The 144,179-nt window shown below is 35.7% G+C and overlaps 7 protein-coding genes and 3 pseudogenes across 16 annotated transcripts; 1 reads left to right on the forward strand and 9 right to left on the reverse strand.

Moving 5' to 3' along the window:
* Positions 1-4,257: 4,257 nt before the first annotated feature.
* Positions 4,258-5,276, reverse strand: LOC149005755 (loganic acid O-methyltransferase pseudogene; annotated as a pseudogene).
* Positions 5,277-7,529: 2,253 nt separating this feature from the next.
* LOC149005756 (disease resistance protein RPP13-like) lies at positions 7,530-17,135 on the reverse strand. Its single transcript, XM_089135559.1, has 4 exons — positions 17,027-17,135; positions 16,861-16,945; positions 8,973-11,762; positions 7,530-7,905 (listed from the first exon to the last, which is right to left on the reverse strand). Exon 3 carries the CDS (start codon positions 11,594-11,596, stop codon positions 8,978-8,980), a length of 2,619 nt encoding a protein of 872 aa, XP_088991685.1. The 5' UTR covers positions 11,597-11,762; positions 16,861-16,945; positions 17,027-17,135; the 3' UTR covers positions 7,530-7,905; positions 8,973-8,977.
* A 26,199-nt stretch (positions 17,136-43,334) lies between these two features.
* LOC149005757 (toMV resistance protein Tm-2(2)-like) lies at positions 43,335-51,843 on the reverse strand. 2 transcript variants are annotated; one of them, XM_089135563.1, is made up of 4 exons: positions 51,701-51,843; positions 51,531-51,601; positions 44,831-47,599; positions 43,335-43,767 (listed from the first exon to the last, which is right to left on the reverse strand). In XM_089135563.1, exon 3 carries the CDS (start codon positions 47,440-47,442, stop codon positions 44,836-44,838), a length of 2,607 nt encoding a protein of 868 aa, XP_088991689.1. In that variant the 5' UTR covers positions 47,443-47,599; positions 51,531-51,601; positions 51,701-51,843; the 3' UTR covers positions 43,335-43,767; positions 44,831-44,835. The 2 variants fall into 2 exon arrangements, with proteins under 2 accessions (XP_088991689.1, XP_088991688.1); XM_089135562.1 differs by having other exon boundaries at positions 48,467-51,601.
* Positions 51,844-61,922: 10,079 nt separating this feature from the next.
* LOC149005758 (putative late blight resistance protein homolog R1A-3) lies at positions 61,923-66,165 on the reverse strand. The gene is made up of 2 exons (XM_089135558.1): positions 63,181-66,165; positions 61,923-62,940 (listed from the first exon to the last, which is right to left on the reverse strand). The coding sequence occupies exons 1-2, from the start codon at positions 66,049-66,051 to the stop codon at positions 62,536-62,538; spliced, it is 3,276 nt and encodes a 1,091-aa protein (XP_088991684.1). The 5' UTR covers positions 66,052-66,165; the 3' UTR covers positions 61,923-62,535.
* Positions 66,166-68,168: 2,003 nt separating this feature from the next.
* LOC149005759 (protein TIFY 10A-like) lies at positions 68,169-72,196 on the reverse strand (annotated as a pseudogene).
* Positions 72,197-73,234: 1,038 nt separating this feature from the next.
* On the forward strand, positions 73,235-77,683 carry LOC149005760 (pentatricopeptide repeat-containing protein At2g22410, mitochondrial pseudogene; annotated as a pseudogene).
* Positions 77,684-83,814: 6,131 nt separating this feature from the next.
* LOC149005761 (toMV resistant protein Tm-2 netted virescent-like) lies at positions 83,815-142,488 on the reverse strand. Of its 9 annotated transcripts, none has more exons than XM_089135570.1 (5): positions 95,557-95,678; positions 95,394-95,461; positions 89,035-89,156; positions 85,409-88,139; positions 84,334-84,758 (listed from the first exon to the last, which is right to left on the reverse strand). In XM_089135570.1, the coding sequence occupies exon 4, from the start codon at positions 87,994-87,996 to the stop codon at positions 85,414-85,416; it is 2,583 nt and encodes an 860-aa protein (XP_088991696.1). In that variant the 5' UTR covers positions 87,997-88,139; positions 89,035-89,156; positions 95,394-95,461; positions 95,557-95,678; the 3' UTR covers positions 84,334-84,758; positions 85,409-85,413. The 9 variants fall into 9 exon arrangements, 8 of the variants coding, with proteins under 8 accessions (XP_088991700.1, XP_088991696.1, XP_088991693.1 ...); XM_089135567.1 differs by having other exon boundaries at positions 95,394-95,475; XM_089135568.1 differs by having other exon boundaries at positions 89,035-89,171; positions 95,394-95,475.
* On the reverse strand, positions 101,437-106,004 carry LOC149005762 (putative disease resistance RPP8-like protein 2). The gene is made up of 2 exons (XM_089168465.1): positions 102,561-106,004; positions 101,437-102,313 (listed from the first exon to the last, which is right to left on the reverse strand). The coding sequence occupies exons 1-2, from the start codon at positions 105,942-105,944 to the stop codon at positions 101,834-101,836; spliced, it is 3,864 nt and encodes a 1,287-aa protein (XP_089024591.1). The 5' UTR covers positions 105,945-106,004; the 3' UTR covers positions 101,437-101,833.
* On the reverse strand, positions 120,254-124,165 carry LOC149005763 (putative late blight resistance protein homolog R1A-3). The gene is made up of 2 exons (XM_089135564.1): positions 121,178-124,165; positions 120,254-121,013 (listed from the first exon to the last, which is right to left on the reverse strand). Exons 1-2 carry the CDS (start codon positions 124,034-124,036, stop codon positions 120,600-120,602), a joined length of 3,273 nt encoding a protein of 1,090 aa, XP_088991690.1. The 5' UTR covers positions 124,037-124,165; the 3' UTR covers positions 120,254-120,599.
* On the reverse strand, positions 133,595-134,653 carry LOC149005764 (uncharacterized). The gene is made up of 2 exons (XM_089135990.1): positions 134,452-134,653; positions 133,595-134,340 (listed from the first exon to the last, which is right to left on the reverse strand). Exons 1-2 carry the CDS (start codon positions 134,651-134,653, stop codon positions 133,595-133,597), a joined length of 948 nt encoding a protein of 315 aa, XP_088992116.1.
* Positions 142,489-144,179: the final 1,691 nt, after the last annotated feature.

The raw sequence follows: 144,179 nt of genomic DNA on the forward strand, positions 1-144,179 counted from the left end.
TAATTGCAACATGCTCAGGTGAAGCACTTCTTTTCCTAGGGTTTACAACAATATTATGCAAGAAGGGAACATCCATCTCATTAATTTCTTCAATTTGAATTCTTGAGCCTTGGGTTGGAAAGGTTGTAGAAGTGGTTCTAATTATGATTGGTTGAGCTCTAGTGATAGCAGAAGAAGAAGAACCCGCCTCCCCTTGAGTTGGGGTAATCTGTGAGATAGAATCAATACAGATTTGATCTGTGGAGGTACCAGGTTGAGATACATTTGCGGAAATGGTACCATTAATTGGGCAAATAGGTGACAAGATATTTGTGGTAACCATAGAGGGCAAATCTTGGTGAGGTATAGCAGGAGAGGGTTGTTTCTAAGCCACAATAGCACTCAGTTGAGACACAGAATGAGCAACAAAATTAGAAGAAGCAGCCTCTGGCATTTGGCATTGAGAGATCCTTGTATCAATTGTAGAAAGAGGCATTGAGAGATCCTTGTATCAACAAGCATGAATGTACAATTATAACGCCAATAAAAATAAAAATAATAATAATAAAAAGAAGAAGAAGGAGCATGATGGTTCAGTTAGCGAGGAAAAATCTGTATATTTTGTTTTCAATTTTGGGATGATAAAAATGCTAATTTTCATTTGAATCCTCTATATAAGAGGTTGCTACGATAGTGCCAAAAGCATGTTCACAATTTATGTAATTTTTTGATAAAAAAATTTATATCTGTTCTCCAGGTATTATTGAAGAAAAATAAATTGAAAACATAGAGTTATTTTTATGCAATTTTGATTTCTTTTCTTTATCTTACCCTAATTTTGAAGAAAGTTATAAGGTACCAACAATTTAATATTAGATAATTATCTAACTAAATATGTTACTAATTTAAATTATTTTTTAAAAAAAGGCTAAAAGACATATTGATCATAAAAATAAAAGTGTAGCTTTAGTTGGCTCTTTTAGATGCCTTAATTTTTATTTTATTTTTTTAAATAACTTGATCAAAACTTTCCATTTCATAAAATTTAAAAAATAAAAAAATAAAAAAATAAAAAAAAAACAAGGAAAGAAAAGAAGAAGAAGATCAAACCTCATGAAATCCAAATAAAATTACCCAAAAAAACATGATTTGAGGTTATTAATCCAAATATTGTGTGGTGAAACAATACAAAGAAAAACTAAAATTATTAAAATAAACCTAAGTTTTTTTTTTTTTTGGGGGGGGGGGGGGAGGGGGAATTTCTCATTTAGGTGCAACTCATTAATTAGATTAATCAAAAGATCAGATTTTTTTGGGTTGATTAATTGTAGAAGGGTATTTATATTAACTTTTCTTAGATTATACCACTTTCTTTCTTTTAATATTACTGACAGGAAGAGTAACTATTCTATTAATACATCTTTTTAACATTTTTAACCCTTTGTATAAAGATTCTTTTTTACTTTCATAAGACTTTATATCAAGATTTAGTAGTTCAAATACTTGAATAGTAATTTACTCAAGTAAGAAGATTTATAGATTCTTATTGTTCACTCAGCAAATTCTGATCCTTTCAAAGTGTGAATGGTGGTATGATGATTATATTCTATGCCAAATCAGTATTTATAACAGTCTAATTGTTGCATCTAAAAATTGACTCTTTAAAGTTGAACTACACCTGTTCAACAAGTCAAATGATGATAATGGGCTGACCATGCGGATCAGATAGCCGCCTCCAGTGATCAAGTTAGTATATGAAAGCAACACTTTTCCCATTCCCTCAGCAGATGGGTTACTATGAGCCTTAACAAAGTAGTTGTAGAGCCAGAGAAGAAGATGAACTTACATGTGTTGAGTGGAAAGAATTCAGTTACACTTGGGAAAGATAGGCCTATGATTTATATAGTACCAATATGTTGTCTCATTGGTTCTCTCCTTAGTGGATGTGTCATCCATGTTGGTTTTATTTCAAAATTCTTGATTATGTGCATCATGATTCTCATCCTTTTTTCCTTTCCTATTATTGCATTAGTATTGGGAAATGTCATGTCAGCATTACCACATCAACCTCCATTTGTTTTGATGGTAACAAACATGAATTACTAATGGCTATATTGAGTTGTATTTATATGAAAGCAAGTGGACCAAATCCAACTCAACGTGAATGCTTAAGCCCAAGTCAAGGCCAAGACCAAGCCAAGATGGACATGAAGTCTAAGTCAAGATGAGCATGAAGAATGAAGTGCAAGAAAACTCAAGAACATTAATGATCATCAACTCAAGCTCAAGCAAGAAGACTTAGCAAATTAGGATTTAAGTCACTTCATGTACATTCATATGAAATTACACTCGATTGTACAGACACCATATCATTATACAGACCTAGGACATGTTTGGAGAGTTTATGAGGCTTAGGGCTGGCCAGAAATTCTTAAAACCCCTTAAAGTCCCTGTGTTTTCCTATAAAAGGCATTTTGTGCTTCAAACGAACGTCCGTCTGAGATGGAAGTCTAGTCAGACAGACATACATCTGGTTAAAAATGATCCAAAAGCTAAATTTTTAAATGGCTATATTTTCAGACGGATGTTCATTTGGGCTAAAATTTGTCATTTTTCTATCCACGGGGGGTTGGGCTAAGGCACTTGAAGACCATCTATATAAGCCAAATTCACTTTATTTGAGAGCCTGAACCTTGCTAATTGATCAACTACTCCACAAATACTCTCAAGCTCTTAAATTACAAGAAATCAAGTGTGTTTTGCCTCTCATCCTCACTCAACCTTGAAGAACATACCAAAGTGTTAATCAAGCTTGTGGAAGCCAAGCTTGAGGTGATTGAAGGCGTTGGTGGTGCAAATCATATGATTTAAACATACAATCTTATTGCATCATACACACACAAGAGGTAAAGTGTCACAAAGAAAAGAAAAAAATACAAAAGATAAATGCATGAGAACACAAGGTTCTATCCGAACCAAGGAATGGAAATTGACCAAATGTCATACATGCAATAGACAAGGTCATCCTGGCTAAAGAATGGGTCAAGCCCAAGCCCCTAGAATAATAGTTGTAACAACCACAACAACAATTAAGCACAAGGAGGCGATACACCACAAAGGCGGAGACAGACACGCTACAAGGGCGAAGAGATAACATGCCACAAGGGCGGAAACAACAGCCACCACGACAGTGAAGACACACCAACAGCTACCAAGAACACAAAACTCTCACAACAGCAAAGCTTCCAAATCCACGAGAGATACTTCCAGCTCCGGCGTAAAACCTTCAAACCTGCGGAATGCACTACCTGGTCTTGCATCTACCTGATTTTTTTTTCTCTAACAATCTGAACCTTCCACCGATTGGGAAAAAAAAAAAAAAAAAAAGCAAACGAGAAAACAGAGAGCGAGATGGAGAGAATGAGAAAACTGAGAGTTTTTTTTTTCTAAACCGGAACTTTACTGGAGAAGAGGCGGAGAGACAGATAGAGAGAGAGGGAGGCAAGGGGGCATAATAGGGGTGGAGGTGGAGAAAGCGAGCGGAGAGAAAGCTAACAGAAAGGCTAAAAGAGGGAAATAGGAGAAGAAGGAGCAGAGAGAGAGGTGGAAAAATAAAACCAGAGGATTAATAGAGAGACGGATGAGAGGGAGAGAGGAGGTGAGGGAGCAGTGGGGGTGGAGAGGAGAGGCTATCCACCTCAAAGCGCAGCGGCGCCAGTTTTTGTTGACTGAACAACCCTCTACGATGGAGTTCATTTTCTCTCCTTTAGTCATCTTATACCACTATTGAGAGTACAACCTTAAGGTTGGGTGTATTGACTGTAATTGATGTTGCAAGTTGAGCGGTTGGGTTTCTATTGTCATTTGAAAATATGCAGTTATTTAATTCTTTTTAGTTACATTATAAATGACTTCTTAATCAAAAGAAGAAAAAAAAAATCACTATTTACTCATATTACCCCTGTCAAAAGTGTTACCTCCGATTTCCCAAAAAACAGAGAGAGTAAATTCTTCCCTCTCCTTCTTCCTTGATATTTCAAAATAGTTAGATTGGGATTTTTGTTCGCGGCTGCACGGATATCCATCCGCGCAGCCGTTAAAACTTGACACGTGGATGAGATAGTCATGAACGCTTTAGATTCTACAAATAGATTTTTATATGTAAAATGTTTAACTTATTACAATTATTCATCCCTCAAACTTTTTAAATTTACAAAAACAATCCCTGCTCATCTCGATGAACAAGAATCCTAAACTTCGTCAGCCATACAAGCTCCTCTAACCCGTCCAACATATACAAGACCATGAGAAACGTGGATGGTATACTGGTACATTGAAGGAATCTACCAGACTACCTCAGCTTCACTCACTAATCCCTACAGATAAGATTAATTTAACATTTTGGGGTTAACCAAGATTAGCTTAGTTCTGCTCAGAAAATAATGAGCTGATCATGAGTATTTAAATGACTTACCAACTTGGCCATATCCATTAGACAAGATGACAGAAGATCTAAAAGAACAAAAATCCCTGATCGTGAAGAAGGAATCCCATCTGGGGTTCCTTGTATGTTCAGTATCATAAGCCCCCCCAGGATGATCTCTTCAGCTTTGGCCAACAAGAAGGATTGAATGTCCGCTGCAAACTGAGTTGAATAAGCTTCTACTACTTCCTTTGGTGAGCTTCCATAATGGATTTTTCCTTTGTTCTATGCGGTGAGTTCTTATCCAACACCTCATCAGGCACCTTAGAGAGCCAGTGAAATGCAGAGGATGAGTGCACCAGACGGAGAGAGACTTTGGGAAACAAGCGACCATGGAAAGATCCTGGCACAGCTGCTGCATAGTATGGCCAGTCCAGAGGAAGAGAAGTAAAGAGTGTGTTGAAATCATTTGAGACATGATCATTGAAGAAGACCTGAAATTCTAGGATCTGGTGGGTGCTTAGGCCTTCTGATCGATACTTGTAATGCCATAGCCGAACTCTTCCCCGACATTGATTTCATCTTCTCCCCTGAATTCACCTCAGAGGTCCGTTCCCAAGCTTTGAATTCACTCACAACACTGGGCGATACCGTTCGATCCATACTATTGGACTTCGAATCCGCAATTCAGAACGAATCATCGAAAACCCCATCCATCCTCTCACTCGATAAGCGCCGTTGGTATTGCCGGCAACGGAGGAAGCAACAGGGATAACCAAAGGAGCCCATCGGTGGTTTCTGGCAAAGCCAAGGTCAACGATGGAGGGGTTAGAGGAGCTTGTATGGCCGGACGAAGTTTAGGATTCTTGTTCATCGAGATGAGCAGGGATTGCTTTTGTAAATTTAGAAAGTTTGAGGGATGAATAATTGTAATATGTTAAATATTTTATATATAAAAATCTATTCGGTAGAATCCCAATCGTTCGTAAATTTTACCATGACGTGTCAAGTTCTAACGGCTGCGCGGATGGATACCTGCGGAGCCGCGAACAAAAATCCGTTAGATTGTCCTTTATTTTTACTCTTTTAACAGATTAAAGCAATTTCTTCTCTTCTTATTTGGTTTTTTTTTTCTTTCCGTGATCTTCCTCTTTTATAGAATCCAACTTCTTTATTTTAAGAATTTATTCACTCCTCCTTTTATAGGAATTCTTTTTATTTATTTTTTTCATTATTTTTAATGGATTCTTATAAGAGAGATAGAAAGGGGAAAAAATAATAAATAAAAGAATGCATGTAATTGTATTTAATAGATTTCTATTAAAGATGGTGAAAGTCAAAATAAACATAAGACAGAATCAAATTTATAGGTTCCAATAAAATTTTTTTTTATTCCATTTATAAGGGATTCCTATAAAAAGAAGAAAAAAAAATATTAAAAAAGAGAAGAAATTATTGTAGTTAGATTAAAAGGATAAAAATAAGGATAATTTGTCAATTTTAAACTACTAGCGGAGAAGGAGAGGTAATACTTCAGTATTTTGGAAAAATTAAAGGTGAAACTTTTGAGAAGGAAGAAAGTAAGTAGAGACTACGAACAAATGAGAGATACAAAATTTTCCTTCATTTAACAAGAAAGCAACGTCCAAAAGGTAGAGCGATCGTAGATTTCCAATTAAGATACATATATTACACAAATACCAAGTTTTGAAATTCTTATAAAAAAAGTGTTGAATCAACAAATAAAAACATTCCATGACTAAGTGTATCGTGAGTTGGTAAAGGATGATTGCCTAAAGAGGCATAATATTTTGAATTTGACTCATCGTACCCTTGGGACCACTCATAAGAGGTTTAGCGTTTCACTATTTTCTGGGAAAATTGAATAGTATTTTTTTATTTTTATGTACATTAATATCTATTGGATTTTAATACCATTGCAAGTGCAAAATCCGAAACCCTTGGATAAATGTTTTGGAAAACTTAAAAATTAAATGGGGAGGTACATGATTCATTCTACGGTGCTTACCAAAATTCATTAATTGACGGCATCGAGGTTCTCACATCTTTCAATAGCTCACTGTCATCTCCCAATACCATTGCCGTTCCTTTCAACCTTTGGAAGCCGTGTAGGGCAACATGGGGAGCTTCTTGGAAGCCCAGCACATGAATCTAGGAGATCACTTGATGTTCATTCTATCCCTACGGTAGCAAGATTACATTCTAGCACTGCTATCTTGCCATTCATTGAAAACAATTGGTCAATCTTCGTAGGTATGGAATTTATAGGGGAAGTCCAGGATTGGAGCTACTTTGTAGTTATGGTTTTGGTAAGGATGAAGTAGAGGACATGGGAGAAGAATACTCTAAGATGATTTCAGAATAAGATTTCAGTCAGTTTGTGTCCATAGTTTTTCATTCTAAAGTTCTTATTTATCTTTGGAAACTCTTTTTATATGTGTACCTTGTAACATAGCATGTGTGGTATTAATCCAATAGAGATGTAATGTATAACAAAAATTTTGATCCAAAAGAAATATAAACTATAATAAAAGGGAATGTAAAAATATGATATAAGTTTTTGCTTGAGGGATGTCATCTGCTCCCAAGTGTGTATGCTGCAATGATCAGTGGTGGAATGACAGTTCACTAGGCAACTAGTCCAATTGGAGCTACAACTGACCCAAGAATTTTAAATTGGTGATGGTAAGAAAGTGAACTTTCTCTTTTGGTACTCAAAAAGGTGAAGGGCAACATCAATATAAGATTGTCGAAGCAACAGGAGCAAATATAATGATAATCAATACCCTGAATTTGTATGTAATGTAAAAATGTACCTTGTACTACTAAATGCTACAATCAGGTGAAAGCTTAATTTTTATACATCCTTTTGGAGCCATTATCACACTTCCAAGTGAGAGTGGAGTACACACGAAAATGAAAATGAAAGAAATTCCCTAACTGTTGCACCATTACTTTGATATAATTTGAAAGTAATATGATGGATTGGATGAAAGCACTTAAAAAGTATTATCTCATCAGCTAAAAAATAGAAATTAAGCTCTAGTTTAACGCATAATGTATTTAAAAAAAAACCATTGCACAAGAATTTAGAAGCCTTTCATAGTTAGACAAAGCAGCATATGTATTATAATCAAATACTTAGTCTACAACATAAAGAAACAATGACAAGAATAGAGATCTCGCAATGACCACTCTCTCACACCAACACTGATGCACGAACACTCACTCTCACACAATCACAATGAACACTCCACTGACACACAAACACTCACTCTCACATACTGAAATTTGAAATTTAAGTTGTTCTGAGCATATAGATAATAGAAAAAGAAGAAGTATCAAAGAAGTTGAGCTCTCATGAGTCACGACATAGAATGTGGTGGAAAGAGCTGTTACATGAGTACAACTTTACTGCCATCATCTTTGTCATGGGAAATGTTGATCCAACTTTCTTCACCCACAACTCGAATTTTAAGCATCTGTAAAAGACGAAGGTAGTCAAACATTACTAGAATGATTGGTGGCCTGGTGGGAGTACAATTATCTATTACATAATAATCATGATTCATTGAAATAATTGATATCACTAGAATTATCAACTTAACTAATCTTTGTAATGATAACATTCTAACTATGTAAGAATGACTTAATTCAAATATATAATCGAGTCTTATTCTATATTTGTTTACACTTTCTTTTTTTTCTTTGGCAACAAAGATCATATATATTAAGTGAAAGAAAAGTACTGTACATACCATAATTCTAGACTCATAACCAAAGCATCACTCTACCCCTAGAGGATGAGGAAAAACACCAATTACATATGCCTTAGTGCATCACCTTACAGCTTATGCACTTTCATTAGTCTTGGAATTTGTTATATGACACATTTCATTCCTAATTTATTAAATGAAAATGAGTTCTATAAGATGGCATGTCGGTACACATTTGGCTTAATTGGTTGATCAAAAAAGCAACACAGAAAATAATAACAATTATAATGTGATTGAATGGTCATAGGTATTGAAACTTTACCAAGAACTTAATGTTTTCTTTGACCATCAAGAATGGTCAGAATAGTGCATGGTCAGACTATGTTTTTTTTCTTTCTTTTTTTCTTTTTCCCTCTTCTATTTGTCCTGAGGATGTCATAGATGTAATTTAGTTGGGACTTAAGCCAAAAGGAAACTACATCTCCTTTGTTTTCCCCTAAAATGATAAAAAGCAATGATCTATTGTTTTCAAACTACATGTAATTATAGAATAACTTCACAAATCTATTGAGAACTTAATATTTATTAAAATCTGCAAATAATCTTTTGTTTTCAAACCCATTTTTGCAATGTTATTTTTTATGTTTTTCATTACAATACCATGCATGCAAAGATTAGGGAGCCAAAACTTATTTCAGTCTTAAAACTACGAAATGCACCATCAGGGTGTCTGATATTTTTAGTGTGACATGCATTCAGAATATTAAAAGCTATCCTGACAAAGAAAACAAAACCAATAAATAAACAAGAGCAAGACTGAACTAGAAACTCACCAGCTTTAAACCCGAGACTCCAAGATATTAGGATAGATCATGACGTCCACCTTATCATTCTTGGTTTTGACAATTTCCTTGGTAAAATCTTCGCGAAGGCACAGCAGTTCAAGTTTCTGAAGTTCAGGTAGCTCCCACAGTTGCTCAGAGACCCTTTTTAATCCTCGACAGTTGCTGATGACCACCCTCTTAAGATTAGGCGCTGCTCCTGGCTTTAGTTCCCAATCCTTTAATTTGGAATTTTCAATTTTGAATAACTGCAGCCCTCGAAATGAACCTTCTTTGAAGTCCAAGACGTTGTCATTAAAAGTTACATCGTCTAGTTTTAGTATCTGAAGGGTAGATAGATTTTGAAGCACCTCCATTGTTTTGTGTGACAGGTTGCTCGTCTTTATGCTAATCTTCTCGATGGATTTTGGTAGTGTGATTTGGTTATCGAAGATGCATTTATTTTCAAATTTCAGAGTTTCAAGGTAAGGTAGTTTGAAGACAGAGTCTTGGTCACCTGAGCAACTCCGGTAGTGCCACAAACCCAATTTTCTCAAATTAGGTGCCATCTCTGATATCTTCACTTTCCCGTTTCGATCCTGTAATATGTAAGAGAGAGTCTGAAGCTTGGATAGAAACCTGCTTTCATCCTTTTTTTGGGGTAGTCCACTTCGGCCACCTAAGTAGAGATGCCTCAGTTGTTGCATTTTCCAAATCCCTTCTGGTAAGTTGCTTATTCGAGTCCTTCTTAGGTCAAGAGTTTGGAGATTGAAAAGGGTGCATATAGATGGTGGAAGAGCAGCAACGTCATTAGTTTTGATCTTCAGATACTTCAACAGGATCAGTTTTTCAATCTTTTTTGGGATACTATGGACATCACCTTCTCCCAGATCTAACACTCTAAGCAATTTGAAGCAACTGAAAAGTGCCTTCCAATGTTTTTCAGCAAACTTTCTGTTGTCTTCCTTGAAACAAAGTAGTGTTCGTACCTGGTGAGTATTGGAGGAATTGGTTGTAGCGGCTTCAAGCATGTAGTTCTCGCGACTACAATGAACGGACAGCCGTCTTGGTTTGTTTTGCTGATCAGTTGGAATACTAGAGTGATACTCGAGGAATCTGTCTGGCCTAGACAATTGAAGGCAGAGTTTACGCGTAAGATCATGAACACGACATTTTTTGACACCGCCATTTGAACTCCTTTCCTCTACCTGGACCAAGCTCCGATCGATGAGTTCCAGCAAGTAGGTCCTGGCAACACCTTCCTTGGTAAGAGTATCAGTATCTTCATCCCTTATACATCCTTCGGCGATCCACAGTTGAATCAGCTGCTTTGCGGATATCTGGTAATCTTCAGGAAACAGGCCAATATAGAGAAAACAAGGTTTAAGGTAGGAGGGCAAAACCTCGTAACTCAAACCTAATATATAGTCGCACGTGGCATCCTTTTCCAGGTGCACGGAGATAGTCTTAGCCATATCTTTCCATACATCTGGTTTCTCGGGCAGCTGTCCAAGAATACCAGCCGAAACCACTATTGCTAGCGGCAAACCTCCACATGTTTTCAGAATCTCTTTTGCTAGAGATATTAAATCGTCCGGGCAGCTCCTTCCTCGGAAAACCTTCTTGGTGAGGAGTTCCAGACTCTCACCATCATCTAGAAATCGAAGAGGAATGGGATGCTTATCACCAGCGTGACGGGCAACCTTTGCTTCTCGAGTTGTAATGAAAATTCGACTTCCTTTCTGGTTTTTCGGGAGAATTTCCGCTATGCTATCCCAGTGATCAATTTCCCATATGTCATCAAGTACTATTAAGTACCTGACGTCCGATAATTGCTTCGTCAATTCTTCCTTCAGTTGGTACTCTCTCATATTTTCGGTCTCGTCTGCTCCCATATGTGAGATTTCTCTGACGATTCTCTGAAGAAACTGTTTTGCATTAAACTTCTCGGAAATACTAACCCAAGCACGGCACCTGAAATGATCTGTAACAAGACGATCTCTGCAGACTTTCTTTGCAAGTGTCGTTTTCCCTAATCCCCCCATGCCGGAGATTGAGATAACTTTCAAATCATCTGTACCTTGTATGAGCTGCTTTGCCAATGTATTTGCTTCCTTAACGAAACCAACGACACCGTCTTCCTCAACTTTTTGCCTCATTTCCTGCAACTTCTTTTCACGCGAAATCCTTTGTGACTCTGCATCTCTATCGATACTGCTCTCCCCTTGTTCATTGGCGAACTTGTCCTTATCCTGCCATATTTTTTGAATTACAGCATTCAGACGATCAATTCGATCGCCAAAATCGTGAAGCTTCGTTCCCTTGTGGATGATGCCGAGGACTTTGTCTTTCGTGGTTTTTCTTTTTTCCCTGGCGACATTGATGACAAATTTATCTACAATGTCCTCAGCCTCATAAGCAGCGTCTCTGATTTGATTCACTACAACCTTCACGTGGTCATGGTCTTTGCGCTTCTTCTCAAAATTCTTGAGGAAGTATTCCATGTTTTGTAGCTCAACATTGAGAAGCCGAAATTTTTGATCGACTTCACTAACTAATTTCAGCTCGTTCGCCAGAATCCAGGTGAGAATCCGGGTGGCATCGCTCACCAGATTGTAGATAATGCTGAGATCCATTTCTAGCAGTAGTCCTGACGCTTTCTCCTCTCTCTTGTGCTGAAGGGCTAGCTTCGAAATCAATCAATCAAAATTTAAAAAGCACCATTCGACATCAAGCCAATCCTCCTCATATATTGTTGTCACATTAGAAGATGAGGATATTTACAGGAGAGGCCACCTGCACCTGCAAGTGGTTGACCCAGACGAGTATCAGTAAACATTTTAACTGTTCGCATGAAAAAATGATTTTTTTTTTTTTTCTTTCTTTTCCTAGTGCAACATGGTGCTCCATGAATTTTGTTCTTTCTTTTTCAAGATAATTTCTTTTTTATGCATTTATTTTTTTTTTTTAAAAAACTTCTTCTTTTTTTCTTTCTTTGTTATGGAAAGACTTTCGTTACTTTCAACTACTGAGTAAACGTTACATGTACAACAAATAACTTTTCACTAATTCCGTTTCAAAATCATCATCAAACAAATAGGACCAATGTACAATGACATGAAAATCTAAACATTCAAGATTAAGAAACATCCAGCATGCTCTTGAAAAAAAAAAAAAAACTACTTTTAAAAGGTTTTGGATTGTTATCGAGTTATCATGGTAGATAGGTTTGGTTTTCACTTTAGTTATTCGATCATCTAAGTCAATTTTGGTTTTGGTTTCAACATCTTCAAACGTTTATTTGGTCTGGGTTGTTTGATTTAAAGTCACAATCTTTCAAATTTAAATCAACTTTGATATTTAAAAATTTTCATTTGGAATGGGTGCGAGATTTGGAGGCGCCCCAGCCAAACTAGAAAACGAATTGTTACCTTACAACCATTTATTGAGAATTTTATCATAAGTTACTTAATTTAAAAGAAAAAGACTCAGAAAAAGTTTCATCTTAAGAAATTTTAATTTAAAAAATATTTACCTACCACCTATTTTTATGAGCTTTTTATTGCCTCGTGATAAAAAAATTGACTTTTAACTATCCAAAACATCCTTTTAAAGATTTACACAATAATTTACTCCAAAATTTAGTGTAATGATTGTTAAGAATTTACTCTTACAATTTTAATCGTCATACTTCTGAAATTCTTTTAGTAGTTTACTCTTATAGTTTTCATCCAATCCTTATGTTTTTTTCTTTCTTTTTTTTTTTAAAATAATTTAATTAATCTTAGCTAAAGATATCCAATACTTGTTGGTTAACACTACCTTTTTTTCATTTCTCACTCTAATGTAATTTTTTCGAGGATATTTTCCCGTGAAGTGTTTTAATAAAGCTTCCTTTTGATTTTAAAAATTTAAAAAAAAAAATACAACATTAAAATCTTTTTTTGGGTAGAATTAATATTGAAATAAGTACTGGTAAACAAATTATGTCATTTGTATCATTATAAAAGTAGGATAATCATGTCAAAATCAATGTAACAACTAACCGCAACAAAGAAAGGATAATTAATGTTGAAATTAGAAAATATAAACAAACGAAGTCATTGTATCATGTTATTTTATGATCTGAATTTTTGTATCTGATTTTGAAGATGTATCTGCACCGATTTGTCTTGGTGGGCTATCCGAGTGATTTTTTTTTTTTAATGTTTATTTACCACATATTTACATTTAGGACTTTTTGGGTGATAATTCTTGCAACGCCATTCTTGGGGAGACCCAATAGATCGACCCGTTTACCCGATTGGAATATGTATATATGTATCTTATATTCACCAACCACATTATTGAGATTTGAAATTTTTTTGTTGGAGTTTTGGGTGAAAGTTTTTGTAGCTCTATATTTGGCGATTGGTTGTGCGATCTTCTTTTGTACTTCTCCTACATAGTGAAAAGTTCTTCATTTTGACCCGTGGACGTAGTTCATTACATTAGTATGTTAACCATATTAAATTTTTGTGTGTTTTCGTTTTAGTTGTTTTTAATTCGCTATTTCATAGCGTTTGTTTTGATATATCATTATAAAAGCAAGATAACAATATCAAAATCAATATAACCACTAATCAAGTAAAAGTATAACCAATACTTATATTACAAAATGAATCTTATTATAACCAAATTCATTTAGGGCCTGTTTGGTTACATGAATCTAGAGATTTGAAATCTCTAGAGATTTCAAATCTATTAATTAAGCGTGTGAATAAGTTTGTATTATCAACAAGAAGATAATTGAACCACTATTGAAAAGGAAAAAAATTGGTTTGTAACAATTGTTCAAACAATTAGAAAATTTCTTTTTGGTCATCTATTTTTAACCTCATGTCAGATTATTATTATTATTATTTTTAACTATTTCACTTCGGTTTGATTAAGTTTGAGAAGTTAGAATTATTGACCTATCACGATAGAGGTCTATATGTCTTTCACATCTTTCTATCATATATTAAAAAAGATGTGACCTTTGAATGATGTCAAAATAAATTAGAGATGAGACTTTCAATGGGCTCTCTCCTAATGTATGGTGTCGATTTTGGCAAAAGTATTCCTTCAATAAACATGCATAAAAATCTGAAGAAACTTAACAAAAATTACAAGCCCACATAAATATCAATACATTTTGAGTTTTATCATGGAGCCGAGGGTTCTCTATTGTTTGAAAGTATAGTCTGTTATTTAATTTGTTGGACTAAATTACTAAGTCATTTGATTTTGTAGTGAACTGAAAGTCAATAAATTCATTGAGTTTATTGTGACTTGAGTAAAACTACCGACTCTTTTTATTATTCTAATGGTTAGTGACGTGTCTCATTAAATTTTTTTTTTTGACCTTTATATAATAAGTATGATTTTTTACTTAGACTTTTTAATATTGACTCAATTTGAGCGAATGGGCATTTTTTTTTGGGAAGTCCAGAGCGAATTGTCATGAACAAATCCTGATTGCTAATAAGATGTTTGAAATCATGGAGATAAGAGGAGAAAGGAAAGAGAGGATAGGGACTAAAGGTGTAAAGGTCATATTTCTTGAAGGATAAACCACAGTTGTTATTTTTTTGGTAAAATTAAACACAGTTCTAGTATAGCAAGTAAACATAAATCTCATCAAACATAGTTGGAAAATTATAATAATAAAAAAAAGATAAAAAGAGAATAATTATTTTTAAATTTCAAAAGACAAAAAGGGAGCACAAAGGCATGGATTTGTAATTCTAAAATAAGCAAAAAGGAAAATATTTTTAGGTTTTGTTGGACTGAGAAATCATATAAAGTCAAAATTATAGACGTTTAATAAGTTTTGACAAAATATTTGTCTTTACCTTACTTATTATTTTTCTTCTATAGGAATTTTGTTTTTTCCTTTCAAATTTTAATAAATGAGTAAATGATTACAAACTTACAATTATATGCTTTGATATATATTTTCAAAATAAAGTAAACTTATAAGTTTTTTTTTTTCCTTTTAAAATTATGTGAATAAATTAGAAGGGTGATATGATAACCATGCTCTCATTTGCATCATGAAGAACCATTCAGACGAAGCATTATGGAAGGTATTCCCAATCATAGCAGATATATATATTACAATTAATTGCTTCATTTAAATTTATCTCTTTTAGATATGTATTTCGAGAGACTAATATGGTTGCGGATGTTCTGGAAAAAGAAGACACTCTTACCCAAGATGCTTTCTTAACAATAAAATCCCCCTTCCTCAACACATCTTTTTCTGGTTTTTATTCTTTGGTATTTTAGGTCTAGGTTGTAATCTGGGTTTCTCCCTATAAATAAATAAAATTCTATTTTCTAAAAAAAAAAAAAAACTACAAGGTTTAGGTCCCAAAAATGCCAAAATCATATCGTAGATGGAATCTCTATTAGAAAACAGTGATAAGAGTGACCAATTTGGTTGTGGATCTAAGTATACTTGGAAGCTGGAATCACTCCTAGAAACCCCAACACAAGGAAGAAGGAAATCTAGGCTTTCAAACCCTTTCACGCATTTTCATGCCAATCATATCTCACTCAATCTAAGCAGAGCAGATTAACTGATTTTGTATAATCCTTGATGTGCCAGACCTAGTTGTAGGGATTTATGAGATATAACATAAACTTACAGAGAAGGGAGAAAGAATAAGATACCGTGTTTAGGAGGGGAATTGCAATTGTGTCCACTAAATAAGAGAAAAGGATATTTTTATTAGCTTAAAAGGTTTGTTGAAAAAAAGGATATTTTTAGGAGTTAAAAGAAGTGTGAAGGTTGGATTTCTAGAATCGTAAAACACATATTTCTAGTACTGCAAATAAGCACCAAACCTCGTCAAACAAAGTTGGAAAAAACAATAGAAAAATAATAGTTATTTTTAAACTTCAAAAGATAAAAACACAAAAACATGGTATGTAATTCCACGATAAGCAAAAAAAGAGATCACTTTTCAAATTTTGTTTGGACCAAAAATCAAAAGTAAAAAAAATTATTCTTTTCTTTTAAATGCCAAAATCATATCATAGACGGATTATCTATAAAAAAAACAATAATAATTGCCAATTTATTATGGCTCTAAGTATATTGGGGGAGCTGAAAAATCACTCTCTGAAACCCCAAGACAAAGGAAAAAGGAAATTTAGGGTTTCAAACCATTTAATGCTTAAAAGGGTATCAAATCACATCAGATTCACTCAATCTGAGAAGGTTAACTGATCTACCAATCTCACCATAAGAGACAAGTAGAAGAGAGTAAGATATTGTATTTGAGAAAGGGAAACACAATTGTGTCCACTAAATAAAAAGAGAAGAAAATCTATATCAACTTACAAAGTTGGTTGAAAAAAGAATACCGTGCCCAGAGACATAGGATCCCACAAAATTACTGCTAAACTTCAAATAAATTTTAAAAAAAGCTCATTCAGTAAATGTTACTACATGACCAAATAACTCTTACAAATTAAAAAAAAGAAAGAAAAAAAAAACTACTTCTTTGTTGACTCATAGTTTTATTATCATCTGCTAAACAAGCTATTTTTTCTGTCACGAAAAGAAACCAGACTTTCAAAAGAAAAGACAAAAGATCTTCTAAACAAACTGAGATTATGTTGTGAGATTTCGAACCATAAGATCAAACAAGAATAAAGCTTGTTTACCAAAAGAAAAAGAATACAGTTTGCAAAACTGGTTTAATCGTTCTTCGAGTCAAGTAAAAGAAGATTATATATACATTTGTATTAACAGAATCACAGTGTTTCCATGATCGCATCTTAAAATAACAAATGATATAGCACAGGAAAATCTAACAAGAGATGAATCATATATATGAAAGAGTAATAAGATGATTAGGTATACTACCTGATGATGTTTAGGATTATTGCCAAGCCACCATGTTCATCCAGTGGTTTGAAAGATCAACATCAACTCAACTCCACAGAATTTGCTGCTCATTAAGTACTGAATAAGAGATTGCGTGCGTACAGAATGGGGAGAAACGAGAATCATAAATGGAGGAACAACTTACTAAGCAAATGACGCAGCTGGATCTATCCACTGAGCTTTCCATTCTCACCTGCTTGAACTCACCTTCTCAAGCCTTTTTAATAGATCTACACAACCAACCTACGTGGGAGCTTCCAGTCCACTCAATGGTATGGATTGACTTGCAAGTCAATTTTTTTTAATTTTTTTTCCCTCTTCTTTTTGTCTATCGTGTAAGACTTGCAAGTCTACTTAAACAAAGAGAATAAAAAGGAAATGAGAAAATATCATTTAGCTTTTCACCTGAGGGTGGTCAGGTACTTCCACTTCCCCTATCTTTCTAGTTTCTTCAATTATTTACCCAAAAATAAAAATAAAAAATCTTTCTTTAATTACACCGCAAAATGCGATACGGTATCGTTTATTTTTGTCCATAGCACAGTTTTTTTTTGGGAAAATTATGTGATTAGCTGTTTTTAGGTTTTTCCTTACAAAAATAGACACTTAATGTTTCACTTTATAAAACTAGCTAAAACTGAGTTTACATTTACAAAAATAGCCAAAAAAATGTTTTTCCACCTCTTGGACATTTTTACTCTTAAAATTGACCGACATATGGGTAAAAATGTCCAAAGGGTATGAAAAAATAACGACTTTACCCTTTTGGACAAAATAGTGATTTTCCCGCTTGATGTGATCAATTTTAGGGGTAAAAAAAGTCCAAAATGGTGAAAAATCAATGTTTTGTAAACGCAAACTCAATTTTGTAAAAGTGAAATATTGAGTGGCTATTTTGTAAAGGGAAACCTAAAAGCAGCTAATCACGTAATTTTCCCGTTTTGTTTTTGAGCTTCGTTTTGAAGCTTCGCCCTCTTAATATAATTTTTATTTATTTGTTTTTAGTAATTTTAAAGTACAAGAAAAATTACGTAAGAACTGAGTGATTGATGATTATCTTAGGGCTTAGGCCGATCAACTAAAACTAAGGTCAGATTTACAAAACTAAGGGCCTGCTTGGTTACATGAATCCAGAGATTTTAAATCTCTGGATTCATGAATGTGAGATTTATACTTATTTGGTTGTGAAAATCTCTAGATTCATGAAATCTAGAGATTCATCTTTTTACACTAAAAACGTGAATCTGTAAATTTATGGGTATGGGGTGAAATCCAGAGATTTCATCCCTACTTTAAAAACGCTAAACATTTGCACATTTGCACATTTCACAAAAATCATGTATGAATACACAGATTTCATTCAGCATATTTGGTTAACCAAACAGTTAATTTTATAAATTATGACTCCATAAATTTGAAATCCATAGATTTGAAATCTCTAGACTCATGTAACCAAACAGGCCCTAAAGGAGTGATTTTACATCTTCTTTGATATTTTTAACCCTCAAACTAATAGGACATTTTTTAAAATTAAAAAAAAACTTAAGAATAGTTTTTCTAAGTAATTATTGGATTTTGATTTGTTCATCAACTAATTTCTTGGTTTTAATCAAAATCCAATAATTCTATTTTAGAGGCTACCAAGTAGGCCAGTTGGAACCTTCATATCGTCATTCTTCTCGGACTAAGTTTCTATTTTGTTCATTTTATTTTGATATATGGATTGCTTTTGTAACCAACTAATTATTGGTAATAGTGAAATCTCAGCATTTTTTTTTGTATTCATAATGTTTTAACAGTTTTATGATAGTGTATATGTCAAGGGCGAGCAACTTTGCTACCGACTCCTTGACTCTGAAGGCGTTGTTGTTGGCTAGCACGATACCTTAGTCTTATCCACTTTTTGAGTGCAAGCCCACTTGGCTAGTTTATAGTCTTAGGGCCTTTTCAATATCAATTATTATTCTCTATTTTGACTATTTAAAAGAAATGAAAATAAGAATTTATTTTTGGTCATGAACAAGAAAATGTATTAGTAACTTTTATCTAATTGATTGTAGAATAAAATATAAATTTACTATGTCAAAATTATATTCATGTTTTACCCAAAAAAACACAGTGACGTTAATAGAATTGTTTCATTGCTACCTTAAGCACTCTCAAGTTTCAAAAATCGAATTTTACCCCCAAAAAAAAAAAATTCAAAAACTGAATTTAGTCACTTCTTTCAACAAACAAATAACAAGTATATCAATATCACAACATATGAATTATTTTCTTTTGTCAAGCTTTATGCTGAGAAAGGCTCCATAGAAGATGCATAACATCTGTTTCATAGAATGTCTTTGAAGAATTCTGTTTTGTGGGTTATGATGTTCAAGGTTTAAAGTATCGTGTATCGGTAGTGTATCGGTGGGGTGATTTTAAGAGACGTTTTGCCTTATATCATACCATATTGTTTTGCAGATATGTATCGATAGGTGTGGAATTGAATAGAAATTATCAAAATACATAAGGAAATAGTCTGATTCAAGCAAAAAACAATAGACATAGCTAATATATGATGGTTGCATTGTACGCTCAATATTCAATAAAAAGACTCAAGATATGCCAAAATTAAATGAGAAACTTCAGGTGGATGCTTTTGAGCAAAGAAGGGGAGTGATCTTGGTATCTCATTTATAATCTTTGTCTTTTTGCTGTTGAGGATATTTTTTGTATATTTTTTACATATCCTTTTGTTGCACTGTGTTGGAAAAAAAATTTATGCTTGCTCTGGTGTATCTTGGACAGCAAAACCTTCTATTGCAAGAGTATTTTAAATGGTAGAGACAATAAGGGAAGCTAATCGCTTTGGGTGAGGCCTGGGTTTCTAGTTGTTTACTGGTTTGTTTTTACTTGTGGCATTGCCGTAATAGACGCAGTTATGAGGATTATATTAATGAGAAAGAACGGGTGCTTCAGAATGTTTTCTTTGATATTAGCTAGTAGAGGTTTGCAATCCAGGGAAGGCAAATTAATTATGAAATGCTGGTCCTAGCAAAATCCTTGAAGATAACATTGAGGATCAAAGAAGCCTCCCCTCCACAAGAGGTTTTATGGACTGCTCCTCCCAAGGGCTGGATAAAAATTAACATTGATAGGTGTTCGATTGGGAACCCTGGGCATGCAGGTGCAAGAGGAGTCTTCCGTGATGCAAATGGCAGAGTGTTACATTCCTTCCATGTGTATTTGGGTGTACAAACTAACTTTGAAGCTGAAATGGAGGTTTTTAATTCAGGTATAGAATAGGTGCAGCATCTTCAGTTTAAGAAAGTATGGTTTGAGTGTGACTCTATTGCTGCTGTTGTGTTGCCTCCCAAAGAGAGTCTTTCCTTGGTGGATTCAGCAATGTGGGGAGGTGTTTGCTAATTTTTCGCAATCAGTAGTTCGGAAAATTACCCACCATAGTTGATTTCTTAGCAACATTGACAGTCAAACATAAATCTTCAAGAGTGGATGTTTCTTGGCCAGCTTTGATTACGAAAGATCTAGCTTGGGATGCCTTTGAACGACCAAAATTTCACTTCTAAAGCTTTGTTCTCATATTCGTAATCTTTTGCAGCATGTTTTGCTTTACAGGGGACTGGTGAAATTAGGTGTAAAGGGCGCAATTGTTGTTGTGGGTCGAGTAATGGTGGTTCCCTAACATGGTATATATTGTAATCTTTTTTGCTTGTTGATATAAATGACTTTCTACCAAAGGAGAAAAAAAAAAAAAAAAAAAAGGCTTTCTTAGGAAGAGAAGCCAACAAAAAGAATAAAAAGATTTTACTATGGAAAAAAGATAAAACGGGAAAAAAATGGATATTACCATACTACAATCTTGAGTGGTTGAGGAAACATATATTCGAGGGAACTAGTTAGCACCTGAGAATTCTACCAAAAAAAAAAAAATTAGCACTTGAGAATGGAGCGAAATTTTGGTAAATTTCGTGGGTTCGCACCTGGGCGAACTAGACAAATTCGGCAAATTCGCCGAAATTTTGCCGATAAAAAAGTTTAGCCATGAGTAGCAGAACTGCAGAAATCCTCAATCCTCGTTATTCATGAAATATTTTAAAATTACTCTGGTTATCCGGCAATATCCTGTCAATTAATGAAAACGAGTTGAAATATCACTCTTTAAAAGTTGACGAAATGCCCGTTATTTAGTCAATTAATGAAAGCGAGTTGAAATATCACTCTATACGAATTTGATGGGACATCTATCACTCAATGTTTTCTACCCATTAAATATTTAAAAATTAAAAACTAACAATTACACGTGAACACAATAAACAAATAAAATGTCCTTTGTCTCTCTCATTCTTGGTTTGTCGGTGGTGATGGAAGTTTTTGGATTTTCTTTATCTCTCTTTCTTGATTTATCGGTGGTGCTTTCTTGGTTTGTCGGTGATAATGGAAGTTTTCAGTCGACTTCCCACAACATTGATGGCGGCCAGAAACTAGAGATTGTGAATGGCCTAAGGCTTTCGATGCCAATCAGATCTACCTATGTTCTTAATTCATATTATGTTTTTGCTTTCAATTTGTTGAGATGTTGACAAGGTTCTAAGAAAAATCTAAAGAATGAAAGCGATATAAGTCTACAATTCGGAAGAGGAGAAGGAAATTATTGTTATTTTTTTTCGGCAGTTTTTACCAATAATTTGCTGACGATTTTCCGTACCTTGACCTGACCTCCCCGAGCAGTTTTTTTCTTGGTGTAATCCCTATCCTTGCTGTTTAGGTAGTCTGACAAATCTACCCCTTACAAAAATTTAGAAAATACACTTGCAAGGCGGGCTAGGTAAGACAGGGACATGTTTTCCAATTCCAAATAATTTAATTCCAAGACGTCTCAGGTTAAGAAAAAAAAGAAAGAAAAGAAGCCGTAAGCAATGGAGCTTGACTCATTGAAACTTTGAAGCTTCACCTCTCTTTCTCTTCTATTTCTTTTCATTTTATTAGATGTCGGAAAAAAGTTGAGGTTGATTTGCTTGCCTTCACATGCATTGCAAAACTTACTTTCAACAGAATCTGGTCCCACACGGCACACCCCCCAAATTTCTTTGCAGATTCTTTCTTTCTCGGCCCTAAACGTTTTGTTTGAGAAACTTTCAATTAATGCATCTTTTTGACTCAAAAAAATGAAGCGGTAAGCAGGGAAGCTTGACTCAATGGCTCATTGAAACTTTGAAGCTTCTCACCCCGCTTTCTCTTCCATTTCTTTTCATTTTCTTAAACGTCAGGAAAACGTTGACGTTGATGTCCTAGCAAAAGGCTGTGCTAAACGTGAATCTTCTGTTATATTTTATATGTTTATGATGACTTGATTTGACTTGGCTGCCTTTATATGTAGCGTCGAAAGGCGTTTACTTCAGTTAGCACACCACATTGCCCTGGCTAGTTGCAGAGCATAATTGAGAAATATAATAGAAGAAGAATGTTATAAAATATGTTTAAAACATTATATAAATATTTGTTTTAATTATGTCTTTTATCCATGGTTTTATTTAGTCTCACATCGGGTTGAGAGGATCTGATTATATGTATTATTAATTTGCCTGAACCCTATGGTGGTCCTGCCATGATTATATAGATAGATATATATTAATATTAATATATCTATATGACTTGGGATTTGTTGGGTCGTGGGCTTTGGTCCAGAAGGCACATTTTGTCATGAGCCCTATTCTAGAAAGCCCACTACTGGGTGAATACGTGGAGATGCCATTTGAGCTGCACTCTCTTGTAGGGAGGTCAGCTGGAGGTACATTGCTAAAGAGAGTTGAGCTGAAAGGTACCCTCAACAAAGAGAGGTGACCTTACCTTTCACCCACAGCCTTTGGAGCTCTATATAAAGCCATTTTCGAGTTCATTCTAAGTACATAATTCCTCCTCTTCTTTCTCTCTCTCTCTCTCTCTCCCTGTTATTCTGTTAAGCAGTGAACATAACCTAATTATACCTTGAGTAAACCTTTCTGGGGTGCAACTTTAAAGGTTTGGGCTGACTAATCTTGGGGTGAAGACACTTTTAGAACCCGTATTGCACAAATCGGGGTGTCTAAATACCTTAAAGAAAGTACTTCATGTACGTTTCAGCTCATTTGACAGTATTGTGAGAACAAGTTTAAAGTATATTTGTAGATTCCTCAACAGTGCTACAACAAAGAATAATTCAGTTACCTCTGTTGGGCATAAGGCTTTAGTTTATATTGGATTTACCTCCATTCCTTGACCGTCAGATTAATTCATGATCTTTCTTGGTGGCCATTCGATTGTAGGGTTTTTTCACTTTTCTCGAGGGTGGAAGCGGTCTCCATTATTAACACGATTGCCCACTCCTCAAGGTAGTTGTAATCGTATATAACTCAATTACGTATCCCGAATTTCTCGAGGTCGTGCTTATCCTTGGAACTGCAGGGTTCCTTCTTCATCACGCTATAATGAGCTGCCCGGATGCCCGAACCTGACCGGATGTCCGAACCCGACTGTGATGACCGAACCCGACCATGATGACCGAACCCGACCGTGATGACCGAACCTGTCCATGATGGCCGAACCCCACCATGATGGCCAAACCCCACCATGATGGCCAAACCCCACCATGATGGCGAAACCCGACGTGGGGTCGGGGCCGTCTTCGACCGGGGTCAAAGACTAAACCAAAGATGAATTCGGTTCAGTAATATTTTATTCACAACATAAGCCCCCCAAGCTGAGCGTTCGGGAGAAGCCCCCAAACCGAATGCTTGGTTTGCTTCTCAATCTCGATCAGACGAAACGTCCTTTCATTCTTGAAAAAATCATCTTTGTTGCTATCTGACCTTTTTCTCAGCGGTGTGCTCTCGAGCCGCCTAGACTCCTCGTTATCTTGTGCGCCGAAATGCCACATAGTCATTGGGAAGTGTTGCCATCATTGATCTCACGTTCAGACTGTCAACAATCATCAGACATTGATGGGTATGGATCTGGTTCATTGGGAACTTGACTGTTGATCTGAATGCACCTCGTTCGTACACGATCTTGCCTTTTTCCATTTGAGGTTTTGTAACTTGATACAACTATTGACGTTTTGTGACTTGATACAACTAACTTAAACCGAGTCTAGTCCTCTGTCTTCACAATAAAACTTTAGTTAGGAAGCTAAGTCCCGAACAGTAAGTTATGGGGTGCTCGAAAAATCTGAGGCCCTACAATCTTCATGATTGCTCGATCGTAGTACATTCTCAACAAGTACATTATAGGGTCTTACTCAGAAAATTCGAGGCCCTCTTTCTTAGGCAACATTCAGGAAGCCCGAAGCCCTTATAGGTCTTATTCGGGAAATCCGAAGTCCTACATCATAAATTCCTAATCGTTGTAACCGAAGCCTACTAGAAGATCTTTCGTCAGTTGGAAACGAAGCCTTGCTGGAAAGTCTTTGTCGGTCGGAAGAGAAGCCTTTGCTGGAGGGTCTTAGTTGGTCGGAACCGAAGCCTTTGCTTTGGAAGGTCTTAGTTGGTCGAAACCGAAGCCTTGTGGAAGGTCTTATGTCGGTCGGAACAGAAGCCTTGTTAGAAAAGATCGTATTCGGTCATAACCGAAGCCTCTACTTAGAGATTCCTAAGAATTCTTCTAAGCTTTTAGAGGTCCCACTCAGGTTTTAAACCGATGCTTCTACTTAGATATTCTTGAGAATGCTTCTTGAGAATTACTTCCGTCTTCAGAATAATACACGAGTAGAAACCCAAACATGACCTCCAACTGCTCGCAGAACCATGACATTTGTTCCCTCAGCCCACTTTGCGTATCATGTGCCGCCAGAAGTAGATGCAGGTTATTCAAGAGGATCATCAGACTGTGCACTTCTGCCATTGATTGCTTCGTCGCCATCAAGCAACTTTCAATGGTTTTCCAGTCTCTCCTACATCTTCTTACAAATCTCTCCAGATTTCAACCCAATCACATCGATGATCGACCATATCTTTTATAGAGTTTTTTTTTTTGGTACAAAGGCGCTTTTTATATATAGGGATAGGGATATTACATATGCCACGGGTAGGTGTTGGAACCCATGACCTCTCCACTTAGAAGCAGGTTCCTCACCATCCTACTACTCCGCATATCCTTTATAGAGTTTTTATTTTGCGGCAGCTGCTGCAATCACCCCACGTGCACATATATGAATCAAACAGTTAGCCGAGTAAATATAGATTTTTTTTTTTAAAATCCCAACTAATTATTTGAAATTTACAAAACCAACTCAGTCTGGGTAACACAGGGAGTTGGTTTTGTAAATTTCAAATAATTAGTTGAAATTTTATAAAATAAAAATATATATTTATACTTACATGCCCACACTTTTATTCACAATCGTTGGTTTCATATCTGCGCACGTGGCACAATCTCAGCCACTAGCGGCTGCCGCTAATAAAAATTATCATATTTATTGAAGTGTTATTTATTCAACTTGTCGACACCTTCTTTTAAAAATAAATAGGGTAAATATCACTTACCACCCCTCTTAGCTGAACAAATAGCACTTAGACCCCCTCTTAGTTGAATAATGTTACTTACCTCTCCTCTTACCTTGCAAATGTATTAAACACCTCTCCTCTGTTAACTTTTTCGATTAAATTTAACTTTTACCGTTAAATATTTTCTATTTGTCCAGCTAAGAGGGGATGTAAGTGATATTTACCCAAATAAATATCTACCATTCCTTGTGATAGTTAAGCTCCATTTTGTGACTTTGACTTTCAACAGTTGGTTAAAAATTCTTACACATTAGAATGGGTGAGTGCATATTCTTAGATTCAATGCATAAACAATTTATTTCATTTAGGATATGATCATCATAATACAGTTACTTTCCCTAGCATGGATGTGGTCCTTTACCTTTTTGGGAGTGGACTCAATCACCCAATTAGAGATGTTTTTAAGCACATCTATTAAGCATAGAAATCTTTTGTTTTTCCTCCGATCCCTGCTTCTTTTTTACCCATAAAAAATATATGATGAATTTCGAATAATAAAACAATATAAAGGGGTGAAAATTATCAAAGGTGGGGGCATTGTAGTCATAGAAAATCTAAAACCATGGATTCTGTCAAGACTTAAAAGGGGTTTGTTTTTCTTTGGGTCTTTCAGTATAGTATAGGGGATTTAAATGTAAGATGTATTTATTTTTGGATTAAAAGTAACTTAAACTTAACTTCAGAAACTCCAAATGTATATTACCTAAATGATGAAAACTAGGAACTTGTAATAATGCGTTAAGTGCCGAGTTGTATATAATAATATTAATTATTTTATCAAGTTGCGATTTAAGAAGTCCCTTCCACAAATTGACTTTGAATTTACAGCTTATTAGCTGTAATGGTACATTTATTTTTTTATGGAAAGGAGAAAGTGGTTAGATTAATTATGCAATAAATAGTTGTATAAGGTTGTTAATTGATCACTTGGTATGTTTATCAGCTAGATTGGAGACTTTAGAGGTAGATAATTACTGGTCTCAGACCCTAAATGAAAAGTTCGATTAGGATTCATCTAGAAGACCCAAATCTTGGTTTGAATAACCCTTTTCTTTCTTAATGTTTAGACTACTGGTGGTGATTTATTTCACCTAGTAATGTTTCTTTAGTTGAGTGAGGAATCAATGAGCTTGGGTGTATAGGATGTAACTTTTTTTGGCGGATTGAGTCTTTGGTTCTATGCAAAACAGAGTCGAAATTTTATGCTTCTACTTTCTTCACTTTTAATATAAATGACATTTTAAGGAAAAAAATTTATATTAATCAACCAGAAAATTAACCAATGGATTACAGTACAGCCAGCCAATGAAATGGAGCATTTATTGTTGACGTCTGAGGGAATATTTATTAAATTCTCAAAAAAGACTCTAGAGTCAAGGACAGTTGACTCTGACATTTATTGTCATTTAGTGTGAACATTAATTATTCAATTCATTTTTTTTTTCTTTTGGTAAGAATTCAATTCATTGTTCATGTACCTGATATCATTGCTTTTCTTTCGCGTGCAAGGCAGAGTCAAGGACAATTGCCTGTGACATTTAATGTCATTTAGTGTGAACTTTAGTTATTCAATTCATTGTTCATGGAATCCAGATCATGTGAAAGGTAGAAAAAGAAATCTTCCGTCACTTTTGAAAAATTTTTAGAAAAAGATTTCTTGTTCATGTGCCTGATATCATTACCTTTTCTTTCAAATCGTGCATGTGAAAGGTAGAAAAAGAAATCTTCCATCACTTTTGAAAATTTTTAGAAAAAGATTTCTTGTTCATGTGCCTGATATTATTACCTTTTCTTTCAAATCGTGCATGTAAAAGGTAGAAAAAGAAATCTTTCGTCACTTTTGAAAATTTTTTAGAAAAAGATTTCTTGTTCATGTGCCTGATATCATTACCAATCTTGTTCATGTGCCTGATATCATTACATTTTCTTTCAAATCGTGCATGTGAAAGGTAGAAAAAGAAATCTTCCGTCACTTTTGAAAATTTTTTAGAAAAATATTTCTTGTTCATGTGCCTGATATCATTACCTTTTCTTTCAAACCGTGCATGTGAAAGGTAGAAAAAGAAATCTTCCGTCACTTTTGAAAATTTTTTAGAAAAAGATTTCTTGTTCATGTACCTGATATCATTACCTTTTCTTTCAAATCGTGCATGTGAAAGGTAGAAAAATAAATCTTCCGTCACTTTTGAAATTTTTTTTTTCTTTCCATCTTGCGTGGGAAAGGGTTCAAAAAACTTGTCCATCACTTTTTGGAAAATATTTATTAATTCATAACCTATATATTTAAAATTAAATAATAAATTAGAGGTTCAGTGCTCTAGTTTTGAGTTTTATTTGAGAGAAAAAACTCCTGGATTTTCAAACCTTGACCGTGAAAGCCAAATACCAGAGGAATCCATAGTGCTCCTTGACTGGTTTACCACCACAAATTCGGTGGGACTCACTGGTAAAAAATAATAAAATAAAAAAAAAAAATAAATCCTCCCATCACCCAACCTCTGGGTCCTCCTGTTTTTATGGTGATAAAGCCGTAGCACTTTGTGCTACCCCGACGGGTAGCTGATCCGGACTGATACCAGAGTAGCGAATGATATTAAGATTTTTGGAAAGAAATAAAAAACAAAAGAATGATATTAAGATTAGGAACTCATAATATCATAACGTGTCATCATAAGTTCAACTTTATGAATCTATGTGCTTATTATTCTTTTTTCAGTGTTGATTTCCAATCCATGCTAGATGTATTCCTAAGTTATTTTCAGACCGTGATCTATTGTTTTCTCGGTCTTAGAGTGAATCCTCATTTACTTTAGTCTATCCGTGAAATCTATGGATTGATTTCAGATGACGCCTAGTATGTGATCTGTTAGGTTTATATTCCATTGGCCATGTTTGATGCCTAAACCATGTTAGACAATTTTCTAATATTATTTCAAAGTTTTTCTATTAATTTTGAAGTGTTTAGAACTCAAACAATGAGATTCTGATCAAATCTAGGTTTTACTGTCTGTACACACTAGGCTTGGTCGATTGCCTTGGTCGCCCCAAGTGACCAAAGGGTACAATGACAACAAGTTGCCCCATTTGACACCGTTTCATGTTCTAACCTTGGAGGCTTGTTCCTAATTTAATCCTTGTATGTTAGGGTTTCTTTGGCAACTTTGAACCTATCATTCGATCTATTATTCGGAGATTTTGAATCGAGTATAAGGTAAGGATGTTCACTTACAAATAGCATGGTTTACTTTCTATTCTCGAATGCATGATCTATTTCATGATAGGTATGCCTCTGTATTTGTAGTATGTTATTCATTAGATACACATATTTATTATGAGTGTGAATGAAAGGAATGAGAATGGATTGGGATGTAACATTATATTTAGAATCATCTTGAGATGTGATTGCCTAAGTTGTAATTGTGGAATGGGGAATGCCACTTGGGCGTCTTTGACTCGGGACATCAATGAAGGTGGTATGGGACCATTTTTTATGGTGCTTTCCATAATTACTGGATGACATATATAGGACTTGTCTAGAAGTGTTTGGCTAGGAAAACCTCGGCATATCTCACCCAATCGGCAACGGTATTGAAACTTAATGACCCGTGGTAGCAATGGAAATTTGTGGGCGCTCAAGACCGGTATCCAACCCATGAGAGGGCAAAAATCACAGTGTGTGGGCCATTCATTGGAAGGGTCACACATAATAAACTTGGGCTCATGGGCGCTCAAGATTGGTAGACAATCTGCCAGAGGACTTGAGAGGTTCCGGTTTATTATATGTGGATGACCAATAGGGTTAAGAGTTCATAGTCCGAGTTGGTTTGAACCATAGGATACGATGACTTTAGGGGGAAAGATACTGAAATAGACTACCAGGGGCACGAAAGGGAAGTATCCGACTCCGAGATTGATAAGACTCAATAGATGACTTGCATTAGGCTAGGTATAACCCTGACACATACCAGTACTCATACCAATTGTGATGTGAGAGAGTGGTGACCTAAGGCTTGGGTGATTGTCTGAGATGGACGCCTTGACCCAACAGTCGCGAAGAATCCAATAGACGTCTTTTGTTGAGGGAGAGTGACTAAGACTGCCCAAAGGAGTATGTTGTTATATTTAATGTGTGTCTACCATTAGAGACTATCATATATAGAATTAGAAGCATACTTGCACACTATTTCATGTCATATGCATTCACATACTTTGTTCTTGAATTGTGACTGTAATTGTTATTTGTGATTGAACAACTTGCTGAGTTCTTTTGAGCTCACCCTTTGGGAACAACGTTTGTTAGACCTTGTTGCAGTACTTGATGACTTCGAGAACCTTACAAAGCCATGGCAAGTGACTCGTATTGTGAACAAGTCTTGGCAGTTACTCTCCTTTCTAGGAAATTTTTTTTTCTCGATTTAATTTAATTTTATGTATTTAAATAAAAAATATAAAAAGGGTACCAATAATCTATGAATAAAAAATAAAATAACAACAAAACTAATGCAAAAAAAATGACATTTAAATAAAGACGAAAGATACAATAGTCAAGTGAAAGATTTGCGGAAAAAAGAGGAGTATATATATATATATATAATGTAAAAAAGCTCAAGAATCTTCTCATGTGCACAAAACCTATAATTTGGAAATTGAAGATCTTTCTTCACCCATCTCTTGTAAGTTAGATTTTAAAGAGGAAAAAGAGAAAAAGCAAGGGTGAATAATGTGGGGTTATATTAGTAATTTTATATATGATTTAAAGATGAATTCGTTAAACATTGGTGAAAATGTAAAATCATATTTTAAAGTTAATAAATCAAAAGGGGGGGGGGGAGTTGCAAGGTTTTGGTTTGAGTGGATTGTGGTGTTCGGGTCTCAGATCCTCTACCCCCAACTCACCATGTACCATAATGTCCTACTTGACACGGGTAGACTTTACACAATGTTGACACTACATTCATGTGAGTGTGAAGTCATGCATGTAAGCGGCAAAAAATCTCAATCCGTGGTATTTCCATAAAAATTGAGGCGCTCATGTATGAAACTCAATTATTTATTTATTTATTAAAATTGTTTCTTAATTACTTTCTAATACTAATGTAATGTAAAAACAAATCAAAATATCAGGTTCGTCCCTTATCAATAAATTATTTTTTCAAAAATAAAAATACCCCTCTAATACTGTAAACTGTTAGTTATATTCTTTAATTAAAGGAACCAAACAAATGAAAATAATATCTTGCTGATCAAATAATTATTTCCATAATGTTATTTAATTTGGTTAACAAGAACTTTTTTGCCCCTTGTAGGTAGGGTTAACTTGATTTACACGGGTATCCTTTTGTTGGTTTAAGAAACTTATTTTTTAAATTAAAAAAATATAATAGGACCTCCAAGCAAAAAAAAAAAAAAATTTTTTTTAATTAAAAAGATACAATAGGACCTCCACACAATTAAAAAAAATATTCTTACCTTTTAAATAAATAAAATATTGAAAGGATCTATTGACATTTGGATTTATTGTGGGATGATGTTGTAATTAAAAATAACTATGGAAATGGCAATGATAATTTGTTAAAAAGAAACTTCTGGGAAGCATCACCAACGATAATTGGAGTCCGGATCACCGACCCCGACGGGGAGCACAAAGTGCTCCCCGACGCTTCCTGACCACATATATCAGTGGGGCCCACGGTAAAAAACACTTTTTGAAAAAAAAAAAACTTTTTCAACACCAGTGGGCCCCACTGATATATGTAGTCAGGAAGCCATGGTCTGTGCTCCCCCGACGGAGAGAAGATCCGGATTCCAATAATTGAGTGTGACATTTAATGTCCTTTATGAAATGTTTAAGCGTAAAATGTTTTCAACTCATTACCCAATGCTCAATGTGTAGTCAGTATCCAAATGGTTTTTCCAACTTGGAAAGACAATTGGGTGTGACGTTTGATATTTAAAGCATGACCTCGTGAAAGGTGCCCATGTGCCTCGATAACATTGCCATTCATTGCCCATGTGAAAGGCTGCAAAAGAATCACCTGTCATTGCCTGATTTTTCTGATATTTTTTTTGGGTCAACAAATAAAATCATAACATTAAGAAAAAGAGTGTAAGCCAGGAAACCTGGACGCCAACAAAGAAACATCAACCATGAATAAAGGTGGGATATTCCACCAAGATCGAGAGAGGGAAAGACAACGAGCCCCCCTAGCAAGAAAATCAGCAAAAACATTGCTAGTCCTAGGAAAAAAATGAAACAGAACCACATTAAAGTCTATGACAATCTTAAAAATTTCAGAAACTAAACTAAGACTAGACCAATTTAAAGAAGAGCTAAAGCCTTGGAGAGCCAAAACGACTAGTAGGCAATCAGAGTTCACTTGTATGTGAGATATTCCTAAAGATAATGCAAGAAGTAGGCCATCTCTCACAGCAAGAAGTTCCATCAAAGAAGCAGAAGGTCCAAAGCCATGGTTGCATTGAGCAGCAATAAAAGTTCCATTAGTGTCCCAGAGAATGCAGCTTCTTCCTCCCTTTCTAGTGTTGCACTCCCACGAACCATTCACAAAAAGTTGAAAACATATAGCATCTCCTAGGTGGTTTGCAACAATGAGCTGCTCATGGAGATCTGGGACCTGAGGAATGTTCAAGAAGTTTTGGATATCTGCCAATAAAGAGGAGAAGTGATTCATAGTGTAATGTATGGAAGCATCAATACCACGAAAAATAATTGCATTTCTAGTATTCCAAATACACCAAATTAAAGCACTCCAAATTTGGTTAACTCTATCCATATCCCCACATCCCTTAAACTTTGATTGGATAAATTCCATCCATTCATGAAAATGTTCACCTTTGAAATCATCCATATTAATACGGAGAGGGGAAAGTTCCCAACAACATCTTGCATGAGAACAAAAGAAAAGAGCATGACCAACATTCTCAAGACAATGACCACAAATCAAACATAAAGGGGCAAGAGTGGCTCTTCTAGTAAATAAAGAACTACCAATTGCAATTGCCTCATGTGATGTTCTCCAAAGAAAATGTTTGATTTTAGGAAGGGTAGGGATGTGCCAAATTTGATTCCAAAAAATAGAATGAGTAGATGATGAAGCACAATTACCTTGAGCATTTGCCATAGCCAAACATTGGTAATATCCAGATTTAACAAAAAACTTACCATTTCTATTTTTGTACCAAACCCATGAATCATGTGTATTGATAGACAAGAGAGGGATTGTAAGGATTGCTTCTACTTCAATGGCGGTAAAAATGGACTGGAGGAGGGGAATATCCCATTGTGCATCTTCCCATCTAATTAATTCTTGCACCCAAGTGGGACCATTAGTGAGAGGAGAGCTACTTATGCCCTTGAAAGGAAGAGAGGGCAACCAAGGATCTTTGTATATGTTTGTGTTAGTCCCATTGCCAACCTGTCTAATAAGACCATGCTTTAGGATATCTCTGCCAGCGAGGATGCTACGCCAGCCCCAGGAGCAAGATGAAGGGGGTTTACATTCAAGGAGAGGAGTGTCCTTTATATATTGGGCATGCATTACCTGGGCCCACAGAGAGTCAGGAGTCGTAAGTAATCTCCAACTTTGCTTTGCTAACAAAGCCTTATTAAAGCATTGAACATCCCGAAAGCCCAAACCCCCCTCCCTTTTCCCTTTGCACAAAGTTTCCCATTTGACCCAAAATATTCCTTTCCCGTGATCATCTTTCCACCAGAATTGCCGAATTTTTTGATTCATTTGTTGACATAATTTATTAGGGATGAGAAAGCATGACATTGCATAAACTGGGAGGGCAAAAGCAACTGCTTTAATCAGAGTTTCTTTCCCAGCCGGGGAGAGAAGTTTGCCTTTCCAGCCTGATAATTTGGAGGCAAGTCTATCAAGAATAAAAGAAAAAGTTTGCCTTTTAGACTTGCCAATAGAGGAAGGAAGACCTAGGTAAGTACCATGGGTCTGGACTTCTTTGATATCTAGAATTGAAACAATATCATTCCTAGTATTCAAAGGAGTCCTAGGGCTGAAGAGGACAGCAGATTTTTCAGAGTTTATATGAAGACCGGAGACTAGCTCAAAATCTTGAAGGAGAACATTGATCTGGGAAGCATTTGGAATGGAGGCAGGAGTGAAAAGCATGCAATCATCTGCAAAGAAAAGGTGATTGAGCTCAAGGCCACCACGAGCAATTTTAATGCCTGGGAGTCTTGGGATCCCCCTGTTGGATGTGAGCCTTTGGGATAGGGTCTCATGACATAGGATAAAAATATAAGGGCTAAGGGGACAACCCTGACGTATACCTCTGTGGGGGACAATTTTCCTGGAAAGGGCACCATTTATTTTGATTTGGTATTCCACCGTGGTGATACATTGCATCACCCACTGAATCCACAAATCAGCAAAACCTAGGTATCTCAAAGTCTCTTCAATAAAGGACCACTCTAATTTGTCATAGGCCTTGCATAGGTCAAGCTTAAGAGCCATTAATCCAGAAGTGGATTTTGACTTCTTAAGAAAATAAAGATATTCATGAGCAAGATAAATATTATATGATATAGCTCGACCTGGAACAAAGGCACTCTGAGTCTGGCTAATGATGGACCTAAGGATAGGTTTGAGGCGATTAGCTAGACATTTGGCTATGACTTTATAGGGAGTGGTACAAAGACTGATAGGACGATAATGAGAAACCTCTTGAGGGTGCCCTCTTTTGGGAATGAGAGAAATGATGGTTTTGTTTAAGCTCTTAAGCATATGGCCTCCATTGAAAAAGTGTTGGACCCTCTGTATAAGATCCGATCCAATTGTGTCCCAATGTCTTTGAAAGAAACGGGCTGGGAGACCATCAAAACCAGGGGCTTTGGTGCCCTTCATTAGAAAAATGGTCTTTTTTATTTCCTCACCTGAGAAGGGGGAACAAAGGGAGGAGTTATCTGAAGCTGTGATGCATGGAGATGAGCTAGAGAGAAACTCCTGGGGAGAAATTGGAAATGAAGAAGAGAAGAGTGTTGTGAAATGAGAGAAAATTTCAGAGTGAATTTGGGGATCCTCAGTCAACCAATGGCCATGTATGTCCTTGAGTTTGGTAATAGAGTTTTCTTGCCTCCGATAGGTGGTGGAGGCATGGAAAAACTTGGTATTCCTATCACCTTCTTTGAGCCATAGAACTCTGGATCTTTGACACCAAAACTTTTCCTCTGCCAAGAGATGTTTCTCAATTTCCTTTTTAAGATCTAGTTCTTCCTTTGCAGATGAGTCAGAAGGGGGATTTTGTTGGCATTCCTCTAGGATTTTAGACAGTCTGGCAATTTCCATAGAGGCATTTCCAAAAGTTACCTTACTCCATGACTATAGAGATTTGGTGCAATGTTTACTTTTCTGCTGGAGTTGGTAACTAGGAGAGCCAACACTGATGGACTTCCACCCAAGATTAATTTGGTCAAACAAATCAGGGTGATCTTCCCATTTAGTCTCATAGTGAAACCTCATTGGACGTTTGTTTGCAGGGTATAATGAAATCTCTAAGGGGGTATGATCAGAGCCCACCATGGCATGCCTATGGCCTTGGACACTTCCAAAGAGGTCAACAAATTCAACATTTACAAAAGCCCTATCGAGACACTCTTTGACCAGATCCCTTCCTTGGAGTTTATTTGACCAGGAAAATTTAGGCCCAGTACACTTTACCTCAAACAGGTGGCAGCTATCAATGGTCATTCTAAAGTCATCTAATTGTGATTGAGGTCTAGGATTCCCATCCAATTTATCATCATTTGACAATATTTCATTAAAATCACCAAGAACAAGCCAAGGGGAACTTACAGAGGAACCCAAGTGTGACAATTCATACCAAATACGCTGTCTATGTTCAACCTGAGGATGGCCATATACTAGAGTGACCCGAATCTCGCACCCAGAGGAAGAGATAGTAATTAGTAAGTCTACAATATTAGAAGAAGATGATAAAATATTGACAGAGACATTACCATTCCACAAGATACCAATACCACCCGACAAACCTATGGGGTTAACAAAGAAAAAATCATTAAACCGAAGTTTCCTGGCCACACGACGAATCTCAGCATCATGTTGTTTTGTCTCCATAAGAAAAACAATGCTGGGCCTCCCTTTCCTGCATACTTTCTGCAGGTATCGTTGAGTCAGGGGAGGGCCAAGTCCCTGACAATTCCAAGATAGCAACTTCATGGCCCGCTTGGGAGCTGATTTAGGGCAGCCTGCCTCACCCTGTCAAAAGAAGAAGTTGGACAACCCCTGTTTCTCATAGCAACCCTGAAGGATCTAGCAGATCGGCCTCCATCACTGCGAGCAATGGCATTAATTCCCGTACCCCTACCACCCCAAGGGTGGTGAGATACCTCTTCATCCTCAAGCCGAAGTTTTTTCAACATAATTGCAACATGCTCAGGTGAAGCACCCCTTTTCCTAGGGTTTACAACAATATTATGCAAGAAGGGAACATCCATCTCATTAATTTCTTCAATTTGAATTCTTGAGCCTTGGGTTGGAAAGGTTGTAGAAGTGGTTCTAATTATGATTGGTTGAGCTCTAGTGATAGCAGAAGAAGAAGAACCCGCCTCCCCTTGAGTTGGGGTAATCTGTGAGATAGAATCAATACAGATTTGATCTGTGGAGGTACCAGGTTGAGATACATTTGCGGAAATGGTACCATTAATTGGGCAAATAGGTGACAAGATATTTGTGGTAACCATAGAGGGCAAATCTTGGTGAGGTATAGCAGGAGAGGGTTGTTTCTGAGCCACAATAGCACTCAGTTGAGACATAGAATGAGCAACAAAATTAGAAGAAGCAGCCTCTGGCATTTGGCATTGAGAGATCCTTGTATCAACAAGCATGAATGTACAATTATAACGCCAATAAAAATAAAAATAATAATAATAAAAAGAAGAAGAAGGAGCATGATGGTTCAGTTAGCGAGGAAAAATCTGTATATTTTGTTTTCAATTTTGGGATGATAAAAATGCTAATTTTCATTTGAATCCTCTATATAAGAGGTTGCTACGATAGTGCCAAAAGCATGTTCACAATTTATGTAATTTTTTGATAAAAAAATTTATATCTGTCTCCCAGGTATTATTGAAGAAAGATAAATTGAAAACATAGAGTTATTTTTATGCAATTTTGATTTCTTTTCTTTATCTTACCCTAATTTTGAAGAAAGTTATAAGGTACCAACAATTTAATATTAGATAATTATCTAACTAAATATGTTACTAATTTAAATTATTTTTTAAAAAAAGGCTTAAAGACATATTGATCATAAAAATAAAAGTGTAGCTTTAGTTGGCTCTTTTAGATGCCTTAATTTTTATTTTATTTTTTTAAATAACTTGATCAAAACTTTCCATTTCATAAAATTTAAAAAATAAAAAAAAAAAATAAAAAAACAAGGAAAGAAAAGAAGAAGAAGATCAAACCTCATGAAATCCAAATAAAATTACCCAAAAAAACATGATTTGAGGTTATTAATCCAAATATTGTGTGGTGAAACAATACAAAGAAAAACTAAAATTATTAAAATAAACCTAAGTTTTTTTTTTTTTTGGGGGGGGGGGGGAGGGGGAATTTCTCATTTAGGTGCAACTCATTAATTAGATTAATCAAAAGATCAGATTTTTTTTGGGTTGATTAATTGTAGAAGGGTATTTATATTAACTTTTCTTAGATTATACCACTTTCTTTCTTTTAATATTACTGACAGGAAGAGTAACTATTCTATTAATACATCTTTTTAACATTTTTAACCCTTTGTATAAAGATTCTTTTTTACTTTCATAAGACTTTATATCAAGATTTAGTAGTTCAAATACTTGAATAGTAATTTACTCAAGTAAGAAGATTTATAGATTCTTATTGTTCACTCAGCAAATTCTGATCCTTTCAAAGTGTGAATGGTGGTATGATGATTATATTCTATGCCAAATCAGTATTTATAACAGTCTAATTGTTGCATCTAAAAATTGACTCTTTAAAGTTGAACTACACCTGTTCAACAAGTCAAATGATGATAATGGGCTGACCATGCGGATCAGATAGCCGCCTCCAGTGATCAAGTTAGTATATGAAAGCAACACTTTTCCCATTCCCTCAGCAGATGGGTTACTATGGGCCTTAACAAAGTAGTTGTAGAGCCAGAGAAGAAGATGAACTTACATGTGTTGAGTGGAAAGAATTCAGTTACACTTGGGAAAGATAGGCCTATGATTTATATAGTACCAATATGTTGTCTCATTGGTTCTCTCCTTAGTGGATGTATCATCCATGTTGGTTTTATTTCAAAATTCTTGATTATGTGCATCATGATTCTCATCCTTTTTTCCTTTCCTATTATTGCATTAGTATTGGGAAATGTCATGTCAAGCATTACCACATCAACCTCCATTTGTTTTGATGGTAACAAACATGAATTACTAATGGCTATATTGAGTTGTATTTATATGAAAGCAAGTGGACCAAATCCAACTCAACGTGAATGCTTAAGCCCAAGTCAAGGCCAAGACCAAGCCAAGATGGACATGAAGTCTAAGTCAAGATGAGCATGAAGAATGAAGTGCAAGAAAACTCAAGAACATTAATGATCATCAACTCAAGCTCAAGCAAGAAGACTTAGCAAATTAGGATTTAAGTCACTTCATGTACATTCATATGAAATTACACTCGATTGTACGAGACACCATATCATTATACAGACCTAGGACATGTTTGGAGAGTTTATGAGGCTTAGGGCTGGCCAGAAATTCTTAAAACCCCTTAAAGTCCCTGTGTTTTCCTATAAAAGGCATTTTGTGCTTCAAACGAACGTCCGTCTGAGATGGAAGTCTAATCAGACAGACATACATCTGGTTAAAAATGCTCCAAAAGCTAAATTTTTAAATGGCTATATTTTTAGACGGATGTTCATTTGGGCTAAAATTTGTCATTTTTCTATCCACTGGGGGTTGGGCTAAGGCACTTGAAGACCATCTATATAAGCCAAATTCACTTTATTTGAGAGCCTGAACCTTGCTAATTGATCAACTACTCCACAAATACTCTCAAGCTCTTCAATTACAAGAAATCAAGTGTGTTTTGCCTCTCATCCTCACTCAACCTTGAAGAACATACCAAAGTGTTAATCAAGCTTGTGGAAGCCAAGCTTGAGGTGATTGAAGGCGTTGGTGGTGCAAATCATATGATTTAAACATACATTCTTATTGCATCATACACACACAAGAGGTAAAGTGTCACAAAGAAAAGAAAAAAATACAAAAGATAAATGCATGAGAACACAAGGTTCTATCCGAACCAAGGAATGGAAATTGACCAAATGTCATACATGCAATAGACAAGGTCATCCTGGCTAAAGAATGGGTCAAGCCCAAGCCCCTAGAATAATAGTTGTAACAACCATAACAACAATTAAGCACAAGGAGGCGATACACCACAAAGGCGGAGACAGACACGCTACAAGGGCGAAGAGATAACATGCCACAAGGGCGGAAACAACAGCCACCACGACAGTGAAGACACACCAACAGCTACCAAGAACACAAAACTCTCACAACAGCAAAGCTTCCAAATCCACGAGAGATACTTCCAGCTCCGGCGTAAAACCTTCAAACCTGCGGAATGCACTACCTGGTCTTGCATCTACCTGATTTTTTTTTTCTCTAACAATCTAAACCTTCCACCGATTGGGGGGGAGAAAAAAAAAAAAAAAAAAGCAAACGAGAAAACAGAGAAGCGAGATGGAGAGAATGAGAAAACTGAGAGTTTTTTTTTTCTAAACCGGAACTTTACTGGAGAAGAGGCGGAGAGACAGATAGAGAGAGAGAGGGAGGCGAGGGGGCATAATAGGGGTGGAGGTGGAGAAAGCGAGCGGAGAGAAAGCTAACAGAAAGGCTAAAAGAGGGAAATAGGAGACGAAGGAGCAGAGCAGAGGTGGAAAAATAAAACCAGAGGATTAATAGAGAGACGGATGAGAGGGAGAGAGGAGGTGAGGGAGCAGTGGGGGTGGAGAGGAGAGGCTCTCCACCTCAAAGCGCAGCGGCGCCAGTTATTGTTGACTGAACAACCCTCTACGATGGAGTTCATTTTCTCTCCTTTAGTCATCTTATACCACTATTGAGAGTACAACCTTAAGGTTGGGTGTATTGACTGTAATTGATGTTGCAAGTTGAGCGGTTGGGTTTCTATTGTCATTTGAAAATATGCAGTTATTTAATTCTTTTTAGTTACATTATAAATGACTTCTTAATCAAAAGAAGAAAAAAAATCACTATTTACTCATATTACCCCTGTCAAAAGTGTTACCTCTGATTTCCCAAAAAACAGAGAGAGTAAATTCTTCCCTCTCCTTCTTCCTTGATATTTCAAAATAGTTAGATTGGGATTTTTGTTCGCGGCTGCACGGATATCCATCCGCGCAGCCGTTAAAACTTGACACGTGGATGAGATAGTCATGAACGCTTTAGATTCTACAAATAGATTTTTATATGTAAAATGTTTAACTTATTACAATTATTCATCCCTCAAACTTTTTAAATTTACAAAAACAATCCCTGCTCATCTCGATGAACAAGAATCCTAAACTTCGTCAGCCATACAAGCTCCTCTAACCCGTCCAACATATACAAGACCATGAGAAACGTGGATGGTATACTGGTACATTGAAGGAATCTACCAGACTACCTCAGCTTCACTCACTAATCCCTACAGATAAGATCAATTTAACATTTTGGGGTTAACCAAGATTAGCTTAGTTCTGCTCAGAAAATAATGAGCTGATCATGAGTATTTAAATGACTTACCAACTTGGCCATATCCATTAGGCAAGATGACAGAAGATCTAAAAGAACAAAAATCCCTGATCGTGAAGAAGGAATCCCATCTAGGGTTCCTTGTATGTTCAGTATCATAAGCCCCCCAGGATGATCTCTTCAGCTTTGGCCAACAAGAAGGATTGAATGTCCGCTGCAAACTGAGTTGAATAAGCTTCTACTACTTCCTTTGGTGAGCTTCCATAATGGATTCTTCCTTTGTTCTATGCGGTGAGTTCTTATCCAACACCTCATTAGGCACCTTAGAGAGCCAGTGAAACGCAGAGGATGAGTGCACCAGACGGAGAGAGACTTTGGGAAACAAGCGACCATGGAAAGATCCTGGCACAAGCTGCTGCATAGTATGGCCGGTCCAGAGGAAGAGAAGTAAAGAGTGTGTTGAAATCATTTGAGACATGATCATTGAAGAAGACCTGAAATTCTGGGATTTGGTGGGTGCTTAGGCCTTCTGATCGATACTTGTAATGCCATAGCCGAACTCTTCCCCGACATTGATTTCATCTTCTCCCCTGAATTCACCTCAGAGGTCCGTTCCCAAGCTCTGAATTCACTCACAACACTGGGCGATACCGTTCGATCCATACTATTGGACTTCGAATCCGCAATTCAGAACGAATCATCGAAAACCCCATCCATCCTCTCACTCGATAAGCGCCGTTGGTATTGCCGGCAACGGAGGAAGCAATAGGGATAACCAAAGGAGCCCATCGGTGGTTTCTGGCAAAGCCAAGGTCAACGATGGAGGGGTTAGAGGAGCTTGTATGGCCGGACGAAGTTTAGGATTCTTGTTCATCGAGATGAGCAGGGATTGCTTTTGTAAATTTAGAAAGTTTGAGGGATGAATAATTGTAATATGTTAAATATTTTATATATAAAAATCTATTCGGTAGAATCCCAATCGTTCGTAAATTTTACCATGACGTGTCAAGTTCTAACGGCTGCGCGGATGGATACCCGCGGAGCCGCGAACAAAAATCCGTTAGATTGTCCTTTATTTTTACTCTTTTAACAGATTAAAGCGATTTCTTCTCTTCTTATTTGGTTTTTTTTTTCCGTGATCTTCCTCTTTTATAGAATCCAACTTCTTTATTTTAAGAATTTATTCACTCCTCCTTTTATAGGAATTCTTTTTATTTATTTTTTTTCGTTATTTTTAATGGATTCTTATAAGAGAGATAGAAAGGGGAAAAAATAATAAATAAAAGAATGCATGTAATTGTATTTAATAGATTTCTATTAAAGATGGTGAAAGTCAAAATAAACATAAGACATAGAATCAAATTTATAGGTTCCAATAAAAAATTTTTTTAATTCCATTTATAAGGGATTCCTATAAAAAGAAAAAAAAATATTAAAAAAGAGAAGAAATTATTGTAGTTAGATTAAAAGGATAAAAATAAGGATAATTTGTCAATTTTAAACTACTAGCGGAGAAGGAGAGGTAATACTTCAGTATTTTGGAAAAATTAAAGGTGAAACTTTTGAGAAGGAAGAAAGTAAGTAGAGACTACGAACAAATGAGAGATACAAAATTTTCCTTCATTTAACAAGAAAGCAACGTCCAAAAGGTAGAGCGATCGTAGATTTCCAATTAAGATACATATATTACACAAATACCAAGTTTTGAAATTCTTATAAAAAAAGTGTTGAATCAACAAATAAAAACATTCCATGACTAAGTGTATCGTGAGTTGGTAAAGGATGATTGCCTAAAGAGGCATAATATTTTGAATTTGACTCATCGTACCCTTGGGACCACTCATAAGAGGTTTAGCGTTTCACTATTTTCTGGGAAAATTGAATAGTTTTTATATTTTTATGTACATTAATATCTATTGAATTTTAATACCATTGCAAGTGCAAAATCCGAAACCCTTGGATAAATGTTTTGGAAAACTTAAAAATTAAATGGGGAGGTACATGATTCATTCTACGGTGCTTACCAAAATTCATTAATTGACGGCATCGAGGTTCTCACATCTTTCAATAGCTCACTGTCATCTCCCAATACCATTGCCTTTCCTTTCAACCTTTGGAAGCCGTGTAGGGCAACATGGGGAGCTTCTTGGAAGCCCAACACATGAATCTAGGAGATCACTTGATGTTCATTTTATCCCTACGGTAGCAAGATTACATTCTAGCACTGCTATCTTGCCATTCATTGAAAACAATTGGTCAATCTTCGTAGGTATGGAATTTATAGGGGAAGTCCAGGATTGGAGCTACTTTGTAGTAATGGTTTTGGTAAGGATGAAGTAGAGGACATGGGAGAAGAATACTCTAAGATGATTTCAGAATAAGATTTCAGTCAGTTTGTGTCCATAGTTTTTTATTCTAAAGTTCTTATTTATCTTTGGAAACTCTTTTTATGTACCTTGTAACATAGCATGTGTGGTATTAATCCAATAGAGATGTAATGTATAACAAAAATTTTGATCCAAAAGAAATATAAACTATAATAAAAGGGAATGTAAAAATATGATATAAGTTTTTGCTTGAGGGATGTCATCTGCTCCCAAGTGTGTATGCTGCATTTTAGTCAAATAAGAAATTAATCTATCACCATCAAAACACAATGATCAGTGGTGGAATGACAGTTCACTAGGCAACTAGTCCAATTGGAGCTACAACTGACCCCAAGTATTTTAAATTGGTGATGGTAAGAAAGTGAACTTTCTCTTTTGGTACTCAAAAAGGTGAAGGGCAACATCAATATAAGATTGTCGAAGCAACAGGAGCAAATATAATGATAATCAATACCCTGAATTTGTATGTAATGTAAAAATATACCTTGTACTACTAAATGCTACAATCAGGTGAAAGCTTAATTTTTATACATCCTTTTGGAGCCATTATCACACTTCCAAGTGAGAGTGGAATACACACGAAAATGAAAATGAAAGAAATTCCCTAACTGTTGCACCATTACTTTGATATAATTTGAAAGTAATATGATGGATTGGATGAAAGCACTTAAAAAGTATTATCTCATCAGCTAAAAAATAGAAGTTAAGCTCTAGTTTAACGCATAATGTATTTAAAAAAAAAAACCATTGCACAAGAATTTAGAAGCCCTTCATAGTTAGACAAGCAGCATAAGTATTATAATCAAACACTTAGTCTACAACATAAAGAAACAATGACAAGAATAGAGATCTCGCAATGACCACTCTCTCACACCAACACTGATGCAACACCAACACTGATGCACGAACACTCATTCTCACACAATCACAATGAACACTCCACTGACACACAAACACTCACTCTCACATACTGAAATTTGAAATTTAAGTTGTTCTGAGCATATAGATAATAGAAAAAGAAGAAGTATCAAAGAAGTTGAGCTCTCATGAGTCACGACATAGAATGTGGTGGAAAGAGCTGTTACATGAGTACAACTTTACTGCCATCATCTTTGTCATGGGAAATGTTGATCCAACTTTCTTCACCCACAGCTCGAATTTTAAGCATCTGTAAAAGACGAAGGTAGTCAAACTTTACTAGAATGATTGGTGGCCTGGTGGGAGTACAATTATCTATTACATAATAATCATGATTCATTGAAATAACTGATATCACTAGAATTATCAACTTAACTAATCTTTGTAATGATAACATTCTAACTATGTAACAATGACTTAATTCAAATATATAATCGAGTCTTATTCTATATTTGTTTACACTTTCTTTTTTTTCTCTGGCAACAAAGATCATATATATTAAGTGAAAGAAAAGTACTGTACATACCATAATTCTAGACTCATAACCAAAGCATCACTCTACCCCTAGAGGATGAGGAAAAACACCAATTACATATGCCTTAGTGCATCACCTTACAGCTTATGCACTTTCATTAGTCTTGGAATTTGTTATATGACACATTTCATTCCTAATTTATTAAATGAAAATGAGTTCTATAAGATGGCATGTCGGTACACATTTGGCTTAATTGGTTGATCAAAAAAGCAACACAGAAAATAATAACAATTATAATGTGATTGAATGGTCATAGGTATTGAAACTTACCAAGAACTTAATGTTTTCTTTGACCATCAAGAATGGCAGAATAGTGCATGGTCAGACTATGTTTTTTTCTTTCTTTTTTCTTTTTCCCTCTTCTATTTGTCCTGAGGATGTCATAGATGTAATTTAGTTGGGACTTAAGCCAAAAGGAAACTACATCTCCTTTGTTTTCCCCTAAAATGATAAAAAACAATAATCCGTTGTTTTCAAACTACATGTAATTATAGAATAACTTCACAAATCTATTGAGAACTTAATATTTATTAAAATCTGCAAATAATCTTTTGTTTTCTAACCCATTTTTGCAATGTTATTTTTTATGTTTTTCATTACAATACCATGCATGCAAAGATTAGGGAGCCAAAACTTATTTCAGTCTTAAAACTACGAAATGCACCATCAGGGTGTCTGATATTTTTAGTGTGACATGCATTCAGAATATTAAAAGCTATCCTGACAAAGAAAACAAAACCAATAAATAAACAAGAGCAAGACTGAACTAGAAACTCACCAGCTTTAAACCCGAGACTCCAAGATATTAGGATAGATCATGACGTCCACCTTATCATTCTTGGTTTTGACAATTTCCTTTGTAAAATTTTCGCGAAGCCACAGCAGTTCAAGTTTCTGAAGTTCAGGTAGCTCCCACAGTTGCTCAGAGATCCTTTTTAAACCTGGACATTTGCTGATGACCACCCTCTTAAGATTAGGCGCTGCTCCTGCCTCTAGTATCCAATTGTTTAATGTCGAATTTTCAATTATGAATACCTGCAGCCCTTGAAATGAATCTTCTTCGAAGACCAAGACGTCGTCACTAAAAGTTACCTCATCTAGCTTTAGTATCTGAAGAGTAGATAGATTTTGAAACACCTCCATTGCTTTGGGTGGCAGGTTGCTCGCCTTTATGCTAATCTTCTTGATGGATTCTGGCAGTTCGAATTGCTCATTGAAGATGCAGTTACTTGCAAATTTCAGAGTTTCAAGGTAAGGTAGTTTGAAGACAGAATCTTCTTCACCTGAGCAACTCTGGTAGTTAAACAAACCCAATTTTCTCAAATTAGGTGCCATCTCTGATATCTTCACTTGCCCGGTTCGATCCTGCAATATGTAAGAGAGAGTCTGAAGCTTGGATAGAAACCTGCCTTCATCCTTTTTTTTGGGTAGTCCACTTGGGCCATCTAAGTAGAGATGCCTCAGTTGTTGCATTTTCCAAATCCCTTCCGGTAAGTTGCTTATTCGAGTCCTTCTTAGGTCAAGAGTTTGGAGATTGAAAAGGGTGTATATGGATGGTGGAACAGCAGCAACTTTATTAGTTTTGATCTTCAGATACTTCAACAGGACCAGTTCTTCAATCTCTCCTGGGATACTATGGACGTCACCTTCCCCCAGATCTAACACCCTAAGCAACTTGAAGGAACTGAAAAGCGCATTCCAATGTTCTTCAGCAAATTTTTTGTTGTCTTCCTTGAAACAAAGTAGTGTTCGTACCTGGTGAGTATTGGACGAATTGGTTGCAGCGGCTGCAAGCATGTAGTTCTGGCGACTACAATGAACGGACAGCCGTCTTGGTTTGTTTTGCTCACGTGGAAAATTAGCGTGACATTCGAGGAATCTGTCTGGCCTAGACAATCCAAGGCAGAGATCACGCGTAAGATCATGAACACGACATTTTTTGACACCGCCATTTGAGCTCCTTTCCTCTACCTGGACCAAGCTCCGATCGATGAGTTCCTGCAAGTAGGTCCTGGCAACACGTTCCTTCGTATGAGTACCAGTATCTTCATCCCTTATAAATCCTTCGGCGATCCACAGTTGAATCAGCTGCTTTGCAGATATCTGGTAATCTTCAGGAAACAGCCCAAAATAGAGAAAACAAGGTTTAAGGTAGGAGGGCAAAACCTCGTAACTCAAACCTAATGTATACTTGCACGTGGCATCATTTTCTAAGCGCACGGAAATAGTTGCAGCCGTATCTTCCCATACATCTGGGGTCTCAGGCTTCCGTCCAAGAATACCAGCCGAAACCACTATCGCTAGCGGCAAACCTCCACATATTTTCAAAATTTGGTTTGTTGGAGATATTAGATCCTTGGGGCAGCTCCTTCCTCCGAAAACTTTCTTGGTGAAGAGTTGCCGACTCTCATTATCATCTAAAAATCGAAGAGGAATGGGATCCTTATCACCAGCGTGATGGGCAATCTCTGCTTCTCGAGTTGTAATGAAAATTCGACTTCCATTCTGGTTTTTCGGGAGCATTTTTACTATTCTATACCAGTGATCAATTTCCCATATGTCATCAAGTACTATTAAGTACCTGACGTAAGATAATTGCTTGCTCAATTCTTCCTTCAGTTGGTACTCGCTCATATTTTCGGTCTCGTCTGCTCCCATCTGTGTGATTTCTTCGACGATTCTCTGAAGAAACTGTTTTGCATTAAACTTCTGGGAAACACTTACCCAAGCACGGCACCTGAAACGATCTGTAACAAAACGATCTTTGTAGACTTTCCTTGCAAGTGTCGTTTTCCCTAATCCCCCCATGCCGGAGATTGAGATAACTTTCAAATCATCTGTACCTTCGATGAGCTGCTTCGCCAATGTATTTGCTTCCTCAACGAAACCAACGACACCATCTTCCTCAACTTTTTGCCTCATTTCCTGCAACTTCTTTTCACACGAAATCCTTCTTGACTCTGCATCATCTCTATCGATACTGCTCTCCCCTTGTTCATTGGCGAAGTTGTCCTTATCTTGGCATATTTTTTGAATTACAGCATTCAGATCATCAATTCGATTGCCAAAATCGTGAAGCTTCGTTCCCTTGTGGAAGATGCCGAGGACTTTCTCTGTCATGGTTTTTCTATTTTCCCTGGCGACATTGATGACAAATTCATCCACGATGTCCTCAGCCTCATAAGCAGCGTCTCTGATTTGATTCACTAGAACCTTCACGTGATCATGGTCTTTGTGTTTCTTCTCAAAATTCTTGAGGAACTTTTCCATGTTTTGTAGCTTAACATTGACAAGCCTAACTTTTTGATCGACTTCACTGAGGAATTCCAGCTCGTTAGCCAGATTCCGGGTGGCATCGCTCACCAGATTGTAGATAGTGCTGAGATCCATTTGTAGCACTCCTGACGCTTTCTCCTCTCTCTTGTGCTGAAGGGCTTCGAAATCAATCAAAATTTAAAAAGCACCACTCGACATCAAGCCAATCCTCCTCATATATTTATAGGAGAATCGTACCACCTGCACCTGCACCTGCAAGTCTTTGACCCAGCTGATCGACGAGTAGTATTAGTAAACGTTTTAACTTGTTGGTCAATAGTTTTCAAGTTCACATGAAAAAATGAAATTCTTTTTTAACATGGTTCCCCTCAAGGCCCAAACCTCCCGGGTAGTGATAATGGACGACTGATTGGATCAGTGGCGGTGGTGCCTCATGCTTAGATTATGGGAATTGTGGGACGGACGGATCATTAGGAAAAGTATGCATGGTTTTTCATCTTGACTGAAAATACTTCTGTATCCATAAACTTACATTGTAATCCATTTCTGGATTTTAATTTCACCGAAATAAATTGTGGAAAACAAACTTAAACAATTTATGAATAAAAAACTAATCCTATGAAATGAAATTGAAGTATAAGTCATATCAAATCATGCCTAATTGAGTAAAGTTTACATGTACAATAAATGACTTTTCACTCACTCCATTTCAAGTCACCATAAATAAATAGAAGCAATGTACAATCACATGGAAATCTAAACATCCAGCATGCTCTTGCTCTGGTTTGTTTGGTTCAAAGTCACAATCTTTCAAATTTAAATCAACTTTGATATTTGAAAATTTAACCTCAACTGCTATTTTTTTTTAAGAGTGGAAATCGAGGAATAATTGAATAGCAATTGTATGGTAGGAAAATAGGACAATAAAAGAGACCAAAATCATAATAAGACAAAGGATTATGATAGACTATTTGAGATATTTTTCTTATCTTATTCCAAGTAATTTTCTTTAACCAGAAATTTCTTTTAAAAAAATAATAATAAAAAACACTTGTCATCCATGGGGAATGAGAGTATTATATATAATATGAATCAGGATTGAATCACAATCTCTTCACTAAGAGGTATTGGTCATTACCAATTGAGCAAGGTGCGAGGGTCAAACTTCGTATTCTTTTCTTTATTAAGATTAATGAAAGGGTTTCACATTTATGTTCATATTCTTTTCTCTTTTTTTTTTTTTTTTTTTTTTTCACTTTCAACTGTTCAGTGGATTTTACATTACAACAAATGACATTTTAGTACTCATTCTTTTTCAAATTACCGTCAAAGAAATAGGTTCAATGTACAACCACGTGTATATATATAGAATCTTGTTTTTCTTCCACTTCAACATTCACATTGCTCTTATCTCCACTTTAACAATATTTTAGGAATGTTAGAAATAGCTCAAACCAATAAAAGCGAGCCAAAACCAAAACTAAAGCTGATAGATATTTTACAAGTAAAACCAAAATCAACTCAAAACAAAACTGATGATAACAAAAATATTTCATGTTATATAATCTAATAGTAACCAAATGAAAACTATTTATCACTCACAATCTATTATAATAATTGATTATTCATAAACAAGTCACAAGCATACACCCTTTGTGTGGTCAAATCTGGTAAAAGTGTTTAAATATGCATAAATTAGTAAAAATTGGAAAAAATAATAAAAGAATCACATATTAATACATTTTGAATTTTTATCAAAGAACAAAAGAAGGGAGTGAAGGAGTTGAGGATTTTATATAATTTCAAAGTGTAGTTTATTATTTTCCTCCAGTAAATTACTAAATCATTTGATTTTGTTGTGTTCTAAAAACTATTATGCTCATCGAGTTTATTTTGTTTTGTGTAAACATATTGAGTCTTATTTAACTCTAATGATGTATGACATGTCTCCTAATTATTTTAGCCAAGATGTAGTCTATATGACTTTTTGACAAAGTTTTTAAAATAGAGATAATTCTTGTTGTCCCCCTGTATTATAGCTTAATTACTAAAAGAACCCTACTCTTTATGAAATTACTATTGCCCCCCCTCAGTTCTAATACTGTTAAGCGACCGCTACGGTTGAATGTTTAATGTCAATTTTACCCTTTTATAATTAAAAAGGCCAAAGATAATATTATACTCGTTTAGAAAAAAAATCATACATGTGTATTTTTGTCATTTTGGAATGAAAGAAAAAAAAACACCCTATTGGTAGTAAGAACTTCCTAAAATTATTAACATCAAATTAGAAAATAAATAAATAAAAATATATTGGAAGTAGAAACCTCTTAAAATTGATAACATTAAACTGGAAAATAAATAACAAAATTAAAATAACACAAAAATTAGGAATTATTATTTTTTTATTATCAAATTGAAAAGTATATATATATACAATTGAAAATGAGTTTTCTTTTCTTTTCTCATTTTTTTTATTAGAAAAGAAGATTGTTTAGTTAGGTTTAAATTTATTCCTAATTACTTAGGATAGTAATGTAATTTAATATAAAATATAAATAAGTAATATAAAACTATAGGATTAATTTAGGATTTTTAAATATGTCTATCATCATTTAACTAACGGAGTTTAACTGTAGGGGGCAACAGTAATTATAGGCAAAGTTGGAGGTCGAATTAGTAATTTAAAAAAGAATAAGGGATAAAGTAGTAATTAAGCTATACTATAGGGAGACAATAGTAATTATTCCTTTAAAATATTAACTCAACTTGAGCAATTTTTTATCGTCAAAACCTGATTTACCGATAAAATGTTTGATATCAAGGAGATAAGAGGAGAAAGGTAAAGAGAGAATAGGAGTTAAAGAGGTGTAAAGGATGGATTTCTAGAATCGTACAACACATATTTCTAGTACTGCATATAAGCATCAAACCTCATCAAACAAAGTTGGAAAAAAAGAGAGGTAGAAAGAGAATAGTCATTTTTAAATTTCAAAAGATAAAAAAGAACACAAAAGCATGGAATGTAATCCCACGATAAGTAAAAAAGAGATCACTTTTCAGATTTTGTTGGACCAAAAGTCCTAAAAATATAAAAATTATAGACATCTAAAAAATTCAAAAAAATTATTCCTTTCTTTTAAAAGCCAAAATCCTATATCATGGAGGGATTATCCATGAAATTGATAATAATTGCCAATTTTAATATGAATCTAAGTATATTGGGAGCTGAAAAATCACTCCTAGAAACCGCAAGACAAAGGAAAAAAAGGAATTTAAGCTTTCAAACCCTTTAATGCTTAAAAGGGTATCAAATCATATCTGATCACTCGATCTGAGCAGGTTAATTGATCTACCAATCTGACCAGATTATTTGTGGAGATACAACATCAAACAAAGAGAGAAGTAGAAGAGAGAGTAAGATATTGTATTTGGGAATGGAACATAATTGTGTCCAGTAAACAAAAAGAGAAGAAAATCTATATCAGCTTAAAAAGTTTGTCAAAAAAAGAACACTATGCCCAGAGATATAGGATCCCACAAAATTACTGTTAAACTTCAATGAATAAAAAGAAAATCGTTCCACTCTAGGCAGCTCCGCTCCGGCGGTGGGGTTTTTCCCCACTCCGGGCAGCCCTTCTCCTAGGTCCCCCTCCCGAGTAAGCCATCTCGGCAGGTCGGACCAATGATACGACATCGGTTCCACACCACTTGGAAAACCGGCTTAATTACCAAGTGGAGGTTTGCCAAGGTATATCAGCCCACGTAACATATTACTACATGCATATACTGAACTACATGACCAAATAACTCTTACAAATAAAATTAATAAAAAATAATAATAATAAATGGCTCCTTCTATCATCATCTGCTGTATTAATCTTCGAAACAAGCTACTTTCTCTATGGAGAAAAGAAAAGACAAAAGATCTTTTAAACAAACTGAGATTATGTCGTAACATTTCGATCCATAAGATCAAACAAGAATAAAGCTTGTTTACCAAAAGAAAAAGAATACAGTTTGCAAAACTGGTTTAATCGTTCTTTGAGTCAAGTAAAAGAAGATTATATATACATTTGTATTAACAGAATCACAGTGTTTCCATAATCGCATCTTAAAATAACAAATGATATAGCATAGGAAAATCTAACAAGAGATGAATCATATATATGAAAGAGTAATAAGATGATTAGGTATACTACCTGATGATGTTTAGGATTATTGCCAAGCCACCATGTTCATCCAGTGATTTGAAGGATCAACATCAACTCAACTGCACAAAATTTGCTGCTTATTAAGCACTGAATAAGAGATTACGTGCCTACAGAACGGGGAGAAACGAGAATCTTAAATGCATGGAAGTACAACTTACCAAGCAAAGGACGCAGCTGGATCTATCTCAATATGACTCATTGAGCTTCCCATTCTCATCTGCTTGAACTCAACTCCTCAAGCCTTTTTTATAGATCTACACAACTAACCTGCGTGGGAGCTCAAATCCAATTTGGATAGACTTGCAAGTGGTTTCTTCCTCTCCTCTTTTTGTCTATTGTGTAAGGCTGGCAAGTCTACTTAAACAAAAAGAATAAAAAGGACGGACACAGGAAAATATCATTTAACTTTGCGGTTCCCCATTTTTATTCAATTATTTACCTTAAAATAAATTAATTAATTAATTAAAAATCTTTCTTCAATTGTCACCGCAAAATGCGGTAAGTATCTTTTATTTATTTATTAATTTTGTTTCTATCTTTTGTCCGTGTTACAGTTTTTTTTTTTGGCTTCTTCGTCCTCTTGGCATATTTTTTTTATTTATATGTCTTTTAGCAATTTTAAAATAAAAGAAAATTTACGTAAAGAACAAAGTGATTGATGATTATCTTAGGCCGATCAACCTATCAAATTAGATGGAATGTGAATAAGTTTCAATCTCGGAGCTAGTTGCAGGGCATTAAATATGGCTGGTTTTCTTTTTTTAGGTAACATTTAAATATGGTTGATATGATCTAAGTAATATAAAGAAGAACAAACCCGAAGTGAAAGGTTTCAGTATGAATAGAATCATAGAGAAATTTTTGTATGCAACTTAAATACACTAATATTAAGTTTTGTTGAAAGACTCTTTCGATATCTAACAACATAATGGTAATTTCTACAATGAAAAAATATAGGGACAATTACATGATTAGTTACTTTTAGCTTTCAGTTTACAAAATAACCACCCAGTGTTTTAATTAATAAAACTAGGTAAAACTGAGGCCAGGTTTACAAAACTAACAAAAACAGTGATTTACCATCTCTTTTAATTGGGTATTTTTACCCCTAAAACTAATAGGATATTCTTTAAAATAAAATAAAAAAAAACTCAAGAATAATTTTTCAAGTAATTATTGCCATGGTTTAAAGGATCACGTATTGATAGTATATTGGTCGGGTGATTTTAAGAGACGTTTTGCTTCATATTGTATTGTTACATATCTTGAAACAATCAAAATACAAAATGAAATAGTTTAATTCAACCAAAAAACAATAGACATAGCTAAAAAATAATGATTGCACTACACACCCCAATAGTGCATAAAAAGACTCAAGATACACCAAAATTACATGTGGAGATGGTCTAGATACATGTGGAAATGCTTTGGATATACGCAGATACGATACGTAGGCATAAAATACTATAAATAAATAGAGTATAACGTACAACACATACAAAATAGAGAACTTACTAATGCATTCAATATTTTCTTAAAATTGTTTTGTATTGAAAAGAGGGAAGATACATAATAAGCTATCTCCTAGAATCCAATTGGGGGAAAGAGATTCCATCAAAAGAGGGTCCCTTCTAACCAGTGTCCCGAACAAATCCAATTAAACATGAGCTTCTACATCTTTCTGAATAAGCTTCTTCTCTAGCTCCCCTGGAAAACCCATAGGTTTCTGCTCCACCTGGCCCTGTCTTAGCTGAATGCCAGTCATGAATTTAGCCAGGTGGCTAGTTTTGTTCCTGTCACACATGCACAAATTCCTTTTCATGAGGGACAGCTCACAGCTGCCTTCTACCTTATTCATAGATTGGACTTTCCAAGGCCCCCAGATCCTCTCACTTATAATGTAAATTTGCCAACTAAGAATAAGATTGGATAGAAATAGCCATCAAAGCTTTCTACATGCAGATCTTTAAGCCTTCATAAGTTACTGTCATCTCCATTATTAATACCGAAAGTTGTTCTCTTCTCCCAGCAAAAGCAATTATAAGATTTCCCTCCTCATTTCTTACCATGGCTCCATAAGTTGTTGCTGAATCAATTAGAGCCCCCATCACAGTGCAGTGCAATTATCTTATGTTGAGGAAACTTGGACCAAGATTCCATTCAACTTGTGTACTTTTGTCAGCATTAACATCTAAAAGATAAACATTAAGGTCATACATTCAACTTTAAAAAGAAATATGAATGAATAATTATATCTACAAAGTTGTGTTAATGATCACTCTTATGGAGCAATGGAAAATGAAAACATTTGACCAGGTCTACAGTTTTAAAACCCAGATGCCAAATTTCAAAACAGAAAAATGATGTAAGAGAATGTAAAAGCATAAACCTTTTAAGGTCCAGAATATCCCTAAAATTATGCAGTGGACGCATGTGAATGATTACAATTGAAAATTATCTCTACCGATAAAGCACAAGTATAAGAGTAATAATTAATCCAAACAAACTCAAATATCCAACTAATTAATTAACAGACCATTTGTCACTCATAAGAATCTAAAAGGAAAGAGAGATACTTCAAAATTAACAGCACTTAAAAAACTAAGGAACAACTCATATTCCATAACACCGAAATGATAACAAAAGCTTCCCCAGTTGGTGAAATCTTAGAGGCCAAGGAATCACATTAGAGATTAAACCTACAAACTCTGAAAGCCAACCATGGATGAATTCAAGATAACTGATGCGTCCAAAATCTGCTCAGCCTCTAGATTTCCAGCGATTGTTCTTGCAAAACAATATTAGATGTGGTCCGACCGTGGGGTCGGGAGGGCACCTCCGAAGGCTAAGTCAGTAGTGGAACTGATCACAGAGCTCTAAAGAGATACATATATTGAATTGAATACGTTAATCAGGTAAACGATTTAGATACCTTCACTGTGCGTAGATTACTCGTTTACATAGGTTTTACCTTTGATTCCCGACTTTTGGATCCGTTTGTGCTCCCTCTTGTTGACCGTTTGATCTTAGGGTTTTTACCCTTCTTTCGGAGATGAAAGCTGTTTCCTCGCAAGGCACAATCCTTCACCCTATATTAGTGGTAGTCAGTGGCGGACCCAGGATGCAATAGTGGGGGGGGCCGAAAAATGAAAGTCAGATAACCTTTCCTTTTGAGGTCACAACTCTAAATTATTTTATTAAATTAAAGAATAGACCACATATATTTTGTGGGGCCCACACATATTTGAAAAAATGATAAATTATTGATAATGATATTTTTTCCCGACAAAATATAGGTACAATTAAAGCAATAATATAAAAAAATATATACACATGACTTCAATCCTAAAAAGTTAGATGCAAACCAAAATTTTCTTTGGTAAGAGATGTAAACCAAATTTTTTTTTTAGGTAAGAGATGCAAATCAATGGTAGTTAGTTACCTACTAACTATAGATAAAATCAAATTAAAAAGAATAACAAAAAAAGAAAAAATAAATAAATTGAGAAAGAGAAAGAGACCTAATTGTGGAGTATATTTTTTTCCAAATTTTCTTAAGCCACGCTTATAGAAAGGGAAGAGAATAAATAGGAAAAAAAGAAGAGAGAGGAGAGAGGAGAGAGGAGAATAAATAGGGATTGAATAATTAGTTTTTAATTAGAAATAACATTTTGATTTTTAAATACCTAATAAGATTTTTTTTCAACAATTTCCTTTAACCCACATTTATAGAAACAGAAGAGAATAAATAGGGATTGATGAATTAGTTTTTTTTATCAGGATTGACATTTATGCCCATCATTTTACCTTTAAAAACTGTTCACAATATTGGGGGGGGGGCAAATAGTGACATTTCACATGTGGGAAGAGAAAAAACCGGAAAAATTAAAGGAATTAAGGGAATATGCATAAATTTTTAAAAAATCCGGGGGGGGCCATGGCCCCCTCCGGCCCCTTCATAGGTCCGCCCCTGGTGGTAGTTACCCATTATAACTCAATCACGTATCCCGAATTCTTGGGGATCACATTTATCTTCGGAACCGTAGGGTTCCTTCCTTCTTATGTAACAACGATTTGACTGAACGTCTGGACCCGACCATGGTTGAGCCGTATTCGACTAGGGTTAAGGACCGAACCATAGGAAGACCTGGTTCGATACAAATTTTCCCATATGATCATGAGCCCCCCAGGCCAAGCGTTAGGGATTACCGAAGGTTTGGGTTGCTTTTGGGTAATCTTGATCATTAAGACGGGGTATGTCAATGGTCAGACGCTCTCCCAAATATCAAGCATCGCATTGATTGCTCTTTGCATCACTGTACCTCTAGAGCCGTCTGCGTTCTTCGTATTTTGTGCCAAAGACGCCACACATCCTCTCTCAGCCGTAATCATCACTACCTCCAGGTTCGAATCGATAGTTCTTTGCAGTCGTTGGATTGGATCAATCTTATCCACCAGATTAAATAACGAAACGTCTCCCGATTTTGATTGTCAACTCAGATGTATCCTGACCGTACATGATCCAACACTTTTGCCTATTTAAATTCATTCGAATTTTAACTTCAAGATTCATCATCTCATTTGCAAACTTGTTTGTAAAATTCATCAGCGCCTTCTCTGCAATGAGTATACTCGAGGGAACTAGTTAGCACCTGACCTCCCTCAAGTGAAAAATTGAACAGAATTGTTTTTTTCTTCTTATAATCCTTTTTTGTTTAGTTTAGACTCACAAATCTAACCTTACAATAGAAGGGAAAAGAAAATTGAAAAAAAATAAAAATAAAAGACTTGTAATTGATCAGTTGGATTAGTTCAGAATTGCAAGGCGGATTAGGTAATTAAGACAGGGACACGTTATCGAATTCCAAATAATTTAATTCCAAGAAGTTTAATTAAAAGGGTGAAGCCCCCTTTGGAAAAGAAGCCAAATAAAAGAATAACAAGGACTGCTATTGACGAATTCGATGCATCTAACCTCCCTCAAGAGAATGGCTAAATTTTTCATCCAAAAATAAAAAATAAAAAGTGGAAGAATAAATTATACTTTTCATTTGTTTTTATTCACCTTTGTTTAAGTGGACTTGCAAGTCTATACAAGCCATTTGCTTGGATTTCAGCTCCCTGCCTAGCTGGTTGAGTTACTTGTGTAGATTTATGAAAAGGTTGGCATGCAATCTCTTATGAAAAGGAAGAATTTTCATTCAAATAATCGGAAGAACATGGCATGGGAGTACTCATCGGGTAGTTTACCTAAACATCTAACTCTTTCGAATAATTCATCTTTTTTTAGTGGACTTGCAAGTCTATCTATGTCACCATCTAAGTTTAAAAAAAGAGAAAAAGACTTGCAATTGACTTGGACTTTAGGATAGCAGCCAATATACATATGGATTAAATTAGTGGCAGATTTGAATTCCCACACAAGCTTATTGCATAGTTTAGATTTCTTGTGCTCCTCCCCCTTCTAAGCCAATTGGAGAATTTTAATTATTTGTCGTCGGATGATTAAGATATGTTCCCAGTCCTTGTTAATTTATTACCAACTTGTAGGATACATTACATATGAGAACGTATACTCTTAATATTTGTAATCCATCTAATTGCCGACCAACTGCAAACAATAAACGATTATTCATAAATTATTGCATACATAAATTATTCATGTGTGAAAACATGATCTTTAATAAAGAAATGTCCTGCGAAGTCCGCAGTTGAAAACTTTTAAAAAGTAAAAAGTGGTAAGATCATTACTTGGTTGTGATATATGACGTAATTATATAAGAAGAGTTTCAACACCATCCCCTAAGTTACTCGTTAAAAATAATGTCATTGCCTGAGTTATCCAATTTACCAACTATAGTGAAACAATGTCTATGACATTCCTTGACATTAGAAAATCACAGTTAAGTATAGATAAGTGTTTTTTATATTCTGACCCGAATTCTCCCGCACTGACATATTTTTGTGGACGACTCGAATGGCCCGTTTTCGGAGATCTATGATGGAAGCAGAGAGTTTGGGCCAACCCATTTACCCGATTGGAATCTATATATATTTATTCTATGTTCACCTACTACATTATTAAGAGACTTTGGATTTTTCAATTAAGAATTTGGATGAAAATTCTTGTAACGCCATTCTTGGTGATTGGTTGTGAGATCTCCTACTGTTCTTCTTCTACATAGTAAATTAAAAGAACTCTTATTCTCCGACCTTGGACGTAGCATACATCATTGGTGTATGAACGGTGTTAAATCTCTGTGTTTTCATTTTGTTTCAATTTCGATTCGTTGTTTCGTGGTATTTGTTTTAACAATGTTGATGTAAACAAGTCAAATTTTTCAAAAAGATAAGAGTAACCTGGAATGAAGAACCTTACCTAATGCTAGAATCATTTCTTCATCTTCCTTTACCATGTGCAACTTCTTCCTCTCCTGATTGTAAACCCTAATAAAGTTTGGGAGATATGGTTCATGGATAGTATTTTTTTAACTTACGATTTGAGGGTAATATTGAAAATGGGTAAAAACTGGCTAAGATATTGGTGTTAGCAATAGGGTTCTTATAAATTGGGCATCTCAGGGGGTTGGTATAATATTAGGGGTAACTTAGGGGGTGCATGGGATTGAAAACCCCATGTAATAATGTCATATATCAAAGTTCATGTGGCACCATGTCCAAAATAGTCACTCGAAATTGATTCCAAGTTATTTTATTGAAAGTTGTTATTGATCAATTTCTAGCATCCATTGCTAAATTTTCATTGAGTATAAACCCTAGAGTGTCTGGTAAGCCAACAACAGATAGAAAACCTACCATAGAGAAGTAACCAAGATAAACAAAGTTTTTGGTGTTCATATTTTCCAAGTTAATAAAACTATTAGATTTATGAAAAGGTTGGTAATCTCTTATTCAGTGCTTAGTGAAAAGCAAAATTTTGTGATGTTGATGTTGAGCATTCAAATAATCGGATGAACATGGCATGGGAGTACTCATCGGGTAGTCTACCTAAACATCTAACTCTTTCGAATAATTCATCTTTTTTTAGTGGACTTGCAAGTCTATCTATGTCACCATCAAGTTTAAAAATAGAGAAAAAGACTTGCAATTGACTTGGACTTTAGGATAGCAGCCAATATACATATGGATTAAATTAGTGGCAGATTTGAATTCCCACACAAGCTTATTGCATAGTTTAGATTTCTTGTGCTCCTCCCCTTCTAAGCCAATTGGAGAATTTTAATTATTTGTCGTCGGATGATTAAGATATGTTCCCAGTCCTTGTTAATTTATTACCAACTTGTAGGATACATTACATATGAGAACGTATACTCTTAATATTTGTAATCCATCTAATTGCCGACCAACTGCAAACAATAAACGATTATTCATAAATTATTGCATACATAAATTATTCATGTGTGAAAACATGATCTTTAATAAAGAAATGTCCTGCGAAGTCCGCAGTTGAAAACTTTTAAAAAGTAAAAAGTGGTAAGATCATTACTTGGTTGTGATATATGACGTAATTATATAAGAAGAGTTTCAACACCATCCCCTAAGTTACTCGTTAAAAATAATGTCATTGCCTGAGTTATCCAATTTACCAACTATAGTGAAACAATGTCTATGACATTCCTTGACATTAGAAAATCACAGTTAAGTATAGATAAGTGTTTTTTATATTCTGACCCGAATTCTCCCTGCACCGACATATTTTTGTGGACGACTCGAATGGCCCGTTTTCGGAGATCTATGATGGAAGCAGAGAGTTTGGGCCAACCCATTTACCCGATTGGAATCTATATATATTTATTCTATGTTCACCTACTACATTATTAAGAGACTTTGGATTTTTCAATTAAGAATTTGGATGAAAATTCTTGTAACGCCATTCTTGGTGATTGGTTGTGAGATCTCCTACTGTTCTTCTTCTACATAGTAAATTAAAAGAACTCTTATTCTCCGACCTTGGACGTAGCATACATCATTGGTGTATGAACGGTGTTAAATCTCTGTGTTTTCATTTTGTTTCAATTTCGATTCGTTGTTTCGTGGTATTTGTTTTAACAATGTTGATGTAAACAAGTCAAATTTTTCAAAAAGATAAGAGTAACTTTGGAATGAAGAACCTTACCTAATGCTAGAATCATTTCTTCATCTTCCTTTACCATGTGCAACTTCTTCCTCTCCTGATTGTAAACCCTAATAAAGTTTGGGAGATATGGTTCATGGATAGTATTTTTTTAACTTACGATTTGAGGGTAATATTGAAAATGGGTAAAAACTGGCTAAGATATTGGTGTTAGCAATAGGGTTCTTATAAATTGGGCATCTCAGGGGGTTGGTATAATATTAGGGGTAACTTAGGGGGTGCATGGGATTGAAAACCCCATGTAATAATGTCATATATCAAAGTTCATGTGGCACCATGTCCAAAATAGTCACTCGAAATTGATTCCAAGTTATTTTATTGAAAGTTGTTATTGATCAATTTCTAGCATCCATTGCTAAATTTTCATTGAGTATAAACCCTAGAGTGTCTGGTAAGCCAACAACAGATAGAAAACCTACCATAGAGAAGTAACCAAGATAAACAAAGTTTTTGGTGTTCATATTTTCCAAGTTAATAAAACTATTAGATTTATGAAAAGGTTGGTAATCTCTTATTCAGTGCTTAGTGAAAAGCAAAATTTTGTGATGTTGATGTTGAGCATTCAAATAATCGGATGAACATGGCATGGGAGTACTCATCGGGTAGTCTACCTAAACATCTAACTCTTTCGAATAATTCATCTTTTTTTAGTGGACTTGCAAGTCTATCTATGTCACCATCAAGTTTAAAAATAGAGAAAAAGACTTGCAATTGACTTGGACTTTAGGATAGCAGCCAATATACATATGGATTAAATTAGTGGCAGATTTGAATTCCCACACAAGCTTATTGCATAGTTTAGATTTCTTGTGCTCCTCCCCCTTCTAAGCCAATTGGAGAATTTTAATTATTTGTCGTCGGATGATTAAGATATGTTCCCAGTCCTTGTTAATTTATTACCAACTTGTAGGATACATTACATATGAGAACGTATACTCTTAATATTTGTAATCCATCTAATTGCCGACCAACTGCAAACAATAAACGATTATTCATAAATTATTGCATACATAAATTATTCATGTGTGAAAACAAGATCTTTAATAAAGAAATGTCCTGCGAAGTCCGCAGTTGAAAACTTTTAAAAAGTAAAAAGTGGTAAGATCATTACTTGGTTGTGATATATGACGTAATTATATAAGAAGAGTTTCAACACCATCCCCTAAGTTACTCGTTAAAAATAATGTCATTGCCTGAGTTTTCCAATTTACCAACTATAGTGAAACAATGTCTATGACATTCCTTGACATTAGAAAATCACAGTAAGTATAGATAAGTGTTTGTTATGTTCTGACCCGAATTCTCTCGCACTGACATATTTTTGTGGACGACTTGAATGGCCCATTTTCGGAGATCTATGATGGGAAGCAGAGAGTTTGGGCCAACTTTGTTTACCCGATTGGAATCTATATATATGTATTCTATGTTCACCTACTACATTATTAAGAGACTTGGGATTTTTCAATTAGGGATTTGGATGAAAATTCTTGTAACGCCATTCTTGGTGATTGGTTGTGAGATCTCCTACTGTTCTTCTTCTACATAGTAAAAGAATTCTTATTCTCCGACCTTGGACGTAGCATACATCATTGGTTTATGAACGACGTTAAATCTCTGTGTTTTCATTTTGTTTCAATTTCGATTCGTTGTTTCGTGGTATTTGTTTTAACAATGGTGATGTAAACAAGTCAAATTTTTCAAAAAGATAAGAGTAACCTATAATGAAGAACCTTACCTTATGCTAGAATCATTTCTTCATCTTCCTTTACCATGTGTAACTTCTTCCTCTCTTGATTGTAAACCCTAATAAAGTTTGGGAGATATGGTTCATGGATAGTATTTTTTTAACTTACGATTTGAGGGTAATATTGAAAATTGGTAATTAAAAACTAGCTGAGATATTGGTGTTAGCAATAGGGTTGTTGTAAATTGGGCCTCTCAGGGGGTTGCTATAATATTAGGGGTAACTTAGCGGGTGCATGGGATTGAAAACCCCATGTAATAATGTCATATATCAAAGTTCATGTGGCACCATGTCCAGAATAGTCACTCGAAATTGATTCCAAGTTATTTTATTGAAAGTTGTTATTGATCAATTTCTAGCATCCATAGCTAAATTTTCATTGAGCATAAACCCTAGAGTGTTTGGTAAGCCAACTACAGATAAACAACCTGCCATAGATAAGTAACCACAGATAAGCAAAGTTTTGGTGTTCATATTTTCCAAGCTAATAAAATTATTAGATTTGTCGACCTTTATGGGAAGATGGTGAGGAAGTTATTGATCACTAAATCCAAATAATCAAAATTGTTTTGAAGAAAATGAAGATTCGAGTCAAAGAGTTAGTTCCAAGTTTATGTATATTTTGATGTTATATTAATATTATGTGTCTAAGTAATAATTTTGCCGTTAGCCGTCATTCTTTGTAGTAGGAAAATATTTCAATAATAATTACTCTAGGGAACAACAATAAAGTTCTTTTTTCATTCTTAGAATGAGTTTATAAATGCCAACTTGTTCTAATAATGTTTTTGAAATATTTCCAGGACAGGATCATTAAGCACTTATTTCAAAGCAAGGGACAGTCCACCAACATAGAAATATGTAACTTCCTACTCCAAACAAAGCATTCCACAAGGAAATTCAACAAAAAAACAAACACACAAACAAACAAGAGTGAAAAAAAAAAAACAAAAAAACAAAGAAGAAGAGGAGAACAAGTAGAGGCCACCAGGATTGCTTTTGCAAGTGAATCCTCCACAGATCTTGCAATGTGGTTTGCTTCGGTTTCCATTCTCCGGCATAGATGCCCTTGAGGAGGATTCTTCACGAACTGGTTAGAGGGGATTTGCAGGAACGTAAATCACTCGCAATTCGAACACCTTCACAACTTTATCAGGCTGGCGGTAAAACATATCGTGGGTTATATCCTTATCTTTTGTACCGTGTGGTACGGCCATACTCAGAATAAAGATGATGTCTTCGCTTTCCATACTGATCGGAGCCTTCTTTGCTGGCAATTTAAAAGTAACGTCCCATGTTGACCGAGGAAAAACAATTCCTTTGTTTCGATTCGCGCCGTATTTCTCGCTAGTCGTTTCAATGATGAAGGCCACGAATTGATTTGTGTTGTTAGCGAGTTCAATGGAACATAAGCTCCGCTTATTCAACACGACTGGAAATTTTACCTCTGTAGGACAAATGTCAAGAAGATCTCTGTCTATCCTGCCTGCATCCAATAGCTTTACCGGAACGAAAAAAAAATTCGAGTTGAGTGTTTTTAGGATGAAAATAAAAGAGAGCTTACCAAATGAGTGTCAATGCAATATCAGAAATATATATGATTGCATAAAACATTAACAAGAATCATAGGATTAAAATGAGTAAGATCGACCATGGAAAATTCGAACTATTAACCAGTGTTGAAGAATAAAACACAAAGTAGAAATGCATAGGTACATAGGACTATTGCATAAACTTACCAGATCAGTAATCTCTGGTATTGGAGGGTAGATCACCAGCTCAAGTCTTTTTCCTGATTCCTTTAACTTCTCCGCAAGCTTATTTGCTAATTTTGGAGATGGCCAAACCAACTGCAGTTCTTGGAATGCACTGTTCTCATATAATTCTGTTGGAAGCTCTGATAGTTGAGAACAGCAACTGATGACTAAGTGGCGAAGCCTTGGCATTGCACGTTTCTCTAATTTCCAACTAACAATATCTGAATTTGCAAGTTTCAGCACCAGCAGTCTCGGAAATGAATCTTCAAGGACCTTCCATTCATCATTTTCAAAATTTGTCTCCACCAGCTTTAGCGTCCGAAGCTTTGGTAGCTCCCCGAACATCTTCATTACATTAGGCTGGAGAAATGCTGCTTTCACAGTTATCTGGGTAATGGTTGCAGGCAACGTGATTGTCTCTATGAAAGTACATTCCTCTGCAAACTTCAATGACTGAAGGTGTTGTAAGCTGAAAGTGGCTTTTTCCTCTGCTTTGGATTCACAGCGATAGCCATTTAATCCTAAATTTCTCAAATTAGGAGCCTTCTCTGCAACACGGATGTCAGGATCATTTGATATGTAAGAGAGGGTCAGGAGGTTTGGTAGATGGTCTTCATTTTCAGCTTCAGGCAACATACAGTTCCCACCTAAATAAAGGTGCCTCAATTGTTGCATCTTCCATATCTCCACTGGTAGTTCAGAAGAGGAGGATTTTCGCAAATCAATTGTTTGGAGATTCCAAAGGTTGAATATAGCAGCTATCGGAACTGGGATGCTCTTGGCAGGTTTCACCTTCAAGTACCTCAAATGAGTTAGGCCTCTGATTGAATCATCGATTTCGTCCTGAGCTTCTTGGTCGCCAAGATTTAGCACCCTAAGCCGTCGAAAATGTTGGAAAAGTGATCTCCAATCTTCTTCCGAAAAGCTCTGGGTGTCCTGGCTAAAAGAAGAGAAGGATCGAACAGGGGAACAAGCAGAATCAGAGGAGGAGCTTTTTATTGCTTCGGATAGATACTCTCTGCAGTTGCCAAGAATTGAGAGTATCTTTGGTTTGATCTGATCAGCACCACCGCCTGTGCTGCTTGTATTTGTATGATCTCCACCGGTATGAACCTCCAGAAATCCTTCTTCTTTTGACAAACGGAGGCAAAAGTCCCGTAATATATCATGAATAAAGCATGATTTTGCCCTTCCGTCGGATCTTTCTCTGGATACTTGAATCAAGCGTAGGCCATTGAGCTCCTCTAAATAGTATTCTGCAGCATCCTCCATGGTGCCATTCGCATGATTCACCAGCTGTACTGGCAATCCTATTAATCCTTCAGCTACCCATAACTGGATCAGTTGCTTCAAATCAATCTCGGTGTCTTCCGGGAAAAGACCACCGAGATAAAGAAAGCATGACTGTAGGTGTTGGGGCAACTTACGGAAACACAAGGTCAACATGTCCATCTGCCGATCGTAATCCCCCCGGCTTAGTCGTTCGTCGTTAATTTGACCTGCTATACTGGACCAACTGGATCCATCAACCCTGTCGATGGCTCTAAGAATATGAGCCACCACAGAGATTACAAGTGGCCGCCCACAACAGCTTCTTACAATCCTTCTTCCGTGGGCTTCCAGTTCATCACCAGGATAATATTCTTTGCTGAAATATAATTTACAGAAGAGCATCCAACTTTGATCTTGGTTTAGGGACTTCAGTTCGAAACAATCACATTGCCAAATCCCTTTCGACTCAAAGAAATTCTCCAAGTACTCGTCTACATCACTGGATGGAAATTCAAAAAGGTATTCGGATAGGGAGAATGATTTTGCATCATGTCCAGTTGCATGAGAAGCCACACTAGGAAAACGGGTTGTTATTAAAATACGGCTGTAATTATTACTATCGGGGAAAAGATGTTTCAAATTATCCCATGTTTGGGTATCCCAAACATCATCCACCACTATGAGATACCTACGACCCTTCAATTGCTTCCAAATTTCGTTTTCCAGGTCCCTGTCATCCATCTCATGGATATTTTCCGTAGTCACCATGACATCGTTTAGAACACTAAGCATCAAATCCCTCAACACATATGTTTTAGAGACCGACATCCACCCACTACAATCTATATAATTTCTGAAAGTACCATATAAAAGTTTAGCAAGGGAGGTCTTACCTGCTCCTCCTTCTCCCGTGATTGCAATGACACTCAGCTGCTGTGTTCCCACCTTTGGTTCAATTAACCGCTGTAACATCACTCTCACGTTTAATTCGAAACCCGTGAAATCAGTTACATCCACTGTCTGGTGGCTTCTTTTAGAGGGGGTAACTCGCACTGATTCTTCTGCATCCTTTTTGCATACGTTGCGGTAGTAGTACTCGTCGCTGTTGTAAGTAAGGATGAGGCTTACGATTGATTTTATCTGTTCACGGACCTCAAGACCGAGCGCAGCCGCAGGGTTGTCGTTGCAGGCAAGTTGAAGTGATTCGTCATCTTCATCTTCATCTGCTGTAGTAGTAATGCTGTTTGTACCAGTTGTGTGCTGGTTTGCCATGATTTTGTCAAATTCGTCCACCACAACATCGCCAGATTCAACAGCAAAATCCCTTATTATTTCAACCACCTTACTCATCTTCTGGTCTGAAGAAGGGCCTGCAGCTAGATGATGGTGATGATCAGAATTACTTCCCTCTTCAGAATAATACACGAGTAGAAACCCAAACATGACCTCCAACTGCTCGCAGAACCATGATACTTGTTCCCTCAACCCACTCCGCATATCATGTGCCGCCAGAAGTAGACGCAGGTTATTCAAGAGGATCATCACACTGTGCACTTCTGCCATTGATTCCTTCGTTGCCATCGAGCAATTTTCTGCGGTTTTTCAGTCTCTCCTAGATCTTCTTACAAATATCTCCAGATTTCAAACATATATTGGATCAGTTTCTTCAACCCAATCACATCAACCATATTTATTCAAGTGTTAATTAGCTCAGATGCCCCCAACAGCCAAAACCCCATTTCCAAGCCCAGTTATTTTAATTCCAAGTTGGAGGACTAATTAATTATAAATGAGAAGCGGGATTCTAGTTAGCTATCCTTTTTTTTTAATAGTGAAAATAAAACTTCTATTAGAAATTCAGAGAGCAGTTACAACCCTGAATTAAACTACCTACACGATTAATAGTTGCTTGAGTAGCTAGAGAAGTAAACTAGTTAATCAATTTAACCAAAAAAAGTAAACTAGTTAAACAAGGTGGGAGATTTTTTTTTTTTTCTTCATGAACTTGAAAGGAAATACAGATACATCAAAGGAAAGAAAGAATACAAAAGATAAATGCATAAAAACACAATGTTCAATCCCAACCAAGGAATGAAAATTGACCAAATGTCATACATGTAATAGACAATGTCATCCTAGTTAAGGAATGGGTCGAGCCCAAGACCTTAGAATAATGGTTGTAGCAACCACAACAACAATTAAGCACAATGAATACAATATATGTATCCTTCCTCACAAACTCCCAAAGAGGTGACACGCCTCAAAGGCGGACACAGACACGCCACAAGGGCAAAAAAATAACACGCCACAAGGGCAGAAACAACAAGGTGGGGGATTTAAAGTAATAAAAATCTTGACTCTTTATATCCATTAACAAGTTTGTCAAAACAGTCACCAAATATAAAGCCCATTGTTTTCTTGCAAGCTTCAGTAGAATTTGAGAAACTCCTTGAAGGTTGCACCACACTTCTGCTATAAATACTCTAAGCTCCTTTGATTTGTGAACTCCTACTTGTAAAGTCATAAGCAATGTCTCCATTTCGTCTATCTTTTCCAACTTGCTTTATTTTAAAAATAAACATGTACCATTCCCGTGATCCTTATGCTCCATTCAATGACTTTCAAAAGTTTGTTAGAATTAAAATCTCTGCATGCATACATTAGAATGGCCAGGTGAGTGTATATTCCTAGATTCAATGCATAGCATACATTAGAATGGGTGAGTGTATATTCCTAGATTCAATGCATAAACAATTTATTATTTTAGGATATGATCAGAATACAGTTACTTTCCCTAGCATCTTTTGCTGGTTTGGGAGTTGACTCAATCACCCAATTAGAGAAGTTTTTAAGCAATTCTGTTAAGCATAGAAATCTTTTGCTTTTCCTCTGATCCCCTTCTTTTTTATCCATAAAAAAATATATTCTGAATTTTGAATAATAAAAAACTATATAAAGGGTTGAAAATTATCAAAGGTGAGGGCATTTTAGTCATAAAAAATCTAAAACCATGGATTCTGTCAAGACTTAAAGGGGTTTGTTCTTCTTTGGGTCTTTCAGTATAGTACAGGAGATCTAAATGTAAGATGTATTTATTTTTGGACTGAAAGTAACTTAAACCAAACTTCGGGGACTGCAAATGAAAATTACCTAAAATAATCAAAATTGGGAACTTTTAATAATACGTCAAGTGCCAAGTGGTATATTTAATATTAATTATTTTATCAAGTTTTGATTTAAGAAGCTTCCACAAATTGATTTTGAATTTACAGCTTATTAGCTGTAATGGTACAGTTATTTTTTTTATGGAAAGGAGAAAGTGGTTAGATTAATTCTGCAATAAATACTTGTATAAGGTTGTTGATCACTTGGTCCAATTATCAGCTAGATTGGAGACTTCGGAGGTAGATAATTACTGGTCTCAATCCCTAAATGGAGAGTTCGATTGGAGTGCATCCAGAAGACCCAGATTTTAGTTTAAGTAATCATTTTCTTTCTTAATGTTTGAACTGCTGGTGGTGACTTATTTCGGATTTTGCTCGTAGGCACTACTCCAAGCAGCCAAGGGTTGGATATTAATTTTGATATTTAAATTAAATCTCCACCATCTATTATAAGCATGTGCATTAAACATCAACTTAAGTGAGAATAAACCGTTTTCTTTAGACGAACCGAACCATCTTAGGTTCAACTCAAACCTATATTTCTATAATTTTGATTGCATTAGAACGGTCCGCCATTTTGGCCCAAAGCCACAGTGCTCCGGCAACTGTGACGAAGCAAGCTACTCGGCTGCAAGGGGTAGGAACCAAGTTGGAAGTGGTCTGGTTGGGCTGGTCGGTGCCGGAAGTGGATGTAAAGGTGGTGGTGGGTTTTGCTCTCCATTGCTCGCCAGAAGCACGATTTCCTTAGCCTTCTCAATTGGGAAATCATCAAAGACAAGAACTTTTCCGGCGTAGAAAATTGTTATTTGAGATGAACCCTTGACATTAGCCGTCTTTTGGTCGTCCTTGGCAAGAATGGAGGAGGAGGAGGACCCATGAGCAAAACCAATGTTTTGGGGGGAAGAGATTCATGGACTGGATCTTCCGATTCGCTGTCACCATCTCTTCACTTGAAGCTTCGGATGACATCTCCAAGTTTGGTAATAAATTCATCGTCGTCACTGTTTGTGTGAAACCCAGCCTTGACCCTGACCCGGAAACCCTGTTGTTTGTAGGTCCACTGACCCGAAGTAAAGGAAGAAGTCAACTATGGGCCATCTCAGTGGAAGATATGGTGTTTGACCCAGAACCCATGGAAGTTGATGATGGTGTTTCATATATGGAAACTTGTTTAGAACTGAAAAGGAAACTGCACTTGGTTGAAGATGATTTTAGTTGAGGGACTTGGAGTATTATTTGACTTGGTTCGAAGGCATTGCTACATACTAGGTAAGTCATATGATGTGTGTGGAGAAGCCCTTTAAGTTTGGTTTTGGTTTGGTCCTTCAATTCCTGTCTTGGCCTTCGCTGTCTTGCTTGGTCGATTGGCCAATGGACCAACTAGATCTGTTTTGCTGTTTAGGTCTTGGTTGCTCTATTTAAGTGTATCTTCGAGTTTACTTCGTCTCCTCTGCCTCCCCTCTGGAACGAGTGAAGACTCAATTCCAGGCCTCTCCTTTGCATCTTTGGTGATATTCTTACAAGAACACAAGTAATCCATCTTCTTCTTCCATCTAGGGTTTGTAATTCCTCTCATCATCTACTTCTATTGTTTTATCTCTTTATGTTTGGGATTATGAAGTGGATGCTGCATTCTTGCAACCATCCCTTCTAGAATCTCCTCATATTCTCTTTGTTTTATGATTTCACATCGATCTTCGCCATGATCATTGTGGAATTGTCATGAAACAATGTCTAATCTTGATTCAATTTTTTGATTCGATGCTTATCATATTTAGATCTGCCTTTCTTGGTAGATTAGTGTCTGATCTCTGTTTATTCTTTACTAGAATGATAATCCCTCAATCTCTGGTTTTCTCTTCATGATCATACTACGTTTTCATCGAAAACCCTAATTGTTACTTTTATAGAAAGTTTTGTTTCCTATTTAGTACTTTTGTATGTTGATCATTGTTAGTGTTTAGTCTTGATCTTTAGTGTTAGAATACTGTCATAGAGGTCTCTTTCAAGTTTGGTGATGTTTCGGATCATGTAAATCAAGTTTCGGATCAGGAACATCATTCCTCTCTGGTACTAACTCAGTTGGTTGACTGGTTGGTCGACTGGGTCAGTAGACCAACCAATTGACCAAGCAAGTCAGTAGCTCGATCTGTGCTTGGTCTATTCTGATTGATTTGACATTCTATCATTTAGAACTCTTTCCTAATAAGGTATATATGATTGTTTAGGATCTTCTTGCTAGGTTTGGAACCATTCTCCTTGATCCTCGGATATTCTTCGGAACTATATAAGGTAAGGATAGTTACTTCCATAATTATGTAGATTTCATGAATCTTAGTTTCTATATTTGGATTCACTACCATAAATGTAATATCTTGTTGTGATTCTACTGATGCAAGTACTTCAATTACAGTAGCATTACATGTATGTATTCTTTTAATTGTAAATATCTTTTCTTGTCAGTTATATATGAGATTGATCATGTCATTGTTTATATTTGTATGTGATGAGACAATGGTTGTGTATGATATGACTGATTGGTGAATGTGACTGATTAGGTATGGTTTGGGATTGAGGGGTGTTCTTTCGACACTTCTGTCCTTGGACATCAACGGAAATAGTATGGGATGTTTCCGGGGGTGCCCATTGACACATTCCTGAACTATTGGTTGTCATACCTAGGGTTGTCTAGCAGTGTTTGGTTAGGAATACCCCGTTATATCAGACCCTAATTAGAAGGGTATTGAGACCCAACAACCCGTGGTAGCAATGGGGATTTATGGGCGCTCAAGACCGGTAACCAACCCGTGAGAGGACGTGAATCACATTGTGGGGGCCATTTATTGGTAGGGTTGCATATGGATAGACTTGGGCTCACGGGCGCTCAAGATCGGTAACCAACCCGTGAGAGGACATGAGAGCTTCCCATTTACTATATGTGGAGGACCAATAAGGTTGATGAGTCTGTAGTCAGGGACTATGAGGACTCTAGTGTGAAGGATACCGGAAAGGATCGCCAGGGGCGAGGAATAGAAGTATCTGGAACTGAGTTGATATGACAAAGTAGATGACTTGCATTTGGCTAGGCTTTTACCCTGACATGCGCCAGCACTTAAACCAATGGTGATGTGAGAGAGCGGTGACCTAAACCCCAGCCATGGATTGTCCCGAGGGATGAAGGACCCACTACCAAACGACGTTGTGTAAATGACCTTCCTAAAGAAGTATGGTGCTATGACTTAAAGCATGTCTGCCAATAGAGATCAGCATACATAGATTTAAAATCATATTGCATCATCTGTTTCACATCACATTGCATCATGCCTTGTTTTGTAATCATGATATTTATGTTATTGTAGATTACTGTCTTGCTAAGTTTTAAACTCACTCCTTTTGTACAATATCTTTTGTTAGACTTCTCTACAGGTTCTGATTATTATGAAGACCAATATGAAGAAGCTCAAGCTGAAGAAGCGTACTACACGCAAGGTGCTGGCAACTATGAAGATTACGGTGATGGTCCCCCGTGTGATCATGCTACGTACCAGGGTTAGCTCAACTGTGGAGTGGGAACGTCCGTGTTTGATTGATGAAGTTTAAACTTATGAGGACGTTCTTTATAAAGTTGGAAACTCTCAGATTGGTTTATTTATCATTTTCCTTTCTTTCCTTTTTAAGAACAGTAGTAACTTCTTTTGGTTTTGAGCTACATATTCCGCTGCATTTGTGGAGTGAGATTCCACCTTACTCTACTTCTTTGATTTGATACATTCCTGTTATCTTTTGCACTCTGATATTATATGATCTTATTCTTTCCTTATTTGGATCTCTTGTTTATATGATTATACAATGATTATTTCATGTTCATGATTATGTTATTGCTTATGTGGGAGGATGATTTCCTCGATACTTAATCTTCGGGGCTGTGGATCACACACCCGGGTATGCCAAGTAGGGTGCCGACTGTGTGGATGTGACAGTTCGAGGAGGGCATGTTTTAGGTTTTCCTGGAGATTAAAAAAAAAAAAGAATTAGGTTCATTTTCTACCTCAATAATTCATGAAATTACTTCAAAAGAATCGAAAAGCCTTCCAAGTTTCAATTACAAAATAGAAAGAACATGATTATCCACCAAAGATCTGGAAAACGCCCCAAGAAAATACTAAACTTTGCGACAATAAAGAAGATCTGCAAATTAGCAGAATAGGTTGATTTGGGGAAAATATCTATATCAATTCAAAAATTAGAAAAACAGTAATTTGTTCATTACTTCGCAAAAAACTAGGGCAAGAAAACATAGTACGATCCAAGATCATCAATTCCGTTGCGAGGAGATTAAAGCATGAAATATTGATAAAAACCAAGTTTAGAACTAAAAATACCTTTAGTTTCCAGATTGCAAGTGACTCCCATGTTCATCAGATCTCAAAACTCCCTCTCTCCTTCAAATATTGGCTCAACAAACTACAAGTCTGCGAGAAGTTAGGTTTGTCGGCCAATCTCATCATCTTCTTGCTGGAAAAGCTTCCAGTTTCGGAATGATCAGACAAACTCGACAGGTTTCACGGTGTAAAATTCGAAAATCCTAGAAAACCCTTAATGGAGAATTAGATCGCAATCGTAATCTTGATTCTTGTAAGCTAAGGTTTGATGGTAATGAAGAACAAGAAAAACTCGAGCGATTGTGAAGCGATGAGGAAGTCTTCTTCCTCAAGGATTTTGCTTGGGAGCGCTGGTCGTGCCTGCAGCCGGAGCAGCTTACTTTTCGTCACAGTCGCCGAAACACAGTAGCTTTGGGTTAGAATGGCAGACCGTTCTAATGCAATCAAAATTATAGAAATACAGGTTTGATTTGAACCTCAGATGGTTCGGTTCGTTTAAAGAAAGCGGTTTATTCTTATTTCAGTTGATGTTTAATGCACATGTTCATAATGGGTGGTGGAGATTTAATCTAAATATCAAAATTAAAACCCAACCCTTGGCAGCTTGGAACAGTGCCACATAAGCACTGCTCCCAAGCAAAATCCATTTCACCCCAATTATGTTTTTTTAGTTGAGTGAGGAATCAATGAGCTTAGGTGTATAGAGTGCAATTTTTTTTTATGATTGAGTCGAAATTTATGCTTGTACTTTTTTTACTTTTAATATAAATGACATTTTAGCCAAAAAAAATTTTATAGTCAACCAGAAAATTAACCAATGGATTATAGTACATCGAGCCAATGAAATGGAACGTTTCAAGTCTGCTTCGTTTATACATGCTTCTCTCTCGATTTTTCTTTTTTATTTTAAAGAATATTTTTTATATTTCAATTCATTTGAAAGAGAAGCCAACAAAACTAATAATAAAACGAAAGACTTGCAACAGGAAAGAGATAGGAACGAAGAAAATAGATAAACGATCCTAAACAATAATTATTCCTTTCCTTTTATTCCTATTGTTTAAGTGGAATTGCAAGTTCTATTATGTCATCATTAAAAAGAAGAAAAAAATTACAATTGCCTTGAATTTAAGGTTTTTTATTTTTTTTTGATAGTAGAAAGAAAATTTTTATAAAAGTTAAGCAAAGCACTTACAGAATACATTCATGGGGTAGTCCATGTCAGCTAAGCTAGCTATGATAGAGAATGTTACCAAGAGGGTTGGGGATTTAAACATGGTAAGTTGGGTCTTAATACAATTATTTAGATCAATCAACATGAGAATAATATTTAAGGACCATTTAAAGTTCTTCCATCCTGGGGTTAAATTGTTGAGTTCTTCATCATTGCACCAGATTTCATGTAGTGTGATTTCCTTTTGCTCTGCAAATCTGATGCCGTCAAGAATTCCACCAATTATCGCTTGAACTTAAGATTAACAACCAATCTTCCTGTAAATCAAACTAGTGGCAGAAGCTAAATCTTGTCCCCACACAACTGATACAAGCTTGTCGTATATATGGTTCCGTTTTCTTTCATCCTTGTCTTCCTTATAAGTAAGGGTGTTAATTTGTAATTCAAATCATTAAAATCGAACTGTACCAGTCCGTTATAGTTATAATTGCATGGTCTGAACCAAACTTTAATGGATTGTGTCTGGGACTAAGGGTTGCGAGCATGCTCCAATCCAAAATCGAACTGCAACCCATTATAACTTGTTTTGTAGTTTACCTTAAATAGTATTGAATCATCATATTACCACTAGGTAGTTGGTATAGAAAATTAGAAAAATTAGTATGAATTCGAAGATCAAATAGTCATTCCATTACTTGTAAATAATTAAGTATGAATGTTCAATTGAATTGATTAAGTTTGAATTGATTAAGTTTGTTTAAATAAAACAACGAGAACCCAATTTCAAGACAATCAATTATAGCATAAGACAAAATTTAAAAGGTTTTTTGTTTCAGGATTTGTTTCTAGAAGACCATTTAGTGGAGCCTGAAGAATGAGTTTGCAGTGTTTATATTATTACTTACTATCCAGGTTCTTGATTTCTATAGGGCGGGTGGGTTTTCTACAACGTAGAATAACTTTTAATTTTTAAAATAGAAATTGACCCATAGCAATTTTGCTTTGTATGGAATTTTGGCTTTTGTTGTAAGATGCTTAATTGTTTCTCTTTGTTCTTCTTCTCTCTTTCTTTCTTTTCTTCTTTTTTATTTTTTTTAATTTTTATTTTTTGCACACCATAAATCGTTAGTCAACCCTAATCTAAATCGTTAGTTAACTCGAACTCAAATCGCACCAAATTGAAATCGACCCGAAACCGTTATTTAACTAATAAGTTGTGTTTGGAATAAGTGTGAGGGATTCTTGTTTGTAAATTTATGAATTATTGAACCTTTGCATTTAAACTTAAAAATATGTATTTACATATATGCTTTACTCTTTTGATTTCCACCATTGAATCTAACTGTAATTACATGATATAAATCTAATGGTTGAATAGATGTAAGAGTATTTTAGTCATGAAAATGAAAATTTATCATCAATAATATTTTTGAATACTACAATGGAGGCAATGCAATGTGTCATTTTTATTTGAACTAAAAAATGACTTGAACCAAATCTTAAGAGGTCCAAATAAAAATGATCCATTTTTTAAATATGAGTGTTGAGAAAATGATTAATTATTAGATTGTGTGAGCAAGTGTGTTTTTACTATCGAAAAAACATAAAAGAAAAGTTAAAGAGTGGGAGATGATAATAAGACACTATAAAGTGACCGCAAATAATAAAGCCAAACCGACCTGTTGAGTGTAAATACTAATATGCGCCGGAGAAAGCGAAGACTAGCTCTTTTCATGCAAAGATGAAAGAGAGTTCAACTTATAATAATTTAATTAATATAGTTTTTCAAATTTAGAAAGAAGTGAAATAAAAAAATAATTAATTTATTAGATGGCATGGGTGGACAGGTGGTATAAGACAGATTGAAACTGCTGCTAATTATATAATATTCTTCAAGATATAATCCATTCAATATGATTCGTCTGTTCTATTCGATAAAACAGATTTGGTGAAGTGGTTTATTTCTAAATTATATGATATTTATCGTCAAAATTAAAATCACATAATACTTTTCATCTTGTCTTAATTTTTTAACTTATTATATTTCTAATGATTTTTTTTTTGTTTGCCAATCCCGTTTTTAAACAGGTGTTCGACCCGCATTGCACACCTGGTTGTGGTGGGTGAGTCTCCCAGCGGGGATTTTTTGCATCCACAAGGATTTGATACCGGAACCTTGCTTAAGCGAACCAAGTTGCTTACCACTTGGACCAACTCCCGTTGATTCTAATGATCCTTTAGTTTTATGATAAATCATAGCTAGTTAGCGTTTATTGATGACTGTCTTTAGTAAATTGTCACTAATTAAAAATTAAGTGTCAAATACCTTTTCATATAGCAAGGCACCAGTTATTGCTGACTGAACAACCCTCTTTGATGGAGTTCTTTTTCTTTCCCTAATCATCTTATACCACTATTGAGAAGACAACCAATAAGGTTGGGTGTATTGACTGTAATTGTTGTTGAAGGTCGAGCGGTTGGGTTTCTATTGTTATTTAACTCTTTTTAGCTACAATATAAATGACTTCTTAATCAAAAGAAGAAGAAAAAAATCACTATTTACTCTTATTATCCTGTCAAAAGTTTCACCTATGATTTCCAAAAAACAGAGAGAGTAAATTCTTCCCTCTCCTTCTTCCTTGATATTTCAAAACGGTTAGATTGTCCTTCATTTTTACTCTTTTAACAGATTAAAGCGATTTCTTTTCTTCTTATTTAGTTTTTTTTTCCTATTTTGTAATTTTCTGCTTTTATAGAATCCAACTTTTTTATTTTAAAAATTTATTCTCCCCTTCTTTTATAGGAATTCTTTTGATTTTCTTTCGTTATTTTTTATGGATTCCTATAAGAGAGATAGAAGGGGGGCTGGCTGTCTCACTCAATCTAAAGCAAGTAATTATTGAAAGTGACAATGAAGCTGTTGTTAATCTGATTAACAAGAAGTCGGAGACTCCACCTTGGAAGATTAGTCATTATATACATGATATCTTCAGCCTTTCCTCTCTATTTGATGTTTTAATTGTAAATCATACTCATAGAGAAGGCAACTCTGTAGCTGATAAATTAGCTTCTTATACTGCTCATTCATTGAAATAGTGTGAAATTGGGTTTTCTTCTAGATGTTTTTGTTGGGAATACTTTGCTTCTCATGTATTCTACCTGTGATGATATCGAGTCTGCAAGACTAGTATTTGATGAAATGCATAGGCAAGATGAGGTGGCATGGACAGTTTTGATTTCAGGGAATGCGAAATTAGGGGATGTTGATATTGCCCGGCTTCTGTTTGATAAAGCACCGGTTAAGGATAGAGGGGTATGGGGGTCTATTATCTCTGGGTATGTGCAGAACAATTGTTTCAAGGAGGGACTACAGATGTTCCGTTTGATGCAATATACAGACTTGGAGCCTGACGAAGCCATTTTTACTAGTGTCCTTTGTGCATGTGCTCATTTGGGAGCTCTGGATATTGGGATATGGATTCACAGATATGTGAATCAAATTGGCATTCCATTGGGTGTTCGTTTGAATACAGCTCTCTTAGATATGTATGCGAAATGTGGAAATTTAAGTTTAGCTAGGAAACTGTTTGATGGAATGCAGCAGAGAGATATCATTTGTTGGAACGCCATGATTTCAGGATTGGCAATGCAGGGAGATGGAGTCACTGTACTCGAATTGTTCTCAGGGATGGAGGAGGTTGGTTTCAAGCCAGATGACATTACCTTCCTTGCTGTTTTACTGCTTGTAGCCATTCGGCGATGGCAACTGAAGGCCTCCAGATTTTCAATAGTATGAGTAAAGTGTATGGTGTTGAGCCCAAAGGTGAGCACTTGGGCTGTGTGGTTGATTTTCTTGGCCGAGCCGGGCGGTTGAAAGAGGCAAAGGAAATTGTTCTACAAATAACCAGTACCAGCAGTGTTTCTGAGAAAGCAATTGCTTGGAGGGCATTGCTGAATGCATCTTGTCAACACAGAGAAACCCAATTGGCTGAGTTTGCAGTAGAGAAACTTATGTGGTTAGAACGCCATAGCGAGGCTTATGTTCTAGTCTCAAATATGTATGCAGCTTCTGGAAAACACAAAGATGCCAAAAGAATAAGGAAGATTATGGAGGAAAATGAGGTGGAGAAGACCCCAGGCAGCAGTTCAATCTCATGGTGGGGCGAGAGAGATGGAGGAGAGGGAACATCATCGCGTGTCCATATTTAGACGGGTCACAAAACAGGTTCTGTTAAAATGGGTAAGAAGGTGGGTCAATTTCACTTAAATTCCTCTTTCTAATTTGAACCGTTAAATAAGAATAAGCCACGTGTCGACTTGTGGTGCCGCACTGCTGTGCACAGCAGAGAGATGTGCACAACAGACGATTTTTTCCCATTTTGGGATATCCGTTTCTAGTTGAGACTGGGTCTTGAAATTCTGAGAGGAGGTTTGAAGTTTTTAAGAGTAATCGTGGAGGTGTTTTTCTCTTGGGAGAATAAGATACGCAGGAATGGAGGAATAAAGGGGCTCTGGCTTGCACCGACAAGATTTTCTATGCATTAATGTGGTCGCCGTGGAATCTTCTTTGACAGGATAAGAGAGATTTCAGGTCATCATAGTATGTGCTGAAAGAAAATCTGGAGTTTCTCCTCTTTTTGAGTTGTTTTCTCTCCTGTAAGTGAAGAAACCTTTCTTTTATCCATGGAGGAAAATCGAGTTCTTAAGTTTTCTGGGCATCTGGATCCAAGAGTTCAGACCCAAAATCTCTTCATCGCCACCGCCGAATCGACCATCTCATATCTACCATCCCTTCTCTTCTTCTGCTTCATATCCATCTACTAGGATGCTAGGTTTCTACAGTGCAGTGAATATCCATCTACAGGGATGTGATTTGGACGGTAGTTAGTATACTTTGAAGGTTTCTGCTTCATATCCATTTACAGGGATGTGATTTGTGAATTTGAAAACTTTTAAACTTTTAAATGTAAAAAACAAAATTTGCATTTAGACTACAACAGTAAGATTTCGTTTTGCTTATGTGGCTTAATCTTAGCCATCGGCAGCAGTAGGCAGTTGCTCCCGCAAATAAAAATCTGTTAGTTGGGGATTTTTATTCGCACAACTTATGACATGTATCACTTATTAATCCAACGGTCCATACAATTCAATTTTATTATTTTAAGTTTTAAAAATTTTCCTGAACTGCAATTACATCCTTTTGAAAAACTATTTTCTCTTTTTAGAAACCACAAAGGACATTAAATTCACGAATAAGGTCTAACATTCTCCCATATGCAAAAAGAATATTTTTCCTAACCCTAACCCTAGTTGTTGTTCTGCCCTTGTCTCCGGCAATCCATCAGCTTATACCATCTTCTCTGGCTCCGTTGTTTTGGTTTACCAATTCCTTTGATCCAACACACTCCACAACCATCATTCTATTTGTTTTTGCAGAATCGATTCAAGAAAAATATTGTGAAATTTGTACCTTGATTGCTTGATCAAGAACCGATCTAACAGATCGAACTTCAATAAGAGTTGAATCACAACTCAGACCAGTTAAGATAGCTGAGATAGTATACACCATACAAATTCCATATCGTATCTAAGTGACAATAGCATAAATATAAAGAAATCCAAGAGCTTCGGCTGGAACATCTACAGAAATTAGCGAAGAACCTAAATTGCAAAAGTTCACTGGTAAAGAAGAGGTCGAACACCAAAATAGACAAATAGAAGGAAAGAAAAAAAAGGATAGATGGCACCACCATTTTGGGGGTCAGAAGGAGGAATTTGAAGAAAAAAAAGAAAATGAGCAAAAGGAAATCTAGGGGGCTAATAGAGGTGATTTCATCAGAATTAACCAAGTATAGGTTTGTAGATAAAAAATTAATTGTATTACCTAATTCCTTGTGCAAGAGATTAGGATCCATGAGTTCCTTTGTATCTTTTAGGTTAGCATTGGAACGGATTGTTCAAGTCGCAGCATCGGGTTCTAATGGTGCTGACATTTGTTTAAGTTTGGTGAAGGGAGAAAGAAAAGGGGTTGGGTCACCAAAGACGACGGCTATAAGATTTGTTAGTTAGGAGTACTTGGGTTTCATTGTGAATTTGGTTGTCATTGGGGGTAGATTTTTGTAAATTGGAGAAGTGTTTTTACATGATCGATGTAATTATTTCTTTGACATTATTCTTACTGTTGGATTATTAAAAAACACGTGTCAATTTGTTATGCACTGCCCTGACGATGCCCTCGTAGGCGCCAACAAAAATCCGTTAATTGGCGTGTTTTTATTATCGAAAACAAGAGATAAAGCCAAACCGACCTATTGAGTGCAAATATGGACAGGAGAAAGCGGAAGCAAGCTCTTTTTGGCCCGGTTGCGACCTTGACGCAAAGGCAATAGAGAGTTCAACTTAAAAAAGTGGATTATGAAAAATGATTAATTTATTAGATGGAGTGGGTGGATGGGTGGTATAAGATAGATTGAAAATGCTGCTAATTATATAATATTTTTCAAGATATAATCTATTCAACATCATTCGTCTGTTCTACTGGCTTATTGGAACTTGATATACATTATAATAGTCCAAGTCGATAAAACGGAGTTGGTGAAGTCGGTGGGGTGAACTTGACCTTTGAACGAAACAAAACGGCACATGATTCTTTTGCTTTAATTAATAGACTTGAAAATTGAAATAGCGGGGTCTCGTTCTTTACAAATAATCTTAATTTATTTGTTCATTAAATAAAAAGTTTTTTATAGGGAACCAATTATTATTGGAATTAAAGTGGTAATCATCAACTATTCCGTCTTAAATTACATGACACCCATTCTCCAAATTATGAACAGTTAAAATTTTCTATTGCATGATGGATAAAATGACCTAAATGCCCTTACTTCATTTACTTTATTTAAAATTGAATATAAATTAACTAAATACCCTTTAATATCTTTTCAGACCAACCCTTAGATGGAAGAAGGGATTCTCTCTTCACCGATCTTCTACCAAAGGTTTGTCTAACCTTGTAAGTGTGACTAAAACCCTATCGTCCTTGATGTCAAGTATAGCACCTCCATCGTTGATTTACTATAGAAGTTGGCTCTAGTGCTGGACATCGCACCTCCACTGTCTTTTTCGCACAAACAAGAAATGCGCCATCAATGTCCTTCAATTTCCCCGTATGAATTTCCAGTGGTTATCCCTTCAAACCCACCTAATGCTCTGACGTTATAACTGTGTGAAGCGGTGGACATGGGGGCACCAACATTGGAAACAGGTAAGGGTGTCAATTGCGTACCGAAATCGTTTAACCGTACTGAACTGCGCCGTCTAAAACCGCACCATACCATACTGTTTAAAATTCAATACGGTATGTACCGAAACCGAATTTCTTTGGTACTGTTCTGGTTTTAGATACTCATACCGTCGGTATGTACTGAAACTGTACCGAATTGATACTGTACCAAATTAAGGGATATAAATTATAATTTTACAATTAAAACACTTTACCTTTACCCTATCCTTAATTCCCTATTTTAGTTTTTCGTTGCATCATTCACTCATCTTCTTAGATTTCCTTTGTTCTTCTTTGATCTCATGATGGATCGAAATGTTACAACATAATTTTAGTCTTGCCTTTTCTTTTGAATGTCTGGTTTCTTTTCCCGATAGAAAGGAAGTAGCTAGCAATCTTTTACATTAGAAACAACAAATGATGAAAAAACTGTGAGCCAACAAATTAATTGTTATATGGTCATGTAGATTAGTGTATGCATTTAAGAAAATTTACTCAATGAGATTTTTCGATTCATTGAAGGTTTAGCAGTCATTTTTTGGCCTTTTATGTCTGGGCAAACCACTCTTTTTGTAACAAATCTTTAGCTATATAAATTTCCTTCCTTAGTTCCTTTTTTTTCCCCCTTTTTTATTTAGCGGACACAATTGCGTTTCCCTTCCCAAGCACAATACTTTACAGTCCAAGTCTGGATCACATCTCCATCTGGGTGCTCTCCTAATGTTTCTTTATCACATATGGATGTCCCACCCCTACTTTATTATTATTATTATTATTATTATTATTATTATTATTATTATTATTATTATTATTTTTAATGTTTTTTTAATCAAATTTAAATGTCAAGGCCATACAAAATGTGTGACGAACAAACGTCAAAAAAGCACAAATAATCTCATCAATTGAACAATCTGGCTTGATGTTGTATCTCACAAGTCCCTGCCACAGATGGTTTGGTCAGATTGGCAACGGACATCACAGAGTATCCTTTTCAGATTCGGCTCAAATTGAACATTTTGGCTTAGACATGAAAATGCATGAAAGGATTTGAAAACTTAAATTTCCTACCTGTATTGTCTTTGAGGTTTCTAGGATTGATTTCAGCTTCAAAAAAATACCTAGATGCACAACAAAATTGACCATATTTATTAAAACTCACATGGAAAAGACATATTTTTTTGTTATAAAATAAAGAGAAAATATAGAATACAAAGAAGAAAGACAAGATGAGTTCAATCAGAACCGGTCCATTCAGTTGAGTGCAATCATCAAACAAACCACCAGCCAAATTTATTTCTTTACCTGTTTTCATTCCACACACCCCACCAAATGTGCCTCTACTCACTTCACCTTCTTTTTCACCTATTTCAAACAACCAACAATCACAAACAACCCCTACTACATCCTCACCAGCCATATCAATGGCAAACCCAATCCAAGATTACTATGAATTCCATCAAACCAAAAACCCCTCTCTCTTTACTCACTATTAGACACCCAATACCTCAAACATTTCTTACCACCATCTCCAACATCCCAACTAAACCTAAAACCTAGAAATCAGCCTCAAAAGACCCAAAGTGGATTGTTGCAATGCAACAAGAATACAAAGTCATGATAAACAATTAGACTTGGAACTTGGTGCCTTATACCAAAGGTATGAATATTATAGGTTGTAAGTAGGTGTACAGGATCAAGACAAAAAGTGATGATTATATTGAGAAGTACAAGGCATGATTAGTTGCCAAGGGGTTCAGCCAGTAGACAGGAGTGGACTTTCATGAAACATTTAGTCCAGTTGTAAAGCCAACCACCATTCTGACAGTATTAACTGTTGCACTCTCAAAGTCATGGCCAATCAACTTGATGTGAAAAATGTCTTCTTGAATGGAAACTTGGCAGAAGATGTTTATATGGAACAACCACAGGGGTTTGTTTCCACATCTAAACCAACATCTACAAAAAGCAATTTATGGTCTCAAGCAACCACCATGAGCTTGGTTTCACAGGTTCAAAACATACCTACAAGAAGAAGGTTTCAAGCAAAGTGTGACTGATTCTTCCATGTTTACATGCAAAGCCCAAGGTACAATGATAGTATTGCTCTTATATGTAGATTATATAACATTGACAAGAGCCAATGAAGCTGCAATTCAAGAGGTTATTCAAAGCCTGAGCAAAGAATTTGCAATGATAGATTTGAGAGACTTGCATTACTTCTTGGGAATTGAGGCTAATCGAAGTTCAGATGGTCTTTTACTAACTTAAAGTAAATATTCCCTCAATCTATTAAAGTCTATAGGAATGGAAACTTCAAAGCCATGCACAACATGAATTGCAATTGGAACAAAGTTATCATCAACAACAGGTTACCCCCTACCTGATCCAATACCATACAGACAATTAGTAGGAGCCTTACAATATCTGACAACCACTAGAGCAGATATCTCCTATGCAGTCAATCGAGTGTGTCAGTTCATGCAATCTCTCAAAGAATATCGTCTACAAGAAACAAAACGTATTTTACGTTATGTCTAGCATACAATTGGTGCTGGTGTTCTCTTGAAACCAACCCAACTTTTTTTCATATTTGGTTACACTGATGCAGATTGAGCAGGATGCCCAAACACATGCCGTTCAACTAGTGGGTTTTGCACTTTTCTTGGGGATAATTTATTATCATGGTTTTCCAAGAAACAACCTACAGTATCTAGATCAAGTATAGAAGCTGAGTACAAATCTCTTGTCGTCATAGCATCTAAGTTACTATGGCTTTCTTATGTTCTACATGATTTGTAAGTACAACTTCCAAGAGGAATGAAAATTTATTGTGATAATGTGTGTGCAACACAAATGACTGCAAATCCAGTGCTACATGCTTGCACAAAAACATATAGAAGTGGACTACCATTTTGTCAAGACTTGGCTCAGAACAACACCCTAAAAGTCCACTTTGTTCATAATCAAATTGTAGATGTGTTTACTATGGGCTTAATATCACAAGCTTTCTTCAAGCAAAGAGACAAACTCTTGCACCTACCAATGCAAAGCTTGAGGGGGGATGAAAGACCATAACATATCTGTTAGTCTTTGAATTCAAAATTTGAATTCAAGTTTTTAAATTTGAATATTCTCTCAAATTCTGTTGTAAACGACTCTTTGTATAACAACCATATTTTTCAAGTTTATTTATAAATATATACATAAAACTTACCCATTAAGGTAAGCAATGTACTTATCAAAATTAGAGTTCTTCTCTCCATTGTTTCAGAAATGTATAACAAAAAAATTGATTTAAAGAAATAGAAATTCAAACAAGAAGGATTCAAGAATATGATCCAATTTTTCAGGGTGGTCATCTGCTCCCTAGTGAGTATGCTGCTTCTTAGTCAACTAAGAATTAAAATATCACCATCCAAAAGTAATAACCCGTGGTGGAATAATGGATCATTAGGCAACTAGCCTAATTAGAGTTACAATACACTCAAGAGTTTTAAATTATTGGTGGTGGCAAGAAAGTGAATATTGCCTAGGGGTGATCTTTTGGTTGAGATGGTGGACGACACAAGGTAAGATTGTCGAAGCAAAGAGAGCAAACATATAATGATAGTCAATACCCTCAATTTGTATGTAACTCTTTGCAATAAGAAGTACCTTGTAGACTTGTAGTGCTCATTGCTACCATCAGGTCAACGCTTATGACTTCCAAGTGAGATTGGAATACATACCAAAATGAAAGAAATTCCCTAATTGTGCGCCATTAATTTGAAAGTAATATGTTACATTGGATGGAGCACTAAAAAAGTTATTATCTCATCAATTAAAGGTAGAATTAATCTCTAGTTTAGTGCACAATGTACTAAAAACTATCATCCATTGCATAAAAATTTAGGAGCCCTTCATAGTTAGACAAGCAACATAATTATTATAATCAAATATTTGCATAAAACTATATAAGTCTTTACAACATTAAGGAACAATGAGGAGGATAGAGATCACAACAACCACTCGCTCACGCTGACACTTGAACAGTCACTCTCACAATCACAATGGCCACCCAGATTGACACACTGACACACAAACACTCATTCTCGCATATTGAAATTTGAAATTCAAATTATTATGAGAATATAGATAATAGGAAGAAAAAAAATCCAAAGAAGTTGAGCTTCCATGACAAAGAATGTGGTGGACAGAGCTGTTAAATGAGTACAATTTATTGACGCCATCCCTGTCATGGAAAATGTTGTCCAACTTTCTCCACCATCAACCCCAATTTTAAGCATCTGCAGAAGACAGAGGTAGTCAAACTTTACTAGAATGACAGATGGGAGTAAAATTATCAATCAAATGATAATCATGATTTATCGAAATTATCAACTTAATTAATCATGATCTCACTATAATTATGACCTTAATTAATCTTTCTAATGATAACAAAGGACAACTCTAACTATGTGATGATGACATAATTCAAATGTATAATCGAATCTTATTTGAAACCTGTTTACACTTTCTTTTTTTCTTTTACTAAAAAAAGATCATATGAAAAAGTATAAAGAATAAAGTAGTAATTAAACAATAATACATTGACAATATAATTATCCTAATATAAAAAATAACTATTATTTTCAAACTACATATAATTATTTAATGACTTCACAAATCTATTGAGAAATAAATTTTATTAAAATCTACAAATAAATCTATTTTTTTCAAACCCGTGTTTGCAATCTTATTTTTTTCATTATAATATTTTGCATCCAAAGAGACGGGAACCAAAACACATCTCAGCCTTAAAACTATGCAATGCAGTGTCTTCAACATGAAAACTAAAGTGTACTTGAACTGGAAAAATTAGGATATCTGATCCCAGACAAAGAAAACAAAACCAATAAATAAACAAGAGCATGCAAGAAAGAACTAGAGACTTTACCAGCTTTAAGCCTGAGACTCTGCGATACTAGGATAGATCACGACCTCCACCTTGCTATTCTTGGTTCTGTCAATTTCCTTCGTGATAGTTTCACGAAGCCACAACAATTCAAGTTTTTGGAGTTCAGACCGTTCCCACAGTTGCTCAGGAATCATTTTTAAACCAAGACATTTGCTGATGACCACCCTCTTAAGATTAGGCGCTGCTCCTGCTTTTAGTTTCCAACCCACTAAATTCGAATTTTCAATTTTGAATACCTGCAGCCTTTGAAATGAACCCTCTTCGAAGACCAATACATTATCCTTAAAAGTTACCTCGTCTAGTTTTAATATCTGAAGAGTAGATATACTTTGAAACACCTCGATTGTTTTGGGTGGAAGGTTGGTCGCCTTCATGCTGATCTTCTTGACGGATTTTGGCAGTTCGATCGACTTATCAAAGATGCATCTACTTGCAAACTTTAGATTTTCAAGGTGAGGTAGACTGAAGATAGAATCTTCATCACCTGAGGAACTCTTGTAGCGATACAAACCCAATTTTCTCAAATTAGGTGCCATCTCCTTAATCTTCACTTGCCCAGTTAGATCCTGTAATATGTAACAGAGAGTTTGGAGATTGGTGAGACACCTGTTTGTATCGTCTTTTTTGGGTAGTCCACTTGGCCCATCCAAGTAGAGATGCCTCAGTTGTTGCATTTTCCAAATCCCTTCTGGTAAGACATTGATTCGAGACCTTCTTAGGTCAAGAGTTTGGAGGTTGTAAAGGGTGCATATGGAGGTTGGAACACCAGCAACCTTATTAGTTTTGATTTTCAGATACTTCAACAGAATCAGTTTTTCAATCTTTGCTGGGACCCTATGCACATCACCTTCCCCGAGATCCAACACCCTAAGCAATTTGAAGCGTTTGAAAAGTCCATCCCAATGTTCTTCAGCAAATTTTTTGTTGTCTTCCTTGAAACAAAGTAGGCTTCGTACCTGACAAGTCATGGATGAATCGGCTTCAAGCACGTAGTTTTGGCGACTACAATGAACGGACAGCCGTCTTGGTTTGAATCCCTCAGATTGAATGCGTGTGTGATATGCAAGGAATCTGTCCGGCCCAGACAAATCACGGCAAAGATCACGCATAAGATCATGTACACGACAATTTTTCACACCACCATTTGAACTCTTTTCCTCTACTTGGACCAAGCTCCGGTCAATGAGATCCTGCAAGAAGGTCTTGGCAACACGTTCCTTGGTAATATTCTCTTTATCCTCATGCTTGATAAACCCTTCGGCGATCCATAGTTGGATCAGCTGCGTTGCAGGTATCTTGTGATCTTCGGGAAATAGGCCAAAGTAGAGAAAACAAGGTTGAAGGTAAGCGGGCAAAACCTCGTAACTCAAACTCAATATTTCCTTGCATGTGGCATCCTGTTCTAGATGCACAGGCATAGTTGCAGCCATATCTGCCCATACAGATGGGTCCCTACGTTTCATTGCAAGAATTCCAGCCGAAACCACTATTGCTAGTGGCAAACCTCCACATATTTTCAAAATATCTTCTGCAGGAGATATTAAATCGTCCGGACAGCTCCTTACTCGGAAAACCTTCTTCGTGAACAGTTCCCAACTTTCTTCCTGTCGCAGAAATCGAAGCGTAAAGGGATCCTTACCGCTAGTGTAACTAGCAACCTCTGCATGTCGAGTTGTAATGAAAATTCGACTTCCCATCTGGTTTTTTGGGAGAAGAACTTGTATGCGATCCCAGTGATTAGTAGTCCACATGTCATCAAGCACAATTAAATACCTGACATCAGACAATTGCTTCGTCAGCTCTTTCTTCAATTCTTCTACATTCATCTTTTCGAGCTCATCTGCTTCGTACTTTGTGACTCCCTTGACGATTCCCTGAAGCAACTCTTTCTCATTAAATTTTTGAGAAACACTAACCCAAGCATGGCATCTGAATCGATCTCTTACAAAACCATCTTTGTAAACTTTTTTTGCAAGTGTTGTTTTACCTAATCCCCCCATTCCGGAGATTGAGATAACATCCAAATCATTTGTGCCTTTGATGAGCTGATTCACCAAATCAGCTGCTACGTCAGCAAAACCAACAACATCATTTTCCTCCACTTTTTGCCGCATTTGCTGCACCCGCAAAATCCTCGTCTCTACATCTCCATCGATATTGCCCTCCCCTTCTTGGATGCCGTACGTGTCCTTTTCTTTGTATATTTTTTCAATTACAAGATTGAGATCCTTTATCTTATCACGGACTTTATGCAGCCTCTTTGCCTCGTTGAAGAAACTGAAGAATTTCCCCCACTTGCCTTTTCTATTTCGCTTGGCGACATTGAAGACATACTCGTCCACAATGTCCTCGGCTTCGTAAGCAGCTTCTCTGATTTGAGCCACCAGATCCATCACACTCTGGTGGTTTTTGCGCTTTCCCTCAGAATCCTTCAGAAAGGTTTCCATTTGCTTTAGGTCAACATTGAGAAGTCTAACATCTCCATCGGCTCCTTGAAGGAAATTTACCTCATTCGCTAGAAGCTGGGCAATATTGGTCACCAGATTCGCAACAACACTTAGATCCATTTCCAGCACTCTCTGATGCTTTAGTACTGAACTGCTTCGTATCAAAGTTTAACAAGCACCCTTCAACATCAAGGCAATCCCCATATCTTGTGGATCACTTTACAAGATAATGCTATTTACAGGAGAAATTTAACCACCTGCACCTGCAAGTGTTAGCACAGACGAGTATTAGGAAAATTTTTAACATTTTGGACTATAATTTTCAACTTCACATGAAAATTCTCCTCAAAGCCCAAACTCCCAGTTGGCCAAACTAGTACTTTGTTTTATTTTAGTAGGAGTTGGTATCATATGAGTATTTTCATCTTTTTCTTGGTGAAAAGCACTTATATTAAGAAAACAATCAAGAAACTCCACCACTAGTTCAATCTGAAACCTGAAGCCTAGGAATGGACATATGCCAAACTGTCAAACTAGATATTGATTTTGCCTTCCTAACCAAGGTGTCAACCTGTACGTTGGCAACCCTATAACTTCTTCATATTTAAATCTTACAAAAATCATCGGTACATTTTCAAGAGAAGGTTTAGAAAGCCTATTTGAATCATGCCAAATCATGCCCAGTGAAGGATGAATCATGCATATTAGAAGCCATGTGAGCAGAGATGATGCAAAAGACGTCAAGGAGAGAAAGATGGTTAATGTGGTGGCTAAGGCTACCTGGATTCAACCAAGATGATATGTCAAGTACCAAAATATCCTTTATAGTATATATTGAGATGTTAGATGGTTATTTACTTAATAATGGAAACTAATTAAACTACCTCACAGATATCTTCATCCATGGTTGTCCATTATTCCCTCCATTCATTGTTTTAACTGCTACTATGATTATTATTTATTTATTTTTGATCTTGTAAATAAAATGTTCTTCTGGATTAAATGTAGAAGGTGGGGCTCTAGAAAAAAATTCTTATTTATTTTTCGCTCAACTAAGGCTTTATTTTTTATTTTTTTTTATTTTTAATTTTTTCAACATAATCCACAAATGGAAAAAGATGTGTACAAGTTAAATTTGGTCTGCAAAGGAAAATGTACCTCTCCTTCCACAAAGACATCAAAAGTTAACCGGCCAAAGCTTATCCCTTCTAACTTTGATTGTGTTGACACTAGTCAAGATGTCTGCTAGTTGTTTAAGCTGCTATTATATTGTTGTGAATCTGAATTGAGAGAAACTGAGTAATTAAAAGGCACTTTTATATGTAAGAAAATAGACTAACTATGGGCAGTGGTCAATAAAAGTAAACATATCATAATAAGACAAAGCATTTTGATAGAATACTTTACTCATGTCTATCTTTTTCTAATATAAATTGTTTTAAAAAAATAAAAATAATAATTACTATTATTTTCTTTATAAAGATTTGGTGTATGATGGTACTTTTAATTGGTGAGTAAAATTTACGTATAAAATATATAAGTGATTTTTTACTTATTCCACTGCAAATCACCATAAAATAAATAAATAAATAAAAGATCTGCAACCATATGAAAATATAACTATCGAAAATTAGGTATATATATATATATATATATATATATATATATATATATAATATATATATATATATATATATATATATATAACTTTTTTAAAGAAAATTTTCTATCTTTCTTCTATACTTATTCTTTATTACTTTTACTTCTTCCTCAAAAATTCAACCTCTGATTTTTTATCTTTTATTGCGGTTGGAGAGGACAGTGGAGGGCGGAGAAAAGACTATCACCCTCCTCCCCCACCCAGAAAAGAAAACCACTTGATAGTTTACAATCACTTACCATGCAAATTAAAGATTTGCCCAACAGATTAGAAAGTATAACAATTAAATGAAGAGCTCAAGAAAGATGACTAATTCACGTGATATCTCCGTGAATCCCTTGGATCGTAAAATATTGAGGGGAAAAAGATCGAAGCATTAAGCTAATAGTGGAGGCTTCACGTTTTGGTTGGGAATGGAGGTTAAAACCCACTTTATTTGTGACGATGATAGATTGGAAAAGACAAGCAAAAGTTCATCTCTTGGGCTAGGTTTGGTTGAATAGATGCTTCTTTATTATTTTATATGTTTGATTGGTCTGAAATATGAAAAGGTACGAAGGTCTAAATCACTCCCCCCATTAGGGTGGTACGTCAAGTGATATTTGATCTTGAAACTCATGAATACAGGATAAAAGGAAGAATGTTTAAACCACAGTACTTTTGTGTAAACAAATGTCCTTGGGCTAAATTTGAAAATTACAGCTTCTACACCCTTCCAAAATTTTCTGGACTGTTCCAAGTCAAGGCTAGACGAAACTTAATACAAATGGTAGTCCGCTTGGAAGCCTAGGAAGTGCAGGGGTTGCTAGTGTGTTTCGCAATGATAAGCTATGGTCATCAAAACATATCAATTGTTCTTGGGTGTGCAGACAAATTTCAAAGCAGAGATGGAGGTAAATTATCCTTGGATTAGAGTGTTCTAAGCAATTGTGCTTCATAGGTTATGGATTGAAACAAATTCAGTGGCAGTTGTAACACTTTTTCCACAAAGAATCTTTCCTTGGTGGACACTACAATGTTGGAAAAGGTTACAAGGCTACTTGGATAGTATTCAGTGGAAGATTTTTCATTGCTACGGGAAAACTACCATGGTTGCTGGCTATTTGGCTAGGTTATCAGCAAGGTTGTTATCCTCAGACGTTGACACTTAGTGGACTAATTCAATTGTTAGGGAACTCGAGTGGGAAGCCTCTGGTAGGCCTAGATTTTGGTTCTAAGGCTTTCTAAATATGATCTTTGTGATGTCATGCTAGTGGACTTTGTTTTCTTCCTACCTTGTTTATTTTTATTGAGAGCGAAACTAGTGAGATTGGGTGTAGTGGGTGCAATTGACGTTGTAGACTAAGGCTCTTTTTGGTATCAATTCCCATTCTCTATTATGCCTATTTAAAATAAATAAGTACAAGAATTCATCATTGATCAAGAATGAAAAATGGTTTGGTGAATTTTGTTGAAAATAAATGATGGAATGAAAAATAAGTTTGGTGTCAAAATAAAAATTGTTAGTAAATAATAGTGAGCAAGTGATAAAAGAGGGAAAAAGTATGATTTTTATAAAAAAAAAACAATGTGTATTGACTATTTTACCCACATCTTAACCATATTTTAAGTAAACTTGTACATAAATAAAGAGAAAGAAATTTTCACCATAATTCACAATAGACAAAAAGTTTATTATGGATTTTGAAAGTTTTTCTATTATTTTAAATAAAAATAAAGCTGATAATAGATACCAAGCAACTTAAAATAACGAAAAAACCTCATAATTGATAATGATAATTGATAAAAAAAGAGCCTAAGAGTTTTTGGTTCCTTGTATAACATGGAGTAATTATTGTATACATATTTTTTTCCTTTAATATAAACGACTTTTTAGCAGAAAAAAAAGAAGCAATTAGTTGACGTTGAAATCAAGTGAAAGGAAAAATAGAAAGAGAAAAAATATATTTTTAATTCTTCCCCTTCTTCTTTTAGATCATAATTTTTTATTGATAGATAAATTAGAGGTTTGTAAGGGAGAAGTTCAAGAAGGTAGATGCAGCTTTAGAGAAAGTATCCACAATGCATTAAAGCCTCCCATTGGGAGAGGATAGTGCTACTTTGTAACTATTGTTATGAAGTTTTTCTTAAAGATCTTGATTTGGATGCATCTAGACGTCCTTCATTTCGTTTTTGATGGTTTAGTTGTTGTCAATTATGAGTAGGAACTAGTGATGAAGGGTGTATTGGGGGCAACTGTTGTTGCGGGTATTAATTACTATATTTCTTTCTTTTTCTTCTTCCCTTTTAACAACAAGAAAAAAGGAGAAGTTTGGTCAAAGATTTTTTAGATTGTAGTTCTGTTGTAATCCATTTTCTAATATAATATAATATACTACTATTACCCTAGTTTCAAAAAGTTAGAGGTTTTACAGTTGTTGAGTTTCAGATTGAATCAGAAGTGAAGAATTGTATGAAGGTGGAGATCTCAGTACGTACATCAAAAGTTAGGCCATTACTCATCAAGTAAAACAGAAAACCAAGCAAGTTTATCATTACTGATCAACTTGGCTCAAAATCATATAAACCTTTTGGTTTTCTTTTTGTGTTACATACTTCTTGGGTCCTGGTCTCAATCAAACTCTCTATTATTATAATAGGGTAACCCTTATAATGACTGAAGTTTTCTTTTCATGTATTAGAAAAATCTATAATAAAAAAAAAGTCAAGAATAGAGAAGTTGATTTGACATCCGCAAATTGTAATAAAAACAAAGGTAGTATGTTGCAACTAAGAAAATAATAATTAATATTTAAATCGATAGATAAACAAATCAAGCCAATTTATCATTGTAAATGCAAGATAACCATATTAAAATCTATATAAGAATTAATCAAGTAAGAAGATAATTAATACTTAAATTAAAAACATCCATTTAAGTGTACATATAAGTTTGAATGGTCAATAAGAAAATCAAGCACTATTCAAAGGAAAAGGGAAGAGAAAATTTAGTAATTGGTTTGTAACAATTGTCCAAACAACTAACATTATTATTTTTTTATTATTCATCTATTTGTATTCTGGTGTTGGATCATTTTTCAACTATTTCACTTGATTCGATTATGCAGTCCAGTTTTAAACCGGCCTGAAATCAATTGTGTAAGGTTCAGTTTAGTTTGATTCATTTTTTAGTTTTTCTTTTTCTTTTATCTCTCTCTCTCTTTTCTTTTTGAGTAAAAAAACTAAGTTTTGACACCCCTTATGATCCGCATTACAGTCACTAAGAATAAGTTACTTAAGAATTTGTAACACACACCAGAAGCTTCAAGAGTTTCAAGCAGAGTTTTAAACAATGAACAACAACAAAGTCATTGATGCTTTCACTTATATTTAACCATAAGAAAAACCTGACTCATCGTATTAAGGCTTGATCAGATTGACTCATCACATTTTCTGAAATTCAAATCTCTGAGAAAACCAGCAGGTTTTGAATAGGATAATACATTTATTGAGTAACCCTTCTTGAATAATTTTATAAGTATTTGTAAACTAATTGTTTTATGACTCGACTTTAGGCTCTCTTTGACACACTTTAAATTTATTATTATTTGGACTAAATCGTAAATAAATGCATTTGATATTTTTTCCCTTTTTTCGAAACATTAGGTATGATTTATGATTTTTGTTTTTCACTGAAATAAATCAATTTAAACATAAATCCATAATAGATCCAATGCTATTTATGATTTATCACCATAAATATCACCATAAACTGTTATTTTTTTTAGTGGTACCACTGAATCACTGATGAACATGGTGTAGAATTACTATAGAAATAGGGATAAAAATGTAAAATTACCCAAAAAAGAAAAGAAAAGAAAAAGGAATAGAACAAAATCTTGTTTTTCTTCCTCTTCAACATCCACATTGCTCTTATCTCCACTTTTAAAATATTTTAGAGATATAAAAACTAGCTCAACTAATAAAGGCGAGACAAAACCAAAACTAAAGTTGATATATATTTTACAAGAAAAATCAAAATCAACTCAAAACAAAACTGATGATACGTAATATATTATTCACCCAATGGTACTAAACATATTTCATGTTATATAATATAATAGTAACCAAATGAAAACTATTTATCACTTACAATCTATTATAATAATTAATTATTCATAAACAGGTCACAAGCATAAATACAAAATAATACCAAAGACACCCTTTGTGTGGTCAAATCTGGTAAAAGTGTTTACTATAATAAATACGCATAAATTAGTAAAAATTGAAAAATAAAATAAAAGAATCACATATTAATACATTTGAATTTTTATCACAGAACAAAAGAAAGGGAGTGAAGGAGTCGAGGATTTTGTATTATTTCAAAGTGTAGTCTATTATTTTCCTCGAGTAAATTACTAAATCATTTGATTTTGTTGTGTTCTAAAAACAATTAGACTCATCGAGTTTATTTTGTTTTGTATGAAAACATGGAGTTTTATTTAACTCTAATGATGTGTGACGTGTCTCCTAATTCTTTTACCCAAGATGTAGTCTATATGACTTTTGACTAGGTTTTTTAAATATTAATTCAACTTGAGCAATTTTTTATGATCAAAGCCTGATTTGCGATAAAATATTTGATATCAAGGAGATAAGAGGCGAAAACTAAGAGATAATAGGAGTTATAGAGGTGTAAATGTTGGATTTTTAGAATCGTATAACACATATTTCTAGTGCTGCATATAAGCACCAAACCTCATCAAACAAAGTTGGAAGAAAAAAAATAGGAAAGGAATAGTTTTTTTTTTAGATTTCAAAAGATAAAAAGAAACACAAAAGCAGGGTTTGTAATACCACGATAAGCAAAAAAGAGATCACTTTTTCAGATTTTGTTGGACTAAAAATCATTAAAAAAATCAAAATTATAAATATCTAAAAAAATAATAATTTATTCTTTTCTTTCTAAAATGCCAAAATGATATCATAGATGGATTATTCATAAAAAATGATAATAATTGCCAATTTTATTATGGATCTAAGTATATTAGGAGTTGAAAAATCACTCCCAGAAACCCCAAGACAAAGGAAAAAGAAAATTTAGGCTTTCAAACCATTTAATGCTTAAAAGGGTATCAAATCACATCAGATCACTCGATCTGAGCAGGTTAACTATTCAACCAATCTGACCAGACTATTTGTGGCAGGGACTTGCGAGATACAACATCAAACTAAGAGAGAAGTAGAAGAGAGAGAGAGTAAGGTATTGTATTTGGGACGGGTGCACAATTGTGTCCACTAAATAAAAAGAGAAGAAAATCTATATCAACTTAAAAAGTTGGTCCAAAAGAGATACTGTGCCCAGAGATATAGGATCCCACAAAATTAATGCTAAACTTCAAAGAATCAAAAAATCTCATTCAGTAAATTTTACTTCATGCATATACTGAACTACATGACCAAATAACTCTTACAAATTAAAAAAAAAAAAATACTACTTCTTTGTTGACTCATAGTTTTATCATCATCCGCCGTATTAATCTTCGAAGCAAGCTACTTTTTCTGTCAAGAAAAGAATCCAGACTTTTAAAAGAAAAGACAAAAGATCTTCCAAACAAACTGAGATTATGTTGTGAAATTTCGAACCATAAGATCAAACAAGAATAAAGCTTGTTTACCAAAAGAAAAAGAATACAGTTTGCAAAACTGGTTTAATCGTAGTCAAGTAAAAGAAGATTATATATACATTTGTATTAACAGAATCACAGTGTTTCCATAGTCGCATCTTAAAATACCAAATCATATAGCTAGCACAGGGAAATCTAACAAGAGATGAATCATATATATGAAAGAGTAATAAGATGATTAGGTATACTACCTGATGATGTTTAGGATTATTGTCAAGCCATGTTCATCCAGTGGTTTGAAGGATCAACATCAACTCAACTCCACAAAATTTGCTGCTCATTAAGCACTGAATAAGAGATTGCGTGCGCGCAGAACGGGGAGAAATGAGAATCATAAATGGAGGAACAACTTACCAAGCAAAGGACGCAGCTGGATCTATCTATGTATGACTCATTGAGCTTCCCATTCTCATCTGCTTGAGCTCAACTCCTGAAGCCTCTTTTATAGATCTACACAACCAACCTCCTCTTTTTGTCTATTGTGTAAGGCTTGCAAGTCTACTTAAACAAAGAGAATAGAAAGGAAATGAGAAAATATCATTTAGCTTTTCACTTTCCCATCTTTCTTCAATTATTTACCCCAAAATAAATAAATATAAATCTTTTTTATTTTTTATTTTAATCTTTTGTCTGTAGCACAGTTTTTTTTTTTTTTTTTTTTTTTTTGTTTTTCTTCTGGGGCTTGGTTTTATAAGTAAGCTTCTTCCACTTGACATATTTTTTATTTATTTGTCTTTTAGCATTTTACATAAATAACAGAATGATTGAGGATTATCTTAGGCCGATCAACCTATCCAATCAAATAAAAATATGAATAAGTTCAATCGGCTAGGTGTAGGGCATTAATATGGTTGATTTTTTTATATTTTTTGGATAGCATTTAAATATGGTTGGTATGATCTAGTAATATAAAGAAGAACAAACCCGAAGTGAAAGGTTTCAATATGAATAGAATCACACAGAAATACACTAATAATATTAATTTTTGTTGAAAGACTCTTATGATATCTAACAATATAATGGTAATTTCTACAATGAAAAAAATATAGGGACAATTACATGATTAGTTACTTTTAGCTTTCATTTTACAAAATAACCACCCAGTGTTTTAATTAATAAAACTAGCTAAACTGAGGCCAGGTTTACAAAACTAACAAAAACAGTGATTTACCATCTCTTTTAATTGGATACTTTAACCCCTAAAACTAATAGGATATTCTTTAAAATAAAATATAAAAAAAAACTCAAGAATAAATTTTCAAGTAATTATTGCCAAGGTTTTAAGGAACGCGTATTGATAGTATATTGGTCTGGTGCTTTTAAGAGACGTTTTGCTTCGTATCGTATTGTTACATATCTTGAAACGATCAAAATACAAAATGAAATAGTTTAATTCAACCAAAAAACAATAGACATAGCTAAAAAATAATGCGGTTGCACTACACTCCCAATATCGCATAAAAAGACTCACGATACGCCAAAATTACATGTGGAGATGGTCAAGAAATGTGTGAAAATGCTTTGAATATACGTATAATACAATATATAGACATAAAATATATACTATAAATAAATAATGTATAATGTACATCACATACAAAAATAGAGAACTTACTAGTGCATTCATATTTTCTTAAAATTGTTTTATATTGGAAAAAAGAAAGATACAGAATAGACAATATCCTAAAACCCAATTGGGGGAAAGAGATTCCATCAAAAGAGGGTCCCTTCAAACCAGTGTCCCAAACAAATCCAATTAAACATGAACTTCTACATCTTTCTGAATAAGCTTCTTCTCTAGCTCCCCTGGAAAACCCATAGGTTTCTGCTCCGCCTGGCCCAGTCTTAGCTGAATGCCAGTCATGAATTTAGCCAGGTGGCTAGTTTTGTTCCTGTCACACATGCACAAATTCCTTTTCATGAGGGACAGCTCACAGCTGCCTTCTACCTTATTCATAGAATGGACTTTCCAAGGCCCCCAGATCCTCTCACTTATAATGTAAATTTGCCAACTAAGAATCAGATTGGATAGAAATAGCCATCAAAGCTTTCAACATGCAGATCTTTAAGCCTTCATAAGTTACTGTCATCTCCATTATTAATACCGAAAGTTGTTCTCTTCTCCCAGCAATAGCAAGTATAAGATTTCCCTCCTCATTTCTTACCATGCCTCCATAAGTTGTTGCTGAATCAATTAGAGCCCCCATCACAGTGCAGTGCAATTATCTTATGTTGAGGAAACTTGGACCAAGATTCCATTCAACTTGTGTACTTTTGTCAGCATTAACATCTAAAAGATAAACATTAAGGTCATACATTCAACTTCAAAAAGAAATATGAATGAATAATTATATCTACAAAGTTGTGTTAATGATCACTCTTATGGAGCAATAGAAAATGAAAACATTTGACCAGGTCTACAGTTTTAAAACCCAGATGCCAAATTTCAAAACAGAAAAATGATGTAAGAGAATGTAAAAGCATAAACCTTTTAAGGTCCAGAATATCCCTAAAATTATGCAGTGGACGCATGTGAATGACTACAATGAAAATTATCTCTACCGATAAAGCACAAGTATGAGAGTAATAATTAATCCAAACAAACTCAAATATCCAACTAATTAATTAACTGACCATTTGTCACTCATAAGAATCTAAAAGGAAAGAGAGATACTTCAAAATTAACAGTACTTAAAAAACTAAGGAACAACTCATATTCCATAACACCGAAATGATAACAAAAGCTTCCCCAGTTGGTGAAATCTTAGAGGCCAAGGAATCACATTAGAGATTAAACCTACAAACTCTGAAAGCCAACCATGGATGAATTCAAGATAACTGATGCGTCCAAAATCTGCTCAGCCTCTAGATTTCCAGCGATTGTTCCTGCAAAACAATATTAGATGTGGTCCGACCGTGGGGTCGGGAGGGCACCTCCGAAGGTTAAGTCAGTAGTGGAACTGATCACAGAGCTCTAAAGAGATACATATATTGAATTGAATACGTTAATCAGGTAAACGATTTAGATACCTTCACTGTGCGTAGATTACTCGTTTACATAGGTTTTACCTTTGATTCCCAACTTTTGGATCCGTTTGTGCTCCCTCTTGGTGACCATTTGATCATAGGGTTTTTACCCTTCTTTCGGAGATGAAAGCGGTTTCCTCGCAAGGCACGATCCTTCACCCCATATTAGTGGTAGTTACCCATTATAATTCAATCACGTATCCCGAATTCTTGGGGATCACATTTATCTTCGGAACCGCAGAGATCCTTCTTTCTTATGTAACAAAGATTTGACCGAACGTTTGGATCCGACCATGGTTGAGCCGTATTCGACTAGGGTTAAGGACCGAACCATAGGAAGACCTGGTTCGATACAAATATTCCCATATCATGAGCCCCCTAGGCCAAGCGTTAGGGATTACCGAAGGTTTGGGTTGCTTTTGGGTAATCTTAATCATTAAGACGGGGTATGTCAATGGTCAGACGCTCTCCCGAATATCAAGCATCGCATTGATTGCTCTTTGCATCACTGTACCTCTAGAGCCGTCTGCGTTCTTCGTATTTTGTGCCAAAGACGCCACACATCCTCTCTCAGCCGTAATCATCACTACCTCCAGGTTCGAATCGATAGTTCTTTGCAGTCGTTGTTTTGGATCAATCTTATCCACCAGATTAAATAACGAAACGTCTCCCGATTTTGATTGTCAACTCAGATGTATCCTGACCGTACACGATCCAACACTTTTGCCTATTTAAATTCATTTGAATTTTAACTTCAAGATTCATCATCTCATTTGCGAACTTGTTTGTAAAATTCATCAGCGCCTTCTCTGCAATGAGTATACTCGAGGGAACTAGTTAGCACCTGACCTCCCTCAAGTGAAAAATTGAACAGAATTTTTTTCTTTTCTTCTTATAATCCTTTTTTGTTTAGGTAGACTCACAAATCTAACCTTACAATAGAAGGGAAAAGAAAATTGAAAAAAAATAAATAAAGAAGACTTGCTATTGATCAGTTGGATTAGTTCAGAATTGCAAGGCGGATTAGGTAAGACAGGGACATGTTATCGAATTCCAAATAATTTAATTCCAAGAAGTTTAATTAAAAGGGTGAAGTCCCCTTTGGAAAAGAAGCCAAATAAAAGAATAACAAGGACTGCTATTGACGAATTCGATGCATCTAACCTCCCTCAAGCGAATGGCTAAATTTTTCATCCAAAAATAAAAAATAAAAAGTGGAAGAATAAATTATACTTTTCACTTGTTTTTATTCACCTTTGTTTAAGTGGACTTGCAAGTCTATACAAGCCATTTGCTTGGATTTCAGCTCCCTGCCTAGCTGGTTGAGTTACTTGTGTAGATTTATGAAAAGGTTGGCATGCAATCTCTTATGAAAAGGAAGAATTTTCATTCAAATAATCGGAAGAACATGGCATGGGAGTACTCATCGGGTAGTTTACCTAAACATCTAACTCTTTCGAATAATTCATCTTTTTTTAGTGGACTTGCAAGTCTATCTATGTCACCATCTAAGTTTAAAAAAAGAGAAAAAGACTTGCAATTGACTTGGACTTTAGGATAGCAGCCAATATACATATGGATTAAATTAGTGGCAGATTTGAATTCCCACACAAGCTTATTGCATAGTTTAGATTTCTTGTGCTCCTCCCCCTTCTAAGCCAATTGGAGAATTTTAATTATTTGTCGTCGGATGATTAAGATATGTTCCCAGTCCTTGTTAATTTATTACCAACTTGTAGGATACATTACATATGAGAACGTATACTCTTAATATTTGTAATCCATCTAATTGCCGACCAACTGCAAACAATAAATGATTATTCATAAATTATTGCATACATAAATTATTCATGTGTGAAAACAAGATCTTTAATAAAGAAATGTCCTGCGAAGTCCGCAGTTGAAAACTTTTAAAAAGTAAAAAGTGGTAAGATCATTACTTGGTTGTGATATATGACGTAATTATATAAGAAGAGTTTCAACACCATACCCTAAGTTACTCGTTAAAAATAATGTCATTGCCTGAGTTTTCCAATTTACCAACTATAGTGAAACAATGTCTATGACATTCCTTGACATTAGAAAATCACAGTTAAGTATAGATAAGTGTTTTTTATATTCTGACCCGAATTCTCCCGCACTGACATATTTTTGTGGACGACTCGAATGGCCCGTTTTCGGAGATCTATGATGGAAGCAGAGAGTTTGGGCCAACCCATTTACCCGATTGGAATCTATATATATTTATTCTATGTTCACCTACTACATTATTAAGAGACTTTGGATTTTTCAATTAGGAATTTGGATGAAAATTCTTGTAACGCCATTCTTGGTGATTAGTTGTGAGATCTCCTACTGTTCTTCTTCTACATAGTAAATTAAAAGAACTCTTATTCTCCGACCTTGGACGTAGCATACATCATTGGTGTATGAACGGTGTTAAATCTCTGTGTTTTCATTTTGTTTCAATTTCGATTCGTTGTTTCGTGGTATTTGTTTTAACAATGTTGATGTAAACAAGTCAAATTTTTCAAAAAGATAAGAGTAACCTTGAATGAAGAACCTTACCTAATGCTAGAATCATTTCTTCATCTTCCTTTACCATGTGCAACTTCTTCCTCTCCTGATTGTAAACCCTAATAAAGTTTGGGAGATATGGTTCATGGATAGTATTTTTTTAACTTACGATGTGAGGGTAATATTGAAAATGGGTAATTAAAAACTGGCTAAGATATTGGTGTTAGCAATAGGGTTCTTATAAATTGGGCATCTCAGGGGGTTGGTATAATATTAGGGGTAACTTAGGGGGTGCATGGGATTGAAAACCCCATGTAATAATGTCATATATCAAAGTTCATGTGGCACCATGTCCAAAATAGTCACTCGAAATTGATTCCAAGTTATTTTATTGAAAGTTGTTATTGATCAATTTCTAGCATCCATAGCTAAATTTTCATTGAGCATAAACCCTAGAGTGTCTGGTAAGCCAACTACAGATAAATAACCTGCCATAGAGAAGTAACCACAGATAAACAAAGTTTTTGGTGTTCATATTTTCCAAGCTAATAAAACTATTAGATTTGTCGACCTTTATGGGAATAAGGTGACTGGTGAGGACGTTATTAAAAATCTAAATCCAAATAATGAAAATTGTTTTGAAAGAAATGAAGATACAAGTCAAAGAGTTAGTTCCAATTTCATGGATATTTTAATGTTATATTAATATTATGTGTGTGGGGGCATGATCTAAGTAATAATTTTGGTGTTAGCCATCATACTTTGAAGTAGGAAAATATTTCCATAATAAGTACTCTACCGAATGAGTTTATCAAACGCAAACTTGTTCTAATGATGTTTTAGAAATATTTCCAGGACAAGATCATCAAACACTCATTTCAAAACAAAGAATAGTCCACCAATATAGAAATATGTAACTTCCCACTCCAAGCAAAGCATTCCACAAGAAAATTCAAGAAAAAAAAATTAAAAAAATCTAACAAGGAGTGTGAAAGAAAAAAAAATAATAAAGTAAATAAGGAAGAAGAAGAAAACAAGTAGAGGCCACCAGCATTGCTTTTGCAAGTTAAATCCTCCACAGATCTTCCTAATTAAGTGGTTTACTTCGGTTTCCATTCTCTGGCACAGATGCCCTCGAGGAGGATTCTTCACGAATTAGTTGGAGGGGATTTGTAGGAAGGTAAATCACGGGCAATTTGAACTCCTTCACAACTTTACTAGGCTCGCGGTTAAACATATCCAGGATTATATCCTTATCTGTTGTACCGTGTGGTACGGCCATACTCCGAATAGAGATGTAGTCTTCACTTTCCATATTGATCGGAGCCTCATTTTGAGCTTGCATTGTAAAAGTAACGTCAAATGTTGACCTAGGCAAAACGATTCCTTTCATGCGATTCACACGGTATTTCTTGCTAGTAGAGTAAATGATGAAGGCCACGAATTGATTTGTGTTGTTAGCAAGTTCAATGGAACATGAGCTCCTCTTATTCAACTCGAACGGAAATTTTATCTCTGTAGGATAAATGTCAAGAAGATCTCTGTCTATCCAGCCTGCATTCAATACCTTTACCGGGAAAAATTAAAAAATAAAAATCGAGTTGATTGTTTTAGGATGAAAAGAAAAGAGAGCTTACCAAATGAGTGCTAATGCAATATCAGAAATATATATATGATTGCATAAAACATTAACAAGAATCATAGGATTAAAATGAGTAAGATCGACCATGGAAAATTCGAACTATTAACCAGTGTTGAAGAATAAAACACAAAGTAGAAATGTATAGGTACAGAGGACTATTGCATAAACTTACCAGCCTATTAATCTCTCGTATCGGAGGATAAATCTTCAACTCAAATCCAATCTTTAGTTCCTCTAACTTCTCCGCAAGCTTATTTGCTAATTTTGGAGATGGCCAAAGCAACTGCAATTCTTGGAATGCACTGTTCTGATGTAATTCTGTTGGAAGCTCTGATAGTTGAAAACAGCAACTGATGACTAGGTGGCGAAGCCTTGGCATTGCACGTTTCTCTAATTTCCAACTAACAATATCTGAATTTGCAATTTTCAGCACCCGCAGTCTCGGAAATGAATCTTCAAGGACCTTCCATTCATCATTTTCAAAATTCGTCTCCACCAACTTTAGCGTCCGAAGCTTTGGTAGCTTCCCGAACATCTCCATTACATTAGGCTGGAGAACTGCCGCTTTCACAGTTATCTGGGTAATGGTTTCAGGCAAAATGATTGTCTCTATGAAAGTACATTCCTCTGCAAACTTCAATGACTGAAGGTGTTGTAAGCTGAAAGTGGCTTCTTGCTCTGCTTTGGATTCACAGCGATAGCCATGTAATCCTAATTTTCTCAAATTAGGAGCCTTGTCTGCAACACGGATGTGACATGTAGGATCATTTGATATGTAAGAGAGGGTCAGGAGGTTCGGTAGATGGTCTTCATTTTCAGCTTCAGGCAACATACAGTTCCCACCTAAATAAAGGTGCCTCAATTGTTGCATCTTCCATATCTCCACTGGTAGCTCATCAAAAAATGATGCTTTTCGCAAATCAATTGTTTGAAGATTCCAAAGGTTGAATATAGCAGCAATCGGAACTGGGATGCTCTTGGCAGGTTTCACCTTCAAGTACCTCAAATGAGTTAGGTCTCTGATTGAATCATCGATTTTGTCCTGAGCTTCTTGGTCGCCAAGATTTAGCACCCTAAGCCGTCGAAAATGTTGGAAAAGTGATCTCCAATCTTCTTCCGAAAAGCTCTGGGTGTCCTGGCTAAAAGAAGAGAAGGATCGAACAGGGGAACAAGCAGAGTCAGAGGAGGAGCTTTTTGCTTTGGATAGATACTCTCTGCAGTTGACAAGAATTGAGAGTATCTTTGGTTTGATCCGATCAGCACCGCCTGTGCTGCTTGTATTTGTATGATCTCCACCGGTATGTACCTCGAGAAATCCTTCTTTTTTTGACAAACGGAGGCAAAAGTCCCGTAATATATCATGAATAAAGCATGATTTTGCCCTTCCGTCGGATCTTTTTCTGGATACTTCGATCAAGCGTAGGCCATTGAGCTCCTCTAAATAGTATTCTGCAGCATCCTCCATGGTGCCATTCGCATTATTGACCAGCTGTACTGGCAATCCTATTAATCCTTCAGCTACCCATAATTGGATCAGTTGCTTCAAATCAATCTCGGTGTCTTCCGGGAAAAGAGCACCGAGATAAAGAAAGCATGACTGTAGGTGTTGGGGTAACTTATGGAAACACAAGGTCAAAATGTCCATCTGCTGATCGTAATCCCCCCGGCTTAGTGGTTCGTCGTTAATTTGAGCTGCTATACTGGACCAACTGGATCCACCAACTCTGTCAATGGCTTTTAGAATATGAGCCACCACAGATATTACAAGTGGCCGCCCGCAACAGCTTCTTACAATCCTTCTTCCCTGGGCTTCTAATTCATGGGCTTCTATTTCATGATGATAGCCAGGGTAATATTGGTCACCAGGGTAATATTGGTTGTTTGAATATAACCTACAGAAGAGCATCCAACTGTGATCTTGGTTTAGGGGCTTTAGTTCGAAACAATCACATTGCCTAATCCCTGTCGAGTTAAAGAATTTCTCCGACTCCTTGCCTAGAGGAAGACTGTCAAGAGGGTCGAAAAAGTATTGGGATAGGGGGAATGGTTTTGTATCAGGTCTAGTTGCATGAGAAGCCACACTAGGACAACGGGTAGTTACTAAAATACGACTATAATTACTACCACCGGGGAAAAGATGTTTCAATTTATCCCATGTTTGGGTATCCCAAACATCATCCACTACTATGAGATACCTACGACCCTTCAATTGGTTCCGAATTTCGTTTCCCAGCTCCCTGTCATCCATGTCATGGATATTTTCCGTACTCATCATGACATCTTTTAGAACACTAAGCATCAAATCCCTCAACACATATGTTTTAGAAACCGACATCCACCCACAACAATCTGCTTGAACTCTATAACCACGATATAAAAGTTTAGCCAGGGTGGTCTTACCTGTTCCTCCTTCTCCCGTGATTGCAATGACACTCAGCTGCCGTGTTCCGTTTGGTTCAATTAACCGCTGTAACATCACTCTAAGGTTAAATTCCAAACCCGCGAAATCAGCTGCATCCAGTGTCTGGTGGCTTCTTTTAGAGGGGTAAACTCGCATTGATTTTTCTGCATTCTTTTTGCATACGTTGCGGTAGTACTCGTCGCTGTTGTAAGCATGGATGAGACTTACGATTTCGCGGACCTCAACACCGAGCGCAGCCGCAGGGTTGTCGTAGAGGGCAAGTTGAAGTGATTCGTCATCTTCATCTGCTGTAGTAGTGTTGTTTGTACTATGTGTGTGCTGCTTTGCCATGATTTCAAATGCGTCCAGCACAACATCGCCAGATTCAACAGCAAAATCCCTAATCATTTCAACCACCTTATGCATCTCCTGGTCTGAAGAAGGGCCCGCAGCTAGATGATGATGATGATCAGAATTACTTCCGTCTTCAGAATAATACTCGAGTAGAAGCCCAAGCATGACCTCGCAGAACGATGATATTTTTTCACTCAGCCCACTCATCTCCTGGTCTGAAGAAGGGCCTGCAGCTAGATGATGATAATGATGATCAGAATTACTTCCGTCTTCAGAATAATACTCGAGTAGAAGCCCAAGCACGACCTCGCAGAACGATGATATTTTTTCACTCAGCCAACTCATCTCCTGGTCTGAAGAAGGGCCTGCAGCTAGATGATGATGATGATCAGAATTACTTCCGTCTTCAGAATAATACTCGAGTAGAAGCCCAAGCATGACCTCGCAGAACGATGATATTTTTTCACTCAGCCCACTCATCTCCTGGTCTGAAGAAGGGCCTGCAGCTAGATGATGATGATGATGATCAGAATTACTTCCGTCTTCAGAATAATACTCGAGTAGAAGCCCAAGCATGACCTCGCAGGACGATGATATTTTTTCACTCAGCCCACTCATCTCCTGGTCTGAAGAAGGGCAGTACACGAGTAGAAACCCAAACATGACCTCCAACTGCTCGCAGAACCATGATATTTGTTCCCTCAGCCCACTCCGCATATCATGTGCCGCCAGAAGTAGACGCAGGTTATTCAAGAGGATCATCACACTGTGCACTTCTGCCATTGATTCCTTCGTCGCCATCGAGCAATTTTCGGCGGTTTTTCAGTCTCTCCTAGATCTTCTTACAAATCTCTCCGGATTTCGAACATATATTGGATCAGCTTCTTCAACCCAATCACATCAACCATATTTATTCAAGTGTTAATTACCTCAGATGTCCCCAACAGCCAAAACCCCATTTCCAAGCCCAGTTATTTTAATTCCAAGTTGGAGGACTAATTAATTATAAATGAGAAGCGGGATATCTTTTTTTTAATAGTGAAAATAAAACTTCTGTTAAAAATTCAGAGAGCAGTTACAACCCTGAATTAAACTACCTACAGATTAATAGTTGCTTGAGTAGCTAGAGTAGTAAAGTAGTTAAACAAGGTGGGGATTTAAAGTAACAGAAAACTTGACTCTTTGTATCCATTAACAAGTTTGTCAAAAGAGTCACCAAATATAAAGTCCATTGTTTTCCTACAGGCTTCCGTAGAATTTGAGAAACTCCTTGAAGGTTGCACCACACTTCTACTATAAATATTGTAAGTTCCTTTGATTTGTCAACTCCTACTTGTAAAGCCATAAGCAATGCCTCCATTTCGTCTATCTTTTCCAACTTGTTTTCTTTTAAAAATAGACATGTACCATTCCCGTGATCCCTATGCTCCATTCAGTGACTTTCAAAAGTTTGTTAGAATTAAAATCTCTGCATACATTTGAATGGGTGAGTGTATATTCCTAGATTCAATGCATAAACAATTTATTTAATTTAGGATATGATCAGAATATAGTTACTTTCCCTAGCATCTTTTGTTGGTTTGGGAGTTGACTCAATCACCCAATTAGAGAAGTTTTTAAGCAATTCTGTTAAGCATAGAAATCTTTTATTTTTCCTCCGATCCCTTTCTTTTTTATCCATAAAAAAATATATTATAAATTTTGAATAATATTAAACGATATAAAGGGGTGAAAATTATCAAAGGTGGGGGCATTTTAATCATAGAAAATCTAAAACCATGGATTCTGTCCAGACTTAAAGGGGTTTGTTATTCCCTGGGTCTTTCAGTATGGTACAGAAGATCTAAATGTAAGATGTATTTTTCTTTGACTGAAAGTAACTTAAGCCAAACTTCAGGGACTGCAAATGAAAATTATCTAAAATAATCAAAATTGGGAACTTTTAATAATACGTCAAGTGCCAAGTGGTATATTTAATATTAATTATTTTATCAAGTTGCGATTTAAGAAGTCGCTACCAATAAATTTTTAATAAATAGTAATAAAATAGGAGGAAAGAGGGGGGGGAGGGGGGGGAATTATGAAAAAAGGGGGGGGGGGGGGGGGGGGGGGGTGAAAGGGAGGAGGGGGAAAAGGAAAAGGAAAAAGAGAGTGGGGGGGAGGGGGGAGGCGATTTCTCGGCGATATGGCGAGATATCGCCATATCGGCGATAAATACCGAGATTTCGCCGATTTCTCGGCGAAATTTGGCGATAAAATGCGGGGCTCGTGGGAATTTTTCATTATTTATCTTTTGAATTTCGTTTGATTTTCTCTCTCCTCACCCACACCATCCAGAGCTTCTCTCTCCTAGTTCTAGGTGTTTTGGCCATATTTTCGTCCGATCTTCGACATAAAATCGCAGTACTCACTTCATTCTTGACGGATATAGCCTTATTCGCGACGATCAAGCGAGATTTCACACAAATCTGGGTGTTTTTCATCTGAGAGGTAAACTGTTCTTCACTAAACTATTTTTTTTGAAAATGCATGCCATAATATTGTTGGATGGGTATGAAATTAATATATGTTGAATACAATAGGCTGATCTACAAACTCACGGAGTCGAATTTTTTTTTCACTAAGTAATTTATTTATTTATTTTCGGGCGTCAAAAATTGTATTTTTATACATTTTAAATGCTTGCTTTTTGCATGATATATGTGTTGCATTGTGATTGAAAAAATATATGTGGATCCCCATGGGTCAATCTACAAACTCACGGAGTCGGAATAATTTTCGACCCAATAAATAATTTTTTGATTTTTTGAAATTTATTAAAATATGAATATAAAATATAAATAATTATGAAAAAAGAGAAACAATTAGGAATAAATAAGGAAAATGATTTTGAAAATTATAGAAAATTATAGAATACCTATATAATTATTTTTAAGTGCTTCTTGTATGGTTTCATTGTCAGTTTTGATATGGTAGCATTTTCTTTTGTCGGAAAAAATTTATATATTGTTTAAAATATTATATTGGTATTGTTTAATTGTTTGTGAAATCATTTTTGTTGCAACAGACCAACTGTTATCATGTCTAGTAGTGGGAGAGGAGCAGGTTCACAGGGCCAGGGACGAGGGATGGGGACACGGTGGAGAGCGTGCGGCAGGGGAAGGGGAGGGCTGATCCGCATGGCAATCTTGTGTTGCAATCGATGGAAATAAAAGTAAAACAAGATGCAACTTCTGTGGTAAGGAGTTGAATTCTGGTGGCATAAGTAGGTTTAAGGCTCACATTACTGGTAGTTCAAAAGATGTGGCTACCTGCACTGAGGTGAATGCGGATATCAGAAAGGCAGTTAGGGAGATGGAGAAAGACAAGGGGAAGAAGAAACAAGAGAGGAGAAGGGTAAATGAAGCATTGGATGAGGCGGTGCGGGCACCATCATCTTATAGAGTTGATTCGGATTTCGATCGGAGGTTGATCCCGTTGATTTGAGAGAGCGGGAGGAGAGGGATGTTAGACGGGCGATGGGCGAGAGTAGGGCGATGCAAGGACCGGGAGGAGGAGAGGGCCGAGCTAGATTTACGAGGAGCCGGTACCTCTAGGCCTGTAGGGGCTGGAGCATCTGGATCAGGGGCTGGAGCATCTGGATCAGGGGCTGGAGCATCTGGATCTAGGGACAGGGGTGGTATACGTGGTATGTTCAGCAGATCACAGAGTCAGAGGGTCCCTTCTACGGCTGATGTACGGGGATCACGTCCACGTGACTATCCACAGAGGTCGGATCCTATCCTAGAGCAAGATCCTGATATTTTCAGAAATAAGGGGGCTAAGCAGCCCAAGATCACAGGTGCATGGAAAGGGATGGCGAAGAAAGTGAAGAAAGCAGTGTCGAAGTGGATGTACTACAATGCGGTTCCGGCACATACAGCACAGGGTCCTTACTATAGTAATATGGTTGACACTATTGCTAAGGCAGGTCCTGGACATCCTGGTCCTACCCCTAAGGAGGTGTTGACCACTTTCCTGACTGAGGAGAAGGAGGAGCTGCAAGAGTACATCAGTAATTTGAGAATATTTTGGGAGACATATGGATGCACCATTATGTGTGATGGCTGGACCGGTCCGACAAGAAAATCCATCATCAACTTTATGGTGTATTGTGATCGAAAGACTGTCTTTCTAAAATCTGTGGATGCTACTGGGCAGACAAAAGACCACAGGTATATTCTTGGACTTTTGCAGGATGTGATTGATGAAGTTGGGAAGGAGAATGTGGTGCAGATTGTCACCGACAATGGCGCCAACTTCAAGAAAGCCGGTGAGGTACTGATGAATACAGCTGGATATAACCTATATTGGACACCTTGCGCAGCTCATTGTATCGACCTCATGTTAAAGGACATCGGCAAGATCAATATTATCCAGAGCACAGTGGAGAGGGCCAAGCAGGTAACAAATTTCATCTACAATCATACTGTTGCTCTGAATATGATGAGGCAGGCATGCCATGGTGAGCTAGTGCGACCCGGTCCTACGAGATTTGCCACGAATTTCATCGCCCTCAACAGTATTCAGGAATGGAAGTCGGGCTTGAGATCCATGTTTTCATCAGAGGAGTGGTTCTCATGGGTTGGATCAAAGTAAGTATTTTTATTTATTTTTTATCTATAGTCTCTACTATTTGATTTAACAAGTTGTTAACTTCTTATACATTTATACTATGAAATATGAATATCTAGTATGTAGTATTTAATTATTTATTACTAACTTAATGTGTTTGTGATAATTCAGTACTAGTAGTGGGCGCACCGCACAGACGACAATCTCGTTTGATGACTTTTGGAGGAATGTGAAAATTGTGTTGGAGACCTTAGATCCTATAATAAAGGTCTTACGTATGGTTGATTCCTCCCTCAGGGGGCCCACTATGCCGCACATATATGCAGCCCTGGAGAGAATGAAAACAGCAATCCAAAGAGCTAACCCCAGAGGTTTTGCTGCATACTTGAACATTGTTGATAGTAGATGGACCGCTCATCTGATGCATCCGATGCATAGGGCGGGTAAGTAGTTAGTGTGTGTTACTACTTATTATTATAATTTGTAACTTGTAGTAAATATTAATTCTTTGACTGTGAGTTTGTGAATTATGCAGCCTATTATCTCAATCCAAAATATCAAGACATCGAAAATTTGGGATTGCGGTCGGACCTACTCGGTGCCGTTATGGAGGTTATTGGGAAATTAGAGCCAAACGTAACGGTCCAATCAAATTGCCATATGGAGGTAAGAACTTAAAAACTTAGAACTTAGTACTTGCTTTTTATTTGTGAAAGAATTTAGCTAACCATCAATACAAATTATTGCAGATAAAATACTTTAGAGATGCACCTGGGACCTTTGGTTCAGCTTCCTGCTATTCAAAACCGACAAAATTATGATCCAAAGTTAGATGCATGATTACATTTACATTACATTTTACATATAAGTGATACAAGTAGGATTTTTGTTAAGAATTAAAGTATTAACTTGCATTATTTGTGATAATGCAGCTGAGTGGTGGATTCTATATGGGGGCGATGCAGAGAACCTCCGAAGAGTGGCAGTGCGGATCCTCTCCCAGACTTGCTCTGCCTCTGGGTGTGAGAGGAATTGGAGTACTTTTGGGATGATTCACTCGCAGAGGAGGAATAGGCTGGGAAGTCAACGCCTGAATGACCTTGTGTTTTGTCACTACAACATGAGGCTAAAATTAGAGAACACCCGTTTAAATACTAACAATGGGCAAGACAAGGACATCCAGCTCGATGATATCTTCGAGCTCATCGCAGATGACCAACATCCACTCACGGATTGGTTGTTGGATAGGGGCGAGCCAGGTGTTAGACCAGCCTGGAGGTAGGCCGGACCCAATCATTGCTCAAGCTGCGGGAGTTAATATAAATGAGTACATGGCTTCTCAAGAGGGGGGCAGCACATCGGCGGCTGCCGCCACAGCGGATGAGGATTGGATGGTGCTGCCTGGCACGCAAGATGATGATCCAGATGACACCCTTGCTCCCAGTCCCAGTCATACTTGGAGGGATGATGATGACGACGGTGGTGGTGGTGGTGGTGGTGGTAGTGGTGGTGGAGGAGTACAGGAACGATATCATGTTCCATTATCAGAGGCACAGGATCCCCCCAGAGATACACTGGAGAGACTCAATACACACATGCCACCCAGGATGACGATCATGGTGGTGAGCTTCATCGAGGTCGTCCTACGAGTTACAATCGGCCAGGGAGGGGGGAGTTTCAGGGGGGGGAGCAGCAGCATATGCATGGCCACCATGGGTATGGGTCGTATGGCTATGGTTATAGTGATGATACTCGATCATATGGCTCATACGGCCATTTTGATCCGATGGACAGGTTGTCAGGAGTGATGGGGTCCATGACCTTGGAGGAGTCTGTAGGCTCCACACCTGCTTATGGCTATGGTGTCCCTTCTGCTTATGGACACGATGATATGTCGTCTAGGAGTTCGCACTATGGATATAATGATGGATCTTCCATGAGCTTGGCATCGCAGAAGGCAAGACATATGGTGGTTGGGGTAATGATGTTTGGGGTTATCAGCATCAGGGTGTCCCGCTTATGCCTCCATTTGGCTCACAGAGAACTGCTATGTTGGAGGCAACATACAGATATCCTTTCGATGCTACGATGTCAATTGAAGACCTCCGTTCACGTTACCCCCCTGAGGGGAGTAGTTTTACCGTCATGGATGATGAAAACTACAGAGGCCTGGTTTCCTTGTATGTCAACAACCATCAGCATGACATGTCTTGGAATGACTTCAAGAAAATAATGGAGCGGAAGTTTAATGTTGTAGCCTATGGGCCTTGTACCCAACTATCAACGGAGACAGAGCTGGAAGACATGGATCCACCAAGGCATAGTACTTGGTATTGAGTAGTTGTATTTGTATTATTATATACTTGTATTTTTCTTACTAATATAATAGTTTTGTGCTTATTTATGTTAGTTTAATTGTTTAAAATAAGGTTGTAAAATTACAGTTTTACCGGTATATACAGTCGATTATATGCCGATCCATAACACCAATTTAAGTGAGTTTTTAAGCAAAACCAACCATTCCATTGTGTTTATTGGCATCAAATTAGGCTACCCACCAAATTTCAACTCATTTGGACCAAAAAAACCCATCGAAACATTATGGGTAAATAAGGGGGGGGGGGGGAAAAAAACCGCAAAATTGGGATAATTATTTCTTTCTTCTTTGTGGGGGGGGCGGGGGGAAGGGGAGGAGAGGGAAAAATCGTGGGTGGGGGGTGGTATTTTATATATTTTATTTGAAAGAGAAAGAGAGAGGAGATAGTTATTATATATAAAAAAAAAGGAAAAAAAAACATATAATATAAAAAAAAAAAAATAAATATTTATTATTTTTTTTTATTATAAATAAAATTTAATTTTTTTATAAAATATTAAAAAAAACAAAAATTATTTTTTTAATATTAAAAAAAAAAAATTTTTATACGGCATCAATTATTATTAGACTAATGTTCATTTACTATTATATTTTAAATTATATGATATTTATCGTGAAGAATAAAAATTACTTATAGTTAGAATTTCTGTTAAATAATAGATAAAATGACCAAAATATCTTTACCTCATTTATATTCTATTTTCTTGTAGACTATAATATTTCTATATCAAAGAATATATTGCAATATCTTTATTTCTACTATAAATAAAGGATACACGTAATCATGGAAAGAAATTTAGGCGAATTTCGACGAAATATCGGCGAAATTCGCCAGTTTCGCCCCCTGGCGAAACGAAACCAGGGGTGAAACCGATATTTACCCGATATCTGGCGATATATCGCGAAATATCGCGAGATATCGCAATATTTCGGAAAAAAATATATTTTTAATTTTTTTGTGTGTGAATTTTATACTATTTATTGCACTTTTTAGGAGTTTTTTCTCGCGATTCTATCACAATCTTACCAATTTTATCACAATGATTCAAAACTCAAAAGTTAATATGCTAAATGTAATTAGGAGGAGAATCTATATAGAATAACTTATAAATAGAAAAACTTTTTATAGCAAAATCTTCACGATTAATGAGCAATTTTACCAACTATATTCTAGTGATCTAATCATCAAAAGTCAACATGCCAAATATGGTTAGGGAAGAGTATATACATGAAATAATTTATGTAAACAATTTAAATTATGAAGAGATTTTGTAATAGAATCGTCTGTTAATCATTCCAACTATGTCCTAATGATTTAGGCCTTAGAAGGTAACACGTTAAATGTGACTAGGCAATAGGTTTAAATGGAAATATTTATTAAGAAATAATTTAAATTATCAAAGTCAACATGCCAAATGTGATTAGGGAAGATGTATACATGAAATAATTTATGGAAACAATTTAAATTATTCATGAATCTTATAAAAGAATCTTCAGAGTGATTTGATAATCGTTCCAATTATGTCCTAATGATGTAGGCCTCATAAGGTAACATATTAAATATGACTGGGTAAGAGAATTTAAATGGAATAATTTTTAGGAAATAATTCAAATTTACCACATTTGTATAAGATTAGGATAGGCATCAAATTTATCAAAATTATTGAGTAAGAAACACAAAAAAATTAAGGCGAAATATCGCCGATATATCTCGGCGATATTTCGCCAGTTCGCCCGGTTCGCTGGGTAGCGAACCGGGCGAAACTTCCGGAACTTCGTTCCTTGCACGTAATACTTTTTTTTTTGTTTTGGAAATGTAGCTTGTTACTATGGGGTGGGAACTAAATTACTAATGTACGCCGCTGAGTGGATGCGAATCCAGGACCTCCTCGTGGGAGGACTACACATAATACTTTTCATCTTGTCTTAATTTTCGTATCTTATTATATTTCAAATGATCCTTTAGTTTTACGATAAATCATAGCTAGTTAGCGTTATTGATGACAGTCTTTAGTAAATTATCACCATTTAAAAATTAAGTGTCAAATACCTTTTCATATAGCAAGGCGCTAGTTATTGCTGACTGAACAACCCGCTTCGATGGAGTTCATTTTCTCTCCCTAATAATTTTATACCACTATTGAGAAGACAACCAATAAGGTTGGGTGTATTGATTGTAATTGTTGTTGAAGGTTGAGCAGTTGGGTTTCTATTGTCATTTGAAAATATGCAGTTATTTAACTCTTTTTAGCTATAATATAAATGACTTCTTAATCAAAAGAAGAAAAAAAAAAATCACTATTTAGTCTTATTACCCTCTCAAAAGTTTCACCTCTGATTTTCAAAAAAAGAGAGAGTTAATTCTTCCCTCTCCTTCTTCCTTGATATTTCAAAACTGTTAGATTGTCTTTTATTTATACTCTTTTAACAGATTAAAGCGATTTCTTCTCTTCTTATTTAGTTTTTTTTCCTGTTTTGTAATTTCCGCTATTATAGAATCCAATTTTTTCTATTTTTAAAAATTTATTCTCTCCTTCTTTTATAGGAATTCTTTTGATTTTCTTTCGTTATGAGATGGATGGAAAGGAGAGGGAATAATAAATAAAAGAATGCATCTAATTGTATTTAATAGATTTATATTAAAGATGGTGAAAGTCAAAATAAACATAAAACATGGAATCAATTTTATAGGTTCCAATAAAAAATAAAAAAATAAAAAAATAAGAATTGTTCCATTTATAATGGATTTCTATCAAAAGGAAAAAGGAAAATAATATTAAAAAAGAGAAGAAATCATTGTAATTAGATTAAAAGGATAAAAATAAGGGTAATTTGTTAGTTTTAAAATACTAGGGGAGAAGGAGAGGTAATACTTCACTATTTTGGAAACTTTTGAGAAGGGAGAAAGTAAGTGGAGTGGTTGCACTCCACTCCCAATATTGCAATAAAAAGACTCAAGATACGCCAAAATTTCCAGTGGAGATGGTCAAGAAATGTGTGGAAATGCTTCAGATATACATGTACAGAATACAATACATAGGCATAAAATATTATAAATAAATAATGTATAATCTGCATCACATACAAAATAGAGAACTTACTAATGCATTCAATATTTTCTTAAAATTGTTTTGTATCGGAAAGAGGGAAGATATGGGGAAAGAGATTCCATCAAAAGAGGGTCCCTTCTAACCAATGTCCTGAACAAAATCCAATTACAATTATAGTCTGAATTAAACATGAGCTTCTACATCTTTTTGAATAAGCTTCTTCTCTAGCTCCCCTGAAAAATCCATTGCTTTCTACTCTACCTGGCCCTGTCTTAGCTGAATGCCAGTCATAAAGTCAGTTAGCTAGTTTTGTTCCTGTCACACATAAACAAATTCCTTTCCATGAGGGACAGCTGCCTTCTATCTTATTCATAGATTGGACTTTTCAAGGCCCCTGGATCCTCTCACTTATAATGTAAATTGCCAACTAAGAATTAGATTGGAAAGAAAGAGCCTTCAGAGTTCAGACCTCTCAACATGCAGATTTTTAAGCCTTAATAAATTACTTTCATCTCCATTATTAATACCGAAAGTTGTTCACTTTTCCCTGCAAAAGCCAGTATAAGATTTCCCTCCTCATTTCTTACCATGCCTCCATAAGTTGCTGCTGAGTCAATTAGAGCCCCATGGACCACAACTTTGTAGATATAATTTTTCATTCATATTTCTTTTTAAAGTTGAATGTATGACCTTAATGTTGATCTTTTAGATGTAAATAGTGACAAGAGTATACAAGTTGGAGTGGAATCCTTACTTGTCTAGATCTTGTTCTTGGTCCAAGTTTCCTCAACATAGGGTTGCTCTGCACTGTCATGATCACTCTTATGGAGCAATGGAAAATGAAAACATTTAACCGCAGGTTTGCAGTTTTAAAACCCAGGTGCCAAATTTCAAAACAGAAAAATGATGGAAGAGAATGTAAAAGTAGAAACCTTATAAGGTCCATAATATCCTTAAAATTATGCAGTGGACGCATGTGAACGATTACAATCGAAAATTATCTCTAACGATATAGCACAAGTATAAGAGTAATAATTTAATCCAAACAGACTCAAATATCCAAGTAATTAATTGACTGACCATTTGTAACTCACAAGAATCTAAAAGGAAACAGAGATACTTCAAGATTAACTTAGAAAACCAAGGAACAACTCATATTCCATAATACCGAAATGATAACGAAAGCTTCCCTAGTTAGTGAAATCTTAGAGGAGCAAGGAACCACATTCGAGATAAAACCTCAAAATTCTAAAAGCCAACCATGGATGAGTTCAAGATAACAGTAACTCTAATCGTCAAATGGCGAAGAGAGAAGAACACCAAATTGAGCATTGCAGTACCTAATTATTGCACAAGTTGTTTGAAAATGAGCAAGCAACGAAGACGAATTGGAAGAGGGGAACAAAAGAAAGTCACAATGGACTCGAATGAAAAAACCCAGAAACACAACATCTCACATTCTTTTCTTATTAATTAGCTATCTCAAGAAATTCAATACAGTGAAGAGAATGTGAAAGCAAAAACCTTCTTCCAAAACTCTGCAACTCGTCACAAACTCACAGAACCCTTGGCCCTTTCTTCCCTATTTTATGAGGTAGGTTCAATATGTATCAATATGTATCGTTTAGTATCGCTATGTATCGGTACGATACATATTGACTACAATATGTACGCATCATTAATATAATGTGGTTTTTAAAATTATATGAACGCTACATAGCCGATCCCTGTATCATATATGTATCACTTATTTTGAATTTATTTAAAATTTAATTACTTATACAAGAAACGTCTCTCTATATCGTATCATACCGTCATGTATCGGCCAATATAGCGAGAGACAATATGAAAAAATATAAATCTAGAAATGTATCAGCCTGTATCGTATCGCAAGCTCGTGATACCGATATGTATCAACTGAAACGATACGATAAGATACGATACGATACGATACTTACAGACCGATATTTTAAACCTTGATGATGCTTAATGAGTATGCAGAAATTGGGAAATATGGAAAAGCTCGTAAGGATCTTCTTCGAGTGATCTATGACAGCCCATAGAGAAAGAATTGATTGCAATTCGAAAATCTTCTTTTCATACTCAGTAGACTTAGGGTATCTTCCTCCAAAGCTAAAAGGACTAATTTCTTTGTTTCATACTCAACAAACTCTCGATCTCTTCCTCCATAGCTGAAAAATACGTTATATAGATTGATTGCTTTGCCACACCTATCTCCAAACCTTTTGATTCAAATTCAAAAATCATAGTGGTTGGTTATTTGAACGTTATTATAGCAAAGACATGAATATGCATCTTTCAGTTCCGATGGTAAAGCAATTCCATTCAATACGAAGCCTCATGTTATCAGTTTGACGAACTTGAACACTCCAACTTTCACTTCGTGTTAAATCCCTAGATGTCTTGCCCCCTCCAAGAGCTGTTGGAAATACAAAGCTTTGATGGAGACCTTCAATAATGCTTTTGAAGCTGCTAGATAATGAATAGAAAGGAAGATATCTTGAACAAATGAGAAGCCAGGAACAAAGTTTGAGAAGTCTCGTGTAAGAAAAGCCACGAACAGCAATGTGAGAAAGATCTATACGAAAATGGAAAAAAAATGCCGAGGTTTTCCTTAAAAAAAAAAAAAAAAACTCGAGATTTGAGGAAAGATAATAAAAGGAAATATCGGGAGGAAAATGGGTATTACGACACTACAATCTTGAGTGTTTGAGGAAACGTATACTCGAGGGAACTAGTTAGCACCTGACCTCCCTCAAGTAAAAAAAATGAACAGTATTTTATTTTCTTCTTCTAATCTCTTTTGTGTAGGTACACTCACAAATCTATCCCTTACAATAGAAGGAAAAAAAAAAATGATAACCCAAAAAAAAAAAGACTTGCAGTTGAGTTGGATTAGTTCAATGGATTAAAGCATCGTAAATTGCAAAGACGGATTAGATATGACAGGGACACGTTATCGAATTCTAAATAATGTAATTCTAACCATCTAAAAAGTCTCGGGTTAATAGATGAAGAAAAAAAAACAAATAAAATCTATATTAAAGGGGGCGAAGCTCCCTATGAAAAAGAAGAAAAAAAATCTGCTAGTTGCATCTAACCTCCCTCAAGCGAATGATTAAATTTTTCACCCAAGAAAAAATTGAAAGAATAAATTATATACGAAAGAATAAATTATACTTCTCATTTTGTTTTTATCCACTTTGTTTAAGGGGACTTGCAAGTCTATACAAGCCAGTGGCTTGGATTTGAGCTCCATGCCTAGTTGGTTGTGTAGATTTATGAAAAGGTTGGCAAACTCTTATTCGGAAGTCTACCTAAACATGTTCCTCTTTCGAATAATTAAACTTTTTAAGTGGACTTACAAGTCTATCTGTGTCACCATTAAGTTTGAAAAAGAAAAAAGAAAAAAATAACTTGCAATTGACTTGGAGTTTACGATAACAGTCAATCTACGTATGGATTAAATTAGTGGCAGATTTGAATTCCCACACAAGCTTATTGCATAGTTTAGATTTCTTCTTTTCTTTTCATGTGCTCCTCCCCTTCTAAGCCAGTTGGAGAATTTAAATTATTTGTCATAGGATGATTAAGGCATGTTCCTAGTCCTTGTTAATGAATTAAATTAGTGGCAGATTTGAATTTCCACACAAGTTTATTGCATAGTTTAGATTTCTTCCTTCCCTTTCATGTGCTCCTCTTCTACGCCGGCTGGAGAATCTAATGATTTGTCATAGGATAATTAAGATATGTTCCAAGTCCTTGTTAATTTATTACCAACTGTAGGATACATTACACATGAGAACGTTTAATCTTAATATTTGTAATTCATCGAATTGCTGACCAATTGCAAACAATAAACAATTTTTGAAAGAACAAGATGCATACATAAATTATTCATGTGTGAAAACAAGATCCTTAATAAAGAAATGTCCTACGAAGTCGGCAGTTGAAAAAATTTAAAAAGAAAAAAGTGGTAAGATCATTACTTGGGTGTGATATATGAAATAATTATATAAGAAGAGTTTCAACACGACCCCATAAGTTACTCGTTAAAAATAATATCATTGCCTAAGTTATCTAATTTACCAATTATAAGGTGAAACTATATTGATGACATTCCTTGCCATTAGAAAATCACAGATAAATATAGACAAGTGTTTGTTATGTTTTGACCTGAATTCTTGTACCCGATTTGAAAGATAGACTTGCATTGACATATTTTGGTGGGCGACCTGATGACCCATTTTGGGAAATTTGTGATGGAAGTAGACGGTTTGGGCCAACCCATTAAACAAGTCAAAACTTTCAAAATGGTGAGAATAACCTTGAACAAAGAACCTTACCTTATGTTAGAATCATTTCATCATATTCCTTTACCGTGTGCAACTTCTTCTCCTGATTGTAAATCCTCATAAAGTTTGGGAGATATGGTTCATGGATGGTATTTTTAAATTTACGATGTGGGGGTAATATTGAAAATGGATAATTAAAAAGTAGCTGAGATATAGGTGTTAGCAATAGGGTTCTTATAAATTGGGCACCTTAGGGGGTTGCTAGCAATAGGGTTCTTATAAATTGGGCATCTTAGGGGGTTTCTATAATATTAGGGGTAACTTAGAGGGGTGGGATTGAAAACCCCATGCCATAATGTCATATATCAAAGTTCATGTGGCACTATGTCCAGATTAGTCACTCGAAGTTGATTCCAAGTTATTTTATTGAAAGTTGTTATTGATCAATTTCTAATATCCATTCGTAAATTTTCATTGAGCATAAACCCTAGAGTGTCTGTCTGATAAGCGAATCATAGATAGACAACCTGCCATAAAGAAGTAACCATAGATAAGCAAAGTTTTGGTGTTCACATTTTCGAAGTTAATAAAACTATTAGATTCGTGAGCCTTTATGGGAAGATGGCCGGTGAGGAAGTTATTGATAATATAAATCCAAATAATCAAAATTGTTTTGAAGGAAATAAAGATACGAGTCAAAGAGTTAGTTTTGATTTCATGATAAGTACTAATCTATCAAACAATAATAAATGTTATTTTTTTATTCTTAGAATTGTTCATAAAACGCCAACTTGTTCTAATAATGTTTTAGAAATATTTTCAGACAAGATCATCAAACACTCATTACAAAACAGAGCACAGTCCACCAACATAAAATATGTAACTTCCCACAACAAACAAAGGATTCCACAAGAAAATTCAGAAAAAACAAACGCACAAACAAACAAGGAGTGAAAAAAATAATATAAATAAATAAAGAAGAAGAAGAAGAGAACAAGTAGAGGTCACAGCATTGCTTTTGCCAGTTGAATCCTTCACAGATCTTGCCATCTGGTTTGCTTCGGTTTCCATTCTCCGGCGAGGATTCTTCACGAACTGGTTAGAGGGGATTTGCAAGAACATAAATCACGGGCAATTTGAACTGCCTCACAAATTCAGGAGGCTTGCGGTTAAACATATCCTGGGTTATATCCTTATCAGTTGTACCGTGTGGTACGGCCGTACTTAGAATAACGATGCTGTCTTCGCTTTCCTTGCTGATCGGAGCCTTCTCTGAAACTGGCAATGTAAAAGTAAGGTCGCATGTTGACCTAGGAAAAACAATTCCTTCGCATCGATTTGCGTGGTATTTCTTGCTAGCCTTTTCAATGATGAAGGCCACGAATTGATTTGCGTTGTTAGTAAGTTCAATGGAACATGAGCTCCCTTTATTCAACTCGAATGGAAATTTTATCTCTGTAGGATAAATGTCAAGATGTCTGTCCATGAGATACATCCGGCCTGCATCCAGTATCTTTACAAAAAAAAATCGAGTTGAGTGTTTTAGGATGAAAAGAAAAGAGAGCTTACCAAATGAGTGCTAATGAGAAATATATCATTGCATAAAACATTAAGAGGAATCATAGGATTAAAATGAGTAGAAATGTGTAGGTACGTAGGACTATTGCAAAAACTTACCAGCATGGATATCTTTGGTATCGGAGGATAAATCAAAAACTTAAATCCTCTTTTTAGTTTCTTAAACTCCTCAACAAGCTTATTTGTAAATTTTGTGGATGGCCAAACCAACTCCAAATCATTGAATGCACGATTCTGGTATACTTCTGTTGGAAGCTCTGATAGTTGAGAACAGCAACTAATGATTAAGTGGTGAAGCCTTGGCATTGCACGTTTCTCTAATTTCCAACTAACAATATCTGAATTTGCAAGTTTCAGCACTCCCAGTCTCGGAAATGAATCTTCAAGGACCATCCATTCATCATATTCAAAATTTGTTTCCACCAGCTTCAGGGTCTGAAGAGCTGGTAGTTTCCCGAACATCTCCATGACATTAGGCTCGAGAACTGCTGCTTTCACAGTTATCTTGGTAATGGTTGTAGGAAAAGTGATCGTCTCTGTGAAGGTACATTCCTCTGCGAACTTCAATGACTGAAGGCGTTGCAAGTTGAAAGTGGCTTCTTGTTCTGCTTTGGATTCACAACGATAGCCATTTAATCCTAATTTTCTCAAATTAGGAGCCTTGTCTGCAACACGGATGTCAGGATCATTTGATATGTAAGAGAGGGTCAGGAGGTTCGGTAGATGGTCTTCATTTTCAGCTTCAGGCAACATACAGTTCCCACCTAAATAAAGGTGCCTCAATTGTTGCATCTTCCATATCTCCACTGGTAGTTCAGAAAATGAGGATTTTCGCAAATCTATTGTTTGGAGATTCCAAAGGTTGAATATAGCAGCTATCGGAACTGGGATGCTCTTGGCAGGTTTCACCTTCAAGTACCTCAAATGAGTTAGGTCTCTGATTGAATCATCGATTTTGTCCTGAGCTTCTTGGTCGCCAGGATTTAGCACCCTAAGCCGTCGAAAATGTTGGAAAAGTGATCTCCAATCTTCTTCCGAAAAGCTCTGGGTGTCCTGGCTAAAAGAAGAGAAGGATCGAACAGGGGAACAAACAGAATCAGAGGAGAAGCTTTTTGCTTTGGATAGATACTCTCTGCAGTTGCCAAGAATTGAGAGTATCTTTGGTTTGATCTGATCAGCACCGCCTATGCTGCTTGAATTTGTATGATCTCCACCGGTATGAACCTCGAGAAATCCTTCTTCTTTTGACAAACGGAGGCAAAAGTCCCGTAATATATCATGAATAAAGCATGATTTTGCCCTTCCGTCGGATCTTTGTCTGGATACTTGAATCAAGCGTAGGCCATTGAGCTCCTCTAAATAGTATTCTGCAGCATCCTCCATGGTGCCATTCGCATTATTGATCAGCTGTACTGGCAATCCTATTAATCCTTCAGCTACCCATAACTGGATCAGTTGCTTCAACTCAATCTCGGTGTTTTCCGGGAAAAGACCACCGAGATAAAGAAAGCATGACTGTAGGTGCTGGGGCAACTTACGGAAACACAAGGTCAAGATGTCCATCTGCCGATCGTAATCCCCCCCGCTTAGTGGTTCGTCGTTAATTTGAGCTGCTATACTGGACCAACTGGATCCATCAACTCTGTCAATGGCTCTTAGAATATGAGCCACCACAGATATTACAAGTGGCCGCCCACAACAGCTTCTTACAATCCTTCTTCCCTGGGCTTCCATTTCATCGTCACCACGGTAATATGGTTTCCTGAAAAGCCTGAAATATAATTTACAGAAGAGCATCCAACTTTGATCCTGGTCTAGGGACTTTAGTTCGAAACAATCACATTGCCAAATCCCTTTCTTGTCACAGACATAATCGAAGAACTCGTCGTCACCACGGGAAGGAAATTCGCAAAAATAATCTAACAGGGGGAGTGGTTCTGTATCAGATCTAGTTGCATGAGAAGCCACACTTAGAAAACGGGTAGTTACTAAAATACGACTATAATTACTACTATCGGGGAAAAGATGTTTCAATTTATCCCATGTTTGGGTATCCCAAACATCATCCACCACTATGAGATACCTACGACCCTTCAATTGCTTCCAAATTTCATTTTCCAGCTCCCTGTCATCCATGTCATGGATATTTTCCGTACTCATCATGACATCTTTTAGAACACTAAGCATCAAATCCCTCAACACATATGTTTTAGAGACCGACATCCACCCACAACAATCTGCTGCCTTTCTAAAATGACGATGTAAAAGTTTAGCCAGGGTGGTCTTACCTGTTCCTCCTCCTCCCGTGATTGCAATGACACTCAGCTGCGGTAGTCCCTTGGGTTCAACTAACCGGCAAAACATCACTCTCATGTTAAATTCGAAACCCGCGAAATCTGTTTGATCCACTGTCTGGTGGCTTCTTTTGGAGGGGTAAACTCGCACTGATTCTTCTGCATCCTTTTTGCATACGGTGCGGTAGTAGTACTCGTCGCTGTTGTAAGTAAGGATGAGGCTTACGATTGATTTTATCTGTTCACGGACCTCAAGACCGAGCTCAGCCTCAGGGTTGTCGTTGCCGGCAAGTTGAAGTGATTTCTCATCTTCATCTGCTGTAGTTGTGTGCTGCTGCTTTGCCATGATTTCGTCAAATGCGTCCACCACAACATCGCCAGATTCAACAGCAAAATCCCTTATCATTTCAACCACCTTACTCATCTCCTGGTCTGAAGAAGGACCTGCAGCTAGACGATGATGATGATGATGATGATCAGAATTACTTCCCTCTTCAGAATAATACACGAGTAGAAACCCAAACATGAGCTCCAACTGCTCGCAGAACCATGATATTTGTTCCCTCAGCCCACTCCGCATATCATGTGCCGCCAGAAGTAAACGCAGGTTATTCAAGAGGATCATCACACTGTGCACTTCTGCCATTGATTGCTTCGTCGCCATCAAGCAATTTTCAGCGGTTTTTCAGTCTCTCCTACATCTTCTTACAAATCTCTCCAGATTTCAAGCATATATTGGATCAGTTTCTTCAACCCAATCACATCAACCATATTAAATCAAGTGTTAATTACCTCTGATGTCCCCAGCACGCAAAACCCAGTTTCAAATCCCAGTTATTTTAATTCCAAGTTGGAGGACTAATTAATTATAAATGAGAAGCAGGATTCTAGCTAGCTATCCTTTTTTTAATAGTGAAAATAAAACTTCTATTAGAAATTCAGAGAGCAATTACAACCTACAGGATTAATAGTTGCTTGAGTAGCTAGAGTAGTAAAGTAGTTAAACAAGGTGGGGATTTAAAGTTACACAAAACTTGAATCTTTATGTCTACGGACAAGTTTGTCAAAAGAGTCACAAAATGTAAAGGCCATTGTTTTTCTGCAGGCTTGGATAGAATTTGAGAAACTCCATCAAGGTTGTATCACACTTACTGCTATTGATACTCTAAGCTCTTTTAATTTTTCAATTCTTACTTGTAAAGCCATAAGCAACGCCTTCATTTCGTCTTTCCTTTCCAACTTTTGCCTTCTTTTAAAAATAAACATGTACCATTTTCATGATCCCTATGCTCCATTCAGTGACTTTCAAAAGTTGGATATAATTGAAATCTGCATACATTAAAATGGTTGAGTGTACGTATATTCCTAGATTCAATGCATAAACAATTTATTTCATTTAGGATATGATCATCGAAAATACAGTTACTTTCCCCAGCATGGCTATGATCTTTTGCTGTTTTGGGAGTTGATTCAATCACCCAATTAGAGAAGTTTTTAAGCACATCTATTAAGCATAGAAATTTTTTGTTTTTTCCTCGGATCCCCTTTTTTTTTACCCATAAAAAATATATTATCAATTTTGAACAATAAAATGATATAAAGGGGTAAAAATTATCAAAGGTTGGGGCATTGTGGTCATAGAAAATCGAAAACCATGGATTATGTCAAGACTTAAAAAGGGGGTTTGTTTTTATTTGGGTCTTTCAGTATAGTATAGGGGATCTAAGTGTAAGACGTATTTATTTTTGGATTAAAAGTAACTTAAACCCAACTTCAGAAACTCCAAATGAAAATTACCTAAATGATCAAAACTAGGAACTTGTAATAATGTCTTAAGTTCCTAGTTGGATATTTAATATTAATTATTTTATCAAGTTGCGATTTAAGAAGTCACTTTCACAAATTGACTTTGAATTTACAGCTTATTAGCTGTAGTGGTACATTTATTTTTTTATGGTAAGGGGAAAGCGGTTAGCTTAAGTCTGCAATAAATACTTGTATGAGGTTGTTGATCACTTGGTCCAATTATTAGCTAGATTGGAGACTTCAGAGGTAGATAATTACTAGCTAGTCTCAATCCCTAAATGAAAAGTTCGATTGGAATGTATCCAAAAGACCAAGATTTTACTTTGAGTAATTTTTTTCCCCTTAATGTTTGGACTGCTGATGGTGATTTATTTCACCCCAATTATGTTTCCTTAGTTGAATGAGGAATCAGTGAGCTTCAATGTATAGAGTGCAATTTTTTTTTGCGGATTGAGTGTTTGGTTCTTATGTATAATAGAATCGAAATTTTATGCTTGTTAATTTTTCACTTTTAATATAAATAACATTTTAACGAAAAAAATATATTAATCAACCAGAAATTAACCAGTGATTATGGAATGGCCAACCATTGAAATGGAACGTTTCAGTTCTGCTTCCATTTATACATACTTGTCTCGATTTTTCTTTTTTATTTTGAAGAATACCTTTTATATTTTAATTTTATTTGAAAGAGAAGCCAACAAAAATAATAATAAAACGAAAAACTTGCTACCGGAAAGAGAGGAACAAAGAAAATAGATAAACAATACTAAACAGTAATTATTCCTTTTATTCCCGGAATTGCATGCAAGTCTATCTGTCATCATTAAAAAGATTAAAAAAATGAATTTAAGATAACAAGTAACAAACTAACAACAACTCCTCAAACCTTTTTTTTTTATAGATCTACACAACCAACCTGCGTGGTTTTTTTCTTTCCCTCTTCGTTGTCTTTTTTTTTTTGGTAGGATCCCTCTTCGTTTTGTCTGTTGTGTAAGGCTTGCAAGTCTACTTAAACAAAGAGAATAAAAAGGAAATAAGAAAATATCATTTAACTTTTCACTTTCCCATCTTCCTTCAATTATTTGCCCCAAAATAAATAAATAAATAATCTTTCTTCAATCGTGCCGCATTTTGTATCCTTTATTTATTTATTTTTTAATCTTTCGTATGTAGCAGTTTTTTTTTTTTTTTGGGGGGGGGGGGGCTTGGTTTTCTGAGGAAGCTTCTTCCTCTTGACATATTTTTTATTTATTTGTTTTTCAGTAATTTTAAAATAAAAAAAATTATGTAAAGAGTAGAGTGATTGATGATTATCTTAGGCCGATCAACCTTCAAATTAGATGGAAATGTGAATAAGTTCAGTCTCAAAGCTAGTTGTAGGGCATTAAATATGGTTGATTTTCTTGTTTTTGGGTAGCATTTAAATATGGTTGGTATGATCTAAGTAATATATAGAAGAACAAACCCGAAGTGAAAGGTTTCAATATGAATAGAATCACTGAGAAATTTTTGTATGCAAAAAATATAATGGCAATTTCTACAATGAAAAAAATATAGGGACAATAGCATGATTAGTTATTTTTAGCTTTTATTTTACAAAAGTAGTCACCCAATGTTTTAATTAATAAAACTAGTTAAAACTGAAGTTAAGTTTAGAAAATTACTCAAAACAGTGATTTTCCATTTCTTTTGGATATTTTTACCCCTAAAATAATAGTATATTCTTTTAAATAAATAAATAAATAAATAAAAACTCAAGAATAATTTTTGAAGCAATTATTGGCAAGATTTAAAGTATCATGTATCATTAGTCAGGTGATTTTAAGAGATGTTTCGCTTCGTATCGTAGCATTTCGCAAATACATATCAATAGGTGCATAATTGAATAGAAATGATCAAAATACATAATGAAATAGTCTAATTCAAGCAAAAACAATAGACATAGCTAAAAACAATGATTGCACTCCCAATGTTGCAATAAAAAGACTCAAGATACGCCAAAATTACCAGTGGAGATGGTCAAGAAATGTGTGGAAATGCTTCAGATATACACGTACAGAATACAATACACAGGCATAAAATATTATAAATAAATAATGTATAATCTACATCACATACAAAATGGAGAACTTACTAATGCATTCAATATTTTCTTAAAATTGTTTTGTATTGGAAAGAGGGAAGATATGGGGAAAGAGATTCCATCAAAAGAGGGTCCCTTCTAACCAATGTCCTGAACAAAATCCAATTACAATTATAGTCTGAATTAAACATGAGCTTCTACATCTTTTTGAATAAGCTTCTTCTCTAGCTCCCTGAAAATTCCATTGCTTTCTGCTCTACCTGGCCCTGTCTTAGCTGAATGCCAGTCATAAAGTCAGTTGGGTAGTTTTGTTCCTGTCACACATGCACAAATTCCTTTTCATGAGGGACAGCTGCCTTCAATCTTATTCATAGATTGGACTTTTCAAGGCCCCTGGATCCTCTCACTTATAATGTAAATTGCCAACTAAGAATCAGATTGGGAAGAAATAGCCTTCAGACCTCTCAACATGCAGATTTTTAAGCCTTCATAAATTACTTTCATCTCCATTATTAATACCGAATTAAAGTTGTTCTCTTTTCCCTGCAAAAGCCAGTATAAGATTTCCCTCCTCATTTCTTACCATGCCTCCATAAGTTGCTGCTGAGTCAATTAGAGCCCCATGGCCCCCTATCACAGTGCAGTGCAACTATTTGTTGAGGAAATTTGGACCAAGAACAAGGTCTAGACAAGTAAGGATTCCACTCCTACTTGTGTACTTTTGTCACCATTTACATCTAAATGATCAACATTAAGGTCATACATTCAACTTTAAAAAGAAATATGAATGAATAATTATATCTACAAAGTTGTGGTCATGATCACTCTTATGGAGCAAATGAAAACATTTAACCGCAGGTCTGTAGTTTTAAACCCAGATGCCAAATTTCATAACAGAAAATTGATGGAAGAGAATGTAAAAACAGAAACCCTTTAAGGTCCAGAATATCCCTAAAAGTATGCAATGGACGCATGTGAACGATTACAATTGAAAATTATCTCTACCGATATAACACAAGTATCAGAGTAATAATTTAATCCAAACAGACTCAAATATCCAACTAATTAATTAACTGACCATTTGTAACGCATAAGAATCTAAAAGGAAAGAAAGATACTTCAAAATTAACAGCACCTACAAAACTAAGGAGCAGCTCATACTCCATAACACCGAAATGATAATGAAAGCTTCCCCAGTTGGTGAAATCTTAGAGGGGCAACGAACCACATTTGAGATTAAACCTTGAAACTCTGATAGCCAACCATGGATGAGTTCAAGATAACAGTAACTCTAATAGTCTAATGGCGAAGAGAGAAGAACACCAAATTGAGTGTAGCTACCTAATTATTGCACAAGTTGATTGAAAATGTGCAAGCAACGAAGATGAATTGGAAGAGGGGAACAAAAGAAAGTCACAATGGACTCGAATGAAAAAACCCAGAAACACAACATCTCACATTCTTTTCTTATTAATTAGCATATCTGAAGAAATTCAAAACAGTGAAGAGAATGTAAAAGCAAAAACCTTCTTCCAAAACCCTACAACTCGTCACAAACTCACATACGTAGGTTCGATATGTATCAATTGTATCAATATGTATCGGTTAGTATCGCTATGCATCGGTACGATACATATCGAATAGAATATTTACACACTGTTAATATAATGGTTTTTAAAAATATATGAATGTTACGTATTCCTGTATCATATATGTATCGCTTATTTTGAATTTGTTTAAAATTTAATTACTTATACAAGAAACGTCTCTCTATATCGTATCGTATGGTCAGGTATCGGCCAATATAGCAAGAGACGATATGGACAAAATAGAAATCTAGATATGTATCGGCCTGTATCGTATCGTAGGCTCACAATACCTATATGTATCGACTGAAATGATACAATATAGACCGATACTTTAAACCTTGATGATGTTTAATAGGTATGCAAAAATTGGGAAACATGGAAAAGCTCTTAAGGATCTTCTTTGAGTGATCTATTACAGCCCATAGAGAAAGAATTTATTACAATTCCAAAATCTTCTTTTCATACTCAGTAGACTTAGGATATCTTCCTCCAAAGCTGAAAGGACTAATTTCTTTGTTTCATACTCAGCAAACTCTGGATCTCTTTCCTCCTCCAAAGCTGAAAAATACATTATATCGATTGCTTGGTTTGCCACACCTATCTCCAAACTTTTTGATTATTTGAACTTTATTATAGCAAAGGTATCAATATGCATCTTTCAGTACCGATGGTAAAACAATTCCATTCAATACGAAGCCTAATGGTTTTTTTTTTTTAATAAAAGTTAGATTACTTAGAAGGACAATTACATAGATTGGTCACATCTATAGTTATCCAAGTATTTTTTTAAAACACTTGATGACCTATAAGCTAAAGTTTTGAACCATTGTTCAAGGGTGGGGTTCTGAAAAGTACTAATATTTATATTGCTTGTACAAGAAGTCAGACTTGCCAAAATAGGGACATAAGCAATCGCCCAATTCTTGTGCTTCATAGGTTGAAAGAGGTCCACTGTTTGCTGTAGGTTGCACAAGATGTTGGCAATCTTTATAGATGAAGATTGGGTTCGATCAATTCCTATATGAAGACCAATAATTGTAGCTTCAAGAATGTCTCCTCTGTCAATACTTCCTGTGTTACCAAAAATTAGCTGTCCTTCCCACAAAATGCCTATACTCCATCCAGCTGTGCTCAAATGTGGGTGAAGTACCCCTGCACAAGCAAAAGAGGCAATTGAGAGTCATTAGTGATGTGAGGTTACATGGTTATATATTATGATGAAAACAAGTAAATGTATGTATGTCATATCTTGAATCAGCAGAATCAGATGAAGATTCTGGAGTTTGTGAGGACATGTGAAGGGTTTCACTCCAGGAAGAGATGTTATGAAGTATTTTTTGGGGGTTGAAGCCTCATGTTATCAGTTTGACGAATTTGAACGCTCGAACTTTCGCTTCGTGTTAAATCCCTAGATATCTTGCCCCCTCCAACACCGCTGTTGGAAATACAAAGTTTTGACGGGGACATTCAATAACGCTTTTGAAATTGCTAGATAACAAATAAAAAGGGAGATATCTTGAATAAAGGAGAAGCCAGGAACAAAGTTTGAGAAGTTTCGAGTAAGAGAAGCCATGAATGGCAATGTGAGTAAAATCTATACAAAAATGGGAAAGGAGCCAATGCACAGCTGTTCTAGTGGTTGAAACCAATACCTCTTAGTGAAGAGGTCGTGGCTTCGACTCTCGCTGAGGCATATTAATATCCCATGTCCCGACTTAATAAAGCCCCCTTTCTACCAAAAAAAAAAGAAGATTGTGTATAAATAATTATACCCCACGCTTTTCCCTTGGGAATTTAAGCACTTGAAAACACCCACTATCCATATGAGACAAAAAGTCATATGAATTTTGAGGATTTTTCTATCCTTTATAATAAATTAAATTCTAAAATAGATGTCAAATACATTAAAAATAAAAAAGTACAAGAAATTAAGAATGAGAACTGATGGGTTTTAATCCTTTGCGGCCGTCAAAGGAGCGGCCATCCAGCGCCGCTCTAGATGGCCGCCGCATGTCACAAGAAAAACTTAAAACTGTTGGATTTAATTTAGAGTTTTAAAACTGTTTTCCCCTTAAACCGGATGTCAAAACAATTCGATTCAGATGAGTGAACCGAATTGTAAACCAAGCCGATATAACTCATTAAAAACAAAAACCCTGCATCGTCTTCTTTCTTCCTCGATTTCCAATTTGATCTACTAGAAAATTGGCACAGGTCATAAAGTCTACACAAATCTGGAATCCTATCCATCACAGAGCAGCTTTTTACAGTTACAGTCCATTGTGTAAGGGATTTAAGAAGTGGAATCTGAAACAGAAATTGGCAGCTGAAACTTCATCCCAGATTCAAAATTTTCCAACGGAAAGTTCTCAGTGATGGATTCGGGACAGGAGACAAACTCTATGAAAATCAACCCTAGATTTGGTTTATGCCCGGTACTTAATGATTCTATTGAGACCTATTATTTATAGCCTCCTTTTATGTTATTCAAATAGAGAACTTGGGCTGTAGGAAGTTTGGACATCAAAGAAGATCTGTATTCTGACCTATTTGAAAATCAAAACCGCACCCTTTTTTTTTTGTGGTAGAAAAATCAAAACCACACCATATCATTTTGTATCTACACTTAAAAAACTATTACCATACTCTTATGAGATTTTGTATCTGTGCTTAAAAAAAGGGTAATTTTCATCTGGACCCTCTGAGGTTTGGTGTATGTCATTTTTAGTCCAGAAAAATTGAAACTTTGCATCTGCCTCCCCTGTACTATAGAAAAAGTCAATTTAAGGACAAATTATCACATCTATGACGAATTTGCCCTTATTTTTTCTTTTAATTAATTTTTTTTATTTTTACATTTGAAGGGATTAAAGTTTATTAATTTACAAAATCAGACCCTCCTTCATTACCCGATTCCCAAATCCCTAGTTCTACAATTCCAAAAATTCTAATCTAGATTAGGAAATGAAATTAATGGGTGAAAGCGTATCCACATGTTCTTCAAATTCAGAACTCCATTAATTTTATCTCTCAGCTCCTTCTCTACTTCTCTTCGGATTCTGAATTGATCGAAGCTGTTAGTGGTTAAAAAGTAAAGAGAGAGGGAGAGAGAGAGAGAGAGAGAGAGAGAGAGAGAGAGAGAGAGAGAGAGAAATTGATCTCTGCCGCTCTTAGAGACACAGATATTAATGCAAACACATTCTCTGCTTTTCATCTTATCAGTCAAAATCAAATCAAACCACTCCTCCACTCAGCTTTCATTTTTACTTCATGCTTTATAGATCCAATGTTTGCAAACAGATATGGCTTCTCACGTACAATAGTGGAGATGGCTTGGATCGTTCTCAGAATCGATTACTCGAGATTATTTTGGCTTATATTCGGTGTTTATTCTTACGAAAATCATGAAGGAAAACCAAGGATCTAACCTAAGTTTTCCCCCTTTTCAATATTTATTCCTCTCAATTCCTTCTCTCCCTCTTCAATCTAAGCTTATTTTTGCAGTAAATAGAAGAAAGTGAAGGCGGTTTTTGCTTTCAATTGGAAGAAAAAAGTCTCGTTGGCCGGAGAGATCAATTGGAAGAAACGTAATCTCCAACTGCTGAAAGACCTCCCACAGCCCCAATCTCTACCTCCGTTAGAAAAATATTTAACGGTAAAAGTTAAATTTAACCGAGAAAGTTAACAGAGGGGAGGTGTTTGATATATTTACTAGGTAAAAGGGAAGGTAAGTGACATTATCCAGCTAAGAGGGGGTGTAAGTACTATTTGTCCAGCTAAGAGGGGAGATAAGTGATATTTACCCAAATAAATATCTACCATTCCTTATGATAGCTAAGCTCCATTTTGTGACTTTGACTTTCAACAGTTGGTTAAAAATTCTTACACAAATTAGAATGGGTGAGTGCATATTCTTAGATTTAATGCATAAACAATTTATTTCATTTAGGATATGATCATCATAATACAGTTACTTTCCCTAGCATGGATGTGGTCCTTTACTTTTTTGGGATCGACTCAATCACCCAATTAGAGATGTTTTTAAGCACATCTATTAAGCATAGAAATCTTTTGTTTTTCCTCCGATCCCAGTTTCTTTCTTACCCATAAAAAATATATTATGAATTTCGAATAATAAAACAATATAAAGGGGTGAAAATTATCAAAGGTGGGGGCATTGTGGTCATAGAAAATCTAAAACCATGGATTCCGTCAAGACTTAAAAGGGGTTTGTTTTTCTTTGGATCTTTCAGTATAGTATAGGGGATTTAAATGTAAGATGTATTTATTTTTGGATTAAAAGTAACTTAAACCGAACTTCAGAAACTCCAAATGAAAATTACCTAAATGATCAAAACTAGAAACTTGTAATATTGCGTTAAGTGCCAAGTTGTCTATTTAATATTAATTATTTTATATAGTTGCGATTTAAGAAGTCGCCTTCACAAATTGACTTTGAGTTTACAGCTTATTAGCTGTAATGGTACATTTTTTTTTTATGGAAGGGAGAAAGTAGTTAGATTAATTATACAATAAATAGTTGTATAAGGTTGTTGATCACTTGGTATGTGTATCAGCTACATTGGAGACTTCAGAGGTAGATAATTACTGGTCTCAATCCCTAAATGAAAAGTTCGATTAGGATACATCCAGAAGACCCAAATCTTAGTTTGAATAATCCTTTCTTTCTTAATGTTTAGACTGCTGGTGGTGATTTTTCTTTTTGGGGGTAGAAAAGGGTTTATATATTAACGCGTGACTCACGCAAGGCATCAAGATTACAAAAATCGAGAAACCAAGGATCCACAAGAGGCCAAAGAGTCCGGCACGCTACGGACACAGCCTTACCAACAAGGAAGTCAACTACTGCATTACACTCCCTATTAACATGAAGAAAAGACACATTTTGAAGTCGAGAAGCTAAAGTCACAACATCCCAGACTAAGTTTTGGATGTCCACTGGAATCAACTCCTTCATAGTCACGAACTTAATGGCTTCCAACGAATCTGATTCCATCAGGACATTACAAAACCCCTCCCCAACAGCAATTAAGATGCCCTCTCTTAACGCCAAAATTTCACCTTCAAGAGTAGATTCAAACCAGGCCGGAATCATTACTCCTTTAATGGGCCTACCCATAGAGTCCCTACACACGATGCCCAGTCCACTGCCTTCACCATTTAGGGCTGCATCCACATTAATTTTAATGAAGCCCAACTGAGGACAGGTCCAACAGGTCGTAGAGTTAGATTCGAAACCCACTTGAGTTGTCTCCTCAGATCTACCCCGATCAACGAAAACCCTAGCAAACTCGTCGGCGTCTTTCACAGCCTTCTCTGCAACTTGCTCTGGTGACCACTGCAAACCTTTGAAGATCAGATCATTCCGAGCAATCCAAAGCCGCCAGCACATATACGCAATGAGAGAAGAGAGCTCCTTGAATCGTTGTTTATCAGGTGGCAAACTCTGCTTCCAACATTGAATTGCTGCACACACTGACGGATTCGAGGGAGGAGAGAAAGCCAGTGGAGAAGCAAACCAAGATCTTTAGGCAAAATCACAATCTAGTAGTATGTGATTGATCGACTCCATCTTACCACATCTACTGCAACAGGGATCAAAGTTATCAATCCTCTTGGAAAGCTCCTTAGCTGCAGGTAAAGCCCTTGCGCACGCTCTCCACGACATATTTTTGATTTTCGGTGCAGCATGGCATGTCCAAATGTTCTTCCAGACCATCTCATTCACTCTCACCCTACCCAAAGCACGAGAGGAAGAAGGTTGAAGATCTTCTTCCATGTTTACACACGAAGCCAAAGGTACAATGATAGTATTGCTCTTTATGTAGATGATATAATATTGACAGGAGCCAATGAAGCTGCAATTCAAGAGGTTATTCAAAGCCTGAGCAAAGAATTTGCAATGATAGATTTGGGACACCTGCATTACTTCTTGGGAATTGAGGCTAATCGAAGTTCAGATGGTCTTTTACTAACTCAAAGTAAATACTCCTTCGATCTATTAAAGTCTTTAGGAATGCAGACTTCAAAGCCATGCACAACACGAATTATAGTTGGAACAAAGTTATCATCAACAACAGGTTACCCCCTACCTGATCCAATACCATACATACAATCAATAGGAGCCGTACAATATCTGACGATCACTAGAGCAGTTATCTCCTATGCAGTCAATCAAGTGTGTCAGTTCATGCAATCTCACACAAAAGATCATCTACAAGAAACAAAACGTATGTCAAGCATACAATTGGTGCTGGTGTACTCTTGAAACTAACCCAACTTTCTTTCATATCTGCTTACACTGATGCAGATTGGGCAGGATGTCCAGACACACGCCGTTCAACTAGTAGGTTTTGCACTTTTCTTGGGGATAATTTATTATCACGATCTTTCAAGAAACAACCTACAATATCTAGATCAACTACAGAAGCTGAGTACAAATCCCTTGCCATCACAACATCTAAGTTACTATGGCTTTCTTATGTTCTACATGATTTGTAAGTACAACTTCCAAGAAGAATGAAAATTTATTGTGATAATATGTCTGCAACACAAATGGCTGCAAATCCAGTGCTACACGCTCGCACAAAAACATATAGAAGTGGACTACCATTTTGTCAAGACTTGGCTCAAAACAACACCCTAAAAGTCCACTTTGTTCAGGATCAAATTGTAAATGTGTTTACTAAGGGCTTAACATCACAAGGTTTCTTCAAACACAGAGACAAACTCTTGCACCTACCAATGCAGAGTTTGAGGGGGGATGAAAGACCATAACATATCTGTTAGTCTTTGAATTCAAAAATTGAATTCAAGTTTTTAAATTTGAATATTATCTCAACTAAATTTTGTTGTAAATGACTCTTGTATAACAGCCATATTTTTCAAGTTTATTTATAAATATATACATAAGACTTACCCATTAAGGTAAGCAATGTACTTATCAAAATTAGAGTTCTTTTCTCCATTGTTTCAGAAATGTATAACAAAAAAAGTTGATCTAAACAAATAGAAATTCAAACAAGAAGGATTATAAAAATATGATCCAATTTTTCAGGGTGGCCATCTGCCCCAAAGTGAGTATGCTGCTTCTTAGTCAACTAAAAATTAAACTATCACCATCAAAAAACAATAACCTGTGGTGGAATAACGGGTAATTAGGCAACTAGCCTAATTAGAGTTACTAGTGATGGCAGGAAAGTGAATATTGCCTAGGGGTGGTCTTTAGGTACTTGAGAAGGTGAACGACAACATTAAGGTAAGATTGTCGAAGCAACAGGAGCAAACATATAATGATAGTCAATACCCTCAATTTGTATGTAACTCTTTGCAATAAGATGTACCTTGTAGTGCTCATTGCTACCATCAAGTCAACACTTGGATATGTTACATTGGATGAAGCACTAAAAAAGTTAGTCTCATCAATTAAAGGTAGAATTAATCTCTAGTTTAGTGCACAATGTATTAAAAAATATCATCCATTGCATAAAAATTTAGAAGCCCTTCATAGTTAGACAAGCAGCATAAATATTACAATAAAAAATTTGCATAAAACTATATAAGTCTCAACAACATTAAGGAACAATGAGGAGGATAGAGATCACAAAAACCACTCGCTCATGCTGACACTTTAACACTCACTCTCACAATCACAATGGCCACTCAAATTGACACTAACTCTAACACACAAACGCTCATTCTCGCATATTGAAATTTAAAATTCAAATTATTCTGAGAATATAGATAATAGGAAGAAAAAAAAAAAAAGCCAGTTGAGCTTCCATGACAAAGAATGTGGTGGAAAGAGCTGTCAAATGAGCACATTTATTGACGCCATCCCTGTCATGGAAAATGTTGATCCAACTTTCTCCACCCTCAACCCCAAGTTTAAACATCTGTAAAAGACAGAGGTAGTCAAACTTTACTAGAATGGCAGATGGGAGTAAAGTTATCTACCACATGATAATCATGATTCATCGAAATAATTGATATCACTATAATTATCAACTTAATTAATCTTCTTAGTGTTAACAAAGGACAACTCTACCTATGTAACATGACATAATTCAAATATATAATCGAGTCTTATTTGATATTTGTTTACACTTTCTTTTTTTCTTTTGCTAAAAAGATCATATGAAAAAGTATAAAGAATAAAGTAGTAATTAAACAATAATACATCGAACAATATAATTATCCTAATATAAAAAATAATCTATTTTTCAAACTACATAATTATTTAATGACTTCACAAATCTATTGAGAAATAAATTTTATTAAAATCTACAAATAAATCTATTTTTTTCAAACCCGTGTTTGCAATCTTATTTTCTATACGTTGTTCATTATAATATTTTGCATCCAAAGAGACTGGAACCAAAACTCATTTCAGCCTTAAAACTATGCAATGCAGCGTCTTCAACATGAAAACGCAAGTACTTGAACAGGAAGAATTAGGGTATCTGATACCAGACAAAGAAAACAAAACCAATAAATAAACAAGAGCATGCAAGAATGAACTAGAGACTTACCAGCTTTAAGCCTGAGACCCTGCGATACTAGGATAGATCACGACCTCCACCTTGCTATTCTTGGTTCTGTCAATTTCCTTTGTGATTGTTTCACGAAGCCACAACAATTCAAGTTTTTGGAGTTCAGACCGTTCCCACAATTGCTCAGGAATCATTTTTAAACCAAGACATTTGCTGATGACCACCCTCTTAAGATTAGGCGCTGCTCCTGCTTTTAGCTTCCAACCCACTAAATTTGAATTTTCAATTTTGAATACCTGCAGCCTTTGAAATGAACCTTCTTCGAAGACCAATACATTATCATTGAAAGTTACCTCGTCTAGCTTTAATATCTGAAGAGTAGATAGACTTTGAAACACCTTGACTGTTTTGGGTGGAAGGTTGGTCGCCTTCATGCTGATCTTCTTGATGGATTTTGGCAGCTCGATCGACTCATCAAAGATGCATCTACTTGCAAACTTCAGATTTTCAAGGTAAGGTAGACTAAAGATAGAATCTTCATCATCTGAGGAACTCTTGTAGCGATACAAACCCAATTTTCTCAAATTAGGTGCCATCTCCTTAATCTTCACTTGTCCAGTTAGATCCTGTAATATGTAACAGAGAGTTTGGAGATTGGTTAGACACCTGTTTGTATCGTTTTTTTTGGGTAGTCCACTTGGCCCATCTAAGTAGAGATGCCTCAGTTGTTGCATTTTCCAAATCCCTTCTGGTAAGTTGCTTATTCGGGTCCTTCTTAGGTCAAGAGTTTGGAGGTTGTAAAGGGTGCATATGGACGGTGGAACACCAGCAACCTTATTAGTTTTGATTTTCAGATACTTCAACAGAATCAGTTTTTCAACCTTCCCTGGGACCCTATGCACGTCACCTTCCCCGAGATCCAATACCCTAAGCAATTTGAAGCGTTTGAAAAGTCCATCCCAATGTTCTTCAGCAAATTTTTTGCTGTCTTCCTTGAAACAAAGTAGGCTTCGTACCTGACAAGTCATGGATGAATCGGCTTCAAGTACGTAGTTTTGGCGACTACAATGAATGGACAGCCGTCTCGGTTTGAATCGCTCAGATTGAATGCGTGTGTGATATGCAAGGAATCTGTCCGGCCCAGACAAATCACGGCAAAGATCACGTATAAGATCATGTACACGACAATTTTTCACACCACCATTTGAACTCCTTTCCTCTAGTTGGACCAAGCTCCGGTCGATGAGATCCTGCAAGTAGGTCTTGGCAACACGTTCCTTTGTAATATTTTCCATATCCTCATGTTTTATAAACCCTTCGGCGATCCATAGTTGGATCAGCTGCGTTGCAGGTATCTTGTGATCTTCAGGAAATAGGCCAAAGTAGAGAAAACAAGGTTGAAGGTAAGAGGGCAAAACCTCGTAACTCAAACTCAATATTTCCTTGCATGTGGCATCCTGTTCTAAATGCACAGGCATAGTTGCAGCCATATCTGCCCATACAGATGGATCCTGAGGTTTCTTTGCAAGAATACCAGCTGAAACCACTATTGCTAGTGGCAAACCTCCACATATTTTCAAAATATCTTTTGCTGGAGATATTAAATCGTTCGGGCAGCTCCTTCCTCGGAAAACCTTCTTCGTGAACAGTTCCCAACTTTCTTCCGGTCTCAGAAATCGAAGCTTAAAGGGATCCTTACCGCTAGTGTGACGAGCAACCTCGGCATGTCGAGTTGTAATGAAAATTCGACTTCCCATCTGGTTTTTTGGGAGAAGAACTTTTATGCGATCCCAGTGATTAGTAGTCCATATGTCATCAAGCACAATTAAATACCTGACATCAGACAATTGCTTCGTCAGCTCTTTCTTCAATTCTTCTACATTCATCTTTTCGAGCTCATCTGCTTCGTACTTTGTGACTCCCTTGACGATTCCCTGAAGCAACTCTTTCTCATTAAATTTCTGAGAAACGCTAACCCAAGCATGGCATCTGAATCGATCTCTCACAAAACCATCTTTATAGACTTTCTTTGCAATTGTTGTTTTACCTAATCCCCCCATTCCGGAGATTGAGATAACATCCAAATCATTTGTACCTTTGATGAGCTGATTCACCAATTCAGCTTCTACATCAGCAAAACCAACCACATCATTTTCCTCTACTTCTTGCCGCATTTGCTGCACCCGCAAAATCCTTGTCTCTACATCTCCATCGATATTGCCCTCCCCTTCTTCGATGCCGTACGTGTCCTTTTCTTTGTATATTTTTTCAATTACAACATTGAGATCCTTTATCTTCTCACGGACTTTATGCAGCCTCTTTGCCTTGTTGAAGATACCGAAGAATTTCGCCACCTTGCCTTTTCTATTTTGCTTGGCGACGTTGAAGACATACTCGTCCACAATGTCCTCAGCTTCGTAAGCAGCTTCTCTGATTTGAGCCACCAGATCCATCACACTCTGGTGGTTCTTGCGCTTTCCCTCGGAATCCTTCAAAAAGGTTTCCATTTGCTTTAGGTCAACATTGAGAAGTCTAACATCTCCATCCGTTCCTTGAAGGAAATTTACCTCATTCGCTAGAAGCTGGGTAATATTGGTCACCAGATTCGCAACAACACTTAGGTCCATTTCCAGCACTCTCTGATACTGAACTGCAATCAAAGCTTAACAAGCACCCTTCAACATCAAGGCAATCCCCACATCTTGTGGATCACATTACAAGATAATGCTATTTACAGGAGAAATTTAACCATCTGCACCTGCAAGTGTTAGGACAGACAGTATTAGGAAAGTTTTAACATCTTGGACAATAATTTTTCAACTTCACATAAACCACCACCCCCGCCAAAAACAAAAAAAACCCAACTAGTTCTCTCCCCCCACAAGGCCAATTACCACCAAAAAAACTAGCTCAACTAATAAAAGAGAGCCAAAACCAAAACTAGAGTTGATATATACTTTACAAGAAAAACCAAAATCAATTCAAAACAAAAATGATGATACGTAATATATTATTCACCCAATGGTACCAAACATATTTCATGTTATATAATCTAATAGTAACCAAATGAAAACTATTTATCACTCACACAATCTATTATAATAATTAATTATTCATAAACAGGTCAAAAGCATAAATACAAAATAATACCAAAGACTCCCTTTGTGTGGTCAAATCTGGTAAAAGTGTTTACTATAATAAATACGCATAAATTAGTAAAACTTGAAAAAAAAAATAATAATAAAAGAATCACATATTAATAGATTTTGAATTTTTATCATAGAACAAAAGAAGGGAGTGAAGGAGTCGAGGATTTTGTATTATTTCAAAGTGTAGTCTATTATTTTCCTCGAGCAAATTACTAAATTATTTGATTTTGTTGTGTTCTAAAAACTATCAGACTCATTGAGTTTATTTTGTTTTGTATAAAAGCATTGAGTCTTATTTAACTCTAGTGATGTATGACATGTCTCCTAATTCTTTTACCCAAGATGTAGTTTTTACGACTTTTGACTAGGTTTTTAAAATACTAACTCAACTTGAGCAATTTTTTATGGTCAAAACCTGATTTGCCGATAAAATGTTTGATATCAAGGAGATAAGAGGAGAAATGTAAAAGATAATAAGAGTTAAAGAGGTGTAAAGGTTGGATTTCTAGAATCGTATAACACATATTCTAGTACTGCATATAAGCACCAAACCTCATCAAACAAAGTTGGAAAAAAAAAAAAAAAAGTAGAAAAAGAATAGTTTTTGTAATCCCATGATAAGCAAGAAAGAGATCACTTTTAGATTTTGTTGGACCAAAAATCATTAAAAAAAATCAAAATTATAAACATCTAAAATATCAAAAAAAAAAATTCTTTTCTTTTAAATGCCAAAATCATATCATAGACGGATTATCTATAAAAAATGATAATAATTTTTATTATGGATCTAAGTATATTGGGAGCTGAAAAATCACTACCAAGAGATAGGAAAGAGGAAAAAGGAAATTTAGGCTTTCAAACATTTAATGCTTAAAAGGGCATCAAATCACATCAGATCACTCGATTTGAGCAAGTTAATTGATCTATCAATCTGACTGGACTATTTGTGGCAGGGACTTGCAAGATACAACATCAAACTAAGAGAGAAGTAGAAGAGAGAAGTAAAGGCAGGGACTTGCAAGATACAACATCAAACTAAGAGAGAAGTAGAAGAGAGAAGTAAATTGTTGTATTTAGGAAGGGGAACACAATCGTATCCACTAAATAAAAAGAGAAGAAAATCTATATCAGCTTAAAAAGTTGGTTGAAAAAAGAATACTGTGCCCAAAGATATAGGATCCCACAAAATTACTGCTAAACTTCAAATAAATACAAAAAAAAATCTCATTCAGTAAATGTTATTACATGCATATACTGAACTACATGACCAAATAACTCTCACAAATAAAAAAAATAAAAAAAAATACTACTACCACTTCTTTGTTGACTCATAGTTTTATCATCATCTGCAAAACAAGCTACTTTTTCTCTCAAGAAAAGAAACCAGACTTTCTAAAGAAAAGGCAAAAGATCTTCTAAACAAACTGAGATTATGTTGTGAGATTTCGAACCATAAGATTAAACAAGAATAAAGCTTGTTTACCAAAAGAAAAAAAATACAGTTTGCAAAACTGGTTTAATCGTTCGTCGAGTCAAGTAAAAGAAGATTATATATGCATCTGTATTAACAGAACAACACAATCACAGTGTTTCCATGATCGCATCTTAAAATAACAAATGATATAGCATAGGAAAATCTAACAAGAGATGAATCATATATATGAAAGAGTAATAAGATGATTAGGTATACTACCTGATGATGTTTAGGATTATTGCCAAGCCATGTTCATCCAGTGGTTTGAAGGATCAACATGAACTCAACTCCACAAAATTTGCTGTTCATTAAGCACTGAATAAGAGATTGCGTGCGTACAGAACGGGGAGAAACTGTTGAATTCAAACACCGACTTGGAAGGTCGGCAAATTAAAAGAAAGTATAAGAAACTTAAAAAGATTTCAGAATTATACAGATATTTCAAGAAAATTGCAGAACCTTGAGGAAAATTCAGAGCCGGTTCAAATAAACCGACTGTTTTCTCTTTATAAATAGAATAGGGACTGGTAGTATGAAAATGTAACATAAAGAAGAAAGAGAGTTAGTGGAAGGAGAGAGAAGGAGAGTAAGAGAAGAAAAAAAAAAGGGTGTTGAAACACCTTGTAATACACGCGAGCAGAACGTGTATGTAATTAGAGATTAAGCGAGAGAGTTAATGGAGGAGAGAAAAGTACTGTAGCACTTTATATATGTAAACCTTCTTTATCTTAATCAGAAAAGTGATTTTACATTATATTGTTTTTTTAAATCTCTTTCTTGTGAGAATCATATACAACTGTTTTTGTGAGTGTTATACCATCACCTTGTTGCGCCAACAGAAACGAAAATCATAAATAAAAGTATAACTTAGCAAGCAAAGGATGCAGCTGGTTCTGTCTATACATCACTCATTGAGCTTCCCATTCTCATCTGCTTGAACCCAACTCCTCAAGCCCTTTTTATAGACCTACACAACTAACCTACGTGAGAGCTCAAATCCAATTTGGATAGACTTGCAAGTGGTTTCTTCCTCTCCTCTTTTTGCTATTGTGTAAGGCTTGCAAGTCTACTTAAACAAAGAGAATAAAAAGGAAATAAGAAAATATCATTTAACTTTTCACCTGGGGGAGGTCAGGTACTTCCACTTCCCCTATCTTTCTTCAATTATTTACCTCTAAATAAAAAATAAAAAATCTTTCTTTAATTACACGACGCTATCCTTTATTTATCTATTTACTTTTATATTTTTGTTTCTATCTTTTGTCCCTATCACAGTTTTTTTGGGCTTCGTTTGAAAGTTTCGCCCTCTTGACATAATTTTTATTTACCTTTTTTTTAGCAATTTTAAAATACAAGAAAACTTAGGTAAGAACAGAGTGATAAAACTAAGGTCAGTTTTACAAAACTAACTAAAGCAGTGATTTTACATCTTCTGGGTTTTAATCAAAATCCAATAATTCTCTTACACAGACTACCAAGTAGGCCAGTTGGAACCTTCTTATTGTTATTCTTCTCTGACTAAGTTTCTATTTTGTTCATTTTATTTTGATATATGGATTGCTTTTGTAACCAACTAAGTATTGTTAATAGTGAAATCTCAGCATTTTTTTGTATTCATAATGTTTTATTAGTTTTATGATGGTGTAAATGTCAAGGGCAATCAACTTTGTTACCGACTCCGTGACTCTGAAGCTGTTGCTGTTGGCAAGCACGATACTTAGTCTTATCCACTTTTTGAGTGCAAGCGCAGTTGGCTAGTTTATAGTCTGAAGGCCTTTTCAGTATCAATTATTATTCTCTATTTTGACTATTTAAAAGAAATGGAAATAAGAATTCACTTTTGGTCATGAACAAAAAAAATGTATTAGTAACTTTTTTCTAATTGATTGTAGAATAAAAAAATAAATTTACTATGTCAAAATTATATTCATGTTTTACCAAAAAAAAACACAGTGACGTTAATAGAATAGTTTCATTGCTACCTTCAATGTTAAGCAATCTCAAGTTTCAAAAATCGAATTTTACCCCAAATTTTTTTTCAAAAACTGAATTCAGTCAATTCTTTCAACGAACAAATAACAAGCATATCGATATTACAACATATGAATTATTTTCTTTTGTCAAGCTTTATGCTGAGAAAGACTCCATAGAAGATGCACAACATCTGTGTCATAGAATGTCTTTGCAGAA

The sequence above is a fragment of the Hakea prostrata genome, chromosome 9, assembly GCF_041222555.1.
Source record: "Hakea prostrata isolate BN-2017 chromosome 9, UWA_Hpros_2, whole genome shotgun sequence".
In the NCBI taxonomy this organism is placed as follows: domain Eukaryota; kingdom Viridiplantae; phylum Streptophyta; class Magnoliopsida; order Proteales; family Proteaceae; genus Hakea; species Hakea prostrata.

Excerpts from the sequence above, each read along its gene's own strand:
- LOC149005756 (XM_089135559.1), bottom strand. The coding sequence starts at position 11,596 with ATGGATCTCAGCATTATCTACAATCTGGTGAGCGATGCCACCCGGATT.
- LOC149005757 (XM_089135563.1), bottom strand. The coding sequence starts at position 47,442 with ATGGATCTCAGCACTATCTACAATCTGGTGAGCGATGCCACCCGGAAT.
- LOC149005758 (XM_089135558.1), bottom strand. The coding sequence starts at position 66,051 with ATGGCAACGAAGGAATCAATGGCAGAAGTGCACAGTGTGATGATCCTC. Across the intron at positions 62,941-63,180 it reads TACCAGAGATTACTGATCTG|CTATTGGATGCAGGCAGGAT; the intron begins GTAAGTTTATGC and ends GTTCCGGTAAAG.
- LOC149005762 (XM_089168465.1), bottom strand. The coding sequence starts at position 105,944 with ATGGCGACGAAGGAATCAATGGCAGAAGTGCACAGTGTGATGATCCTC. Across the intron at positions 102,314-102,560 it reads TACGAGAGATTAATAGGCTG|GTATTGAATGCAGGCTGGAT; the intron begins GTAAGTTTATGC and ends TTCCCGGTAAAG.
- LOC149005763 (XM_089135564.1), bottom strand. The coding sequence starts at position 124,036 with ATGGCGACGAAGCAATCAATGGCAGAAGTGCACAGTGTGATGATCCTC. Across the intron at positions 121,014-121,177 it reads TACCAAAGATATCCATGCTG|ATACTGGATGCAGGCCGGAT; the intron begins GTAAGTTTTTGC and ends TTTTTTGTAAAG.
- LOC149005764 (XM_089135990.1), bottom strand. The coding sequence starts at position 134,653 with ATGGAAGAAGATCTTCAACCTTCTTCCTCTCGTGCTTTGGGTAGGGTG. Across the intron at positions 134,341-134,451 it reads TCCCTGTTGCAGTAGATGTG|CAATTCAATGTTGGAAGCAG; the intron begins GTAAGATGGAGT and ends CAGTGTGTGCAG.
- LOC149005761 (XM_089135574.1), bottom strand. The coding sequence starts at position 139,993 with ATGGACCTAAGTGTTGTTGCGAATCTGGTGACCAATATTACCCAGCTT.